We start from the raw sequence: 108,671 nt of genomic DNA, 5'->3' as shown, positions 1-108,671 counted from the left end.
TCTTCAATCTCTAAAAATTTTTAGTCTGCCCATCCACGAAATATTTAACTAAATTTCTATGAATGTTTTTGAACTTTCGAAAATTCTCCCCTGACAACCGATCAGACACTAGTTTTAAGTTGACTTAATGCAGAAAAGTACATTAAATGATGCTCAATAGCTAGAAGATACATTTGTCTTTTAAAATACACAGGGCATATAAAGATCGTAATGGTGCTTTGTGCCGGTATACATTTATCGATTTTCAAGAGCTAAATTTGCAGCGCGTATTCCCTACAATGGCTTCCATTTTTACGATTGTAAAAATTAGCTGGTGTAATGGGGAGAGATAATTTTGACGAAGTAGAATTCTGACTGAGCAACTCCAAATTTTAAGACATGCACGGGCAGTTCATAGATATTAGTATCTGTATTTGTTTGATTTAGGAGTGCAAAACAAAACTAAAAAAATATATATAAAAGGGTAAAGAATGAGAATGATGGATTTTACGGCCACAAACCTAAATATATACATTTGATGAAATGACTAAAATATATTTAATAGTAAAAAAAAAAACCCGTTGGTCTCTCCACAAATCCAGCATACAAAGTTCCGACAACCCTAAATGTTTTAAACGTCTGATGGCATGTTCGACAAATAAACGACACTATAAAATTCTTTTTTTTTTTCATTTTCTTTTTTCCCTTCACGGTTTTTTTTCTCTCATTTGGTATATGGCGTAACAATTTGAGGACTTTATATCTTAATCGCTGAACTTTACATCTCCAGCGCTGGACTTTTAATCTCAAGCGCTGGACTTTACATATCCAGCGCTAGACTTTACATATCCAGCGCTAGACTTTATATCTACAGCACTGCACTTTATATATCCTGCGCTGGACTTTTTATATATCTACAAAATCGGAAAATGTTTTCAAATTATCCTCCTGACTCAAAGATAATAAAATCAACTTCTACTTAAGCTTCACGCCACACTTAACAATATCTCAGTTAAATCGTGGTGTCTTGTCTGTTTACTGGTCGAGGAAGCCATGATACCAAGAAAAGAAATACCGACCCTTCACCGAAACATAAAAAACACTTTGATTGAATAGTGCCCTCTTTAAAACTTAATTTGATAACCTCATCTGTACGAAATACTAACTGACGAAAGTCGATAGAAAAAAATGTGAGGGAAAATGTGAATTAGATTAAATTAACAAACTGACATTTCTAGATAAAATAAAGATAATATAATTAAATAGGACAAAATAACATGTCTCCTCTTGAAGGGGAAAAAATCTAACATTCGGATATTGGAATATTTTTCAAAAATGGTACTTCTATAATTCCGCTTTCAACACGACTCCAACAACAACCCGATTTGACCGATGACGAGGTTTCTTGAATCATAGTATACAAGAAAACATGGTTCAACATTTATATTGAATGAGCAGTTATGATGCATGGAAGTCGTCATCAACACGAGGAGAGAAACTTAAATAAGCATCGCTTAATTAATTTGTTAAACTGCATGAAGTTCGTTTTAAAGGTGTAAACTTTCCGTATTTTACACGATATACAATTTTGAAAATAGTTTATATTTTCGGTATGAAAAATTATATCGGGTTTTATGGGGGAAAATATTGACCAAATAGTCTAGTTTTTTTATTTAGAATGTAAAGCTACACACTTCTTTATTCTAGAAACATGAAGAAGATATGGAGATGTGGTATGATTGCCAAATATCCACCGGAGACCAAATAACGTAAATATTTGCAACTATAGGTTGCCATTCCACCTTCAACAAAGAATAATTACATTAGATGTATGTTTCATTATTATAGTATTACGTTAGTTTGATTGGCTAACAGCAATCTCGCGTCATTCTTCATTTCAAAATGAATTGCATGAATTGAAACATAGATGATGACACACGTTTCCACAATAAAGTGCACAGGTAAATAAAAGAAAAACTTGATAGTAATCGTGTTTTCATGATCATAGCGAAAAAATGTAATAATATTATAAGTATTGAATGCTTCTTTTAGTAATTTCATAGGATTGTAAAAGCGTTGACCGTGCGTACATTTTTAGAATGAAGCGCTTCCGCGCTTCATACAAAATGTACTTCGGTCAACGCTTTTACACCCCAATGAATTTACAAAAAGAAGCATTCAATTCTTAAACAAAACCCGTACCGAATTAAAAAGAAACAATTACAGGCCCGACATGAAAAGCACATCTTAAATAAATTTCAAATAAACGAACATTTGAAAAAAAGATTGATAAAGAGTAAAAAATATGAAAATCGGATTCGGATGTGATTTGACTGCAGTGGTTTTTTTTATTCATTTATTTTGTTTATTTTGCGGATTTTCCTTGTAGTCGTTTAACAAAATAGTAGGAAAAGGGAGAACAGTGATCTTAAACTTAATCGATCACTACTATGAAACAATGCAATTTTTTGGTAAACATATTAATATATATGAACAATACACAATGTTACACTACTGTCTCATGTAAGGGTGAAGGTTGGCGCCTGTTAAAACGTTTAAACCCGCTGCATTTTTATGCACCTGACCTCAGTCAGGAGCCTGTTGTTCAGTGGTTGTATTTTGTTGGTGTGGTTCATAGGTGTTTCTCGTTTTTTTTATATAGATATAGATTAGACCGTTGGTTTTCCCCTGTTTGAATTGTTTTTAAACTATTTTTTGAGATGGTCCCCACTATCAGCGCCATGCAGTGTCGTATTGACTTTTCTTACACGTCAATATTTTACTTTCCTAATCAAACGGCTAATATATGAAGGGATTTAAACGTTTAAACACGGCTTTTGATTGTCATTTTGTTCAGATAAACAACTCGTTGTCAAGCTTATTGACCCGTAAACTTAAGGTTAACTGACGCACAATTAAACTACGCTTGGTACGTAAACACAGGAAGAGAGGCATATATAACCATTTGAAACGTAAGTAATCTTTATTAGATTATATATGCCATTTCTAAGTTAAAATCGAAACCCGACAGCTCTGTTTTTTCCATTGCAAACAAGAAAACCATTTTAGTTTCTTAACTTTATAAAAAAAAAAAACACCACACTATATTGTTTCTGTAAAGAAAGTAGTAAATTTCCGGAAATAGGTCAGGGATTTTTTGAAAATGTTATTCTATTAATAGAATACAATGATTGTATTTATAGTTTATTTCTAAAATATATAAAATCAATCGAATGTATGCGTTTTTCGTAGAACATGGATAGATTAGCTCCTATTTAATTGAATAATAATTATATTCAGTAATATTTCGTTTGTTTATTGCTAAATATTAACGATCATTGTAATTTTCGTAAAATGACCTAGTATAATCAACAAAATCAAGTGATTGTTATCGGGTAGTTTTCCCTTACAGAACTGAAATGTTTGCAGCAGGTCTGCAGCAGACTTGCTGCAGGTTTGCTGCAAACAAAAAGCTTGCAGGAACCCTTTGAACAATGTTTGCAGAAGTTTGCAGCTAGCTGCGAACCTCCTGCAAACATTGCAGCTTTTTGCTGCAAGCTTGCGGTAAGTTTGCAGAAACAATTATGTTTGCAGTAAGATCGCAGGAAAAACTAGAATATAAGGGATGTTCGCAGCTAGATTGCAGAAATCTTTGACAATTCTATATGTTTGCAAGAGCATTGCAAGAATTACATAAAATGACTGAGCATGCCTATTGGTAACTTCCTGGAAGATAACGATTTGAAATTTGAAAATGTTGATAGCGTTTGAATCATGTAATAACTAAGTATTCAGGGAGCATTTTAGGTTGGAAATTAAAAGTTTAGTTCTTAAAGACAATATTTGTAAGTACAAATTCTTTGTAGAAGTGCAAACATACAAAATCGTCTCCTCCACAAATACCTGCATGAAGGTTTGAAAAACATTTTCAAACATGTTACACATATACAGCACTGTCAAGTATGTTTCGAGAGTATAACTTAATAGATATTATGTTTTTATAATTCAAGTTGAATTTTGTGACAATATTAATTAAACAGTTGTCTATATGCACACAATAAATTTAAAATAATTTGTTTTTTATACGACCGCAAAAAAATTTTTGTGGTCGTATATTGGTATGACGTTGGCGTCGTCGTCGTCGTCGTCGTCCGGCGTCGTCCGAAGACACATGCATTGGTTTTCGCACTCTAACTTTAGTTTAAGGGAATGGATCTCTATGAAATTTTACCACAAGGTCCAATACCACAAAAGGAAGGTTGGCATTGATTTTTGGGGGTTATGGTACCAACAGTAAAGGAATTAGGGGCCAAAAAGGGGCCAAAAAATAAGCATTTTTGTAACTTCCAGACATAACTGGTGTGTTAGTGTATGGATCTCTCTGACATTGTACCACAAGGTTCCATATCATAAAAGGAATGCTGGGATTGATTTTGGGGGTAATTGCCTCAAAATTTTAGGAATTAGGGGCCAAAAAAGGGGCAAAAAACAAGCATTTTTCTAGTTTCATGACAATAACTTGTGTGTAAGTGTATGGATCTTTCTGAAATTGTACTACAAGGTTCCATATCATAAAGGGAAAGCTGGAATTGAGTTTGGGGGTAATTGCCGAAACATTTAGGAATTGGGGGCCAAAAAGGGGCCAAAAAAAGCATTTTTCTAGTTTCCAGACAATAACTTGTGTTCAAGTGTATGGATCTCTCTGAAATTGTACTGCAAGGTACCATACCACAAAGGGAAGGCTGGGATTGATGATGGGGGTAATTGCCTCAATATTTTAGGAATTAGGGGCCAAAAAGGGGCAAAAAACAAGCATTTTTCTAGTTTCAGGACAATAACTTGTGTGTAAGTGTACGGATCTCTCTGAAATTGTACTGCAAGGTACCATACCACAAAGGGAAGGCTGGGATTGATGATGGGGGTAACTGCCTCAATATTTTAGGAATTTGGGGCCAAAAAGGGGCCAAAAAACACATTTTTTCTAGTTTCCAGACAATAACTTGTGTTCAAGTGTATGGATCTCTCTGAAATTGTACTGCAAGGTACCATACCACAACGGGAAGGCTGGGATTGAGTTTGGGGGTGATGAATCATAAGGGGGTTCAAAAAATTAGGGGGGGGATTTTTTTTTTTTCCTTTTTTTTTTTTTTTTTAAATTTTCCATTTTAAGTTGGTTATTTCTGATTTATATTTAAAAGCAAATAATAATGATATAGTAGGAGATACACACCAAACAGGATGTGTAAATTATTATATAATAAGTATTGTGCAATAGCAAGAAATTTTCAATTGCACAGTATTGCACAATAGCAAGAAATCTTCAATTGCACAGTATTGCGCAATAGCAAGAAATCTTCAATTGCACAGTATTGCGCAATAGCAAGAAATATCCAATAGCACAATATTGCGCAATAGCAAGAAATTGTCAATTGTACAGTATTGCGCAATAGCAAGAAATATTTAATTGCACAGCATTGTGCAAAAGAAGATACTTCGTATAAATTGCTTATTTCTTGACCAATTTCAATGGGGTTTTATTCTTGAATTCTTGGGGTTCTTTAATATGCTGAATCTAACCGTGTATTTAGTTTTTGGATTTTGAGCCTCGTTTTAAATTGGTCCACATTGAGGTCCAAAGGGTCCAAAATTAAACTTTGTTTGATTTCATCAAAAATTGAATTATTGGGGTTCTTTGATATGCCGAATCTAACCGTGTATTTAGATTCTTAATTTTTGGTTCCGTTTTCAAATTGGTCTACATTAAGGTCCAAAGGGTCCAAAATTAAACTTAGTTTGATTTTAACAAAAATTCAATTCTTAGGGTTCTTTGATATGCTGAATCTAAACATGTATTTAGATTTTTGATTATGGGCCAAGTTTTCAAGTTGGTCCAAATCGGGGTCCAAAATTAAACTTTGTTTGATTTCAACAAAAAATGAATATATGGGGTTCTTTGATATGCTGAATCTAACCATGTATTTAGATTTTTGATTTTTGGGCCCCGTTATCAACTTTGTCCACATTGAGGTCAAAAGGGTCCAAAATTAAACTTTGTTTGATTTCATCAAAAATTGAATTCTTGGGGTTCTTTGATATGCTGAATCTAACCATGTATTTAGATTTTGGATATTGGACCATAATAGGTGAATGTTCAATTTAAAATTTTTAAAATCTTAGACCACATTCATTCTGTGTCAGAAACCTATGCTGTGTCAAATATTTAATCACAATCCAAATGCAAAGCTGTATCAAGCTTGAATGTTGTCTCCATACTTGCCCCAACTGTTCAGGGTTCGACCTCTGCGGTCGTATCAAGCTGCGCCCTGCGGAGCATTTTATTGTATTTTTAAATAGATAGTCATGCATGCAATATCATTTGAGCATGCACGTACTTAAACATGTTAAACAACAAAAAAAACTTTAAATTAATTTAAAAAGGTCTAAACTTTTGCTATGCTAATTTTGAAAATGATAAAGTATTTGAATTATTGTATGAATGTAAGTGACCTAACTTTTTCAGCATTTGCTGTGTAATATATATAATGTGATGTGATGTGTATTATACACAACATGACATTGGTTAATTGTATAATGTATGTAGTTCCTGCAAGTTTGCAGCAAACACGCAGGAGAAAGATTTATTTGAAAATAAATGTTTGCCGCAGGTCTGCAGCAAACACGCAGCAGGTCTGCTGCAAACACGCAGGTGAAATAATAATTTGCATAAAAATGTTTGCTGCAGGTCTGCTGCAAACACTCATTTGCATATACATGTTTGCAGCAGGTCTGCAGCAAACACTCATTTGCATGGTAAATTGTTTGCAGCAGATCTGCAGCGTATTTGCAGCAAACATGCCGCAAATACAGACTCTGTGTTTGCTGCAAGTCTGCAGCAAGTTCGCTGCAGGCCTGAAGCAACTATTTGCAGGAGACCGATTTTTTCAGTAAGGGTTATAATTTCATTCTAAAATTCTTATTTGTCAATCTCGTTAGTGTGTATATAACCCTGTAAATATCGGTACGGGTTACATTAAAGTCTGTTGGTCTATAATCGATACTGTGGCTGCTTTAAACGCAAGACCGTATACAGTATATATATATACAAATTTATTCACAAGTGTACAGTTTGAGAGCTAAGGGAAGACTGCCCAAGCAACAGTTTACAAAAAACATACATTAATTCAAAGTTAAGGGCCTTAAAACATTACAAAAGGTTCTCATAAAATATATCTATTATTGTCCTCCGGCTAAACTTAGTAAAATAGCGATAATTGCTTCTTTTGTAGTTGAGTGTAAGATACATGTATTATCGTTCGGCGTTTTACGTTTCCGCAAATTGGCATTACTTTTCCGGGAAAAAAGGATGACGTTTCCGCAAGAAAAAGTCTACGTTTCCGGAAATAAATACCTCACTTTTCCGAGAAAATAGTAACGATTCCGGAAAAAATAAATTATTACTTTTTCGAGAAAAAATTAAGGAGTACCTTATCTAGACCCCTGCTGTTGTTTCAATCTTATCTACACAAACGAACGAAGTATAAATCAGTGGGTGGCCAGTTAAAGGAGTACCTTGAACTTTGTCCTAAATGAAACCTGCAACAACTGATTGTAGCAGCATGAAATTTTTGATAAAAGTGGAAGTAACGCAAACACAAGAGGAGTGTTGTTACCATTTTACACCCATGCATTGAATAATTAACTGTGCCATCTATGAAAATATTAGTTATTTCATTGCATAGACGATCATAGACATTTCAAGTTGGTGAAACATAAAAATATAACAATTCCAACATCATCATCTTTCACTATATCTAGTATATTGTGGATATAAGATCAGAACCTTTTTGTATAAAAATATGAAACAAATAATTTATCCAACATATATTCAAATATTAATAATTTACTGCCAGGTAAATTTCCGGAAAAGAAATAAATACAATTTCTGGAAACGTATACTTTAAGTTTCCGGAAACGTAGTAATGGAACTTTGAAAAATTAGCGGAAATGCAATACGCCCTTATCTTTCGTACTTTTGACAGTCATCGGATTAAGTTGTAAATTACTGAAATCTATAATCTAGTTGGGTATTTGAAATAAAGAAACATTATATATAAGAATATAGAAACATTTAAAACAAGAAATATTCAATTTAAAACTAAAACGAGAAATATTCAATCTAAAACGAGAGTTCATATATAGCACTTTGCGAATTAAAGTAAAAGTTCCTAACGTCACTTTTCTTCCGGTTATATGTATTTTGAAAAGTACTCACAGTTTTTACACGCATGGAATTCATGCAATTATATTTTGATTTGTTCGTGCCTGCTTACACAAGTATTATGACATACACCGCCTGGTATCGCTAAGGAAGCGATGAGGATCTATAGGCATGCATGCAGTTTTGAGTCATCTTTCGGCGTGATAACTGTCAAGCGAAATATTCGGAAATACGCAAAGATGTTGATAAAACCTTACAGTAAACATATGACTCTAATAATGTGTGTTTTAGTAAAAGATTGAAGGACTTTTGAAAAATACCCCTGGTTTGATATGAATTCATGGAAAATGACCATAACCTCTTTTTTTTTATTGTAAAGGGGAAGTGATAAAATTTTTTTATTTTAAATCGAAATTAAAAAAAATCTTTATCATGTATTGTTAGAGTTAAATAAAATATATTGTTGTCTCTAGAAAATAAGCATATTGCAATTCCATCTAGCATCACCCATGAAAGATGAATGGTCGTTGCCTCAGAGATGGAACAAATCTGTTTGATAAATATGATGACGTGGATTTATTTTTCAATTAAGATTTTGCTAGCATATACCATTATTAGGCTGAATGGTTTGCTACAAGATAATGTTGAGTTTCCATTCAGCGACTCCTCGGATGATTGAAGTTTTGTTTGCTTAAAAGAATAATTTGCAAGGAGATAACTCGAAATCTTTTGATAATTTACATTTATCACGCCATCTATAAGTTGTCCTACTTCTTTTGAATCTCTTAAGCATCTCTCCTGATGGATTTTTTTTCTTCTTATTATATTGTTATATATTTGTTATTTTTTTCGAGACCAGAAGTACGGTAAAAGCAGTAAAAACTCTTGCCAAAACGGGACGTTCGTTTGGCTGTGCGGGATGTACAAGTACGCAACCACGTCCGGTCAGACTAGGGAGTTAAATCCCGGTATGCCTCGTGTAGAGAGAGTGCCACACACGCTGAACGTTATGAACACCTACAGCAACTCTTTGGGGTCCGTAGGTGAGCTGTTTCTTTATACAATTATGTATTGGTCAATCAATGTAAATAATCAAAACAAACTTTTTACACGGATGAGTACATGCGATGAACTAACATATATCATACGGTAATTAGAGAAAGGTTCCGATTTAAGTATTTCTTAGTAAAGCGAAGACTTAAGATTTGTACTTAACTAAGGAAATTATTAGTTAAATCTAAATTTAAGGAACTTTATAAAAAAAAAACACACTACATATATTTAATATGATTGTTTCTGTAAAGAAAGCAGTAAATTTTCGAAACAGGTCAGGGATATTTTGAAAATGTTATTCTATATATTGCATACAATGATTGTATTTATATTTTTAATTTGATAACCGAAAGCCCTAAATAAGAAATTAAGACATCTTTAATTTCTGATGTTTGGTTGATGACAAAACTGGTTTTCTCACTTAGGGAAAAGAGATAAACGTGCCCCAGTAATGTCATCAGTCATTTGAACATATACACTGTTAAACGTCCAGTGGCAAGTTGAATGCTTTAAGCAGTACGAGAACATGTTGGTTTTAGATGAATATGAAACCCTCTTTGAAAAGAACTGAGGAGAAGCAGCAAATTCCAACTTTCTGTACTTTGGTTGGACCCAGATGGGGATCAATTTCTTTTTATTGTTTAAAATTAGACCAGATATCTATACAATCAACATATCTGCACATTATATCGTTTTATGTTCAAGGATTTTCTTATTAATATTTAAAAAAAACTTTCTCCATTTCTGTTCGCTTGAATTGAATGCTTACTTGTGTCAACGTATATTTGTTCCACCTAACAGAAGTTCCCCTGGAAACTTTGTTATAAGCAATGTCATAATATCTGTTCCTGTTTGAACAAATATTCTATACCCTTTATTCCGTACTGTTAATATTTGTTCCAGTGGAAATAATATTACAGAATATTTGTTCCATTTGGAACTTATATTATGAAGGAACTTCTATTTCGTGACACTTGAACAATATTATGATCAGATTTATTATAGAGAATATGTTTTATTTCTTTGTTTTATGAATATATTTAATATCAGCTTAAAACCTGTCAGTTTTAGAACAAATCCCTGAAACTTTGTAACGTATAAAATTATTCGTATCTCTTTGTATTTCTCCTAAACACATCTTTTAATTTAGTTTTATTTTATCCTTGATACTTTCTCAATATTTCAATTTACAATTTATGTTATAAGAGTCTATTCAATATTTTATCAAGTTAAAATATATCTAATTTTTTTTTATATAATTGTTCTTTATTTGGACAGTCAGTAGTTGAACAAAATATCACAGAATAAGATAAAATGTGTAAATACCATCTATTCTACATTTTAAAATTTTATGAGTTACATAATTACCTGTAACTACCTGCAACACTCTTTAAAAAACATTAATCACTATCACTAGTCAATAACTTTTAACTATGTGTTTAAGACTAAGTCAATGTGAACTAACTAACCACAGATATAAGTTGAATTTATTTACGTAATGATTACAATTCATTAAAATTACAGGTAGACAGCGCAAATGTCCGGTCAATTTAATACAGGTGCATCAAAAAAATTTAAAGCGCAAATGTCTATAGTGTTTGGAGCGTAAATGTCCTATCGTGTTACAGGTAAAATAGCGCAAACGTCCTAGCTGTGCCCATCAAAACAATTCCCAATTGTCCCACATTTAAACTTCCCAATTGTCCCACAAACATCTTCCCGATTGTCCCACAACATTTCATTACTTTTTACCTGTAATTTCAAAAAGTGGGACAATCGGGAAGACACCATTTCAACGTGGGTCTACACGAAGGATCTTATTTTGTATTTAATATTTGATAAATTTTCAAATCAAATTGACAATCACCAATGGCGTCGCACTAGTCCAGACAATCATGACTTCTACTGAGGGTATTTGTCGATATTTATCTTTAAAAGAGGGACGAAAGATACCAGAGGGACAGTCAAACTCATAGATCGAAAACAAACTGACAACGCCATGGCAAAAAATAAAAAGACAAACAGACAAATAATAGTACAGATGACACAACATAGAAAATTAAACTAAAGACTAAGCAACACGAACCCCACCAAAAACTGGGGGTGATCTCAGGTGTTTAAAGGTCACTCAGGCCGAGTTCACTTGAAACTCTAGAGTCCACTTAAGAGTTTCAAGAGTATCACATGAACGCGCTCGAGTTGCTATTCGGAACAACTCTAAGTAACACTAGGGTAAGGCCCTGACCAAGCATAAAAAAATGAAAAAATCTGATTGGTTTGACGTAATTCAAGGGTTACTCGAGTTTAACCCTGACTCAGTGAGGGTTGGGACCGGGGTAAGAGGGGTTAACTTGAGAGGTTCAAGTAAACTCGGATTGTTGAAACCCGAGTAGGTAAAGTGAACTCGAGAGGTTCAAGTGAACTCGGCCTCATTGTCGCAGGAAGGCGTGAAAGCAAAATATTAAAATAGCATGCGAAGACATCGTAATTATTTGAACGAGGCGCCGCACATGTTATTGTAAATGTTTTAATTAGTATGACTAGGCTGATATCCAGTTGGAAAAAATGGAACTCTTTATTCATGTTATTAGAGAAGGTGAAAAAGGCCGGCCAAGTTGGTATATTTGAATTGTTTACATCTGTTTCCATGGGCTTTAAGGTTTAATGTAGATGCATAAATTAAGATTTTATTCATCTTAAATACGTGTTTTTACTTTAGTTAAATTTCAGTTTGGAGCTTCGAGATATTTGTAAACTTTTAAATTAAAGACAAATGTTCACAGAACAGTCGATTGTGGTGGGTTAAAATATATGTGGATCTTTTGTGTGCATAAGCATGAATTCCACCGAAAAGAAATCCATAGGAAGATAAAAGATTGATTTTAAAAGTACTAATTTATATCTTTGCCCCCGGCGACAGTTTTTGGGAACAAATCTTAATAATGGGCAATAGTTTCATCGAAAAGAGAAAGTCGAGTATACTTGTTTTCATATTCAGGCGTGTTTGAGTTGACTATTTTGTCTTAAACGTTTAAAGCAAAAATATTTGATACATCATCTCGCTTCAGATTGTATTTATATATATGTATAGGCTACAGGTTGATATGATAACATTAAAAATTCCCCCTGACAACCGATTAGAGAATAGTTGTAAGTTGACTGAAGGCATAAAAGTACATTAAATGATGCTTAATAGCTAGCTATATATATATAGAAGTCTAAATTGAAAACAACGTTCAAACCTATGATTGCGTTGGATAAAAACCGCAATTTTTATACGTGTGCATGCAAAACAAATTTCTTGTTAGAGGGGTCTAAATACAGCACAAACAACATTTTCCAAAAGACCAAAAAAGTGAAAAAGTATATTTTAACAAAACGCATTTGACTAACAGGTCGAACAACAAATGTTCTTAAACCCTGCTGACTGCCATTGGCGATTGCCAAATAAACGGATCACCGATGTAATAAATGGATCTTAATTATAAATTTAATACTAAACAGAAAACAATAAACTTGCGGAAAAGATGGTATACCGCAAACAAAAGGTGCAAAGGTTTTTGTACACCATATCCGGATTTCGACAATTAATGTCTCTTCAGTGATGTTAGGAATCGAAACGGTATTTTGAAAGCCATACAATTTACCTCAATTTAAGATAGACTCTTGAATTTTGAGGAGTCAAAATAGGATGAACGGATCATATAACACCCGAAGGTAAATATAATACAAGCCCAAACGAAAAAATATAAAACAAGTCTAAATTGAAAACAACGTTCAAATCTATGATTGCGTTGGATAAAAACCGCAATTTTTATACGTGTGCATGCAAAACAAATTATATATATATAGTATATACAATTGTCTATTAAATTACAACTGTCATATAAGGATCGTAATAATGCTATATGGATAAATTTATCGGTTTTCAAGAGCTAAATTGACAGCCCGTCTTCACTACAATGGCTTCCATTTTTACGATTGAAAAAATAGGTCGCGTAATCAGAGGTTTCTCAACATCTTGCGAACGGACGAAAATCGCCCTAACTTGACGTAACTTGCCGTAACGAGAAAAGAGGGAGCATTAACTTATTCAATAATTTTGGACTATCGGCTGTGCACTCTTTTACATAAAAATATACATGCAAGTTCTTTTAAACAATTTTGAGTTGTAGACATATTATATTGACTGCGAGTAGTCTCAGATCTGTACTTAGTGTCTTTTTTGTTGGGATGGGAGGGGCAATGAATCTTTTTGAAAACTTATTTAGGCTCCGATCAAAGGTAAAAAGTCCTTTGCGAAAAAAAGAGGTAAATTAAATCTATAGGAGGGAACGCCTCTAGGAAAAAGTCTGTTTTTTAATTTGAAAAAAAACATCCTCGGATCCGAGATAACTTTGTTGCCCCAAACCTCTAAAATCCAAATGGTCACTTCTTCGCCTTAAATGATTTTTACTGATGTATTTTCTAGCTAAATTAGCAAGGAGATAAATAAAGGGAAATATTGAAATAAATATTTGAAAAAAAACCAGTTCACTTGAAAATGATGTTCTGTAATGTTTTGGTTTTATTATCGTACACATATTAGTATTAATATAATTCGTTGGTGCTGTAGCACTCATACTTTCAATTAGAATACACAAAACTCTATTACTTTACGAAATATTGAAAAACAAATAAATATAGCGGTGTTGACGACATATATATCAAAGAAAGCATAAACATGCCGTCTTTTCTTACTGTTAGAAGTGGTTCCTAATATTTCTTTTTGAATACTATCGAATAAATATGGGGGCGAATAAAGAAATTAGAATGTCTTAAACGACATCTTATCTCTTTATCCGTTTTTATTATTAAATATATTGTTTTTTTTATCATAGTTGCTTTACACTTATACATGTATCAACATGAATCAGTATATATGAAAAATGTGTTATCTCTGTGACTTTCAAATGTCTTTTTTTGTTAATTGTCCACAAAATATGATAGGATAAGATTACTCTACTTTGTTTGAACTTCAGAACTAGCTAAGGCCATGTGCACTGCTGATATGTTAGTCTTGTTGGCCTATAAATCCACGCAAAACCTTTGGAGCCATTCCTGCATAAAATGTAATTAACAACTTTAAACGGACCATCCTTAAATTCATAGCTGTGACTTAAGTTTATTCAGATTTTGATCTTAATACCAATATAAAATAACTTTTTTATGATCTTCGTCACTATCAAAGGTGTGTTCACTGACAGTATATTTAGTCTATATCTCTTTAATACAAAGCCCTGTTGGTCTCAGATCTACAGCGCTGGACTTTTAAATTTGACTTTAATTCTGCAGCACTGGACTTTACATATCCAGAGCTTGACTTTAAAAACCACAACTCTATATCTGTATGAGACCAACAGGGCTCCTGTCTTTAACTATATAGTTTGCACATTGATATATCAAAATATCAGCCGCGAGCCATAAAAGCAAGAAACTATGTTAAAATTTCAAGAAACTTGTTTCATGAAATTTCTACATATTTTCTTAAATTTTCAATATAGTTTCTTGGAATGGCAACAGTTTCTTGTCAAACTAAATTTAATTCGGGTCAAACAGAAGTTAATAAGTTCGGGTCAGCTCATACCAATGTCCAATCACACTTTTCGACGTCACAAAGTCGGAAAATGACAATTTCTGAAGAGTTCACAAGAACTGTGTATTGCAATTAAATGATACAATGTAATATATCCTTTGTGTATCATGTACAATCACCCCACATTATCACCTTTTTGTTTTGATTATGGCAAAACCGTTTGTCGACATTAATCTTTAGATCTGATAATCCCATGGCAACATAAAAACATAATTAGTTGTGAACTAAACAATGTTCTTTTTAATGGATAAGGGAGATAAATCGAACGCATTATACGACATGTAAATAAACGGAACTCAACGTAAGATTACGCAACATTCAACAACACAAAATCAATCGGAACACTAATCTTTAACCACAACAATAAAATGCAAGGTTGCTAAAAAAATATGTAATTGTTTACTGGTGACACGTTGGATGCCACATAAGAACAAGTACAGATTCTACAACATTTAAGGTTGACAGATTTCTACTCCAAGCAAATACAAACTTTAGGAACGAGAATTTATAGAAAATCAATGGTTATTTTGTTTTACATGTACTAATTTGCAATAGAAACAAAGTATTGTTCACTTCTCTTATGGTACCAACTATTTTTGTTTCATTTTATTTCAAAGAAGAAACATGACCCCCCACCCCCCAAAAAAGAATACAATAAATAAATAAATGCTCGGTGCCTTTATTCTTTTAGACGTTCATCAGCAGACTAGACTAAAGTATTTCATGATATAATCGCCTTTGCACTTGAAGCAGTTTTAATTCAATTGATTATTTTTTTCCTAACATTTGATTACATGTTGCATATGACAGCGGTAAATATAAAATCATTTGGGAATTAACCATCCTTTCAAATTTTCTACTGATCTTTAAAGACTATTCATTGACAATAACAATTGTTTTGTAAATTTGGAAATAGATAGAAACTCCCATTTATAAAAAAAAAAACCCAACAGAAATGAGCTTCCAAATTGACAGCAAACCCGATTTTCTGAATTTGGTAGGTAACCATTGTTGAACCGAAGAGGACAGTTAGTAAGAACGAAATTGATGTATTCTTATGTATGGTGCTTTCAGGATTGGTTGACGTGCCAGGCTCTATAAACAAATAAGGAAATGTGGTATGATTGCCAATGAGACAACTATCCACTCAAGTTCAAATGGAGTGGATGTAAGCAATTATAGGCAACCGTACGGCCTTCAACAATGAGAAAAACCCGTACCGTATAGTTGGCTATAAGAGTGAAAAATATGAAACAATTCAATTGAAAAAATTAACAGCCTAATTTATAACAAAACAATTAACGAAAAGCAATTATGACAGACATGAACCAACGACAACCACAAGAATGAATTTGATAAAACATTGCCGGAATGGCTTTGAGTGGGATCCCGTCTGTGGGATGGTGTTGAAGCTGGGGAAACTAGCTTTTGTATCTGTTGTCAGATGTTGTTGTTCTACAAGATACGAACGTGTTACATCAGGTTAGATGTTTCGGTACCAATATATGAGATATTGGGATTTGGTTAATGGATTGTAATCTAGATCACAGTTCATTCACATCTTAGTCGGCAGTCCAATTCAATAAACATAAACAAATTGGTAAAGTCCAAATATAAAATATCAGTGTTACAAATTAGTTATTTTAAACCAAAAACAATATATATGATTGCGTTGGAAAATCCGAACGCAGTTCATGTGCTCACGTTGGTATATCCAAACGGAGTCCCTTAATAAAAAAATATCTTTCTTTAAATACCAAATAGCGTTGCTATAACAACATAGTGTGTTGGGGTCATGTTGTAAAAATATTCGTAAATTATTATAGATTGTTCGTTTTAACCAAAATAAAGTAAAATTTATTTCCTCACAATTACCCTCTTCTTAAAACATTGCTTTGTCCTCAAAGCAAACAAACACAATTCTGTAATAAAATGCATGAACACAACAATAAATATATACATGAGTTATTGTTCACATATTTAAAGGTCCGCACTGGTTTGAAGTCACTTCTGAAATTATTATTAAATGTCCGCACATAAGATTATCTGGAATCCGATAATGAAACATCATAAATTGTTATGTAATATCCACTGGGCAGAGATAACGGTATTTAAACACGGGCTATCAATATAAAACTAGTAGATATTAGAAATATATACACAAAGTAATTAAACAAACACAAATATATACATATATATGAATAGATACTGTCTATCTTTAGACGTCATGCCTTGCTTGATTGCCTATAAATAAGGTTCTAAATTTGGGTATAGATTGTTTTTTTGGAATTCATGATAATGCGTGGTTTTGGGAATTAGAGGTTCTTGATTTTCCTGCAAAGATGTAGCTAATCCTTGATGTACAATCAATATATATGCAGTTGTCGTCTGTTTATGTAGTTCATACGTGTTTCTCGTTTCTCGTTTTTATATAGATTAGACCGTTGGTTTTTCCGTTTGAACGGTTTTACACTAGTAATGTTTTGGGGCCCTTTATAGCTTGCTGTTCGGTGTGAGCCAATGCTCCGTGTTGAAGGCTGTACCTTGACCTATAATGGTTTACTTTTAAAAATTGTAACTTGGATGGAGAGTTGTCTCATTGGCACTCATACCACATCTTCCTATATCTATATACAATATGGTTGGTTGATTATTCGTCTTACTTTGAAATAATTAAACAAACCAACTTTGAAACATGTTTTAACTGTTAAGCTTTGTTTTGTCAATTTATTTATAACTTTGAATCCTGGCCACTCAACTGAGAGTTTTCCAAACGGGAAATTATTAATTTGAACGTTCTGAATAATGACCGGGGGTTGAATATCCCAATAAGATAGACACAATGGAAATGATGTAACTGGAATTGCAGCACATGAACCATCTGAAGTTATTTCTAACATTGTGTTATGAGATTTATGTTTGAATAAGCAAACTAAAACAAAAATAAAAAGTATTAAAATCAAAACTCCTACTATTAAAGATCCATGTATCCAAGTAAATTCTTTTAAAATAGCTGAGTCTTAAAATGGTTTTGTAGTAGTTTGTGTGACTGTTTCAAAAAGAAATGATGGTACTGTTGACTTTGAATGTACATTATAAACTTGTTGTAAAATCAAAAGTGAAGTTCTTAAAGATCTGAATTGTAAAAACATTTAAACAAAGCCTAGAAAAGAAATTCCTCCTACATGTATAGTTATTGAAGCTATTCCTAGATAACCGTTAGTGTCTGGCCAATTCGAATCAAGTGTAATTTGACCATCAAGTAGAGGTTCTGCTATATTTTGGAAAATAATCTCATCTTTCTTAGCTGATTTAGCAATCTTCTTTTAATCTAAGTGGTCTTTGATATCTGAAGCTAAAATTGAATTTAATTTATGATTGTAAAATTTAAAATTTGGAATTGATATATTTACTGCAGTTTTGAAATATGTATTGCCAAAATAAGATTTTACCTTGTCAAAACCAAAAAATGCACGTAATAATGCTAAGTTTATTGGATACAATCTTGTACTTTCTTGTAACTTTTCCTGACAATTTACCAAACGAGGATGATATGTTATTGTGGAGGTTTGTAGAGTACAACTACAAGGAATATTTTGAATGCAAAATTAACATCCTGGCACTGTTGGTGTTTTATTAGGGCATTTCAAAGTTACCTCTTTAGCATTTGTCAATAAAATTGATGCTGGTAATAATTCAAAAATAATTGGTTTTGTCAATTCTGGTAACACTCTGAAATTACATTGGTAAAAAATAAGACCTTAAGATTTAGGATGTGCTATTCCTTTAGAAATAAGTTTTCTACAGGTACAGCCAAACTTACCAACCAAATATTTGTATCTATGGAAGAATTTTGTAAAGGTTTTAAGTAATTTGTGGTAACGAAATCCCTGACTGAATAATTTACTAGTAATACACAGATTACGCTCATTGAAATCCAAAACGCCACTACAGACACGGGCATAGCGAACGAGTTGGAATATATAAACACCATAAGACGGTGTCAAAGGACAACACCGTCCAAAAAAGGAAAATTAACAATAAGGACAGAAAAATCATCCCTCTTGTCGTAAATTTTAGTGCAGAGTTTCTGATGTAATACTGAATTTATCTAAATCTAGGAACGGACAGTTATTGCTGTTAATATTAGATTTATTTAAAGTAAGTTCCTTTGGGTAAATTCCAGCAGTTTATTTAGAGAATTCTTGATTATTTAACGAAAAGATATAAACCGTGATTCCTAACAATATAGGAACAAGTCTGCTATTAAAGGGGCACAATTTGTGCCCATAGGAATACATACAAACTGTCGATAAACTTTATTGCCGAAACGTACATAAATATTGTCAAGTTGAAAATTTAGGGCTTGAATAATCTCATCACACCCCCAGTAAGTGTATCTAGCATATATAAGTATATATATGCCTATTTTTCAATCTATCAAGGATCTTGTCCTGAAAGGTAAAATTGAAAACCGTCAAAATCGAAATTTACATCCATTTTGTCATCAGTAACATAAAACTATATAAAAATTTGAAAAACAGAACTGGTTGAATGGTTCATAAGTTATTACACATAAACAACATATACTATACCGTTTCCCACTCTATAAAGGATCATAACTGCTGAACGACAAAATGAAAATCTTAAATACCTCAAACTTGACTTGTTGCTTAGTTTTCTAGGTTGTGTTTTGTAAACATTTTTTTGTCTGTTTATCGTTTTTCGCTTTTGCCACAGTGTTTTCAATTTGTTTTCGATTTTGGAGTTTGAATATACATTGGTTACCAAACGCTTACTTTGTAAAAAATCACTCTGATTAAAAAAAGCCCCTGAAACTGCTCCTCTTCTTGTCGACTTGTTCCTTATTTCATATGATTAATAAAGTTTCCATGCAATAACTTAAAACGCTCAAATATGCTTTAAAATTTAAGAATGTAAAAATTTTAAAAATGTAAAAATATTGTTTGTTTAAAAGAAATTTTACTGCTTCTTATCATGCTTCCTTATATGTTTGTTTTCGATTTGGGAGTTTGATTATTCAAAGGTATCTTCCTCCTCCCTTTTTGAAATTTTAAAGCATTATTTAAGCGTTTAAAGTTATTGCATGGAAACTATATAAATTGTCATTTTCAAATGAATCGAGAACCATATATAACTCCAGACGGTAAAAGTAAAAATCTTCACTATCAATCATGGCCTCTATTTTATCATCAGTAACAACTCATCCAATTTTTTTTAAAGCATTAGTTGAACGGTTCATAAGTTATTACACGGAAACATTTATTTGTTATGTTTTATAGCTTACTATACACGGTTTAAGTTTTGATGGAGACCGCGTGTTGACCAATAGTTGCTGGCATCTGGGTCATTTGGTCTCATTGGCAATCATACCACATCTTCTAAAATGAATGCATACTTTGAGGTTCTAACAACATTATGGCAGATTATTTTAAAACATACATATAACAATATTATAAACACGTAAAGGTAGCCACAAACACTTTGACAGACTTTTGGAATTTCGAGTTTTCATTCAAGAATGTTTAAGAAGGACATTATTGGAAATTAAGCTATTTATTGTTTCACTAATACACATCAATTAATTTTGGTTAGAGACGTCCTTTGATGCAAAATTTTACAAACACATGTTACATTTGTAATTTTGTATCAAAATGCTTTCGACAACAATATGTAGCCCACATTTTGATTTTGAAGGAAATATGTATACTGATGGATTTATTTTTGAAAATCCAAGAGGATTGGAATTATTTATGATTTTAACACTGTGATTAAAAAATATGCAGGGGTGAGTTGGTCCTATCTCTTGTATCATGTAGTAGACCATCAATGGATTCATAATACAATACACCAGTAGTAACCATTTAGGTAAACAAAGGTCTGAAGTCCATAAAACAGCTAGTAAATTCAGAGAACACAAGAAATACAGAGGAATCAAAGATTGTATGTCTACAATTTACTATAAGGAATATATCTTCAGACTCACTTTCATATCTAAGATATATGTAACGTATTCGTTTGAACAGACAACGCAATGATTATTACTTAAATTTCTTTACACATCATTTTATTTCTGATTTAAAAGGATAAACATCAAAATGAGTGTGTCAGGACCTGATATTGGTTTCACAGACTTTACAGATCTCGGTAAGGGTTACAGAGGATATGCCCATCAACTAACGTCATTATTTAACGAATGTGATTTTGGCATAATGGACACACATCGTCATACTATTGGCTTCAAAGAAGCATCTAGAAGACTTAGGAAGCAAATGATGGAGTCTTTTGAATATATAGAAATTCAAACAGGTAGATTGGTAAAAGAATTTAATATTGGTAAAACACATGTTTACTCTCAGTATACAATTGATTTCAATCCAACACAGCCGTCAACTTGGGCCACCTATGGAGGTTTACCTGTTAGTTGGGAAAATTATAAAAAGAAAAGATTTGACGGAATGATTGCGTTAAGTTGTGTAATAAAGGATATTATTCCCCAAGTTATTCGCGACACCAACAAAGCCTTAGAAATGAATCATCATAGCTATGCAGCTGGATTAGCACAGTCCTTGGTACAGTATTACCTTCTACAAAATCCTGATGATAGGTTACGCAGTGTAACTGTTGAGGATCTGGGAAACAAGACTGGGAAAGATGAACTTGGTTCCCCAGCTAGTGTAATATATGTAGCGTATAAACTAGAACCTAAGACGACCAATTCGGTAAGTCAAAATTTGACGTTTTAGCTTTATGCATTTTTTTTCATAGCTGTCATTCAGTTATCAAATTTATCTATGATGAATTTATTATGTAGTTATAATTTTGATAATGTTGGGATTTATTGTATATGGTGGTAGCTTTTTGGCCTAAGGAGAAGCGATTATATTTTCTTAGAATTGAAGTGTCAGTTAAATAGTATTACACAATGCATTATTTCAAAAATGTTACGATAATTAATTTATGCATTCATGCCATATTTAAAATTATATCAGAGAACATTATTTTTCCAAATTAACAATTTACATTTATTACTTAATATATTCACTAGCAACTTTTAGTAGATACTCTTTGACACATTTCCCGTTTCCATTCTCTATACTATCAGAAAAAATAAAGGTTGGCATTGGCTAAAGACATCCTGAGTCACATAGTCCTGACTGGGACAATATTTGAGTATGATTTTAATCTTCCACAGAAGACGAAGGAAATCAGTATAGTTCCATATGCTCAAAACTCTTTGAAAAAATGGAGCTCTAATCGTGCACAAAAGTAAACTAACAGGGAAACAACATAAAACACCACTGTCATGTGACAAATATCTCATAGAATTTTGAAGACATTGGATGACTTGATTATTCATGATAATCAGATGTTCAGGATCTATTATTACAAACCAAAACACGCTGGACCACCAAATGAACACAAACTGAATAGGGACTGGACAAAAACAACAACAATACTTTATTCTCTAATTAACTGTTGACACAGAGATATGTTTCGCCTGTCCGCATAAAATTCAGAAAAAAGACAATCTGGTGGACAGGAACATTGCTCATAAATTCAAAGTCGCTGGACCATGATCTTGTGGGCAGGGCCTAGAAATGGTCGACAAACTGAGATGTACTAATAGTAATGCAACCTCATACAAAATATTATTGATCTGTCATAAGCAGTTCTGATCAAACTGACTTAAGCAGAAAACTTAACATTGAAAATTGCTAATTGATTTTAAGTCACTGGACCATGACCTATGGGGCAAGGCCTCTAAATAGTCATCAGACATATTGTACTGATAGTAATGCAACTTCATACAAAATATCATTGATCTATCACAAGTAGATCATATCAAACTAACTCAATCAGAAAACTTAACATTGAAAATTGCTTATTAATTCAAAGTCACTGGACCATGTCCTAGGGGCCAGGGCCTCAAAATAGTCGTCAAACAAATATGTACTGATAGTTATGCAACTACATACAAAATATAATTGATCTATCACAAGTAGATCCTATCAAACTAACTTAAGCAGAAAACTTAACATTGAAAATTGCTGGTTAATTCAAAGATGCTGGACAATGACCTAGGGGGCATGGCCTCGGAATAGTCGTCAAACTGATATGTACTGATAGTAATGCAACTTTATATTAAATATCAATGATCTATCACAAGTAGCTCTTATCAAACTAACTTAAGCAGAAAACGTAACAATTGTTGATGCCACCGCCGTCGCCGTCGCCGGAAAAGCAATCCATATGTCTCGCTTTCCGCGACTTTCATCGCAGGCGAGACAAAAACCAATACAATCAAAGGTCAGATAATACATAGTATGGTAGAGGTGAGTTAACCTTGGTGTAGTATGAGATACAAAATGAAGAAAAAAAAACAACAAGGTAATGTGGTCTAGCCACAAGAACCATCTAAAGAAGCTGTATACTTGAAAGGCAAACCATATTTGATCATGGTTTTTTTTGCAGAGTTTTTCAAAATGTTTTTCCCTGGTGGTCCTTGAAGAAAATCTGCTGGTCCTCACTATAATTTCTATTACAAAAATGCAAAAATTGTGTTGGTCCTTTGCAAAATGTCGTGGTCAAAACCTTCGGACCACCACTTTTCAAGAACTCTGTTTTGGTCAGCAGTATTATTTATCAAATGACATTATGTGTTCAGACTAGCCAGAAAATTCTTGCTTAAAAGACTTTCTAAAAATTTTTAAACATATGAAATAAAACCTACAGTAGTACTGTAAACGTATAGCATTTGGCTGCGTATAGTATGTAATCCTGCCTGAGATAATAAACTCATGATTATGTACTTGCTCCACGTCAAGAATCTCGGAAGTGGTTGTCTTTATTTTTTTTAAATTGTTGGTATACTAGTGTTGGAAATTTGGTGTTGATCCCGGAACTTTAATAGACTCTGTTAAATTTAACCAGACTCGGGTTGATAATACAAGTCTGGAGCTAGGGAATTTGTATCGCTGGAAATTCATGACACATACTTTTGTCCATTGTTCAATACCGTCTGATAACCTCGAGGTTTCAATCTTATACCACCAAATCCCCTTTTTTTAAACAAATAAACATCCGATAGGATGTAACAAGTGAAGAAAATATATCCATTTATTCTTGTATGTTACTATGATACTTTTTTGCGATTAGATTACTACATAAAATAGCAATTGTAATTATGAAAAATAAACGATAAATTTATGCATAAATTGTATATTTAGTTTCAGGAGTTACAAATTAAAGATGAACCTGATGGTAAGGTTTTTAAAAGTTGCAAACAGTCAATATATATACTTTAAAATTTCAATGTTACGCATATGTTGGCTCTTTTCAGTTTTCCCTCCAATGTACATTAGAATCAATCAAGTTTGCGGTAAACACCTTGAGTATATAAATTCAGTTGCAATAACAAATCAAAATTTCCAAACATGTAAATTAACAATGACATTTTTAAATTTATTCGGTGATTTTGATTTTTTGTACATTTTTCATTTTGGTGTCCTTTTTCATTGAATATTGAATTCCCCATATCTCTTGAAGTTAACAACAAATAATAATTCATTTTTTTTATATACAGATGCAGTTCTCGGTACTATACTACTTATTTTATTGGAGCCAAACCTATAAATTTCATAAAGATTATCGCGATTGCCTCTTGCATGCTCTGACTTTGATCGATTTCAATAAAACCTGTACCCTTTTATATCATCCTATTGGAGGAAAAATATCTTGTATAATCATGCGGTTAGATTGGTTACCTTGATAGGGTATATGAGACTATATTCCTTGTGAAAAAAACGAAAAAAAAAATCATAGTGATATTAGCATGTTAAAATCAGGGTACACTTGTATGATATAATTGTTTTTTGGGCTTTACATGGTATATGAGCTCATATTCCCTGACAATGCCCTATATCATATTCAGTTGACGACTCAGGGGATATGAAAACTGGCAGGGAATATGAGCTCCTATATTACCTCCTATACATTTCTAAGAATATGATTGGTTAAAAGCAACCGCTTTCATATGGGGTTAGTAGGCGTGGTTTATTTCAATACACGGTTAGTAGTGGTGTTACGTCCCTTTGTAAAAACAACACGGTGTTGAGGAAAAAATCTGAAAGGTTTCAACAGACGAAGAAATTGATGATGAACGATTGAAATAAATTCATAAAACACATTAAAAGCTTACAAGTTGTTATTGTTTGCATTTGTTTTTATATAGACCAATGTAAGTAGGTTGTTAATATTAAAGACTTGATCACTTTGCAAGGCCACTAGTCTAAATACCACATGTTAAGATAGTCGGTAAGATAAATTCGTTACACGGTGTTCTAGTGACCTAATACGATATGTATGGGGTCAGTAAATTCCTTATGGGGAGTCGAGCTTCGCTCTCACCCCATATGGAATTTACTGACCCCCAAATATATCGTATAAGGTCACTAGCACACTATGTAACTAATAATATCCCCTGTGAAGATCCCTGACGGTTCAGGGTATATAAAACACTGACCGACAGAGAACATGCACCCATATAATCTGTGAAGATCCCTTATGGTTCAATGGATACCAAATACTGACTGATAGGAAATATGAGCCCATGTCTCCTGTGGAATCCAGAAAAAACAAAAATTATGTTTTTGCACAAGAACCAAAATAATCTGCTGGAATTATGGAACTATTTAACAAGTAAACAAAGTCGGCTTTTAAAATCCTGTTGTTTTGCTCTTCTGGAAATGTTTTTGTAATATATAAGGACCTACAATTTACCTATATTGAGAAATAGTTTTTTGTCTTTGATTTGCTATCTCATTGGCGTATAATCCTTCGTCTCCTTTTTCGTACATCGTGATTAAAGCACTATCAATACGTTAAATACATTTGTATTTGTTAAACTTTGTCATTCACAACCCAAATTAAAGAACATGTAACACACATTGAAGAAATAAAGTAATATTCGATTGTTTGTTGATTGTTGTATTCAAAGATTATATATAAGATAGCATGTATTTGGTATGAAAAATTGTAAATTACTAGCTAGTCCGTAGCGTTATTCAAACACGGTTACAAGTGTTCAGCAATTTTTGAAACGAAGAATTATACTCCGACACGAATTTGAAGATGAAAGTTTTTTGGCTGGAACTCCGAATCATGTTTAAATGTACACACCAACAATCACAACTACAAAACACACTAAGGATAAAAAAAAATAATAATAATAATTAAAAACAAATTGTTCAGAGAACAATTGAAGATCTTTCCACCCGATACGATATATTTTGATATGAAAATGTTAAAATCCGGTTTTAAATGTCATTTCCAGTGTCAGATGATAGCTTACTGTACGCTGATTCGGAAAATATATGGTTTCTATACACTTTTGTTTGTAATAAAGGAATTCATTTGTTACTTCCGGTTTGAAAAATGTCCCTTCCGGTGTTATATAAAAGGTTACTTCAATTCAACACGAGTCCTGTCCTTGGATCTGATGACTGATTCCAAAAAAATATGGTTCTATACACTTTTACGTTAAATAAGTACAAAAAATAGCTACTTCCGGTTGGCTTTTTCAAGGTCATTTGGCTTGCAACCTTATGCCAAAAAAGTCCCATAGCTTTATCATGTATAAATATGAAGTTATTTCTTGTTCAAGCAAAGGTCAAAATTTAGAACGTCAAATGTACCTATGACCTTGACCCCAATTTCAAGGTCATCAAGTAAGGACCTCATATCAAAACACCTTAGGTCTCTACTATATTTTGTTAGTAAGTTACATTACCATACATCTTATTTTTAACATTCCAGAGTAGAAAACTCCTAGTAAATGTTACCGAACCGTTTTGAAGAAAAATTTCCTGTTACGACTGATCACAAATAACGTTTTAGTGAAAATCTTTTGTCGATAAATATTACAGTTTCTTAGGAGTTGCATGCACAAACAAAAGCAAAAACTAAAACATGACCTTGAACTTTGACCTTGACTTTATTTTCTTTTTTATGGACCCAGGACCTAAAATCAAAAGATCATAGGTCTCTATCAATTATGGTTTATGAGTTTCTGTTACATTTCACTTATGTCGAAAACATAAAGGGAAATAACTCTCATTTGGAATCTTCAGATCTCTTCGATCAAAAGTATTCTCAACAACCTGAGGATATAACGAGCAGTTTGGTTAAATAATTTTGTCTTAATCTTTTACAGTTGCGAAGGAGTAGCAAACACAAGAAAAACAGTGTTCGGGGAGATAACTCTTACAAAGAAAAGTGTTGGTTTAAGCGGTGTCAGTTTTAAAAGCGTATAAACTGTTCGATATCATATATCAAATATCTAAGCGACATCTTGCGAAACACCACAACAGTGCAAGAAAAACATTTGGCCGAAGAAAAAGAAATAATCAGAACAAAAGCAAAAGGTCTTTCAACGGAAAAGTGGAAAGACCTAATAATCAGAACAAAACCAATAGGTCTTTCCACGGAAAAGTGGAAGGAACTTTTAATAGTGATAATAATAATAATAATGAATTCTTTATTTAAAGAGGGTTACTCAATTAGAACGAGTCTAATTTCCACTGAGGCCCTCAAACAAAATACATTTATACAGGTAACATTCATACACTATTAATGGCTAATATGTTTTTTTGTGTATGCACTTCCTGTTTTGTATGTAATCGAATAATTGCTAAGTGTTGGAAAACGTCTTTGCAAAAAATAAAAAATGATTTCATGTCTTAATATCCCCTTAGTATCTCCATATATTCGAATCATTTTGACAGTTTTAATGCACAGGTGCTGTGTAAATCTATGTTTTAGACCAAGTTCTTCGTTCAAAGGAGTAGGGTGTGTAATAACATTAACGGCACCAATTTGTATTGCACCAGATGCAGATGCGCATTTCAACAATAAATGTCTCTCCAGAGGTGAAAGAGGCAAAACGCCTGAAAGTCGAAAACCTATTTCAAACAACAAAGAACTGATGAAACTAAAAAAGACCAAAAGTAAATCCAAACCCGGATAAGGAATCAGAGTTATATATGCATGAGAAAGATACATTCCATGATTTATAATTTCGAAATTTTAAAACTGCATATTTCAGTAGAAAAATATCAGTATTTTCACGACAGTGCCGAATTACTGACCACTGGATTCATGGTACACCAACAGTACCAGTTTTATTGCACCATTCATGCACAAAACATGCACAATATTCATTATATTGGAAATCCTTTGCGCAGCTATCATTGGTAACGCTTTTAGATAATACTGTATGTATTGACAAACTATTAAATCACTGCATAGATACACACTTGTGCAACTATTAACACGCTTAGCCACCTTTTCACATGGTGAATGACTTAAAATGATGTTGAATCGTGGTAAATAGTTACTTCATCTTAATATATTTACCATTTTAAAAAGCAGCAGCTATTTACACAACAAATCGTTGAAGTAGAAATCCTATCCTATTAAGTCATGTACATTTAGTATAACTTTCAACTAATCTTAATTTTAAAGTTCTTTGCTGCAAAGTCATTGACCGACTTGTTACAAAATGTACTTCTTCTTTGATTTTGAAGATTTCATAGTTAATCAGTCAGCTATAGATCTATTAGAGACAAAACTGTCAGGTGAAGGATTATACTTCCGTGGTGAGATATCAAATGATGGAAACTCGTTTTTCCGATCATGCAGTGACCAACTTGAAAGATTAGAAATGCCGTCCATGGACCATGCTGAACTAAGACAGAAGATTGCTCAGCAAATGAGAGGAATTCCTACAGTAAGTATTTGTTAAATAATACTGATATGAACCAACAGGTTGTTGAATTAACCAGCTATCTGTATTCCTGTACAGTAATAACGGACTTTATAGAGAAGCAAATTGCTATTTAAGAATTAAAAGCATTCGCAAACATGTTTAGTCTTAGATACATGTTTTTTTGTATTAGTTGTTATTGGCTGTGAACTAGCTGTCAGTAACTGCGAGTACTCTCAGATCTTTACTTTTTTTTGTTGTGGGATGTATAGATACGCTGCCACGTCCATTCTGTGTTTTCGTTAGAAGTTTTCTGCTTTATATCGATCTGATGAGTGAAATTAAGCCCGGTTCAACTGAATTTTATAGTTTGTTCTTATGTTGTACTGTTACACCACTGTCCCAGTTTAGGGGGAGGGTTTGGCACTCCAGCAAACATCTTTAACTCCTCCACATTCTGTATGTGCCTGTCCCAAGTCAGGAGCCTGTAGTTCAATGGTTGTCGTTGGTTCATGTCTAATATTTGTTTTTCGTTAATTAATTTGTTACAAGTTAGGCCGTTAGTTTTCTCAATTGAATTGTTTCATAATTTTCATGTCGGGGTCTTTTATAGCCGACTATACGGTATGGGTTTTTCTCATTGTTGAAGGCCGTTCGTTTGCCTATAATTGCTTTTTTACATCCACTTCATTTGAACTTTGGTGGATAGTTGTCTTATTGTCAATCGTACTACATCTCCTTATTTTTATATTGCCTCCGCCTCTTTCTAAATGTGCCCGTCCCAAGCCAGGAGCCTGAAATTCAGTGGTTGTCGTTTTTTTGCAAAATATTATATTTTGTTTCGTTCATCGTTTCGTACATTAATCAGGCCGTTAGTTTTCTCCTTTGAACCTGATTTGCATTTGTCATTTCGGGGCTTTTTATCGCTTGCTCATTGTTAAAAGTCGTAATGTGACCTTTAAATGCTAACTTCTACGTCATTTCGTCTCCAGTGGAGAGTTGTCTCATTTATAAATTGCGATCATACCACATCTTCTTTTTTATATTTATGAAATAATCGAGCTTTTGTTACTGTGACAATTTCAGTTTTTCCTGCCAACTTTTATATTTTTGAATCTATGTATCCCCAAACGTTGCATTTATCAGGCTCTCCCAAATATACCATATCTTGTGATGGGTAAACCATGCGCTGAAATTGCACTAGGCAAAGATTGACAATTTAATTGGGAAACTTATTATAGTCTTCGAATGAAGATCTTAAAATGGTATACAGACCTAGAATATTTGTATCGCCGCTAATGGCACATACCTAGGATATTTGTATCGCCGCTAACGGTACAGACCTAATATAGTTGTATCGCTGCTAATGATACAGACCTAGGATATTTGTATCGCTGCTAATGGTACAGACCTTGGATATTTGTGTGGCCGCTTATGACATGGCTAACACTTCTTTATGACACTTTCTTGTTTTTTTTTTTATGGAATTGTTATTTATTTTTCGGAAGTGTTTCTGCACTCTTGGAATATGTTTTGTCATCATCACCCCAAATCACTAGTTGAAAATCATTAATATAGATTAAAAGACCGAATATGACCATGAAACATATGATAAATTATCTCTTTGTACAACTACGAATCGCCTGCTTAAAGTTTTTTTTATCGAACTTCATTTTTCGAGATTGCCTTCACACGTAATGCTAACTCTCGAAACCATTGAAACCAGGAGATATATGTTTTGAACCAAAAGATATTATATTCTTTTTATTCTTTTTTTGACTTATGATAAGAAAAAATCATTTTGGCAAAATAAGAAATGTAATTATCCAATTCAATGTAGGTGGCAGCACTCCTTTTAAACAATGTAATCTATTTAAGGCCAAAGTGAGGGATTCCTTGGAATATAATGCAGCTGTGCATTTTTTCAGATACTTATGACTTAAAACTGAAATTCTTATATATATATATATATATATATATATATTGCCAAAACTTAAGCGGTTATTTTCGATATGGAGGACATTCCAATTTAATCCAAAATATTATTTTAAATTTATGTTAAACGTGGTCTTTTATATTCCAATTATCATCTTGGGACGCATTTTAATTAAGTATCTAATAAATAATAAACACAACGAGGCTCCAACAAATACAGGACAATTAGATAAATTAATATAGTAAAATCGTTAAACCGTTAAACCGTCGTTTTTGCAAATTATAATCGCCCATAACTCTGGAATAAAAAAAAAATATGTAAAGAGCTATACAACCCTTATTACATATTTGGTACAACACATTTGGGTTTTGCATATGTAATTATCGCAGATTTACCGTAGTCTTATTTCTGCCCGAGTAAATACACGCCGTAGTATAGTGGCTGAAATGGGCTTTTGATGTAAGTTAAATGGAAGAGCCATTCCAGCTCTCACATGCAAAGTCCATACTGGTCCTCCTCTGTTTTGGAAAGTCATGTAAATTCTAAGACATTAACTATTTCTGAAACCCTGCCGGAAATAAAACTGTTTGAACAGATCAGCGTTTTAGAAAAATTAAGATAAGCCCATCTTTTCTTTTTAAAATGACGTCCTACATTATAAGGTCGTTACAAGAAGCAACACATTTTTGTTGAAAGTCGGAGAGGACCAGATGTTTTTACTGAAATTATGATTGAGGGATAATTGGAGCAAACCAAAATGTAAAAAAAAACAACAAAACAAAAAACAACCAAAAACAACCGGGAACGTCAATTTAAACAAAATGAAAAGCAAAGCAATTCTTTATTGAATTGATTGTTCTATATTTCTCGTTACAAATTCATACGCTAGTACATAGATCATAACATGAAATTTTCAATGTCGGCCATCGTGCCATGTCTCGACCCTTTTTTTGCACAATGGGCTAAAACCGTCGGTCCGATGAGGAAATTTAGCGCTAATCTGAAAAATGTCATGTTATAATCTATAAATATGACTCATGCAACAAACAAATATAGCTCACCGCGTGATATTCAACGACGGCCTTACCGTACACTATTGTGATGTTTTTTTTTCTGATTCTGTATTTAGTATAGAGAGTGTAGTATATTTACAAAATGTATGTGATGAAATATAATCATTTTGTCAAATAGCTCATACTTTGCTTTTGTATATCATTCCAGGATCACATTTATGAAGCACATTTTACAAATGAAGAATGGAAGATATTTCTTAAGAAGATTGCCGAAGACGGAGAACACATTGAAGATATTGTTGTTGAACAAATGGCAATAATATTAAAAAAGAAAATAGTCATATATTCACTTTCATATGCCAATGCAATTAGTAAAAAGTCAATTAATGACGAGGCATCCGGGACTCCTTTATTACTTGGAAAGGAAAAAAGTTATTACACAAGTCTTGAAAGAGGCCAGGGTACTTCGCCTGTCAATCAGGAAAAACAAAATACACCTCAAAGTAAGTTGAATGGTTATCATTATCATTAGTTTGATTTTCTCATTACGATAAAGCTTGCTGTTTTTTTTTTGTCAATTCTTAGCTGGCAACCATAATACAATATATTCTAAGAACTTTTGCGATAAAACATACTTTCATGAAACCTGAAATATCACAGTTTAACAAATAATGAACCTCCATTCAGACTATTGAGCATTCTCAAGAAGAAGAAATGACAATTATTTCATATATTCATATTGAATTTGCTAAAGGCGTTTGGTGTTACATTGGATTATAATATGACGTTCTTCGTTTGGTGTTACATTGGATTATAATATGACGTTCTTCTTTTGCTTTGTAAACAAAGTCATGTTCTTATTCCAATAGAACATGGGTTGCAAGTGATTGACGTCACAATTGAAATTGCAACGTTAGTTGCATTTTAAACAATGCCGGAGATCAAAATATAAATTTATTTTGGTGTATTTTGCTAGGAAATTAAATAAAATCGTTCTTAAAGTAAGAAAATATGTACCTGTTTATTGTTTATCGTCAAACGGTTTATTTTCTATAACATTAATGAATGCTTCGTCAAATCAAAATGGCTGCCTTTTGAACATGTCTTATAGGTCCGCTTTGAAGTACAAATGTTTTAAATATTCATGTAAAAATTGAAATATTTCTATCATGTCATGCTCTATGCTAATTTTAACATGGGTAGGCATTACATTTGTCAACATTTTACTCCTCGCTAACGCTCGGTGTAAAGATATTGACAAATATAATGCCTAACGCTCGGTGTTAAGATATTGACACATATAAAGCCTACCCATATTAAATTGAGCATAGAGCATAGTATGAAAGAATTATTGCATAAATTAATACCTATCCCACTCAACACAACCACAAAAAAGAAACACAAAAATAAAAAACAGCAACGTTTTTTACGTGAAAAAATCCAAACTTTTACAACAGTATGCATGTTATTTCAATATTGCGCACACATCTAAATGATTAAAGTTTACATTGTGTTAAACTAAACAAAAACAAGTGATGAGTATACACATATGAAAGGTCTGTATGGGGTTTACAGAATACAAATATAAAGAATAGAGAAAAAGGGGCACAAAAAAACCTCGGAATAATGGGGTGATAAAATATTAAGAATAGAGAATAATGGGCTAAAATAAAATGATTAGAAAAAAATGGCCTAAAAAATTAAAGTATACAGAAATGAAGGACCCCTTTCCTGACCTTGAATTTGTACGTTTTATTTCATTATGTGGAAATTTGTATGAATTTGAATTCGAGGATGCATTTGTAAATAAAGAAGTCATGATGTACAGTGTGTTATGAGTAAGAATTGTAATAAAATGTTAGATCTATAAGCATTTTGATATACACCTTTTGATCTTGTATAACCCAGAGAGACCAGCGAAAAATGTTTATTTTACTGGCGATGCGCCACCTGAAAAACAACCTAAACAAGAAAAGGCAGCAGACAGGTATGTTTTCATAGAGAGTAAAAAACAGAAAAAACTTTAACTAGGACTTAAGAATTAGTTTATAAACACCCCTAATATCCTTTATATTTATTTTTCTCTGTTTAATTGGACTGAAATTTTAGTGTACATGTTAACGGACACATGGTTAATCATCCAATCACATAGCAAGCCATTTAAAAATAAATAAATGTTAAAAAGTTAAAAATGTTGGTTAACCCCGTTAGTTCTTCTTCCCTTGCACATTTCCCTTTTTTGAAGTTATCGACTTACTAGAGATGAAAACAATATTTCCTGCACCCAAATAATTGTTAATTTTGCAAAACAAAGTCATCTTCTTCAAATATCATATGATTACAAGCCTTGTGTAGCTAGAAATCGTATCAGTTTCAATAGAACAACTAACAAATCATTCAACCACAGATTAATGAAATAGATGGACAAAAAGATACTTAGTGCAGTCAAATACTCTAAAAATGTCGAAGTTCTAGGACATTAAAGTTGTCATGGTCCAATCCTGTTTGCAGGTTTTTTTTGGCATTCATCTTATTCTACACATCTTCCTTATTTTATGCTTTCTCGATTTTATCTTATTTGAAAAATTAGCGACAATAAATCCATTACAAAATTTTCCACTTTACAACTTACAGTATTTGTTTATAAATGGTTTGTTTTAATGAAACAAAACATCTATCACGGAAGCTAGGAAAACAATTGACTTGCTTTCACTATTTTCTAATGTATCTTGTTTTTGTTTTAAACATAGTTGATTATGTAAAAAAGTTGTGGTCACACAATATATCCACAGGAAGCCGAATGTGTCATTTGGTGGAGATGTAAAACCAGACAAGGACTCTGACAAATCTGCCATGTTTTCAGGCAAACCTATTAAAACCTCTACACCAGTGAAGATTCAGCAAGAGGGACCATCAACTGAAGGAATGCCAACTAATACAAACACAAAACAAGTCACTAAACCAATAAAGAAAATAACAAAGGATGAAAAGTTATTGATCCTACGCTGTTACCATGCATTAGAGGTGAAAGACTGGGATAAACTGACTGAAATGGTGTACAGTAAAAGACAAGAAAAACTGTCACGTGAAATAGTTCATCATTATGAACAAAATTTAGATCTGAAAACAACACTGAAGAACAGAATAAAAGACTACATATTGAGAGTAAAAAAAGACAAAGGAGAACACGAGAAGGATCCAGGAGTAAAGGCTCTAATACAGCTGATTTGATTGCTCACTTATAAAATTACTTACACATTAAATATGCATTAAATACGCCATATGTGTGCATATACACGCACAATCTTCCGAAACATTATATCCTGATGAATTTTCCGTACGATGTTTAGTTTCATTATTGTTTTCATTTCATTGATGTGCACTATATTGCATTTTTATAGAACTCCTGATTTCGTCAAGTTTAATAGTTAAGTTCAGTGTATTTTTTAACATTGTTTTGTTTTATTATATGATTCATAGTTTCAATTAGTCATGAAAGTTCATTTAATTGCTCGCATTTTTTGTAATTTTATATGATTCATGTTTGTCAAGTCATCATTCTAGTTTAGTTCATTGTTTCAAATTTTGTAACTTTATATAATTCATGTTTGCCATTTTAGTTTAATTGATTAGTTCCCATTGTTTCATTTTTTGATATCATTCATGTTTGTTAGTTCGTTATTCAAGATCAACCCACTTCTTCACATTGCTGTGTATGGTTATATAATTCTTAATATCGATATGTAACACACAACATATTTAATAAAGACAGTGTTTTTTAGTTTGTTCTTATGTTGTGCTGTTACACCACGTCCCGGGTTAGGGAGAGGGTTCAGAGCTCACAAACATGTTTAGCCCCGTCACATTCTTTATGTGCCTGTCCCAAGTCAGGAACCTGTAGTTCAATGGTTGTCGTTGGTTCATGTCTAATATTTGTTTTTCGATAATTGTTTTGTTATAAATTAGGTTGTTAGTTTTCTCGATTGAATTGTTTCATATTTTTCATGTCGGGGCCTTTTTTAGCCGACTTTACGGTATGGGTTTTTCTCATTGTTGAAGGCCGTACGGTTGCCTATAATTGCTTACATCCACTTTATTTGAACTTTGGTGGATAGTTGTCTCATTGTCAATCAATCAAATATGATCTCTTTATGTTTACAATGATAGTACTAAGTAAATATAGATTTTTGATACATATAAATGATGAAAACATTGGAAGTACACCAAAATACAGTACATGTATAATACACATATAAAAGATATACAAGCCGTAGGGCCCGAAGAGAACCACAGACCTTTGGCAGGATAACTGACAATCCTAGTCATTAAGATTTGAGTCGAAAGCACATGCCACGAAATCACACTTAGACCACTCGGCCACCGATACCGCCATATTAAATTGAAAATTCGATACAAATCAATGTAAAGATTCGGGTACATTATGTTAATCCATTAAAAAAAATCATCGAGAAAACTTACATACTCTTTCTAAATAGATTAAAAAAAAGAGAGCAAATATCAAGAGTCAACGAAAAAGCCCAAAAGGACCATGGCCATAGCGACAACTGCATTAAACAACACGAACCCCACCTAAAAGGTGGGTAGCCATTGAGAACATAACCAAATAAATGACACCTCAAACAAAATATTTGCTCAAAAACCCAGTTGTTCGATGTGAAACAACAGTAGTTTACCGATGTTTAAAAGTTATTAAAAGTAAAATAACAAAAATTCCGAACTCAAAGGAAAATTCCAAATTGAAAGTCCCATATTAAATGGCAAAATCAAAAGCTCAAACACATCAGACGAATGGAAAACAACTGTCATATTCCTGACTTGGTACAGACATTTCCTTATGTAGAAAATGGTGAATTAAACCTGGTTTTATAGCTAGCTAAACCTTTCACTTGTATGACAGTCGCATAAAATTTCACTATATTTATAACAATGTGTGAACAAAACAAACAGACATATAATAGGTAAAAATGTCAAAAATTGGGATACAGAAATTAGCATTGTGTTATAATCTTAATCACTATAAAAACAAACAACTATGTCAACAAGAAAAAAAGAAAATGGCATATAGACACTCTATAGACAAAGCACATAAGCAAAAACGAAAGACAAGAATACAACAAATGACTATAGCAGAATAGCGTGACAATGGCGGGATGTATAAATACCGAGCCACGCCAAAAGGATATTACCAAAAATGGACTAAACAGTAAAGATTAACAATATACAAAGACAAATAAAAAGAACACTATAACACGTAATTAAGATGATAAACAACGTCAGTACCTATACTTCAACACCATCATGTATTTTTGTGAAGCTGATACGGAATATTTATCAACAAGGTCTTTGTATCTTCCAATGAAATCGTTTAGAAAATGGATGAGACGTTCTTTGACATAACCCTGGTTCATCAACTTTCTGCTCAGACACTGCTTTTTGCATATACGGACCTAAATCGAACAAAGTGGTAATTGCATAACCGCCGTGAATATGAGACCTAAACGTCGTTTTTATGTATACACCACGTTTTGAAACTTACTTGACAATAGCAATGAATATTGTGAAAATTGGTTTAAAAACCCAATATATACCACAACGTTATCAATATTAATATTAAGAAAAAGCAAACAATCATATTAATTTTTGTAATGAAAACATATTAAAAAAGTGGAATTAAACCATTTTTGGAGTTTAAAAAATTCTTTGGATGTTTCAGATAAATTACGTGTTTTTGATGGTCCTTTTGATTCGGTTGACAGTTTTGACTTTTTCACTATTTATACTACACTTCTAAACAGTCTTATCAAACAACAGTTATCCTTTTTAATTAATTTGTCGTTTGAAAAATCTGATTGCAAATTTATTTGATGCAATTCATATTAAAGCTTTTTTTCAAATTAGAAGGGTAAATATGCTAGATATATTTACTGGAGGTGTGATGATATGATTAAATCCTTAAATGTTCTCCTTGACAACATTTATGTACGTTTCGGCAATAAAGTTTAGCGACAGGTTGTAGTTATACCTATGGGCAGAATAAGTTCCCCTTTAATAGTAGACTTGTTCCTGTACTGTTATGAATCACAGTTTATGACCAAACTCAGTAAAGACCCGTCTAAATTCCATTTAATTGATATATTCAACAGTTACCGTTATCTTGTGGACATTTTTGCGTTAAAAAATCAAGAATTCCCGAAATACACTGCCGAAATTTACCCAAAGGAACTTACTTTAAATAAATCAAAGATTAACAGCAATAACTGTCATTTCCTAGATTTAGATATTTCAGTTTTACACCAGAAACTCTACACAAAAAATTACGACAAAAGGGATGATTTTGCTTTCTCTCTTGTTAATTTTCCTTTTTTGTACGGTGATGTTCCTCTGGCATCGTCTTACGGTGTTTATATATCTCCTTTCGTTCGATATGCCCGTATATGTATTGGATTTCAATGAAAGTGATCTATATATTACTGTATATTATTAAGTCTGGAATTTCGTTACCCCTAATTACTTAAAACCTTTACTATAGACTATCAGTCCCCGAGGGTTTCACCAGCTCAGTAGTCAGTACTTCGGTACTGACATGATTTATAACAAACCTTTCTAAAATTGTCCGTTTATAAATTTTGAAATTATAAAGAAACTAAGGTGTCAACTTCCTCAGGCAAAGGTGACCTAAGATGAATTTTGCTACTTTTTTATGTACTTTTTGGTCATATAGCTCTTTACCTGTTTCGGTTCTTATACATCCTTGGCTTTCGAATATTTGGTTTTAAGCGTTCCCGATGAAGGTAAATCCAGAAAAGCGCTTCGGGTGCATGACATTAATAAAGTGTTGTTTTCATTTTTTACAGCACTGGGTCGATACCTCTGCTGGTGAACTATCAGTCCCTGAGGGTATTATGAGCTCAGTAGTCAGCACTTCGGTACTGACATGATTTAAAACTAACCTTTCTAAAACTTTCCGTTTATAAATTTTGAAATTATAAAGAAACTAAGGTTTAAACTCCCTCAGGCAAAGTTGACCTTAGACGAGTTTGGCTATTTTTAGGTACTTTTTGGTCATATAGCTCTTTATCTGTTTCGGTTCTTATAATCCTTGGCTTTCGAATATTTGGCTTTAAGCGTTCCCGATGAAGGTAAATCCAGAACAGCGCTTCGGGTGCATGAAAATAATAACGTGTTGTTTTCAATTTTTACTAAATTCTTCCATAGATACAAAGATTTTGTTTGCAAGTTTTGATGTACCTGTAGAAAACTTAATTCAAATGGAATAGCACATCCTAAATTATACGGTGATTTTGTTTACCGAGCCCGGAAACTTATATACGATCCGGGTAAACTTATCAATCCTTTAAAAAAACTTATTCTAAAAGGTTACCAATTCAACACTGTAATTAGATCTTCGGATATTGTTTTTGTTATCAGTAAATTAAAACCACAGTAAATATATTTGTTATACACAATGTATGCACTTTCACGGTACTACAATCTGTCGATACCTAAATGTTGGCATTGCACAAGTCATGTTTTTCTCTGACTGTTAATGACTTCTTTACACTAAATCCATAGGATGTTAAATGTGTACTTATTGATATTTTAGTCTTATGTTATGAGATTGTAACTATTAAAATCATTTACCTTGGCCTGTTTTGTTTTGTGTGGCCTTATAAGATGTTTACATAGTTGTTTACAAAATAATGTTATAATTGTGCAGTTTAGAACAATCGTAGATACTGATTGAATGATTAGAACTTTTCTATTTGACTTGCATAATAATTCCAGAATGATCATCATCTACGATTCGTAATCTAAACTTCTACAATGTTCTAGAAGTTTCCCATCTACATTGTTCTAGAAGTTTCCGTGACAACTATATATACAGACACTGAAATTAGACTGATCAGACATTAATATACTTGTAGTCTAAAAAATTGTCTGGAGTAGTTGGATTGACACTTTTATTTTTATAAATTAACTGTTTGCAAAAGTATGAATTATTCGAAATACTAAGGATTTTCTTATCCCAGGCATAGATTACCTTAGCCGTATTTGGAACAACTTTTTGGAATTTTGGGTCCTCAATGCTCTTCAACTTTATACTTGTTTGGCTTTATTACTATTTTGATCTGAGCGTCACTGATGAGTCTTATTTAGACGAAACGCGCGTCTGGCGTATTAAATTATAAGCCTGGCACCTTTGATAATTATTATTTACGAACGACATCTTACTAGATTTAGAACTTATTGGACATATATATTTCATTGGATTCGATTACAGGTAAGCAAAGAATTCAGGATAAAGAAAAGACTAGGATTGGACATTCAGATATTTTAACAGTTAAGTTGACATTTCAATTTGTATAATATTTCTTGTGAAATTGTATAATAAATCTTGTTAAATTGATCATTGATTTTTCTCTCTTTTTGGCTATAATTTAAAGGTGATTTCTGGCCGTAACACTTAGATACATGACTTTTTTTATTAGTTATTATTGCCTATAACTAGCTGTCAGTATCTGTGAGTACTCTCAGAGCTGTGTCTTTTTTGTTGGAAGGGATGTATAAATACCCTGCCACGCCCGGTCTGTGTTTTTGTAAGATGTGTTTCTGCTTTGTATCGATCTGATGAGTAAAGCCCTTTTCAACTGATTTTTATAGTTTGTACTTATGTTTTGCTGTAACACCACTGTCCCTTGTTATGGGCAGGGTTGAGCGCTCACAAACTTGTTGAGCCCTCCATATTTTTAATATGCCTGTCCCAAGTCAGGAGCCTGTAGCTCAGAGGTTGTCGCAAGTTCGTGTCTGTCATATTTGTTTTTCGTAAACAGTTTGTTATAAAAGAGGGGCGAAAGATACTAGAGGGACAGTCAAACTTATAGATCGAAAATAAACTGACAACGCCATGGCTAAAAAACAAATAGACAAACAGACAAATAATAGTACACAAGACACAACATAGAACATTAAAAACTAAGCAACACGAACCCCACCAAAAACTGGGGGTGATCTCAGGTGCTCCGGAAGGGTAAATTAGGCCGCCGTTAGTTTTCGCAATTGAATTGAATAGATTTCAAATTGGATTCATGACGTCACGTCTATTCTTAATGGTGACTTCATCTATAAATGTTATTGTATTTCATTGTTTATTTTTGTACAAAACTTGGCAGGAAAAGTCCCGTGTGCAATTGATTCGTTATATGGTTCATTACTGATTATGATGAATGACAGAAACTGAGAGGAAAACGGAGATAGATTCAGTTTCAGAATTTATCTAAATTCCGTCAAGGCTTGTAATACTGGACCCGTATGCATCAAGCAACTTAAGTTAAGATTTGTTCCAAACGGACGGATGCATGCATTTATTTTGGCTAGTAGTCCATACATGAAATCGCATTAAACATAAAGGTCTCAAAAAGAAGATTTTTAAATCAAATCTAGTCCTCAATTCATCTTTTCATCCTTTGCAAGTGATTCGGACACTTTAAAACAGCGTAATGGTACAAATGTAACATGTCATCTGACAGATGCTAATTACTTACAAAATACGGCACCTTAGAGAACAGGAATTAACAAATACACTATTTTCAAATTTGCAAATCCAATTCACACGGAAGATCACTGTCACAATCCCTGACCACTGATTCATCACCAGATTTAACACAGATCACATTCATACGATTTTCAAAATAGAAATATATTTCAACAATATCATACAACTTAGGCACGCATATGCTTATGAAGCCTTTTCGTTATTTTAGAAATACGTATACAAAATTGTGTGCAATATTAATATTGTATATTTAATACTACTGTTCTGGCATAGATACATCTCTCACTTATCCGAGACGTTTTTGAATCTCATTTCCAATTTGCAATTTGGATTAACTCTGTATTGATACGGATGACAACACAAGACTAAAGTAAAGACCATAAATTTCGGTGGGAATTTCAAATGGAAGCCCAGTGGTGTTAATAAAAACAGAAAACTTTTCTTTTGTTACAAAACAATCTTGATACATTGGTAAGATAATACTGATTGATTGATTTATGGTGTTTAACGCCACTTTCAGCACTATTGTGCCATATCGTGACGGTAAAAAAAGGGAGTCCCCCCAGCCCCCCTTTATTTGTAACCTTACCTATTTTTTATCATTTGTTTTCGTCCAGAAATGTATGAAATATTTGCTACTGGACATTACGCAAACATCAATCATGAATCACCTTACACATATCTAAGGGAAGCCTTCTATGCATGCATTTACGTGTTTAAAGATTGAATAATCAATCAATTACAAAATATATTGTGTTGCCAAAAAAAATAATAACTTTATAACATTTATACATTTAAACCAATCGTTGATTTATCAAAATGTTTGGAAATATATATAAGTAGCAGCAAACATAAAAGAGGAACTTAAAAGAAAAGAAATATATATATATAAGCGTGCATTGTGGATGCAACATTGCAGATAATACTTTTTAAAAATTCATATTATAAAACTTAGTGCTTTTTTTGTATTTTTGACGGGAAAATGAAGTTTCGAGAACTTCCCGGCCCATAGAAAATACTAAAAGTTAAAAGAAAACCCTCTTAGATAAACAAAACGTCTTAAATGGCCATTTCATTTAATATTATTTCAGAATTTGAACATCTGTGTCCCTGGATCTGAACAAGAATTTGTTCAATCTAAATTGTCATGGCATTGTGATTTATTACTTATTAACTATGATATCATGCTACATAATGTAATTTCCGTACTTGATATAAAAAATCAATAACGAATACGCGTTATCTCTGTGGTCAAGCGTAACCGGGAGTTTAAAACATGCGTTTTTAATTGGAAAGATAAAACCCAACCCGACGGTCCCTAGATAATTGCATATAACTAAATTGGAACTATTTAAAACAATATGACATATTCAATATAAAAAAATCTCTTTGGACGAATTTTCGAGAATCGAAATTTAAAGTGTAAAATAATTAATCGTTTTATTTCTATTACATGGAGTCTTTTTTTAAATAATAAACATTTAAGTGGTTGTCATTCTCAAGAAATCACCGCCGTTTTTTTTATTTTTAAACTACATAAATATACATAAAAAAATGCCGTTTTTTTCTAAAATCAATTTCTTTTCATAAAAATGAATTATTAACAAAGAATTGTTACACAAATGTAGAGGCTTATTTTGTAACGAAGATATTTCAAATCTCTTTACCGAAATCTGCATATGTTTATCTTTTGAAACAAAAAAGTTAACCCGGATGTCTGTTCAAAGGACAGAAATGTCCAAGAAACCGAAATGTTAAGTAAATGTTGAAAATTTCGAACCCATTTATCTTTTAAATCTAGCACACGAAGATATGCTTTTTATTTCATATTCAAATTGATTAGGTAAGAAATAGCTTGAATGCAAACTTTCGTAAAAAAAATTACCGTGGGATCAAAACTGTATCGTATGCCCATAATTGGTGTCTTCCTCGAATGCCAACATTTTATATGTTACATATTCCTTGAACGCCAACAAAAATATTTCAATAGATGTTTATATAATAACAATAGGTGTTTTTATAACTATTTAAATTTTTAATAAGTATTAAACTGTTAAAAATAATTAGTGAACTTGATAAGAAAAAATAGTAGATTTTGGGGTTATTAAAATTATTATGAATTTTAAAGAAATAAAGAAAATTAAAACCTTTTTATTTCTTTATATTAAAAAAAAAGTTTATTTTGGGAATGGAAATGTTTATTAACATAAGACATATTAGAAATATTAAAGAAATTTTAGTTAAATATTTCAAACTAAAAAAGGGATATAAGAGATTTATTTAATTCCATATCATTTTATTTAATTTATTATAAGTTAATATGAACTTACAATAAAAAAGGGTGTAATAGTATAACCAAGAAAAATATCGTGAACAACTGAACAAAATAAAACATAGTAATCTAACATTAGATACAAAGTTTCAAGAAATTCCATCAAGTAATATGGGAGGATATTACAGCACACACAACTATAGAAATATTGAAAAGAAACATCAAAGTCCAAAGAGTCTAATGTAGAATTAGTGCAAAATGGAATTCCTGACAATATGCACATGTTGACTTTGTGATGCAACACAAAGTCAACATGTGCATATTGTCAGGAATTCCATTTTGCACTAATTCTACATTAGACTCTAGCTTTCACGCGTCATATCTGAGACTGCTATATGTGTTATAGTAGTCTCAGGTCATACAGACCATCGCACACCATCGAACGGCCCACTGCACTTCGGCGCAGACCATCTAACTTCAGCGTGACAATCAGACTTCAGGGTCCCCATTGCACCTCCGACTGATACATATATATATATATACACTTCTTTTTACTTGATTTCAATAATTGCAAACACTTTTCATACCGATTTCCTGATAATGGTTTTTATTGTACTAAAGTATTAATTGTTATTACCGCGGATATTGCCCCAGGAAAATATGAGTTTATTTAAGGGTATAAAAATCTTCATAGCTGATATATTTTGATGCTTATGTCACAAACAAAAATATGTAACAAACATTTCGTAAATTGTCAGTATATAAATTTAGAAAAAAATATTAAGAAATGAAGGTTTCAGCTCCCTCAGACTAAGTTGGCCTTTGATGAATTTAGCTCTTATGTAAAAATAAGGAGATGTGGTTTAATTGCCAATGAGACAACTATTCAAGTAAGTTCAATCAAGAGGATGTATAAGCAGTTACATGTATATAAAGGCAACCGTGCTCAAAGTGTTGTTTTGTGAGGGGATCAAGACGTAGGGATGTGAATGAGTGGTTTATGTGTGCAATAATTTCGGCCTCCTAATTATAGTGTAAATCTGCAGTTGTTTCATGTAGTAGATATACAAATTATCACAAACCTAAATGGATAAGATGTCGTGAATGAATTAATAGTTGTTTGTTTAACGTTCATTGGCAACTGTTAGATGAATTATTAAGGGAGAACATTAATCATGATATAATTATGAACATTGGCAATCATACCACATCTTCTTTTTTATAAGAACATACATGCATGTGTAGATTTTCTTCTTAACTGTAAACGACAGTGTCCCCGGGCGTCAAAACCGAATTTAGACTTGTGTAAATTTCTGAAACATACATTTCATTATTTAACCAATGTAAAGTGTTCCGAATTCACTCCAGATTTCTTAATTTGTTCTCATTATGAAATCAAGAAGAAAGAATCATCAAATGCTCAGGCAAAACAAATAATACCGTTTTGAGCTATAAAGACACAGCGATCCTTAGGTTAGGATACACACAATACCGAACGTACTACATTTTATTTTATATGCCACAAAACGTATCTAGCTTAGTTTAAATTAAAATAAAGAACAGAGAATAAAAAAGTTGCTAAAGAGAAAATACATATCCGTGTTAATTTCGCCTCAGTTTGTTTATTCAAGTTTGACATCCAACTTCTTAATCCGCAATCCACATTCATCCGACAACCTTGTATATTGTATATTCTTGACGAAATACCCTCATGTACATGCATGTGACCACCAGGAACTGGGACAAATCTGATATCTTATATGGTATTAATCAAAACCTAAATGATTGAAAATATCTAAGTAGAATATGAATTTGCCAAATAAGCGTTCAGAATTATAATCTAGCATAGTTCAACATTGGAGAAATGACTCAAGTTGAACGTTATTAATAAGATGTCCAAAATATATATATACATGCATATTGCGATTGGTGCTGCAGTGTATCAAAGGTGTGAGTTCAAATCCCGTTGAGAGACAAACATTTGTCAGCTTAAAGATCTAATTCTTACACTAATGGGTTTAATTTTCAGACTCAATTATAGACTTAAGTAAAGTTTTTAACCCAAAATCGAGAACAAGAGATTTGATATTTGCTGTTTCAAATATATTGCAATTGAATAAAGATAAAGTTACATAATAGTAAACCCATTTCTATAACAACATGATATACATGTACAAGTAGATGAAAAAATGAGTATCTCGCAATTAAAAAAAAAGTTTTCCAATCAGTTATGGTTATACAAGACTGTAAAGTCATCTTACAAAATGCACTAAAGACTGAATGAATATCATCCGATTTAGAATTAACACACGTTGAGTGCACATTACACGATTTAGAATGAATGAACGTTGAGCGCACTTTACACGATTAAGAATGAATGAACGTTGAGCGCACTTAACACGATTGAGAATGAATGAACGTTGAACGCAAAACACGATTAAGAATGAATGAACGTTGAGCGCACGTTGAATGGAAAACACACAGAATGATGAACGATGAGTGCACGCACGTTGAATGCACGATGAATGAACGATGCACGCACGCAGAACGGAAGATGCACGATGAATGCACGGAAAATAGGTCAGTTTGAAGTTTAGAAGGTCTGTATATATACATGTTTTATTCCACGAGTTTTTCCGATGGAAGAATATTTTATTAAATTTCATATTTGTTTTTTCTCCGTTTAGCATAAATGGAGAATTTAGAAATAAAATAGGAAAATAGATTAAAGCCTAGCGTGCTGTCGAAATATACCTTGTGCGCTAAATTGTAGAAAAGGGAATTTGGTCCTATAAAAATTACAAATACGAAAATGAAGAATTTTTTATATTGGCGGGAATTTGTGTTCGATCTCTGTAAAAATACAAGGCACTTATTTTTGCTAATATTTCTTTAGTTTACATGTAAAAATCATTGCAATTTATACTAGTAAAAGAATATATTGTTCATACAACCTTGACCATAACAGGTCTCATTAAATCATTCTCGTTGCTGCATAGTAAGCCGATAAAACGTTTTTTTTTGTGTGTTTTTTTTTGTACTGATAAATGAAACAACTCCAAAATTGATAATTTCGTATCAAATAAAATGTTGTCCCGAATAAAAATTGAAACTCAATTTAATGAATAAAAAAAAAACGAGTATTTGATTTATGTACATGTCGTACGAAATAAGTCCACCGGATTTAGCAGTTAAATAACTGGAAAATTTAATTGAACAGTAAAAGCTACAATTTAATCCATCACTTGGTGTCTGTCGTCTGTTTGTATTGTAAACATACTGAATTCGTTTTTTTCCAGAAATATATCTCTTAAATGAGATCAAGTATATATATATATATATATAAATAAATCCATAGGGTATCTTGTGGTAGTTGAAATTATTCAGTGCAATCATTTAGAGTCCGTCGTCGACTGTCATACATTTCAAATTGTTTGCTGTTGGTCGTCTGTTGTTAATGGCAGTCGGCCCTCTGTCTCCAAATTTTAGCCCCCACTTAGGTCAATGACCAATATTTTTTGGAAAGGGGGAGGGTATTTTTTTCGAGACAAACATTTTCTTTACTTAAAAAAAACTAAACAATTTTCTATGTTTTATCATTAAATTAGCAGATGTATACTCAAGTTAGATTGCAACTATAGATGTTGAATTTAAAAAATCATTTAATCTGTATGGTTCGGGTGACCCTACTTCTGTTTTAACACATGACGCCATCAATCTACACGACCGTTTGGAAAATATGCGGACGATATAATCCATGGCTAATTCTCTTTTGGGTTAAAGAAAAGGAAATTTATGCCTTGAAGTAGTAAAATATTGTTACCTTTCAAATTATTATTTTTATTTTTATATTCAGATCTTTAATTGTTTTGGTTTTATGTATTCACAATTTTATAGAAACTCGTGACAATTTAGAACTTGATATATTGTGTAAACACCTGTTTCTTGTTGAAGACTATGCATTGTATGTTGCCCTCTTGATGTTCTTATGTTGTTTTTGTCGTTCGATTGCTGTCATATTGACGTGTAACCCACATCTCAAACAGTTTGAGTTCCGTTTGATTACTTTTTAACTCAACTTTTCAATCAGTTTATGACAAACTGAAAGGGTTATCGAGTTAATTAATTGCTTTCTTTCCCTCAAGCCATGAATATACTCAGTGGAAGATATATATATATATATAGGTATAAGCGTTGTCTATTTTTATATGACAAGACCACAGTAGCAACAATATCCTTTTAATGTAGATTTCTTTATAAAAAAAACTATGCCGACAATGTTCAAGCATCATCGCATACAGGTTTATTCTATAAGACAGCTGATTGGATAAAAGTGATACATTCCCACGCCTACTTTAATCTGATGTCCAATAAAATGCCTCCAGAAACCTGTCAATAAAACAATTACTGCAAAAATTGATAAGTTAGAGATTTGATTCGTTCAACATTAAATTGCGAAGAACGTGTCGTGTAACAACCCTCCCCCTTTCATGTTTACACCTTCTTATTTTAACACTTTCCTTTTCAACGGAGAAAATACAAAATATAACCGTACTGCAAGTTTCTGAATTTTGCAAGAATTCTATGTAGCAACGTGTGATTCACGGAATTGTCATATTTTCAAGGTTAAACAGACCTGTGAAAGAAGTAAGATCATACAATTTTCATCAACCATGTGCAAAAAAAAAAACCCCACCGAATTATATTTGCAAATTGGAAAAGATTAAGAATTGTTTTATATCCGTACTTAAAATCTTCCGTAATTATTTGAAATAAAACAAAAAAAAAAAATATGTTTCTCTCTGCCTGAATGCAATAGAAAACAAATTTATTCTTTATCTATAATTTGCAAAAGAGGAAAAATTATCAAATTATTAAAAGAAAGACTAACGATAATATTACCATTCAGGTAAATGAGTTTTCCATAAAGTAACTAATCCTTAATTCACAACCGTCAATGTACTTGAAAAACTCTGGATTCATTTTTGATATTTACCTGATAGATAGATAAAAAAAAACATATCTATCAGGAAGTTCGATTGCAAAAATGAAATAATAAATGTATTTTTTTTGTAGACGAGTAGCAAATTGAAGAAGGAAATTTTGTTGAAAGAAAAATTAAAATATATTCACATCTTTCTGAGTAAAGTGTAAAAAATGCAACAGTATAATTGTATTAATAGTAACTGTTGACTATTTTATAGATTAAAGGATTATAAGTCGAACACGACACTCGCACAATGTACATAATTTAAAACTGTTTTTTTTTTCTTCTATAGATTGCATTCCGAAGTGCACATGCTTGGCTAAGATAGTTGAATGTTCAGCGAACAATATTACATGATATGCAATTGATATCAATCGAAAGCAACAGAGGAAGATTTAGGTTTTGAAATCAGAGCATTCCTTAAATTAAACATTTGAAACAGATTTTTTAAGCACCAGCATGCATATTTTGATTATATAAATATAAAATTGAGAATGACTGATGTACTTATTATTCTATCTAACAATTAGCATTGGTAGTCTCGGCAGTTTTCTCTCCCTGAGTGCGGGAGGTCCATTTTAACGGACAGCGGAAAGAAAGTCACAGGACAGAAAGTTACAAATTTGATAGGACAAAAAGTCACATATAATTTGTTGACAATTGATTGATTATAAAAGAGACAAATCTTGAAATAATTACTTTTTATTACATATTTTCTTTTTACAGTTTGGGAAATTGTTCATTAGCCTTGATAAATGAAGATTTATTAAATTTTAATCATTAGAAGGATATGTTTTTTGAAGCACCATGAAGCCCTTTAGGCACCAAGCCACTTTGATATTTTGTTTTTGAAATGAGAAGTAACACGGGTGCTATATAAAACAAATCTGCTACGAAACAGAAATATAAACCGTAAACTAGATGTATAATTATGTACATTTTCTTTTTAATAATTGTTTCATAACTTATTCTATGTTATATTTTTCTATAATATAGTTTATTCTTTTTTTTAGTTCTTGTTAAAACAGACTTGATGCTTAAAAAGGTCAGAGAAGTATCAAAATCGGGTTTTATAGGTACCTATACTAAATATAAACTGTTACCTAGATTTTTGAAATATGCTTGCATTCTTGTTGCATTTATTTTGAAATAATGTTGTATAATTTGTAAATGTAATAATTTTATCCGGTGTATCCTTATATATGATAAAACATGGCAACATATTTCACATAACTTCCATGAATAAAACAGTCACAGCGTTGCACGGGTATTTATAATTATTAAGATAGTGTTTGACAGTCCGTTTCGGTTGAATGCTCAGATAATCCGTATATTAAAATGTAAATAACTTTCACCAAACATCTGTCATCTGTCAAAAATTAGAAAAATATAAAGTAAATAAGATACTCAGAATATATTTTCCTTGACTAATTTTATATGGGTAAGAACAATTATTTTAAATCACAGACGAAAATGTGTTTAAGAACATTTTTGATATTTATTACTAATCATTATATCTTTACAGACGGAACGAATAAATACTAAATTACTTAATGCAAGAAAGAACGACTGCAAAGTTTTTATGACTTGCACACTTTTCCGGTTACAACAATTATTCTTTTCTTATATAACCAATTAAATGTGTACGTGAAATATCATCGGAAAAAATGAATTGCAACTTTGCAAACGTTATTTAATTAATAGACATACAACATAACATTAAAAGACCACAAAAGAATACCCTCCATTCTTTTCCGATTTTATTCACGAAAGGGAAACAACCCCTAATAAACACAGAGAAAGTGTCGCCCGTTTTGCATCCGAATATTTAAAATCTTAACACGACTGAACACGATCTTACAAAGTCTAAACAGCATTTTTACCTTTAGTCTGATTTGATCTGAACATGGTCTGATCAAGTCTTAATCGGATGCAAGAACAATCTGTCTTGTTTATCTTGACATGACTGAACGGACTTAACACGGTATATCGTGACAGCGTCTGAAAGTCTGAAAAAGTCTTGACGTTTTTCTCTAGCAGTAAATCCAGTCGATTAAGACTTGATCAGACCAAAATGACCGTTTCAGACTCAAATATTGCTACTAGTGTGATCCACTACGGATGATTCCTATGAATTTAACTAACCCTCTATGGATCATATGTGTTCAGCCGAATCCTCTATGGATTTTACTAACACTCTATGGATCCGTAGCAAACCATATAACTTATATGTGGAGCAGGATCTGCTTACCCTTCCGGAGCACCTGAGATCACCCCCAGTTTTTGGTGTGGTTCGTGTTGCTTAGTTTTTAGTTTTCTATGTTGTGTCATCTGTACTATTATTTGTCTGTTTGTCTTTTTATTTTTGGCCATGGCGTTGTCAGTTTGTTTTCGATCTATGAGTTTGACTGTCCCTCTAGTATCTTTAGTCCCTCTTTTATAATATATGACCGCAATACATTTCTGTTTTTTATCATAATATAATATATATGTAAAACATGACCACTAAAATGTTTCATTTATCTTAGTCTCGATCCCATCATTTCCACGTGTATGACTCATTATCAAAATCGACTTGTCACTGGATTTTGACCTTTTATGAACAACAAGACTGAGGCCACTTTTAGAACAATACCTATAAAACCCTCTACAGGATTTGAGTTCCAACCGGTTTTGGGAGAGTTAGTGATGTTTCTCTCCTGTTTCCCCTTTTAACTATAGCGTTGTTTTCCTTTGACTTAGGTTTGAGATTATGAGTCCACACCCTGCATGTGGCAGGTGTGTTCGACTTTAATCTTGATTGACTAGGATTGCCAGTTTTATGCCAAAAGTCGATGGTTCTCTCCGGGCTCTCCGGATTTCTCCATCAATAAAAACTGGACCTAAAATCAATCAATCCTTTGACTGAATATGCATACCATCTCTTCTTATTTTATATTTATTGCCATACTAGTATTTTTATTTAATCGAAAACGTTAACATACATTTTCTGATAGATTTAAACGTTTTTTAGACATGTAGGGTTGTAACTGTTTCAAGAAAAAAAGAGACGGATGATAACACAGAACACGTACAATTGTTAGTCGAAGAAAAAACATCAAAACCATTACAAAAGTCGTAACACGACGAAAAGACAAACAACAGTTTACACAACACTACATAGAAAAGTAAATACTGAGCGACACGAACCCACAAAAATTCCGGGGTGATCTCATGTAGTACGGAAGATTAAGTTGATCCTGCTCCATATGTTACACCCTTGGTTCTATTAAGATTGATGAGACTATTTTTGTTAATGCCAAATTTTTAAAATAGGCGTAAACCTATTCAAGAACTCATACATAGTTGTTTTTCACATTTTTGGTTTGACCGTTACTGATTTAGGTAAATCAAGAAAACGCTTTGGACGCACCAAATATATGTGTTATTGTCATGTTATAGTTGCCGAGACATTTTATGTCTCCAAAATAAAAACGTGTCACTGACAAAGCTCAACACATTACGTTTATGTTTACGAATTATAGATGACACGCAACAGTAGTAAATAAACTCATCATAGATACCAGGATTACAATTCTGTACGCATGACGCGCGTATTGTCTACAAAACATTCATCAGTGACGCCCGAATAAAATGAAATATGAAGTTGAAGAGCATTGAGGACTCAAAATTCCGAAAGGTTATATACAGCTAAGGTTATCTATTTCTGGCGTAGAAAATTCTTAGGATTTTGAAAAATTCAAATCTTTATTAACAGTTGATTTATAGAGCAAACACTTTGAAAAGTCGAACTCTGAACGGAACTAGACCGGTCTCGTCCATAGAGAAAACATATTTTGATACGCGTGCATCACTTGTATTGTGTTTCTACAAATCTGTCTTGCCTTCTTTTGACAATCATTAACAAAAACGATTATTTACCAATATTTCATTTGATATCAAAATAAGCTATTTACAAATATCTATAAAATATAAAAATGACGGATTATTTGAGTTTCCAAACTTCTGTGACAGCAATGTAAGAATGAAGAGTGATAACATTTACTCAATCAAAAGTTTAATTCTTAAAAAATTCCAAGAAAAAAAAAACATTTATAGAAAGTTCATTATGCTTTAGATAAAAACTCCTTTGTTTCTGCAATGTATCAAAATGTTTTATTTTTACGCTTTACAATTCAATCTCAATATGTAAAATATGGAAGAAGAAAGGTATGCATATTAATAAAAAGATAGATGAGATAGACTTCAATAGAGAAGAAACTGATCAACTAAGAAGAACTGAGGAGGACACAAAACGGCCTTCAACAAACGATAATGGTATTTTATATATGTCAAGCCCGTAATCACTTTGTTCATACAATTTTTGAATAGATTGTTATGTTCCTTGTTCAAATGCAATACATTTTTATTTGTCAGGAGAGAAGATATTGTTTGAAGTAAAATGAACAATTTTGAAATACTTTCTGACAGGCGATTGGGATTTTAATGTACCAATTGTTTACTACTTCTTGTAGACAAATGAATAGTTTTCACGCATCTCAGCTCATTTGACTCTTGCATGTAAAAGGAGGATGACAAATATTGACACATTTATACGTACTCCATCTTTCTGTGCTATCAATTATAAACTGAATATCAGGAACAACACAGATTTAAAATTTCAATTACAAATAAATGAATTAACTTTGTTAGATAGTTTTACTATTCATTTTTTTTACTTGAGTGGAAACCAAGCCTTCACACAAAATACGATGCGGACATGTTTAAAGTTTAAAGATTTTTTTGTGGATTGACTTTCATCTGTTGCTACTCGAGTTAATTTTTTAACCGCGTCGCGCGAAAATTTATTTCATTTTTGTACATTATATATATCCTGCATTTTGTGTTGCAGACAATGCATTTTCAGACTGTCTTATGCTATTCTATTGTTTTCAGTTCCTACTGAGCCAGGATATTCATTTTCAAAATCCTCCTGCCCACCCCTCGCCCGAAAATGAAATGGTTGTCCCCTTATGCGTACGTGTGGAAGGGATGATGTATAATGCACAGGAACATCCGTAGGGAATGGGGACGCTACTAGAACCCATACAACAACTCCATGTGGTCCGTAGGTGGATATTTACTTGGCTAAATTGATGTCACTATCCAGCATACTTTTACCAAGATCGATCTTAATTTCTCATCCTTCTCCCCTTTTGACTTTTCAAAATCTATGTACTAGTAGTGGATTTATTGTTTACTTGCTCCTGTCCTGAACATGCATTAAATGTTTATATAGAAGAAAATGGTAGTCCCCAAAGGGCGGGTGCATAATACGCAAAAACATCCATTGGGAATGGGAACGTTATTAGAACCCAAGCAATAACCCCAAGTGGTCCGTAGGTGGATATTCGATATATGAACATGCATTAAATGTTTATATAGAAGAAGATGAACACCAAACTCAGAAAAAGGTTCGAATAATGAAAGGATAAATAACGATTAATAAAAATCAACGAATCTAATATTGTACATAAAGTTATCACTGTGTAGCCTCACCACCGGATATAGGTACCACCGAAGCAGAGAAACAATGATAGCAAAAAGTACCTATTCTAATCTCCGTACAATAAACAACAATTTGCCGCTATTCGCCGTACAGTTTATCCTCTTTATTTACATAAATTTCTCTGAATAAAAAATAGTTTATTTCGGAAAACAGTGTTGTTCAAGCTTAAATGTGATATGCCTTTACTCTACCAAAACGTCAAATCAATAGTTGAAGAATAAATGTGTTTTTATCAAGTTTGAACTCGTCACATGCTTCGTTGAACAGGTACCACCCTATCCGATTCTGACGATTTGAAGAGAGAGACAGCCAATTAAGGATCAAATAGGTCTTAGATATTAGCTACATTATTAGGAATCACAATCACAAAACTTTACTTGTCAGCAAAACGTAGAATATATTAACAATAAGAAGAATTTGACCTTACCTGACTTCACATTTGTTTTTTCCACCGCTTCTGGGGTACCTATATCCGGTGGTGATGCTACATAGTGGTTATAAACTTTTAACATTAATTGAGCTCGTGTTAATTTTCTATTCAAAATTGCCAAATACAATAAATAATTCAGCTGACTTTTTTTTCTGACAATAGTTCTTTGTCTTATTAACTACTGTTTGATTCTTTGAGAACGTTACGTTTCTTTTGAAATTACCAAAAATCAAACTTCTTTCCAAACATGTCCACTGATATAAGTTTCAACTACCTTTACAAAAAGCAGACACACAAGTTCTGTCAAGATGAAACTATTATCTCATTTTATTTTTAAAATTTGATATTTCGTTTTTTAACCCATTGGAAAATAACGGAAAGCTGCATGAACGATCGAATGTACTAAATATCAGAGAATGTTTATGAAACAATGTTCATGTATATTAGATATTTGTATAAAAATCCTCTACAAATACACCTCATCAGAACAATTGGCAATAGTATTTTGACTTCGTACAGACACTTTAAATTGAAGTGGTGAATAAAACGGTTGTATAATGCGGTAAACCTCCCACCAGTATGACATTTATTTTAGATTAAATTAACCTCTTCGAGTCAATGCACCCACTCGCATGTGAATATTTATGACCTCGAGTCAAACGCAATTAACTATATTTCAATTAAATATCATTTTTTTTCTCAATTAAATCTCAATTATATTTATTTTGAAATGCATTACATGACAATGATATTGGCACTGTTATTATTTACATTTCAGTTACATATGTGCCGAGAACTATATTGACATAGGATTAAAATGTTAACTAGCTAGTATGATGTTTAAGATGAAATGTTATACAAGCATGAATTTAATTTCAAAATTTTATATTCTATTGTCCCATTTGATCAGTTTTTCTTCGATTTATGAGTTTTTAATGTCTCCTTAGTATCTTTCACCTCTTTGATACTGCAAATTTGATTAATAGGTTGATTAAATGCAAATTTTATCAAATGAAAACTTGGAATTAAACAAGCAAATGTACACTGGAACCTAACCTACAATACCTCACAAAGGCGATGAAAAGTAACTTAGTTGAAGAAATTTGTATTTTAGCAATATATTTCATTTCTTATGCCTAAATTAAATTATTTTTCCAACGAATTTGACACGATAATATTGCATTGTTGTACGATGTTTTCTTAGATCTTCAGTCAAATAAGTAGTTGCATTTTTCAGATATATCTACATGTATGTTTATCAGGAATTGTAAAATATACAATTAACCTTGATATAATACTGAAATTAGAATAGCTTTGGATTAAAACATAACTTAAATTAAACAATTTATAGCAATTGCTCACTTATGATAACCCAACTACAAGTATTCAGTAAACAGGAAGTTGAGTGATGAATGTGAAACACAGTATACCAAGTTCAAATGAGCACGATACAAGATTTCACGAAGCTATGAATAGTAGTTCCCGAGTAAAATAGAAACAAAACGGAGGAGATGTGTTAACTGTCATTGTTTGGCTTCATAAATTGCAAAACAGTAATTTTTCAAACCTTTCAATTTCGTGTTGACTGATAAATGAACAAATTATATATAATCTAGATACTTAAGTGTAGAAGGATCACTGTTGACCGATGTAACATCAATGCAATAAACATGTCGAAATTCGGCATATTTAACCTACTTGAAATGTTCAATTACTCATAGTTTTTGTGCAAATGAGATATGAGCCAATATCTTAACCAAAACTATTTAACACACATAAACATCTTTGTTAAATATTCTTTTTGGTTAAGCCAGCACTAAAATCAAAATAGCAATAACAACATTTCAAAATGAGATTATATTTGGTAGTTTTTTTGCAGGTTTGCGTTATTTTTGAAGGACTATGAAGCTCTTATGCAAAAATCTAAGACAAAGTAAACAAATATTGATATTGATACATGGCAGATTAATGACCGTTGAACATCTGAATGGTGTTATTTTGCAGATGTAAAATACTTTTTGCTTTTCAAATTGAAAAGGACCAAAAAGTGGTCTTTTTCACTCCTTCTCCTTTGAAACATATTGTTATGTGTACGAATTTATAAGTATTCAGAAAGAAAGTCGATTAGCGATGAATGTGAAAACGTTTCCCATGGTATAACATAATCAAACGAAGCTTACTTCCAAGGTCCAGGAAGCAATGATTTATAGTTCCAGAACAAATGCAACGATGATGTCATGCATGGTACGTAAGGAAGGATGAACAGTGACAAAGCAGTATATCCTTCGAATTGTCGATATAAGTTTATAACAAAATAGTATAACAATTTGCCATACCAGTGAATTCGATTTGGCATATCAATCAAAAGGTTGAGCTAAAGTAAAAGATAAAAATGTTCATAGCTTCTTTCTACATGATGTCAATTAAAGTGAGCTTATCTTCAATTTTCAGATATAGATCGTAATAAATCACGCAGGTCGCTGCTTCCATTTGGCTCATGAATAACTAACTGTTCAATGTTGACTTTAATAATTTCTTTCATGTTGGATCCTATGGATGCAGTAATCAGGAATTTGTCGTTCATATAGTCAGATGTGCCTTCTGATACCGCGTTAAACGAAAACATGTTTTGAAATGAAAGATGACCATGTGCAACTTTAACTATAACTTTGTTAGGTCTAAGGTGATTATCAAGCATAAATGGTACTGACCACATTATGTTTAAATAGCCATATTCAGCCAAGTTCTGAATTTGCCATGAAACGACGCCACCAGTTCCGTTCGCGGAATATGGAAATTTATGCGTAATCTATATGTAAAAAAAGATATGATAAAAGTAATGTTTTGGATTATAAATTCATTCTTTAATATACATGTTATAATACATTTAAAAGGTTAGCATCACGGTAAACGTAAATATAGAAGTGTATCAATTAACCACGCTTTGGGAAGTTTTGAAATTGCTAAACATTTTCTGTCTCCCGTATTAATGCATGTGCTATTTCATTAACAATAATCAATTATGTTTTAGAAGAGTATAACATGTGTACCTGCTCGTTTTAAAGTTAGTCGTATGACGTACAAAACTAGTGGTGTTCACCCATCAAATTTTTTTTTCTTTGTAAGGTTACAAGTTTCAATGTTTTATTACTAATTATGGATATGAATTAGAGATTTGATAGTGGAAATCATAAATTGTTTAATATATAATATATTTTTCTACCTTAAGTAATTAACATATAATAAAAACAACATTAAAAGTTTACCTACCATAAATCCCGCAGACATAGGTTCTATTTCTTTTGGTGATATCAATGTCATACCCCTTTCAAGTGTAACCTTTGGGGATGTAAATGTGTAGTTTGTCAAATTCATGACTTCAATTCCACAGACTACGACATATTCAATCTGTGCAATCATGTCATGCAAGTTTTTGGAGGCTAGACTCATTTGTTCCCTGTCCCAATAAAAACATGGGGGTGAATTTGACGTTAAAAAACATACAATACTATATAGTAAATAAATAATCCGTAAACTTTGTTTTTGCTCCTTTGTTTAAGTATTGAAGATCGAAAAAAAAAACCAATAATTATGAATCAGTTGACGTTTATATTTCATAAGTTTTAATTTTTAATTCAAATGCGTTCATCCCATAGACCATGTCGAAGTTAATCGCCTCGCTCGTCTCGATTGCTGGAGGTCATGGGTTCTATCCGCGACCGGGTCAAAACCAAGCCTTGAAAATAGACCGCTGCTTCTCTTAAAATTTAGGAGTAAGAGCAAAATTTTTGCGGCCCGTAGTCAGAAGAGTGTGTCGGGGTAATGTATTTCTGTGGACTGCAAACATATGAACTAGAATGTTAAAAATCCGGTTCAGCGGGTTTGTCTAGTACAAAGCAGGGTTCATATTCATAACTCATTTATCTGGTTTCGTTCTAAATATTTATTTTCTACTGGGCTTTCATCCATTCATTCATCCATCCAATGAAAGTTAAAATTGAGACTTCTACACTTATAAACAAACTTGTTTTGAAGAAAGCTTTGAATTGCAAACCTGTACTTGAATAAAGCAATTCTGTCTTTCGACAAACGCTCCCATATCATGCATAAGTGACATTGTTTGATTTTAAAGATCATTATTCAAATCATTTATTAACACAGGGCATAGTCATTAAAAATTCTGCCAAACATGGTTTATTAAAGGGGACATTTGGCGAATCTTCAATTTTTTGAAGTAAAGAGAGAGAGAGAGAGAAAGAGAGGAAATACCACATGGGAAATCGAAATTTGGAAAACTGAAGATTGTACTACACGAACCGCATTAAAAATCAGGAATGACCTCAAGTGCTCCAGAAAAGAATAATTTTATGCGCTTTTCTGAAAATATCTTCATCAGGAGTGGTCAAAGCCGAATATTTGAAAGCCAAAAAAAAAGGTTCAGCAGTCCCTGATCACCATGCGCATATCCACACTACTAATAGGAGCCGTATAGCAGTCGCAATCGAAATGATTCATGTTTTGTTTTGTTGGACCCGACGTAGTCATTGCATAGAAAAAGATCATTTAATGACATACAATTCCTTGATGAAACAATATGAGGAAATGAATGCTGGGTAGGAACATTGGCGGCATACTGCAAAAACAAGTTGAAATGGGGATGAATAAAGTTTATAAATCAAGTATTTCTAATCAATTCTTTCAACAGTAGAATTCACCTCAGTTTGTAAATACGAAAACCAAAATGTAAACATATCTTTGGTTTAACATAAATGCGTCTGCGGCCTTTCAAATTTATTTATTTTCGATATCTAATCGTTTGCATGTGCAGTTATTTTCACATCTTGTTCTCTTCGCGTATTTTCATTGCCATTATCTTTTTTGGTACACATTTGGAGCAGGATATGCTCACCCTACCGGAGCTTCTGAGATTACCCCTAGTTTTTATAGGGTTCGTGTTGCTCGGTTTTTAGTTTCATATGTTGTGTTTTGAATACTGCTGTTTGTCTTTTGGTCGTTTACCGTTTTTTTGTCATGTCGTTGTCAGTTTGTCGTCAAGTTATGAGTCTGGGTATCCCTTTGGTATCTTCCGCCTCATTTTTTTTTTATAGATTACTATTAAATGATTTGATTATTACAATTAACCAAAATTAGTTTGATCCATGAATGTAAGAGATATGTTGAAATATTTACTGAGTAGAACAGAAAAAGTCGCGTTTTTAAAAAGGAATATATCACTATGTTTATAAAATAAAAAAACCTGTTTTTTCCTACTCGCTTCTCAAGCTGTTTTCCGTCTTCATGCCATTGTCTCTTATCTGTGAATACTGCACCTTGGTTAATGCTTTCGCTGTAAAAGTATCAAAAATCTTGCATTGTCATTAGCTCAGTAATCATATTTACTCTGGTAGTTTTCTTTAGTACTATTCATTATAACGTTTTCTTGTGAACTCTTGGTACAAAGAGGAGAATATGCTATACATTCAAAACATTAGTGGTACCAATTTTACTGCACTAGATGGGAATTCCGGCAATTAATGTCTTTTTAGTGTTGCTCGAAGCCAAAGATTTGAAAGTCCAAAATCAAATACAAACATTGAAGTGCTGGTACAATCAATAAAGAGCTGCAACATGAGCTCATGATACGCCCGTCACTTTTTCAAAGAATAAAATTCCATAACTCCTCAATGTCATATTAGAAATTTATATAAAAAACTAAAGGGAGGTTATTTTAATAGATATAAACCAGTCACCAAAGTTTTATGAAAACTGCTCAAAGCACCTATGAGTTATTATCCGAAAACCGGAAAATTCCCCTTTTCTAATGAATAAAACCCCATAAGTCGAAAGGGAGCTCACATTAGTAGATATAAACAATTCACCAAAGTTTCAAGAAAACTGCTCTATGCACTTTTGAGTAATTGTCCGAAAACTGGAAAATTCCCCTTTTTTAATGAAAAAAAACCCATAACTCAGAAAGGAAAAAAACTAAAATTTATAAAAATCGAAAGGGAGCTCACGTCAATAGATATAAACAATTCACCAAAGTTTTTATGAATACTGCTGAAAGCACTTTTGAGTTATTGTCCGAAAACTGGAAAATCCCCCTTTTTTTAATGAAATGAAACACCATAACTCGGAAACGTAAAATTCTAAATTTGTAAAAATCGAAAGGGAGCTCACGTCAATAGATTTAAACAATTCACCAAAGTTTCATGCAAGTTGGTTAAAGCGTTTTTGAGTTAATGACCGACATGTTGACGATGGACGGACGGACGGACGGACAGACGGACAACGGTATACTATAATACGTCCCGTAAACGGGCGTATAAAAATGACAAAAGTTAATCAGTGTATGCAAGGAATGTTATGTTTGCCTTCGATTTTCCAATGAGTATTGTTTTTTGATATGGGATTTTAGAACCGAGTAGACGAAAGGCCGCATTTCTTCCTCATGTTTTATTACAGTATAAATGAATTCTAACTTTTTCTGGTGATTTTAAGATGTTGTTTTATCCTGAAATTCTGTCCACCTGCTTTACATATGTGATTGTTATTCAAATTGTAATTTCTATTTGTATGTTTAAATATAGCGATATTACTTTCGTATTTATACATAAACTGCCGCCTGCGCACAATATAGGAGCTGGTGCAAAGTGCCTTTGCATTTTGACAAGATCAAGATTAAGGTTCATTGTGCAGTTTCATAATTCCCCGTACTATGTAAATTTTAAACCAAATGCAATTAAGAAGTAGATACCAAGGGAAAATCAAACACCAAACTTTGATGTAAGAAAGTCTACATGGTTAAAATAATTTTGAGTCCTCAATAATCATCAACTTCGTACTCTGTTTTTTTTACACTTTGTTGATTTGATCGTCACTGATGAGTCGTTTGAAAACGAAACGCGCGTCTAGTAACAACATTTTAATCCTGGTATCTATGATGAATAAAGGCAACAGTAGTATACCGCTGTTCAATAGTCATCAATCGATTTAACTGAAAAACAATCCGGGTCACAAAACAAAACCGTGCGGAACACATCAACTATAAGAGGAAAACAAAGGAACGACAAAAACACTGAACTGCTACAAAAACAAACGCCAACATACATAGAAACGGACTATTTGATAACAACTGCCATATTCCTGACTTGACACAGGGCATTTTAAGAAAAAATGGTGGGTTTGAACCTGTTTTTATGGCTAGCCAAACCTCCCGCTTATACGGCAATGTTAAAAATACCGCTAAAATGAGAACATTACGTGACAGGAATACATTACAACTAAACGCAAGAACACTCAGGACAGATCCATACATAAATAAATAATATAATAGTACACTACAACATGTAAACCACAGAATAACAATGGACACCTCCTATTTACACAACAATAGAATTATAAACTGTGCGTCGCAAGAATGTATCAACGCCACAAAAAGTGACGTCACAGGTAAATTTCTAAAAAATTGATGAGTTTTTTTAAAAGAGAACAGCTAAACAGGAGTCCATAAAGTACCACACACAGATCTATAGATTTAACAATAGGAAACCCAGCAAAACCGGAAGTTAACTCGGGCAGGGTCACCTGCTTCACCGTAAACCCCTATCGTGTTGGTCATTTTAAAATTAGGAAGATTAAAATCAGTGATAATAATAAATTATATGAAAAAAGAAGATATCTGTTACTCAATTGAACAATATATACTATTCGTCCTTAAAAAATATTAAAACACCTTTCGTTTCTGTCTTTTTCTTTCTGTTTTCTGCGTCTTTTCTCGTCTTCAAGTCGTTGCATTTCTTCTATTCTTCTTTGCCTTTCGTCGTCCATTTTCTGTCTATCCCTTTCTAATCTTTGTCTCTCTTTGAACAATTCAGCTTCTGCATCTAAGTTTGCCTTTTTTTGCATTTCCAATCTTTTTTCTTCTTCAATTACATGCATCTATAAAACATGTATTTATTAAAGTTTATCTTTCTGTTGTTCTCTCTGAATATGTTTAAAATTATGTTTTATGGGAAAATGACGTAGTACTGAATTTTTTAGGATCTCCCTAATGCAAAATAAAGGCAACAGTAGTATACCGCTGTTCAATAGTCATAAATCGATTAAGCGAAAACAAATCCGGGTCACAAACTAAAACCGAGGGAAACACATCAACTATAAGAGGAAAACAACGGAACAACAGAAACACAAAGCTTTTATTCTTTTTACGGATTTGGCTTTACTTTTTGTTCTTAATGCTTGTATCAGCTCTTTAACGTTTGAATTCGGGTTTGGTACCGTAAATAAGACTTGCAACGTAACACTTCAGAGAGTCTGAATTAATCCCCGCGAAGAATATAAAGATTTTCATTTGCTGCAATATTCTTCCGTTTCAAATTATAAATTAAATATCTTCAGTAATTTTCGCAAGTGGACTACTGCATTGGAAAAAAAAAGTAAAATAACAAAAATACCATTCTCCGATGAAAATTCAAAACGGAAAGTCCCTTATCATATGGCGAATCAAAAGCTCAAACACATCAAACGAATGGAAAATAATTGTCAAATTCCTGACTTGGTACAGGAATAATTATACTTCTAATAAAAAGCTTACATCGAAATTAATCTATTTCAGGGTTAAAGGTTTTATTCTAGCATGTGCCATAAAAATAATACATGTATTCGTTAATTCAAAAGTTTTTATATGATATTGTAATATATCTATTTAATTAATTAAACTATATTTACTCTTTTGTTGAATTTACTCTTTTCTCTTTTCTCCTTTTTCTTTGCAGCTTTACGACGGTTTATCCTCTGCTTCCCTTTCTTTTTTCCTCAATTCTGCTTGTTCTCTTGCAAGTCTCTCCTTTTCTTCCCGTTCTTTTCTCTGTCGCTCGTCCTCGATCTCATCTAACCTAGCCTTATACATTTGATTGGTATAACACTGCCCATTGTTTGCTTTTGTAACACGACTGATAACATGCATGAGCTCCTGAACTTGAGAATCTCCCCCATCACCATTGCTGTCATTTTCAAAAGCCACACACCTGTCCCCATATTTTGAAAGAATGGGAAATGACTTAGTAGTAGAAGAAACATATTCACAAAACGTCTTCTCGGTTCTTTTCAAATTTTCACGGTGGGTGAACAGAAATATAATATGATCTTCAATTCCGCTACCAAATTGATCTTTAAATTTCTTCAATGTTGATTTGTCTTCCTGTGATATTCTCCCTACTGCTGTGACAAGTAATATCACATGGGGTCCTGGTAATGTCATTTGTATGAATCTTGCAATTTCTGTCTGTGTGTCTTTTATTTTTGCATTTGGATCAAATAAACCCGGTGTATCCACTACTGTTACTTTTTTACCCGATATTACTGTCGTCTGTGATTGACACAACTGTGTGACTGATTCTGCCATCATATCTGTTTTAAACCTTTTCTCTCTAAATATATTGTTGGCAGTCTCACTTTTCCCAGAACCAGATTTTCCAATTAAAACTATCCTGATATCATCCTTTGAGATCCTCATATGTTTCATGCTTTATTAGAAATAAAAATAAATAAAAGTATACTTATGTTTTGTTTTTGCACGCTTCACTGAGATTGTCGGGCTAAATTATGACAGTACATGCTTGATTTCTTTGCCAGATTTATTTCATCGATGTTGCTCCATGGATTTGTTCTTCAATTCACATGTTTGGCGTGATCGTCAATTTACAAAGAATTCCGCTAAAACCGATGCTAGGGGCCATCTTAAACTTGCAGTGAAGTGAGAGTTTTTGCTCCGTGTTGAAGGTCTAACTTTGACTTTTAGATGAAGAACACCAACAAAAGCACTGTTTCTGTGCTTTTTGTGCTTTTTGTGTTTTTTGTTGTGCATGAATTGTATTTTTGTCATGGGTGGATACCCTATGTCCTTTCTTTTCTATTAGTTTAAGCTATACAATGTCATTTTTTTTTTTTTTATTTTGACAAATATGTAAATGTTGAGATAGAACAACCACTATTGTTATGAAAACCACTGCATTATATTTATTCACAAATGACAAAGTCTGTGTAACCAAAGTATTGCAATTGCTATTTAACATCAGAGATAACTGAATTAGCCTCATTAACTTGTACCATGTATCACTCAAATGTGATTTTTGTGATAAGTTTATTTACATTCCAATGTCTCTTTGTTGCAGGACCAATGAGCAATTTATTTTGTTATTCTTGATAGAGGGTTGCTACTTACAAGGAAGATAGCGAAACAAGGGTTCCGTGTAATAAATTTGAAGTCATCTCTACGAATGTTTTACGGACGCCAAAACGAATTAGTTAAACATGGAACATTTGTTTCGCAGATGACCACAGGTATGTTCCAAATGTCGTAACCACAGTTACAACCTTTTTTCTGTGACATCACCGAAAAGGACTTATCAATGGATGTTTACTTGCATTCGACAGACGTCACGTGAAAACTATATCAGGGTGAGGAAATGAATGCTGGGCATGAACATTAGCGGAATATTTATGTGCATGTGCAGATAATGTTCACATCTTGTTCTCTTCGCGTATTCTCATTGCTGTGTTTTGCACATGGGTGCCACGTGTAGAGCAGGCACTGCTCATCCTCCTACGCCCTTGAATTTACCCCCGGTTTTGGTTTGGGTTCGTGATGATCATTCTTTTCTCTTTGTTGTGTTTTGGGGACTGTTGTTGGTCTTTTTTCATCGTTTTTGTTGTTGTTTTGCCTTGACATTTCCAGTTTGTCCCCTTGGTATCATCTGCCTCTTTTTTAATACAAATATCTGGATAATTTCTTTATTGACCGTTTCATAAGTTGAACCTTTTGCAATTGCGATTCAGCTGAAGCCGCGGTCGAATCAGGTGAAAAATTTTAGAAATGTTCGTACTTACTAGGCCTCCTGAGCACTCCTTATTTCTTTACTTGAAGCCATGATGATATGCTTTTTTTCAAATTTGATTACCTCAAGGAAAATCTGCAAATGTATTATTTGAATAGGGTAAATGTCTAAGCTTTTGATGTATGTACAGCATATAATTAAAAATCAACTAATGATTTGAGGAGTCGAATGAGTATGTAAGACATATGTTACAGATTTAATCATCTTTAGTATGTCAGTAGAAATATACGCATAGGAGACAATACAAAAACACGTTTAGGGAAATAGATGTAAGTTTAGAAAATTTTCAATAAACTCCCTCCCTCAGGCAAAGGTCCTTTTTTGGTCATTTAGCTTTTCATCTAGATCTGTTTCTGGTCTTACACATCATTGGCTTACTAATATTCGGCTTTGACGCATGAAAAATATAAAGTGTTGTTTTCATTTTTTACAGTACTGGGTCGATACTATTAATGGTGGACTCAGTAGTCAGTACCTAGGTACTGACATGATTTATAACAAACCTTTCTAAAATTGTCCGTTTATAAATTTATAAATTATTAAGAAACTAAAGTCTCAATTCCCTCTGACAAAGTTGACGTAAGATGGATTTGGCTATTATTTAAAGCCCTTTCAGGTCATATTGCTCTTCAACTGATTCGGGCATTTTAAAATTTACATCCTTGGTTTTCAAATATTCCACCTTGAGCGTTCCTGATGAAGGTAAATCCAGAAATGAGCTTCGGAAGCATGAAATTTATACATTGTTTTTTTTTTTCCTTTATTAGGTCTTCCCACCTTTCCGTGGAAAGACCTATTGGTTTTCTTCTGATTATTTTTTTTTTCTTCCGCCTTATTTTTTTCTTGCGGTGTATTTTTGTTTCAAAAGATGTCGCTTAGTTTTTTGGTATATGATATCATACAGTCTATACGCTTTTGAAACTGACCCTGTTTAACCGAACACTTTTCTTTGTAAGAGTTATCTCCCCAAACACTGTTTTTCTTGTTATGAGATCTCCTCCGCAACCGTAAAAGAAAGCGACAAATTTATTTTTCCAAATTGCTCGTTATATCCTCAGGATGTTAGGTTTTATTTTGACCGAAGCCGTATAGAGATTCCATATGAGAGTTATTTCCCCTTTTGTATTTGATATAAGTGAAATGTATTTTTAACTGGAAAACCATAAGTGATAGAGGCCTAGGGTCTTTTGATATGAGGTCCTTGGTCCAAAAAAATGAAAATGAGGTCAAGGTCAAAGGTCAAGGTCATGTTCAAAATTTTGATTTTGGCTTGTTATCTCTTATTTTTAGAAATCATATAAGATATCGACAAAATATTTTCACACAATTGTTAGTTGCGACATGTCGTAACACGTAAATTTTAGTTGAAAGGGTACGTAGACATTTGATGCGAGTTTTCCCCCTTTTATATCTAATATTAGTCGTATGGTAATAGAACTCATAAACAATATAAAGTAGAGGCCTAGAGTCTTTTGATTTGTGGTCCTTGGTTTATGACCTTGAAATTGAGCTCAAGGTCATAGGTAAATTTAACGTTCTAGATTTTGACCTTTGCTTTTACCTCATATGTATACATGATAAAGCCAAGGGACTTTTTGCATTAGGTTGCAAGCAATGTGACATTGAAAAAGTCAACCGGAAGTGACCTTTTGTAAACCGGAAGTAGCTATTTTTTGTACTAAGTTAATGTAAAAGTATATAGAACCATATATTTTTGGAATCAGTGTCAAGTAAACTATCAAACAATACCGGAAGTAAAAAATTATCTCCCCTATTTATATCTTTTTGTATAAAAAAACATATATTTTTGGAATCAGCGTACAATAAGCTGTCATTTGATGCGGAAATTGACATTTAAAACAAAATTTTAATATTTTCATATCAAAATAGATCCTTACTGGTGGAAAGACCTTCAATTGTTCTCTGAACAATTGGTTTTTAATTATGTTTAAAATGCAAAAAAATTATAATGAAATACAATTTAATGTAATGTGTAGTGAATATAGGACGAAGAAAAGTACTGCCGATACTAATTTCGAAATTCCTCCATATGATTCCACTGATACATACTAAAAAAGGTATATACAAAGATAAGTTCCTTGCAGTATTATTATTATTATTATTATTATTTTGTTATAATCTTACCTTCAGTTCTATTGTGGGTTGAACTTTACTCCTTGTAAATAAAACGACGAGAAAGATAATTCATAATGTCAATAGGACCTTGTACAATAACTGATATCGAATTCTTTCAGAAAGTATATTTGCTTCGTTAAATGAATTAAGATTTTCTCAAATACCGGTTCGAAAAAAGAATAGCTCTGAATATTGTAACACAATACTTGACATAACTTTCGGAGAACACGGCCTACACTCATAACTTTACTTTTTACTACTTAAGAACAATAAACAATATATCCATCAAATAATCTAGTTTTCAGTTAAGTCAATATCCTAAATATTGTCAAAGTTATATCTGCTATAAATTTTACCTTAGAAAAGTTTTTAAAAATATTTATCGATTTTTCTATAAGAAGAATAACTGAAAATGTATATGTCATATTATATTATTGTTTTTCCTTTTGCAATTGTAATTTGTATTGCATTCTTCGTGTTTTTATTTATTTTATATTTAAAAACTTTGGCTTCTTCAAATTACAGGTGTCAGTTTAATCACGACATGCCTCTTCATCGACATCAATGCCATACATACGTTCATAGGCATTGTTCGCAAGCTAGTTTTCTCTACGATATAAAGGTCCAGTGCCTACTCTGACAGAAGTCGTTCTTTTGTCGAGAAACAAAAAAAACAAAAATTACATGTATGTTTAAAACTAGCTCGGCAGCATGCCAAAAAGACAGTGAATATTTATTACAGCACATTTGTATGAATGATTTTTTAGATAAATCCAATTTAAGATATATGAAGTATATTTAAGGTGTAAACAAAAAGTCTTCTAACTTAGCTGTACTAGGAGAGCTTGGTAGATTCCCTTTATATTTTTCAGTTGTATTATCAATGTTGAAATATTGGTTTAGAATAAAAAATATGAAAGATGGTTTACTGTATGATACCTATATGTGTAACAAAAACATGTTTACTAATAATATTGAATGCTGGTATTCATCCATACATTACATTTTTAAAAATCTGAATGTTCATAATTTGGAGGTAAAGCTTTACTTTTTTATCAAGTCAGTTACACAAAAACTTTGTAAAAGTTTTGTAAAATGTTGGAACACAAAAAGAACAGATACAAAAAGTAGTAAATTAAATACTTATTTCAACCTAAAAACTTGTTTTTCTAAAGAAATGTATCTATCTTTAAACAATTTTCAATTGAGAAGTGCCATATTTAAAATCAGAATCAGTGCCCATGATCTCAAAATAGAAAGAGACAGGTATAAAACTTTATATATAGAAAGAGATCAAAGGCTTTGTAAGAAATGCACCCTTAATTTGGTTGAAGATGAACAACATTTTATTATTAGTTGTCCAACATACAAAGATGATAGGGAGATATTTTTCAAGGAGATAAACAGTATTTGTCCTAATTTTTCATATCTCTCAAATGAGGCAAAATTTGTTTGGTTATTTACTAATGAAAATTTGTCTGTCCTTAAATATTTAGGGAACTATATTATTAAATGTCTAGATGTTAGACGAAATGTAAATTAATATATGTAATAACAATGATAATTGTAATGATTTTATGGTTCTGGTCCTGCCTGGAATTAAATGTACATGACTTATATAAAATGAAGAATGTATGTAGCTCTATCATGATAACATCTATCTGAACTTTTAATATTTCATTTCAATGTAAAAAATGTGTTTATGTTACAAATCACAATGTATTGTTTTGTGTGTATACATGTCATGCTGCCCATCAAGGGCCCTTGATAGGAATAATAAATATTCTTATTCTTATTCTTATATAGACACAACAGGCAACACCATTATGCATTATATAGCATAAATTCAAACACACAACAAGTGTATTTTTTAGATATGTATATAAATTAGAGCAACATTACTTTACCGATGTTGAGATCCCATACATCCACAACTTGAGAAGATACAAATCAAGGAAGGAAAACTAAAACCGAGCCCATCGCAGCCCGACCAGTTATGTCGACAGGATAGTGTGTCCTGGTCTATGCTATAAATTCATGCAATGTGTAAGAGATACATTTCCTGGTAAAATATGTCCGGGTGGACACATATTACTGGTATAAAAAGTCCATGGTTATAGAATTTACTAGTATTTTTAGTCCGATGTTAGTAATTTTTGTCCCCAGACTAATTTTCCTAGGAAATCATGTCCATGTCATTACTATTCCTAGGTAAAAACATCCATGTCCTTATTTTTTTATAGAAAAAATATTAATGAATCAAATTATTTACATTTAAACAATAGAAATTTAAATGTTATGTTTTAATATTGTTTAAGAGTTGTGTATTTATATTTTTAATAAAATGCATGTCCCCAGACTAATTTTCCTAGGAAATCATGTCCATGTCATTAATATTTCTAGGTAAAAACGTCTAAAAGGTAAATATAAATGTAATGTTTTAATATTGTTTAAGAGTTGTGTATCAATTTTTTTGATAAAATTTATATCCCAAGACTAATTTTCCTAGGAAATCATGTCCATGTTATTAATATTCCTAGGTAAAAACGTCCATGTCCTTTATTTTAAAAAGAAAATTTTAATGAAACAAATTATTTACATATAAACAATGGAAATTTAATTTTTATGTTTTAATATTGTTAAAGAGTTGTGCATAAATATTTTGATACAATTCAAATCCCCAGACTAATTTTCCTAGGAAATCATGTCCATGTTATTAATATTTCTAGGTAAAAACGTCCATGTCCTTTATTTTGATAGGGAAAAAAAATGAAACTTTCCATCCTAAACTAAGAAAATATGTGTTTTTTTTTTTATTTTCAATAATTTTTATAATACAATGAAAATTACTAGAAAAACAACTCTTAGGACAATTTTTCCTAGGAAAATAAATGCCAGACATATTTTACTAGCTTTGGACTTATTTTCCTAGGAAAATTTGTCCTAGGACTTACATTCCTAGTAAAATAATGGTCATGGACTTGATTAACTAGGAATAAAAGTCTGGCGGACAAATTTTACTACCGGACCAAATTTACTGTTCGGTGTGAGCCAATGCTCCGTGTTGAAGGCCGTACCTTGACCTATAATGGTTTACTTTTATAAATTGTAACTTGGATGGAGAGTTGTCTCATTGGCACTCATACCACACCTTCCTATATCTTTGTTACAATCACCCGCCGTACGAATCGGCGTTCCTAGTGAAGGTTAATCAAGAAAAGCGCTTCGGGGCACGACGGAACTTACAAAGTGTTTATTTTATTTACTAGCGCTGCTAATGGACTGTTAGTCCAGGAGGGTATCATCAGCTCTGTAGTCAATCTTTTCGGTACTTCGATACTTATTTTAATTTCCCTGTTCATAAATTATGAAGTTATTAAGAAAGTAAGGTTCCAACTGCATCAGGCAAAGTTGACCTTGGATGAATTTAGCTATTCTGTTAAAGTTCATTTTTGGTCGTTCTTTTGTCGAGAAACAAAAAAAACAAAAATTACATGTATGTTTAAAACTAGCTCTGCAGCATGTCAAAAAGACAGTGAATATTTATTACAGCACATTTGTATGAATGATTTTTTAGATAAATCCAATTTAAGATATATGAAGTATATTTAAGGTGTAAACAAAAAGTCTTCTAACTTAGCTGTACTAGGAGAGCTTGGTAGATTCCCTTTATATTTTTCAGTTGTATTATCAATGTTGAAATATTGGTTTAGAATAAAAAATATGAAAGATGGTTTACTGTATGATACCTATATGTGTAACAAAAACATGTTTACTAATAATATTGAATGCTGGTATTCATCCATACATTACATTTTTAAAAATCTGAATGTTCATAATTTGGAGGTAAAGCTTTACTTTTTTATCAAGTCAGTTACACAAAAACTTTGTAAAAGTTTTGTAAAATGTTGGAACACAAAAAGAACAGATACAAAAAGTAGTAAATTAAATACTTATTTCAACCTAAAAACTTGTTTTTCTAAAGAAATGTATCTATCTTTAAACAATTTTCAATTGAGAAGTGCCATATTTAAAATCAGAATCAGTGCCCATGATCTCAAAATAGAAAGAGACAGGTATAAAACTTTATATATAGAAAGAGATCAAAGGCTTTGTAAGAAATGCACCCTTAATTTGGTTGAAGATGAACAACATTTTATTATTAGTTGTCCAACATACAAAGATGATAGGGAGATATTTTTCAAGGAGATAAACAGTATTTGTCCTAATTTTTCATATCTCTCAAATGAGGCAAAATTTGTTTGGTTATTTACTAATGAAAATTTGTCTGTCCTTAAATATTTAGGGAACTATATTATTAAATGTCTAGATGTTAGACGAAATGTAAATTAATATATGTAATAACAATGATAATTGTAATGATTTTATGGTTCTGGTCCTGCCTGGAATTAAATGTACATGACTTATATAAAATGAAGAATGTATGTAGCTCTATCATGATAACATCTATCTGAACTTTTAATATTTCATTTCAATGTAAAAAATGTGTTTATGTTACAAATCACAATGTATTGTTTTGTGTGTATACATGTCATGCTGCCCATCAAGGGCCCTTGATTGGAATAATAAATATTCTTATTCTTATTCTTATATAGACACAACAGGCAACACCATTATGCATTATATAGCATAAATTCAAACACACAACAAGTGTATTTTTTAGATATGTATATAAATTAGAGCAACATTACTTTACCGATGTTGAGATCCCATACATCCACAACTTGAGAAGATACAAATCAAGGAAGGAAAACTAAAACCGAGCCCATCGCAGCCCGACCAGTTATGTCGACAGGATAGTGTGTCCTGGTCTATGCTATAAATTCATGCAATGTGTAAGAGATACATTTCCTGGTAAAATATGTCCGGGTGGACACATATTACTGGTATAAAAAGTCCATGGTTATAGAATTTACTAGTATTTTTAGTCCGATGTTAGTAATTTTTGTCCCCAGACTAATTTTCCTAGGAAATCATGTCCATGTCATTACTATTCCTAGGTAAAAACATCCATGTCCTTATTTTTTTATAGAAAAAATATTAATGAATCAAATTATTTACATTTAAACAATAGAAATTTAAATGTTATGTTTTAATATTGTTTAAGAGTTGTGTATTTATATTTTTAATAAAATGCATGTCCCCAGACTAATTTTCCTAGGAAATCATGTCCATGTCATTAATATTTCTAGGTAAAAACGTCTAAAAGGTAAATATAAATGTAATGTTTTAATATTGTTTAAGAGTTGTGTATCAATTTTTTTGATAAAATTTATATCCCAAGACTAATTTTCCTAGGAAATCATGTCCATGTTATTAATATTCCTAGGTAAAAACGTCCATGTCCTTTATTTTAAAAGGAAAATTTTAATGAAACAAATTATTTACATATAAACAATGGAAATTTAATTTTTATGTTTTAATATTGTTAAAGAGTTGTGCATAAATATTTTGATACAATTCAAATCCCCAGACTAATTTTCCTAGGAAATCATGTCCATGTTATTAATATTTCTAGGTAAAAACGTCCATGTCCTTTATTTTGATAGGGAAAAAAAATGAAACTTTCCATCCTAAACTAAGAAAATATGTGTTTTTTTTTTTATTTTCAATAATTTTTATAATACAATGAAAATTACTAGAAAAACAACTCTTAGGACAATTTTTCCTAGGAAAATAAATGCCAGACATATTTTACTAGCTTTGGACTTATTTTCCTAGGAAAATTTGTCCTAGGACTTACATTCCTAGTAAAATAATGGTCATGGACTTGATTAACTAGGAATAAAAGTCTGGCGGACAAATTTTACTACCGGACCAAATTTACTGTTCGGTGTGAGCCAATGCTCCGTGTTGAAGGCCGTACCTTGACCTATAATGGTTTACTTTTATAAATTGTAACTTGGATGGAGAGTTGTCTCATTGGCACTCATACCACACCTTCCTATATCTTTGTTACAATCACCCGCCGTACGAATCGGCGTTCCTAGTGAAGGTTAATCAAGAAAAGCGCTTCGGGGCACGACGGAACTTACAAAGTGTTTATTTTATTTACTAGCGCTGCTAATGGACTGTTAGTCCAGGAGGGTATCATCAGCTCTGTAGTCAATCTTTTCGGTACTTCGATACTTATTTTAATTTCCCTGTTCATAAATTATGAAGTTATTAAGAAAGTAAGGTTCCAACTGCATCAGGCAAAGTTGACCTTGGATGAATTTAGCTATTCTGTTAAAGTTCATTTTTGGTCATAAAGCTCCTAACGTTGCAGCATATTTACACATCGCTGGCTTTCAAATGTTTAGGTTTTAGCGTTCTTGATGAAGGTAAATCCAGAAAAGCGCTTCGGACGGACGAAGTTTATACAGTGCTTATCTTAATTAGTCCGTCCAACTGTCACAACATTGAAAAGGACGCTATCGGTACAGACCAGACGACACTTCTGGCCTTTCGGTCATAAAACTTTACTCAGTACTTAAGAGTACAATATTTGTACTCGAAACGTAAAATCCGCCAGAATTTTGATTGGTTGATGTCTGAGTACGAAAACTGTACTCGAAAGTACGCCAAATCCGTAGGGAACAATATGCAAATAAATTAACTTTTACAGAGAGCAAATGGAGAATTCTGACTCAGAAAAAAATCATAGATTAATCAGACGGAATATAACTAGGATAAATCGTAATACTCAGGCTTCATATATCTCGTCCAACAATCAAAATGTGTATAAGACTGCATGAAGATCAAACGCGATGCTTTGTGCAGTACTTTGATTGATTGATTAATGTTTAACGCCAATTTCAACACTATTGTGCTATTTCGTGGCGGTCAGTTTTTATTGGTGGAGGAAGCCAGAGTGTCCGGAGAGAACCACCAACCTTCGGTAGGAAAACTAATACTCCTAGTTAATTAAGATTGAAGTCGAGAGCACCTGCCTCGTGCGGGATTCGAACTCACAACCTTAGTGTTAACAGGCTAGTGATACAGTATTTCGACTTCTAAGACCACTCGGTCACCGAGGCCCCCGCAGTACATTGAAGATCTGGTCACGCCTAAGAATAACAATTATGATAATGAGTTTCAAGATCCCTGTAATGTGTGTCATTCTCTTTTTCAACAATTATACGAGGAAGAAACCTACTAGAACCTAGCTGCAATGACATCAAACGAAGTCTCCACAACATAAGAAAGCTCAACTTTAGAAATGCAGCAGATGAACTTAATTCTGAACATTCAAAACATGTTCCTTATTCGGTTACAACTTTTCTTATCAAATCTCTATGCGAAGGCATCATCTTACCAACTCTTGGTACTAACTACATGCAATCTACCCTACAAAGCAAAAGCTGAAACTAAGCATATAACATTAGATCCGCAAAAAGGCTCTTGACGTAGTGGACCATTTAATATAATGCTTTATATAGACACATTTAATGAATGTATCCCAAATAGCTCATTGTGCAGTGGCGGATCCAAAAGGGGGGCCGGGATTTTTTTTTTACGATCAATGCTTTTGAATTGGGACATTTTATCCTGGGTTGGAACCCCCCTTTTGAAATGGCTGGATCCGCCCCTGTTGTGGTCAGTAATAAAATACTTCTATTCTGGATTAACATCAAACCTATAGTCAATATAGAACTTGACTTCATTGAAGTGAAATTTGAAATTTGAAAATGTAATTACAATTTGAATGCTTCTATTTGTAATTGTAAAATACGGTTGTAAAAGCGTTGAACATGTCACATTTCTAGAATGAATCTTCTGCGTTTCATATAAATATGCCAGTTTCGGTCAACGCTTTTACACCTCTGTTAAATTGAAAAAAAAAGAATATAATTCTTAAATAAATTGTAAGGACTTAAACAAGTAAAATGTAGAACTTTTCTTTTTCAATCTTTTCCCTTTTACTTATACCAGAAACATCTTTGACTTATATATGTCTCTGTCTCTGCTTATACCAATTTGTAAATTTTCCAAAACATTATTTTTATAATTAAACTCAGAAATATTCGTTGCTTTCTATGACAATTTTCTTTATAAAAATTAGAAGAAGAACCTTCTTTGTTTACTTTCAAATTTTGGCTTTAAAGAATTCATGTGTTCAACCAGAGACATATTGTAGTATATGTCTCTGGTTCAACATAATGTTATTTTTTTACGTTTTTTTTAACGAGAGTGACAGTATACATGGATTATCCGGAACTTTCGGGAAACGACTTCGATCATTAACGATGTATTTCCGGTTACACTGAGATCAGCCACATTTCGATTCTACTGTAAATCAACTTAAAAATGTGGTTTATGTATCTTTTGAGTTGGATTGCATTGTTAATCCAAATATGTTTGATCACACTAGCTATTGGTAAAGTATTTTAAGTATATTACTTCAATGTTTATATTTAACAACAGAGTCCGGGGACTCTAAACTCAGTTATGTCAGTAGACGTCTGGAAAGGCTATTTTAAATTTTTTCTATGACGCCTTCCTTCTATGTCAGTAGTCCAAATAATTATGACGACAGAAGTAGTCCAAATAATTAAGACGTCTGGAAAGGTCTATGTCAGTAGAAGACAATTGAAATTGGCAAGAACAGTTGGAGTCCATACACGAGGGAATGAATGCCCATTACTGTCAGGCGTCAAACGGCCATTTTCGGCTACTGTTAACGTCAAATTGGTTAAAATTTTATCCTGATTCATCATATTATCCTTATCGTGATACGTCAGATGTCTCAAATAATTGTCGTTAACGTTATTTTTGGAAAAAAATTAGCGTGATTCGTCAAAATCAGTAAATTTTTTTATCCTCTTAACCCTCTTGCTGCCGAGTTTTTTTTCTTGCTTTGTCGCGTCAAAAGCATCTTGACGTTTCATATCTGTGACGTTGCAAATCGTCCTTTTGGCGCTGTCTTTTGACGTTGTCAGTGCCCCTCAGTATTGTGACGTTACCATGGACCTTTGACGTTCTACACAATCAACAAGATTTGTGTGTAGAAGCCATAAATGTCCCTTTGGCAGCAAGAGGGTTAAAGAAAGTGTACATTTTATCGTCATGCACCAAAAATTACCGTTAACGTCATTTCGCAAGAATTTTTACCATTATTTTCATGAAGGTACATGTACACCCATTACGACCCTCATACACAAACGTTACAATATTTATAAATCTGTGAGTCTCCACCTGTCACAGCATACAAATTTTTATTCTGAAAATTTTTCCCTGCATCAGGCCATGAAGGCCTAAAAGGCACTGTCCACACACAGGTTTGAGGTGAGGTAGTTTTTAAAAAAATTAGGGATTTGAGCTACATGTTGTACATCATGATTAGTTAAATAAAGTTCATTAGTACGGTGATTTTCACCCTCACACACATCTCTGGTACCCAGAGTGGAGTTTATACTGAATTGGCTACTTTTGGAGCCTAGGTTGGTCAAAGTGGCCCCTAACTTTTGACCTCTGTCTGATTGTCTGTTTCCTCCAAGAAGCTCTGAGTACATTTTGTACTTCCTGTTTCTCCACCATAATAACAGACTTTCCCGATGTCCTAACACTCCCTCTGTGTTAAGTTGGGTATTGTCCTGGTGGTGCTGGGGCCTAGGCGGCCAAGTTGTCTAAGAAGTCAGAACTACTGTATAACTAGCCTGTCAACACTGAGGTTTTGAGTTTCCAATCCCACATGTCAGGTGCGCTTGACTCTCTTATTAATTGACTGGGATTGTCAGTTTTCCTACCGAAGGTCGTAGTTCTCTCCATCACTCCAGCTTCCTCCTGCAATTAAAACTGACCACCACAAAATAGCATAATAGTTCTGAAAGTGGCATTCAACACCAATGAATGAATTAATCAATCAATCCTGGTGGTGAGTTGTATATAAATTAGTGACGCATCTCCATTAATCCTGATAGGGAGTGTAGACTGATTCCACTGTACCCTCACAGCAATTGCAGGCTGCTCCATTCACACATAGAGGTATCTCTGTACATACAATGTATATACATGTACATACATATATACAGCTTGATAAGCATGATAAGGGATTCTGAGGGCGGCCAAATCAGAAAATTACTCCAGACGCAGAATCCTAAGGGATTATGTAATACAGAAACTTATTTAAAGTTTGCAGTCCTGGGCTCAACATATCAATTATAAGCCTATTATGCAAATTATGGGGTTGAACTACCCGGTAGTTGCTTTTTGATTTTGCGCATATGCCTTACATGCCTTAGACTGCAAGTAAATGTTCAGGGTTGGTTTCATATCTGATAAAAGCAGTGTCCTGACGGTCATTTGTGCTACAGGGGGATAGAACATGAAGGTACATTTGGAGAAAAATGGGTTAGGAATCAAATGTTGTATGATTTGATGCAGAAACTTGCCTCCCAAAGTCTAGATGGGCAATTTCCATGGTTTTTATATGCTACGACCACAGTAAGTCCTAAAAAGGCTTTAGACATCAGAGCAATCTCATGCTAATGGGACAAGTGCAGAAAAAAGTTATTGTAGATAGCCGGATATTATTACAACACTTTTTACATTACACAGTCATGACAGTAAAATGTTTTCTTAGAAAATTCCAAATATTCTTGCCATGCTAAGATGATATAAAGTTCATTATGTATTAAACAATGGGACCATTAAAAAAAAATTACTTATTACACCTAGAAATTGAATTGAGCTATTTCCTATTTTCAAGAATTATCTTGTGTATGTTTTCTGAATATGCAAAAATCATCATTACAATCATGACAATGTCGTGCCATCCTTGTGAAAGTTTTAACCATTATTTCAAGTACAGGTACATATATATATTTTAATGACTATTAAATGTAAAGGGTTAAAAATAGGATGATTATTCTTTCTTCCAGGGTACATAAATATTGCATACAATGCAGTGACTTACAAGGTGATTGAGATAAAATTTCTAGTTTGCATTTAATATGTTTAATGTGTACCCCAGATCTGGAGTCTTAGCACTCATACCATGTCACAAATGGATAAAAATAGAGAAATATTTTAGAGTGAGTCACCCATCGATAAACATCAGCATTTGCTGTATAAAATCACCAAAAGTAACTTTAATTGGAATAACTTGTACATGTACATCATGTATGTTCTATAAAAATAAGAAGATATGGTATGATTGCAAATGAGACAACTCTAGATCTCCACAAGAGACCAAATGACTTAGAAGTTAACAACTATAGGTCACCTTCATTTACATATATAACAAGGTCTAATGGGAAACATGAATTTAACTCTTGTCATGCTTACAAAATGCATAATATATATATATACATGGATGTGCTTCTTTTTTCCAGCTGCAGGTCTATTTTATATTGCTGAATTGGTTGAAGAATACACAGTTCTTACTGGAAAAACTATCAAGTATCTCATTATGGTAAACTCATTTAAACCTCATCTTTTTTTTTCGACTTCTATACTCTGTCTTACATGACATTTTTTATACGACCTCAAAAAAATTTTGTGGTCGTATATTGGTATGACGTTGGCGTCGTCGTCGTCGTCCGAAGACACGTTGGTTTTCGCACTCTAACTTTAGTTTAAGTGAATGGATCTCTATGAAATTTTACCATAAGGTCAATACCACAAAAGGAAGGTGGGGATTGATTTTGGGGGTTATGGTACCAACAGTTAAGGAATTAGGGGCCAAAAATAAGCATTTTTGTAACTTCCAGATATAACTTGTGTGTTAGTGTATGGATCTCTCTGACATTGTACCACAAGGTTCCATATCACAAAGGGAATGCTGGGATTGATTTTGGGGGTAATTGCCTCCAAATTTTAGGAATTAGGGGCCAAAAAAGGGGCAAAAAACAAGCATTTTTCTAGTTTCATGACAATAACTTGTGTGTAAGTGTATGGATCTTTCTGAAATTGTACTACAAGGTTCCATATCACAAAGGGAAAGCTGGGTTTGAGTTTGGGGGTAATTGCTCAAAACGTTTAGGAATTTGGGGCCAAAAAGGGGCCAAAAAACACATTTTTTTCTAGTTTCCAGACAATAACTTGTGTTCAAGTGTATGGATCTCTCTGAAATTGTACTGCAAGGTACCATACCACAAAGGGAAGGCTGGGATTGAGTTTGGGGGTGATGAATCATAATGGGGGTTCAAAAAATTTTGGGGGGGGATTTATTTTTTTTTCCTTTTTTTTCTTTTTTTCCTTTTTTGTTTCTTTTAAAATTTTCCATTTTAAGTTGGTTATTTCTGATTTATATTTAAAATCAAATAATAATGATATGGTAGGAGATACACACCAAACAGGATGTGTAAATTATTATATAATAAGTATTGTGCAATAGCAAGAAATTTTCAATTGCACAGTATTGCACAATAGCAAGAAATCTTCAATTGCACAGTATTGCGCAATAGCAAGAAATCTTCAATTGCACAGTATTGTGCAATAGCAAGAAATATCCAATAGCACAATATTGCGCAATAGCAAGATATGTCAATTGTACAGTATTGCGCAATAGCAAGAAATATTTAATAGCACAGGATTGTGCAAAAGAAGATACTTCCTATAAATTGCTTATTTCTTGACCAATTTCAATGGGGTTTTATTCTTGATTTCATGGGGTTCTTTAATATGCTGAATCTAACCGTGTATTTAGTTTTTGGATTTTGGGCCCCGTTTTTAAATTGGTCCACATTGAGGTCCAAAGGGTCCAAAATTAAACTTTGTTTGATTTCATCAAAAATTGAATTATTGGGGTTCTTTGATATGCCGAATCTAACTGTGTATTTAGATTCTTAAATTTTGGTTCCGTTTTCAAATTGGTCTACATTAAGGTCCAAAGGGTCCAAAATTAAACTTCGTTTGATTTTAACAAAAATTGAATTCCTGGGGTTCTTTGATATGCTGAATCTAAACATGTATTTAGATTTTTGATTATGGGCCCAGTTTTCAAGTTGGTCCAAATCGGGGTCCAAAATTAAACTTTGTTTGATTTCAACAAAAATTGAATATATGGGGTTCTTTGATATGCTGAATCTAACCATGTATTTAGATTTTTGATTTTTGGGCCCCGTTATCAACTTTGTCCACATTGAGGTCAAAAGGGACCAAAATTAAACTTTGTTTGATTTCATCAAAAATTGAATTATTGGGGTTCTTTGATATGCCGAATCTAACCATGTATTTAGATTCTTAATTTTTGGTTCCGTTTTCAAATTGGTCTACATTAAGGTCCAAAGGGTCCAAAATTAAACTTAGTTTGATTTTAACAAAAATTGAATTCTTAGGGTTCTTTGATATGCTGAATCTAAACATGTATTTAGATTTTTGATTATGGGCCCAGTTTTCAAGTTGGTCCAAATCGGGGTCCAAAATTAAACTTTGTTTGATTTCAACAAAAATTGAATATATGGGGTTCTTTGATATGCTGAATCTAACCATGTATTTAGATTTTTGATTTTTGGGCCCCGTTATCAACTTTGTCCACATTGAGGTCAAAAGGGTCCAAAATTAAACTTTGTTTGATTTCATCAAAAATTGAATTCTTGGGGTTCTTTGATATGCTGAATCTAACCATGTATTTAGATTTTGGATATTGGACCATAATAGGTGAATGTCCAATTTAAAATTTTTAAGTTCTTAGACCACATTCAATCTGTGTTAGAAACCTATGCTGTGTCAAATATTTAATCACAATCCAAATCCAAAGCTGTATCAAGCTTGAATGTTGTGTCCATACTTCCCCCAACTGTTCAGGGTTCGACCTCTGCGGTCGTATCAAGCTGCGCCCTGCCGAGCATTTTATTTTCTTTAAAACTTTCCATTTTGAATTGGTTATTTCTGATTTATATATAAAAGCAAATAATAATGATATGGTTTGAATAGGTTAATTAAAAAATTTTAAGTTCTTAGACCACATTCATTCTGTGTCAGAAACCTATGCTGTGTCAATTATTTAATTACAATCCAAATTCAGAGCTGTATCAAGCTTGAATGTTGTGTCCATACTTGCCCCAACTGTTCAGGGTTCGACCTCTGCAGTCGTATCAAGCTGCGCCCCAGCGGAGCATTTTATTTATTCTGAATTCTACATGCCTCCTTGTTTGGCAGTTCAAAGGGCTGTCATTTTAAGATTGGTGTCTGTTATATCAATGTTTCACATTTTCGTTTAAAAATATCAAATTCTCATAAAACAATTGTCCAATTTGTCGTGTATTGGGCATGTATAGTATTAGAAGGCCCTTTATATCAAATATTTACAAATGAATTACATTACATTTGTAGATTAAAGTCAAGAAGATTTCTATGATGTAACAATATTATATATTAACTTGTATAATCAGGCAGGGGAATTACTGAAATAAGTGATTTTTAAATCAGTTATTTAAGTAGCAAATTCGAAGTTTTGTCACAAATTGTGATTTTGTAGTTTTACCAAAATTTTAAACACATAGGTTTGGATAATATCTTTTCATTAGTAAAATTGAAAAAAATGAAACCTTTTGCTTCTTTTAAGTAGCAAGGTTTATGCCTTTGATGCAATCATTTAGCTGCAAATTCTATTTTAGTTGAAAAAATGCTATAATAAAGGCTTAATTTACATAATGAACTGATACTTCTTAACAGATTTTTCCCAGCAGTGGGAGTATTTGTCCTGTAAAATTCAAGGTTTCATCTTACAGATTATGTAATAAAATTCTACTGTTCGCGATCAAAATTTCACTGTTCGGGGGTGTTGAAATTAGTGGGGGTTATCAAAATAATGATACTTAAAGAAGTGATTTTTTGGAAGAAAATAGAGGTATGATAATAAGACAAGTGATTTTTATGTCATTATCTCAAATTTAGTACAAGGTCATCACCTGACATGACCAGTTATCCTTTCAATACAGATGTTTGTTCTGATAATTTTAGCAACATAATTAGACCCTGGATCATTAGTTTCTATATTTAAAGCTACAATAAAATTAAATCACTTAGTCTAGTGATTTATTTGTACTACTTAAATAGGTGATTATTAAAGAAAGACAACTCTTACTTCCAACCTTCGTGGACATAATGTTACTTGAATCAGTGATTTAGAAAATCACTCATTTAAGTAAGTCCCTTGACTGATAATTAGTATATTTTCCTTCTAATATACACTGTACAAAATAGTGCCGATTGCACGAGCTAAGATTGGTGGGAAATGACTTACCTGTAAACACAAGTGATATACTACCAATGCTTATAGCTACACTGTATACTGATAAATATATGTACATGTATATTAATATTATTAGTTTTGACAGTGAGTCAAATAATTTTAGGAACAAAAAATAATTTTCGTCATTTCTCTTGTAATACTACCAGTTTATTTAAGATAATCATATAATGTATCTGCTGAGAACATTCAACTTACTAATGTCCCAGTGTGGGTCAACTAAACTGACACATTTTAAGTAGTGTATACAGTTGAAGGAGGATTGCCTCCCCTGATTCATCTGGACACAAAATGACATATATATATAAATTCTTTTAATATGTAATAAACTATATACTATCCCTATTATACGGGAAAATGATTTAAATGGCTGAACCTTTTCAAATCCCTTTCTTTAAATATACTTGATTTAAACAAAAAAAATTTTGAATTGAGGGCCTTATTAAAAAAGGAATATTCTGTAATAAGATATTTCTCTGCTCTTCACATTTAAGTTTGATATTTGAAGAGCTATGCAGTCCTTGGATTTTTAAAATTGCCAGATTAGAGGAAGAAAATGCAACTCATGAACTGTCTTGAACCTGAATAATAAAGAAGTTTCTAAATTTCTGTGTGCATTTAAACAGATGTTGACAAGTTTGATAACTTTTGATAAACACAAGTTAATTTGTCTTGAGTACTTTGCCGCCCTATCATTCAACCATTGCTCAATTTTACATTTCCCTTTATATAAGAAGTGAATAAGATTCTTACACTTGACTTAGTCTACTACAATATTTATCCACTCTCAATAGTTAAACTTTCAATTTTCAAGATATTCCGCATTTTAAAGTTTAAAAATTTTACTATCATAAGTGGATAGATTTATTAGTCAACAGGCTTGGGGAAAACATCTATATATACATCCCACTCATTGTAGTGATAGGATCTATGTGTATAAAGTATATGAGTATAAAGTAAGTGCAACAAAGCAGTATTTGTAAATACATGATTAAGGTGTACAAAACATGTATTTCTTTTTTCAGTTCACCACAGCAGTGTATATTGGTTTGTTCCTGTTTGAAGATCTGGACACATCATTAATCATAGTAGGATTATCAGGAAATGCAGCATACTTTGCATTGTTACAGAGTTTCCCGTACTTTATATTATCATCCCCATCATTTATAGCATCTGTCAGTAAGTACACTATTCTGTTTTTTTGGGGTTTTTTTTGGAGGGGGCACGGACCAAAGTTATTTTGTCATGTAATATCAACAGAGAAATAGTCTGTCTCTGGTGTGTATTCAACGCTGATAAAATCTTTTAAGTAAATAAACCTGTAACATGTGTAATCTGATTTCAAAATGTATTTTTGTCCCTCACGCAACTCGTTATGGGGACATAGAAAAAACGGACATCCGTCCATCCATCAGTCCATCAAGTTTTGTTAGAGCACTCACATGTACAATTCTTGACAGATTTTTATGATTTTAATACACCCGTCAAAATTTTTGATGGGACGTATTATGGTATACAAATGTTCGGCATCTGTCTGTCCGTCTGTCCGGCGTCTCCATGTCGCACAGTAACTTGAGACAACTTATCCAAATTTCATGAAACTTAACATAGTTGTTTCTTATGATGGTCAAACGATCTGTATACTTTTTGGTGAAAATAAGATTAAAACTTTTTGAGTTACAGGACTTTGTAACTAAAACAGGGGGGTGTTTTTTTCACATGTCACGCCGTATCTCAAAAACAATTTATGATTATTGCTTAAAACTTTACACACTTCTTAGTTATATTTGATTTTTTTGATTTTTGGTGTTTTAACGCCACTTTTAAGCACCGCTTTTGAGCTATTTTGTGGCGGCCAGTTTTTATTGGTGGAGGAAGCCTGAGTGCCCTGAGAAAACCACCGACCTTCAATAGGAAAACTGACAATCCTAGTCAATTAAGATTGGAGTCGAGTGCACCCGCACGAGCGGGGTTCGAACTCACAACCTCAGTGTTGACTGGCTAGTGATTACAGTAGTAACTACTTAGACCACTTGGCCACTGAGGCCCCCCTTCTTAGTTATATTAATCTAAAGATCAGTATACTTTTTGGTGATGATTCAAAATTTTATTTTACAGTTATTGAGTTTTTTGTAAAAAAAAGGGGGGGTTTTACAGGTCACGCCGTATCTCAAAAACGATTTATGATTATTGCTTAAAACTTTACACACTTCTTAATTATATTAATCTTAAGATCTGTATACTTTTTGGTGATGATTCAAAATTTTATTTTAGAGTTATTGATTTTTTTATAAAAAAAACTGGGGGGGTTTTCACATGTCGCGCTGTATCTCAGAAATGATTTATGATTATTGCCTTAAAACTCACACACAAGACTACGGGTGTATCATGCGCTCGTGGCGCAGCTATTTAAAAGAGTTATGCCCTTGGAAATATTGATTACATGGAAAATTGCATTGTAAGTGCTTATGTGTACAATTCTTGCCAGAATGTTATGAAATTTACATCATAGCTATAGGTTTATATCAGCAATGTCTTTGTGGAGAAAGAAATCAATGCCCATCAATTATTTTTAAAAAAGTTATGCCTCTTGGAAATATTGATTATATAGAAAATTTTCATTGTTAATGTTAACGCTCTCATGTGTACAATTCTTGCCAGATTTAAAAAAAATTTATATTATAGGTTTATATCATCAATGTCTCGGACAAATCGAAAATCAGTGTTGATCAATTATTTTTAAAAAGAGTTATATAATTATGCCCCATGGAAATATTGGACTATATGGAAAATCACATTGTTAGTGCTCTCATGTGTACAATTCTTGGAAATATTAATTTTAACGGAAATTGCAAGGCATTTGCTCTGAAGCCTTCATTTCTCAAAGATATTTATAAAAAGTTTCAAAGAACAAAAAAAAAAGTTTTTTTTTAGTTATTGCTCTTGTACCTTGGATAGATAAAATATGTGCAATGCGGGGGATATTGGAACTCTGTTCTTTTATTTTTCATTGGAATAACAAATACATGTAGCACATAGATTATGGTAAATAACAAAGATCAGCAGATGAACAATGGCCCTGTACTACATGAGTTAGTACATCTATTACATTTGACAAAAACTCATATATGAACAACTTAAGATACTTTTTCAACAAAACAGGCAAATGTATATACTGAAAGCAAGCTAAAGGTACTAAGTCTGTTTTGTAGAAACCATGCTGTTTTATGCTGTAATATTCTCAATTTAATTCAGAGAAGGATTATGAAAATTTCCTACATATACATTAGAAAACTGAACAAAATATTTTCTCGAGCCTACATGTACAGCTTGCTAAACTACTAACTTGGATCAAACAGTTAGCTCTTGAAATACTTTAGTTCTGAGATAGACTGTTTTACCATTTGTCCTATATATCATTTTACACAAAAAAATAAACATGCCAAAGTCATGTAAATATGTCGAAAATCTATGATGTTTTAAAATCAATACAACCTTATCTGCATGAAAACATCAACATATGGGCGATGTCGCCTTGCTGTAGGTTTACATCAGGTTGAGGGGGTAAAACATGAAAACATCAACATATGGGGGATGTCGCCTTGTTGTGGGTTTCCATCAGATCGAGGGGGTAAAACATGAAAACATCAACATATGGGTGATGTCGCCTTGTTGTGGGTTTAAAAAATTTACATCAGGTTGAGGGGGTAAAACATGAAAACATCAACATATGGGTGATGTCGCCTTGTTGTGGGTTTACATCAGGTTGAGGGGGTAAAACATGAAAACATCAACATATTGGCGATGTCGCCTTGTTGTGTGTTTCCATCAGGTCGAGGGGGTAAAACATGAAAACATCAACATATGGGGGATGTCGCCTTGTTGTGGGTTTCCATCAGGTTGAGGGGGTAAAACATGAAAACATCAACATATGGGCGATGTCGCCTTGCCATAGGTTTCCATCAGGTTGAGGGGGTTAAACATGAAAACATCATCATATTGGCGAAGTCGCCTTGTTGTGGGTTTCCATCAGGTTAAGGGGGTAAAACATGAAAAGCCTGGTTGACTTTTTAAGTGGAAATCTATTTGAATTATAATATTTGCCTAATTAGCATGTGTAAAAAACTAGGCGGATGCATAGAAAAATATCACATGATGTGACTTTTTCAATCTCCACATTGAAACAACAACTATCCCAGAACTCTACAATTGATAGAGCTGTCTTACTGTCTCAGCTGGAGTATCAGGTTAGTTTATCTACAGTTAACTAAGCTGTAAAGTAGTCATTTTTGGTCGGAAAATCATGCTAGCTTTTCAAAGTATTAATGTATTTTTTTAATTTTAGTTATGGTGATTGTGAACCACTACTTTGCATTTTCTTACTTTGCATCAGTATGGTACCCATTTTCAGATGTAAGTATAAAAGTTTAGTCATTTAAATATGAATCAATCTTGAGTTGGTAATTTTTTATACGACCGCAAAAAAATTTTTGTGGTCGTATATTGGTATGACGTTGGCGTCGTCGTCGTCGTCGTCGTCCTGCGTCGTTGTCCGAAGACGCATTAGTTTTCGCACTCTAACTTTAGTTTAAGTGAATAGATTTCTATGAAATTTTACCATAAGGTTCAATACCACAAAAGGAAGGTGGGGATTGATTTTGGGGGTTATGGTACCAACAGTTAAGGAATTAGGGGCCAAAAAGGGGCCAAAAATAAGCATTTTCTAGATTCCAGACAATAACTGTGGAACGGTGTATGGATCTCTCTGAAATTATACTACAAGTTTCCATACCACAAAGGGATGGTTAGGATTTGCTTTGGGAGGTTATTGCTCAAACCGTTTAAGAATTAGGGGCAAAAAAGGGGGAAAAACAAGGTTGTCCTCATTAATGGACAAATACTTTAGTACAAAACATAATTTAAAGCAGTGTAAGGGAGATAAATCAAATACATCATTGAAATTATCTCCCTTACACTGCTTTTAAATTATGTATAAAGTAATGGTTAATGAACAATTAAGATAATTTAAAACAGTGTAAGGGAGGTAATCCAAATACAACATTTTGGTTACTTCCCTTACACTGCTTTTAAATTATGTTTAAAGAAATGCATATTTATAAAGGAAGACCAGTATGGCGCATTAGATTTGTAAAATCTTTGACCACATTTATTTATTTGTTATGCCGAATCTAACTGTGTATTTAGATTTTTAATTTTGGGTCCAGTTTTCAAATTTGTCTACATTAAGGTCCAAAGGGTCCAAAATTAAACTTTGTTTGATTTTAACAAAAATTGAATATATGGGGTTCTTTGATATGCTGAATCTAAACATGTATTTAGATTTTTGATTTTTGGCCCAGTTTTCAAGTTGGTCCAAATTGGGGTCCAAAATTAAACTTTGTTTGATTTCAACAAAAATTGAATATATGAGGTTCTTTGATATGCTGCATCTAACCATGTATTTAGATTTTTTATTTGTGGACCCGCTATCAAATTGGTTCATATTGAGGTCAAAAGGGTCCAAAATTAAACTTTGTTTGATTTCATCAAAAATTGAATTATTGGGGTTCTTTGATATGCCAAATCTAACCGTGTATTTAGAATTTTAATTTTGGGTCCCGTTTTTTAAATTGGTCTACATTAAGGTCCAAAGGGTCCAAAATTAAACTTAGTTTGATTTTAACAAAAATTGAATTCTTGGGGTTCTTTGATATGCTGAATCTAAACATGTGTTTAGATTTTTGATTATGGGCCCAGTTTTCAAGTTGGTCCAAGTTGGGGTCCAAAATTAAACTTTGTTTGATTTCAACAAAAATTGAATATATGGGGTTCTTTGATATGCTGAATCTAAACATGTATTTAGATTTTAGATTTTTGGCCCAGTTTTCAAGTTGGTCCAAATTGGGGTCCAAAATTAAACTTTGTTTGATTTCAACAAAAATTGAATATATGGGGTTCTTTGATATGCTGAATCTTACCATGTATTTAGATTTTTTATTTGTGGGCCCGCTATCAAATTAGTTCATATTGAGGTCAAAAGGGTCCAAAATTAAACTTTGTTTGATTTCATCAAAAATTGAATTATTGGGGTTCTTTGATATGCCAAATCTAACCGTGTTTTTAGATTTTTAATTTTGGATCCGGTTTTTTTTAATTGGTCTACATTAAGGTCCAAAGGGTCCAAAATTAAACTTAGTTTGATTTTAACAAAAATTGAATTCTTGGGGTACTTTGATATGCTGAATCTAAACATGTGTTTAGATTTTTGATTATGGGACCAGTTTTCAAGTTTGTCCAAGTTGGGGTCCAAGATTAAACTTTGTTTGATTTCAACAAAAATTGAATATATGGGGTTCTTTGATATGCTGAATCTAACCATGTATTTTGATTTTGGACATTGGACCATAATAGGTAAATTAAAAAAATTGAAGTTCGTAGACCACATTCTTTCTGTGTCAGAAACCTATGCTGTGTCAAATATTTAATCACAATCCAAATTCAGAGCTGTATCAAGCTTGAATGTTGTGTCCATACTTGCCCCAACTGTTCAGGGTTCGACCTCTGCGGTCGTATCAAGCTGCGCCCAGCGAAGCATTTTATTTTCATTTGTGATTCCATAATAATAGCAAATTATTGCCAGTTTGTCAACATGGTGAACATTTATTCCTATACATAGCACACAATTTCATTTTTACATAATTATACTCCTGCAATGAGGGAAATGGTATACTCTTTACCTCTGTCACACCCAATCCCCTACTTCATTGTAGCTATATTTGGCAAAATTTTTCAGAATTTTGGGTCCTCAATTAACTTCAACCTCATTCTTTGATTGGCCTTTTAAAACTTTTATGATTCAAGCGTCACTGTTGAGTCTTTTTAGACAAAACATGCGTCTGGCATACAAAATTTTATTCCTAGTACAGTTTCTATAAAGATTTTTTTTATGCAGATGTTTTCAAAGGGAGATAATTGATGTAGAGATGTATCATAGGAAAAAACTCTGATGTAGATGTATGTAATTGGAGATATCTCTCATACAGATAAATAACAAGCCTTATACAATTTTCTTTGAAAATCAAATTTTTTTTTTACAGTATATATGCATATAATATAGCTATTCTGTTCAAATGTTTTGTAGGTGATGGCTTTCTTCACAATTTGTCTCTGGATAGTACCATTTGCTTTTTTTGTGTCTTTATCTGCAAATGAAAATGTTTTACCAACCATGACAGAAAACCGAACAAAATCTGAAGATGCCACCGACGTGGTCAGCAATTATTTCAAAAGGAAAACTAAAGGATTGGGACTTCTGTCATTCTTGAAACATGCACAGGACACTGTATTACCACAGAGAGTTAGAAAACAGTACTAGATACATGTGGGTTGTCATTGTTTTTAATTAGTCAGCTTGATTTGGCAAAGATACATGATGTATGTGTGAAGATGAATTTGCATGTTAACTGTTCAGGTATATTGTGGTATTATTCTCTATGAAGAGGGTAATTACTGGACAAATATAATTGGGGTTTTAAGCTACTCTGGATTCATTTATTATTTTGGGTACCAATTTTCGTGGACGGAGGAAAAATTGTATTTTCGTGGATTTTTGATGTGGTGTTCTAAAGTTTGTTTATTAGCCCATACAGATTTTGTACTTCATTGAACATTTAAATTCGTGGTTCCCTAGCTTATACCCACAAAATTCAAGAAAGTTGGTATCCAACAAATTATAATGAATTCACAGTAAGCAAAATACTAATTGTGTTATGTTGTGTACCAGAATAATTATGTAATGGGACATAGAAAAAATTTCAATTACACGTACACCACAGATAAATTTGTTAAAAGATATTTTATTGTGAAACTGCAAAATATGTGTTGCAAAATCATAAATATGCTCAATCTGTTAAAAAATACAGAACCTGTACCCACACTTTGCTTACAAGTAATCTGAAATTTCTGTTTTCTTAAATTATTATATCAACCAATAAAATTTCAGACTTCAAATTTTTGAAGGCGTTTATTATTACAATGTACAACAAAACCTTAGAATCCAGAAAAGAAAAACAGAAAGTTTAACATGGCAGTGTCAGATCTTTGTAAGCAAAGTGTGGACAGAGGGTCGGTTTTCTTAATCAGATTGATAAATTCAGCACTTATTATTTATGATTTTATTCCACCAGTGTGGAAATTTGCATTTAGTATTATAGCTCTAACATATTTTGCTTACTTCATTCCTGAATGAAGAAAAATGGAGTGCATGTAATCTTTTAATGGAAAGGTAGGGGGATACTTTTAAGCTTTTAGATTTGTTTTTTCATGGAAGCTAAGAGAATTCCTGTTTTTAACATTAAAAAAGCTTGAAAAAACCCCTATAGATCCTAGTATTATTAATTAGAAATAAAAGAAGTCAGCTAGACACTTGTTTGTAAACATACCACCACTCTGAAAATGTTTTAGGAGCCTTAGGCTACCAGTCACCTTTAAGGTTTTATAATTTTTGAAAAATGCTAAAAGGGGACCAAAGCATAGTTTTCCCCTGTTTTGATGTACAGTTGAGGTGTATTTTTCCTGAATATTTGTTATAAAACTGAGTTTTCAAATTAAAGGAAAACAAATATTTGTAGGTCACAACCTGTTCGTCTTTCATTTTTTCAATATTCTGAAAATGCTGTGATTTCTACAATATTTAATGATAGGTTTTATAGATTTTTGCATTGAAGCAGTTGAAATTGAAATTAAAAACATAAGCTAAGGAAATCACCTGTTCCACAAAACTTCTCTTGAAATCTGATATAAATACTCAACAGTATTGGATCGCCGCGATATAGCCTTGTTGTGCTAATGCGGCGTAAAGCAACCAACAATCAATCAATCAATCAACAGTATTGGTACAGTTTTTAACATAGATACCATATGGTTGTTACATATAAATTTCAATTGATAGTGCTGTAAATGAAGCACTCTCTAACTAATTAATTTTCATCTGAAATCTGTTATCATTTATATGTAAGTAATTTATAGGTGTATGTAAAGAAAAGCTATGCAAAATTAATATTGTTTATTAATTATTATAGAAGTGAAACTATATGTTGTTGTTTTTTTCATATTGTAAGTTTGTTTATAGCCAACATGAAATGTTGTCCATTCCCTAAGTCTGTGTTATTAATGTTAACCAAACACAATTACTGGTCTTTACTGTGTATATGCATTCTATTGATATTTAGTACATTACTTAATTGTAGGCCACACCTTAGTAATTTTTGTGTGATCAATTTTAAAAGATGCATGCATTTAAATCTGATGCAGGATTCTAATTGTATTTTTTAATTTAGTAATCGTGGAAAAAAAAATCAAATACGATATTAGAAAAACATCAATTTAGCTGATATTAGAATATCTGAAAATTATAATATAAGATATTATAAGTTTAAAAGGGAACAAAAGAATCAATAGTAATATATGTGTACTTTGTTATATTTCATGATTCATTTGTTTTATACTGTAGATGCATTTATTTTGATGTATAACAATTTTTAGGAACATAGCAAGGTTTTTCATTTATTTTATGAAAGCTATCAACTATTTTTCTGAACATTTTGTAAGCTTTTTAAAACTTTTACATGTGAAGACATAAATTTTGTAATAATTAAATTACAAGCCAAATATACATTTGAAAATATTTACATATTTTTTCTAAAAGTGACCTCTCTATAACACATGAGTTCAAACCTGGTTTTTTGGTGAGCATAAGTTGCTCAATCTTAATTTTCAGTGCAGTTCTATTAGGACTGTAATTTGACTTTCATCATTTTTATTCAAGAAATGTCATGAACAAAAAAACTTGACCTGTTAAATCTCTTTTTTTTTCTACGAAATTTAATTGGAATTTTTAAGTTTAAAAATCTTAATTTTGAATAGGTTATTATCCTTCTTACTGATTTCTGACTGAATGAGGTATTTTAAGCATCAGCCTGATGTTATTTGAAAGGTTTATATTAATTTGTTATGTGTCAATCTTTAGGTTAAAGAAGTAGCCTTATTATACTTGTTTAAATGTTTCTACAATGTGCCTGAGTATTAATTCAGTGGGTGTTATTTTTTTGTCAAATTGTGTATAATAGTTACTGTTGTTATCATGCTACTTGGAGATTGCTTAATGTTTTGGTATTATCCTTAGCTCCAATCAACTTATGGGGATTTTTGTTCATTATTTAATAATGATGAGGGGTTCTCTTTCCAATGAAATCCATTGAAATAGTCCTTCACATATGATATATATAAGAGAGTCATATAAACTATCATGGATTCATTATTATTTGTGGTATACATTGTACCAATTATTATGGCCTAAACGGGGATAGGTTATATCTGAATGTTAATGTCCAATATGTAAGAAACATGTTTTCCAACAGTTCCAGTATTTACAATGGTGTCTTGGTTATTTGTGTCTTTGGGTTGCTGTCTCATTGATGAATACTCAAAGCCCCTTTTATTCAAAATAAATCATTAACAGTTGTGATACTACAGATATGTATTGATCAGATTAATGGGATTGTAGCTTAAAGAGTCTACAGTATACATACAACCCCTTCCACTGGTTATACTATTTTAAATATTGGAATTTAGAGCATTTTGAATAACTTGAAGATTTCAATAGCAAACTTATCTATATTCTATATGGCTTAGGCCAAAAAAAAGCCCAAATAGAGCTGTTGTGTTTAGAGATCATGTATGTCAGTTTTCTCTCTATTATTCCTACTATTTGTGAATTTGTTGGTACATTTCCAATGTCACAATACTTATGTTATTACGTCACAGTAAGAGGCAATTGTTCAATTACGTCATTTATGCCCATTGACATTGGTCAAATAGTGTTCCTCATTCATTAGAAGGACCTTAAAAATGTTCTGATTGCTAATATGTGTCCTGACTATCACTCTTATTATATATTGAGATTTTCATTCAAATGTAGTAAAATGTTCAAATTTCTAATTTGTTTGTTTGTTTTGATAGTAATAGGACAGGTACAAATGTTAACCATTGGAAAAACATTAAAATTCATACGGTTGATTTGAAAAAAAAGTAGAGCAGGATTTTTGTCTCGCCTGCGACAAAAGTCGCGGAAAGCGAGACATAGGGATTGCATTTCTGACTAGGACGGCTCAGGCATCAACAATTGTTAAGTTTTCTGCTTAAGTTAGTTTGATTGGAACTACTTGTGATAGATCATTGATATTTACTATGAAGTTGCATTACTATCAGTACATATCTGTTTGACGTCTATTTCGAGGCCCTGCCCCCTAAGTCATGGTCCAGTGACATTGAATTAATAAGCAATTTTCAATGTTAAGTTTTCTGCTTAAGTTAGTTTGATAGGAACTTCTTGTGATAGATCATTGATATTTAGTATGAAGTTGCATTACCATCGGTACACATCAGTTTGACGGCCCTGTCCCCTAGGTCATGGTCCAGTGACTTTAAAATAATTAGCAATTTTCAATGTTAAGTTGTCTGCTTAAGTTAGTTTGATAGGTTCTACTTGTGATAGATCAATGATATTTTGTATGAAGTTGAATTACTATCCAGTTCATATCAGTTTGATGACTATTTTGAGGCTGTGCCCACTAGATAATGGTCCATGGACTGAATTAATAAACCATGTTGCTCTCCATCAGATTGTCTTTTTCTGAATTTTATGCTGACAGGCAAGACATATATCTGTGTCAACAGTTGATTATTATGTGTTTTACTTTTGCAATGTAGTGTCTGTTTTGATAATGAGGAGTTTTAAGTACCAGGAAACTGGGTTTAACCTCATCAAGTTTTGTGCTTGTTACAAGTCAGACTTTCTTATCCATGTTGTGTTCTTTAATGGCCAGGCATTTCTTCCTTTCCTGGATGAGTGAAGCTTGCTGTTGTGTCCTATTTTTTCTTTAATTCTCTTTACTTTTTGTTGTAATGCCAGAAAAAATGAAAATAAGGATGTCATTTTATTCTATTATGAATTATTTGTAAAAATCATGTTAATTCTAATATATTAAAAGTTCTTGAATTTTACATGTTTGAAGAAATTTATAAATTATTTTATTTTTCATATAATCAATTTGCAGTACGATTTAGTAATTTTCTCGACTAGAAATGAAATTGTTTGTTGTAATTATAGATATCATATACATCAGATAAATATGTAAAATCCGAAGAACAAATACAAGTCATTTTTCAGAAAGGGAATAATCTTTTATCATGTATTCATTATTTTATGTTAGCATGAAGATGTATGAATTATTTATTTAATGTTTATCCCTGACTTGTATGTGCATGTAAATTTGCTATGCATGGTTAAGTCTATATATTTACTTATTAATGTATTATACATTTCACCATTGAGTTATATTTTCACCCTTAAACTTACTTATTTTTGAAGATTTTATGTTTGTTGAGTCTTTAGTGTATATATGGACTGAATAGATAGGTTTTGGTATGACGTAATTTGATTTTGAGTTATTTCCCTTGGCCATTATTTTGAAGGGTGTAAATGGTTGATTTTCTTATTTGACTACTGAATGTGGAACAAACAAGTCTGATCAGAGATCCTTACTTGATTTCTGGTGATGAATTAAGCAAGGCTTGAAGAAATATTTGTTTTTCAGCATTGTTTTGTACATAAATCAGGCTATTAGTTTTCTTGTTTCAATTGTTTAACATTTCTCATTTCTGGGCAATTTATAGCTGACTATGGGGTATGGGTTTTGTTCATTGTTGAAGGCCATACTGTGACCTATAGTTGTAAACTTCTATATCATTTGGTCTCTGGTGGAAAGTTGTCTCATTGGAAATCATACCAAATCTTCTTATTTTTATATTAAAGAAATTTAAATCTTTTGAAAAACAACTTTTTTGTAAGTTTATTCGTCATTATAACAAGCTGAAATTGGCTGATTTATAAAGGAATTTGTGCACATAGACATCCAATATGGCGACAAAAGGGAAATAAATCTTGCTCAATTTGTGTCAACCGAAAACTTTTACCAAATTTGATTCAAAAGAATTAATATGATTAAATATTAAGGTTACGATGATATTGATATTATAAATAAAGAAACATGTAATGGAGAATATAATTGTTGATTTCAAAGTAACAGGCTTCATACCACAATTAATTCCCATCGATTGTGGTCTGCAAAAATAGTTCCCAAGTATTTAATTGGGTATTTCTTTCCTGATTTTTCTTGCTGCTGTATTATTTGAAAATGAAAACTATGCCTGTCAATCACATATATATCGAAATTAGTGTAATATGTGAAAAATCATATTGTTGAAAGTGAAGTACTGATTAAAAAAAAGTTCAAAAAATGTAGAAATAAACCTTCTGTATTTTTTCAAAACTAAAATTCTACCTTTTGGTGTTTACTTGGCTCTCAAGAGAAAAAACAGATGTGGATTTTGCTGTGACATGCATATTTTATTAGAATGCTATTGGTATATAATCAGGAAATTTATTTTACCGTTAAACAGGTGCATTTATCAAAATTCAATTAGATTTGAAAAACTACTGTAAACAATGGAAGAAATTAATGTGGTATGAGGCCAACAAAATGGCCAAGAGGGCACTGTTATAAACTTCAATAATAAGCCAATTAAATCATTAATTACATATCTGGTTTGTATTCTTCTTTCCGTTCCTACTTAACTGTACAGAGATCAACATTACTGAGAACAATAGTTACCTATTGGGATTTTTTTTTCTTTTTCATTTGAATACTTGATGTTATTTGAGGCTTGTATTATTAATTGTCTTTTTGACATTAAATACATTGTGGCAATAAATCTTTTTTTAGGCAGTTAAGCTGCCTTATGCTAGCACCCTAGATTTGTGTTCTTCCTAACGAATGCTGAAAAAAGTGCCATTGTTGTAATCTAGCAGGCTAATATGTTATATATAACTAATTGGACATTTTTTTCATTCTTTTAATTCTGGAATACAAAAAATATGACCAGAATAACCTTAAATGATCGTCGAACGACGCATAATATTTGAAGTTGCACATAGGAAATAGTGCTCAATAGAAATCCGTACGTAGTTTATTATCCCCTGTGCTTTTGGCTAAGATGGCAAAGAACAATTGTATGAAATATTTCATCGCCGAAAATCTGTAATTACAAGTCGTTTATATTTCCCAAATGGCAAATTGCGCAGGAATATTGTTCATGTACACCAAATCTCTATGATAGAGGGAATAAAGTTATATATAGTACACATGTAGTCTAAGTTGGCGGTAATTTTAACTTGCACGAAACGTAAGTTCGTTTGATTCTGATGATATAAAGTCCGATTAAGCGAAAGTACTCTTAATCATGATATTCTTTTAGTTTAAGACGATTGTGATTATTTAATTGATTTCAATTAAATGTATGCACATTTAAATTCCTTTCTTTTAATAAATTATTCCGTTTATCACTGAACTTGTTGTTATTTTATGAATGAAAAACCGGAAATCGACGTAATCAATGTCGACCAATCAGGTCGATGTTTTAAGAAATGCGGAATAACTCGTCCCAGAGACAAGTCGGACCGGGCCACTCGGACCGTCTAAGAAAACAACTCGGACCCCTTGTCAGATTAACTTAGGGTTTCATAAAATGTAAGACTAACATGTCTAGCGGAGCCATCAATCTTTCGTTTGTGCATTGGGAACTATTTAGGGGTATTTTGAGGGGCCTAAAGAAGGGAGGGGTTTACTGTAGAACCCTATGGGATTTTATTTTCAAATGACTATTTATACTCGAAAACAGTAAGTGATAGACACGCGTGGTCTTCAGTAATGAGAACAGGACAATGAAACAAATCAAATAAAATATAGGGTGAGTCATCCCTTCAATTTGAAAATGTTCTTTTATCTTGTAAACGGTCGCGATCCCCACCCCTAAACCATATATATACTTGTATGGGACAATAAAACAAATCAAATGAAAATTTGGGGGAATCCCTGGGGTCACCCCACCCCCTCCTGTTTGAGAACTTGGAAACGGTCGAGATCCCCACCCCTAAACCATATATATTAATATATAGGACAATATAACAAATCAAATGAAATATAGGGGGAGTCCCTGGGGTCACCCCACCCCCTCTTGTTTGAGAACTTGGAAACGGTCGAGATCCCCACCCCTAAACGATATATATTGATGTATGGGACAATATAACAAATCAAATGAAATATAGGGGGAGTCCCTGGGGTCACCCCACCCCCTATTGTTTGAGAACTTGTAAACGGTTGAAATCCCCACTCCTAAACCATATATATTCATGTATGGGACAATATAACAAATCAAATGAAATATAGGGGGAGTCCCTGGGGTCAACCCACCCCCTCCTGTTTGAGAACTTGTAAACGGTCCCCACTCCTAAACCATATTTATTCCTGTTTGTCATTTCAAAATAATTTGAATGATATACAGGGTCAATCTCCTAGGCGTCACATTATGTGACATATGCATATCACTTTACTAGACCAAACCAATGTGTACTGGACTTTGCCCAATGTCAGGCGACCATGGGAATGACAAATTATGGGAGCTTTGTTTAGGAGACTTCGTAACAGCATCCTGTTACAATTATTTCTTGTTTATTATAAAATTGTATTGATGCAAAAAATGAGTCTAGGTAAATTGAATTTACTTTAATTATTTTTTGAATTATTTCTGGGCCTATAAAAATTTGCATTTATGGCTCATTTTAAAGAAACGTATAAATCTTTCAAGCAGTGTAAAGCCCAAGAATGTTTGACCAATTGTTTTATTTGACCGGAGAACCTGAGATCACCCCCAGTTTTTGGTGGGGTTCGTGTTGCTTAGTCTTCAGTTTTCTATGTTGTGTCATCTGTACTATTATTTGTCTGTTTGTCTTTTTATTTTTGGCCATGGCGTTGTCAGTTTGTTTTCAATCTATGAGGTTGACTGTCCCTCTGGTATCTTTCGTCCCTCTTTTATAATCACCTGTCATTTTATTCCAAACTTGGTATGGAGTGATATCACGGACTTGGGGTGAAGGTGGGGGTCATTTACATTTACTATGGTCAGGGCAGTCAGACCTCACCTTTGATCCCTGTAGTAGTAAACATTTGTCTGATTTGTGTCTCATAACTTTTGTACTGTAGAACCCAAACTCAGTGTTCCTTCCAGGGAAGCAAGTCCATTCATACAATTACGTCAACTTGTACCACTAAAAGTCAACTGGTACCAACGTTAACAACCAACTAGAACACCTGCAATCATTGCGAACTTGTACCACTGCAGACTCACCATTAAAAATATACATTGATATATGCGTTGCTTTAGAAAACCTTGATAAAATATTAATTAATTTGCCTTAATAATCAATTCATCAAATAAACATAAATGTAGAATATACGAATGTTTAATGTTTGTTCTTTCAAATCTGAAAAAAAAATTTGAAGCAACACTGCCACAGTTTTCATAATTACGTTTGCCTTGGTTTTTGGTTAACTGCCTGCAGCGCTTACAGTGCTTTGATTGAAATATGTTGTTGTTAATTTTATGAAAAAAAAGGATCCATTTCCAATGATGAATAATCAATAGTGGACTCAAATGGAGAAATAGAAGTGACAATATCGAAATTAGATGAAGTAGATATACAAGTCTTTTGTAGTAGAAGTGTGTGTCTGGCGTAAAAATTTTAATCCTGGTATCTATGATGAGTTTATATATAACTTTGTGTCAGACAAAAAGGATAAGTAAAAAGAAAAAGAAAAGTCTGATTGTAATATGAAGGTATGTATGTTTAATTTTCAGATAGACTAGAAAAGGGGAGTGAGGACTGAGGAAAGATACAAGGCTTATAATTAATGTTGGCTAGACATGAGTTTTGTCTACATTAGACTCATCATGTCTCTTGAATCAAAAAATTGTGAAGAACAAATCAAAGTTGAAGATGAAGAGCATTGCAAACAACAATTCTAAAAAGTTGTGCCGAATTTGGCGAAGGCCATCTATCCCTGGAGGTGAGAAAACTTAAATATTTGAATTATTCAGCATAATTCGACATTTTTTCAAAACAGTAACAGGGACAGAGATCTTGATTCTGTGTAAAGTAGGTAAGTCCGTATACAAGCGAAAACTTACCTGTAACTCATAAATATGCAGCTATGCACTTTTGTTGGTATTTGAGGAATTTAATTATAGCAGATGTGTAATAGTTTCTGGTTAATTCATTCACAACTTATTTTAGAATACATTTATTTAGAGATTGAAATATACCATAAGCACCTATTTTTGAAGACATGAATACAGTATGCTGGCTGATCTCCAATTTTTGTCGAGCCTGCGACTTCTTTCGTAGAAAGCTCGACATAGGGATAGCGATGGGGCGGTGGCGGCGGCGTTAACAAACTTCTTAAAAGCTTAATATTTCAGAAGCTAGAAGACCTGGATCCTTCATACTTTGTATATAGATGCCTTATGTTATGAAGTTTCCGTCTGTCATATGTCCATTGTCCTTGACCTCATTTTCATGGTTCAGTGACTACTTGAAAAAAAACTTTTTGTAATGTTAATTTCTCTCTTATTATAAGTAATAGGATAACTATATTTAGTATGCGCTTTTCTTTCAAGGTCATCGTGTCTGTGAGACAGTTTTCATCTGTCGTCGACCTCATTTCATGGATCAGTGAACAAGGTTAAGTCTTCGTGGTCAGGTCCATATCTCAGATACTATAAGCAATATGTCTACAATATTTGGTGTATGGAATGATTGTAAGGTGTACATGTCCAACTGGCAGGTGTCATTTGTACATGACCTCATTTTCATGGTTCAGTGGATAAAGTTAAGTTTTTTGTGTTTTGGTCTGTTTTTCTAATACTGTATGCAATAGGTCAACTATATTTGGTGTATGAAAATATTTTACGATGTACATGTCAGTCTGGAATGTTTTATTTGACCTTGACCTCATTTTTACGGTTCATTGCTCAATGAAAGTTTTTGTTTTTTGGTGTGTTTTTCTAATACTATAAGCAATTGGTCAACTGTATTTGGTGTATGGAATGATTGTAAGGTGTATATGTCTGTCTGGAAATTATCATCTGACCATGACCTCATGTTTAGGGTTCGTTGGTCAATCTTAAGTTTTCCTGGTAAGTTTGTTTCTTAGATACTATATGCAATATGTCAACTATATTTAAAGCATGTAATGATTGTAAGGTGTACATGTCTGTCTGGCAGGGTACATCTGACCTTGACCTCATTTTCATGGTTCATTGATCAATGTTAAGTTTTTCTTAGATACTATGTGTATAGGTCAACTACATTTAAAGCATATTTGGTGTATGGAATGATTGATATATACATATATTTCCAGTTTGGTTTACCTGACCTTGACCTCATTTTCTTGGATCATGTTAAGTTTATGTGATAGTTGTAGTAAAGCTTTATATTTAGGACTATCAATATAAAATCAATGGTTAGTAAAGAAGGCTAGACATTTCAACGTGTGCACTCTTGTCCTTTCTTATATATTTATTTCGTCGTTTAGCTGCTGCATTATTGTTTACCCCACATCCCCTTTTGAATCATACTGAATATTCATGACAATTTTGCCAATGGATGTTGCAAACAACAATCAAACCATCACCTGGCTTCCATTGTCGTCTCTCATTATAAGTTTAAAGAAACCGTTTCTGAGACCACAGGACCAATCTCAAGTAAACTTGAAATTATCATTAGGGTGACAAATATAAAATTAGTTTTATTTGTCCTTCCATTTAAACAACATAGTCATCATATCTAAAAAAAAAAAAAACATACTGGTAAAATGCAATATTTGCCTTTTTTCTTGAAAACCATAATAATTAAGAGAAAATCTTACATAGGCAAGTATGCTTAGAATGTTAAGTAAAATCTACCTACTGTCCATTTCCACCAAGTCAAATGAGAAAAAGGCAGTTAATGTTATTACCCTTAAGTGATGATTTTATTTACTATTTTTATACGTTTTATGGTATACAAATGTCCGGTGTCCGTCCGTCTGTCCGTCTGTCTGTCCAGCGTAAATATGTCGCACCGTAACTTGAGAATGACTTATCCAAATTTCATGAAACTTAAAATAGTTGTTTCTTATGATGGTCAAACGATCTGTATACTTTTTGGTGAAAATAAGATTAAAACTTTTTGAGTTACGGGACTTAGTAACTAAAACAGGTGTGTGTTTTTTTCACATGTCGCGCCGTATCTCAAAAACAATTTATGATTATTGCTTAAAACTTTACACACTTCTTAGTTATATTAATCTTAAGATCTGTATACTTTTTGGTGATGATTCAAAATTTTATTTTTTGAGTTATTGAGTATTTTGTAAAAAAAGGGGGAGGGTTTTTTTCACATGTCGCGCCGTATCTCAAAAACGATTTATGATTATTGCTTAAAATTTTACACACTTCTTAGTTATATTAATCTAAAGATCTGTATACTTTTTGGTTTTGATTCAAAATTTTATTTTTGAGATATTGATTTTTTTTTTAAAGGGGGGTTTTCACATGTCGCACCGTATCTCAAAAACGATTTATGGTTATTGCTTAAAATTTTACACACTTCTTAGTTATATTAATCTAAAGATCTGTATATTTTTTGGTTTTGATTCAAAATTTATTTAAGAGATATTGAGTTTTTTGTAAAAAAAAAAGGGGTTTTCGCATGTCACACCGTATGTCAGAAACTATTTATGCTTATTGCATAAAAATTCACACAGAAGACGACGGGCGTATCATGCGCTCATGGCACAGCTGTTTATTTGTGCCTTTTATCATGTTCATCTTTTAAACTACAATAGATTGTAGAAACTGTAGACAGCAAAAAATACCCAGCAGTACAAGATCCATATAATTGTTATTATGACCTTAATCATTGTATGATTCCATATAGTAGTTATTGCCCTTAGATGATGATTTTTATACGACCGTAAACAAATTTTTGAGATCTTATAATGGTATGATGTCGTCGTCGTCGTCGTCTGCGTCGTCGTCCGAAGACACATTGGTTTCCGGACAATAACTTTAGTTTAAGTGAATGGATCTCTATGAAATTTTTTAGGAAGGTTCAATACCACAAAAGGAAGGTTGGGATTGATTTTGGGGATGATGGTCCCAACCGTTTAGGAATTAGGGGCCCAAAAGGGGCCCAAAACAAGCATTTTTCTAGTTTCAAGATAAAAACTTGTGTACAAGTATTTTGATTGCTCTGAAATTGTACCACAATGTTTAATACCACAAGTAGAAGGTTGGGATTCATTTTAGGGGTTATGGGGCCAACAGTTTAGGAATTAAAGGCCAAAAAGGGACCAAAAACAAGCATTTTTCTAGTTTCCAGACAATAACTTGTGTGTAAGTGTATGGATCTCTCTGACATTCTACCACAAGGTTTCATATAACAAAGGGAAGGCTGTGATTGAGTTTGGGGTTAATTGCCACAAACATGTAGAAATTAGGGGCAAAAAAAGGGCCAAAACAAGCATTTTTCTAGTTTCCAGACAATAACTTTTGTTTAAGTGTATGGATCTCTCTGAAATTGTACTACAATGTTCCGTACTACAAAGGAAAGGCTGGGATTGAGTTTTGGGGTTATTGCTCCAAGGGGGGTTTCAAAAAGTTGGGGGGGGGGATTTTTATTCCCAAATTTTTTAAGGGATTCATATTTTTTTTTCAAAATTTTTCAAATTTCGAATTTTTGAAAAGTTTCAAGAAGAAATCTTTAATTGCACATTATTGCGCAATAGATTTGTAAGATCTTTGACCACTTTTTTTTGTGTCAGAAACCTATATTATGTAAAAAATTTGATCACAATCCAAATTCAGACAGTATCAAGCTTGAATATTGTGTCCAAATTTGCCCAAACTGTTCAGGGTTCGACCTCTGCGGTCGTATCAGGCTGCGCTCAGCGAAGCATTTTATTTTTTATGTTTTTGTTTTTTTTTGCCTTTTATCTCGAAAACTATAATGGATAGGAAAACTGTAAGCAACAAAAATGATCATCAAATCAAGATCTTTTAACAAAATTGATAATATGACCGAAAAGTTTGGATGACTATACGATTTAGACGATTTTGACTAACTTTCATAGTGTTTGCCTTATATCTCGAAAACTATAATAGAAACTGTAAAAATGAAAAATGACAAGAAATACAAGATTTCCAAAAATGGTAATATGATTGATAGACTCTTTAAAAGAGTTATTGCCTGAATTGCGTTTTTTGACTAATTTGCGAGTTTCTGAATATTATCTCGAAAAAACTATAATAGAAACTGTAAACATGAAAAATGACAAGAATTACAGGATCTACAAAAATGGTAATATGATTGAGAAACTCTTTAAAGGAGTAATTACCTCATTTATGTTTTTTGACTAACTTGCAATTTTTTTATTATTATCTCGAAAAACTATAATAGATAGGTACAATGGAGAAATTGTAAACAGTAAAAATTTATCAGCATACCAAGATATATTTTTGAAAGTGAGCGATTCAGGCCCATACAAGACTCTTTTTATACTACAACCGTAACAATATGTACAGGCAGGACAAAATATTGGGATAAGAAGAAGTATAAGAAGTCCAACGTTTTTTTTCAACCGAAAGGAAATGAACCAATATGTTCAGACAGACCAAAGCGCTACAAGCAAAATCACAGTCTCAGTGCTTACCCCCCCCCCCTTTTCCCCCCAAAAAAAAGTAGATACGCTTTATATTCACTACAAAATATTAACAAACATTTTCATAATCGGTGGTAATTAATTGCCTTTCCCTTTGCATAAGACAATTGTAGATGTTTAAGTTTAAAAATTGCCGCTGAGAATCGTTCATGATCTCGACAAAGGCTACATATAGAATTAAATGCATATATTGTATGTTGACAATTGAACACTAAGATATATAACTATTTACATTACTGTCGTATATATTGGATGATTGATTGTTGGTTGCTTAACGTCCAGTGGCATACGTGTTTTGCGAAAAAAAACATTTTAATATTACAGTAATTCAAGCGCAGCACAAACCAAGTAGAGATAATATAAACGTATGATAACGATTTCAGAGCGCACGATGCGTTTTCCGGTATAAACCAAACTAATTCCAGAAATACAGGTCAGAAAGAGTCATAGATAGTTCTGCTCAACAGTATTGAATACTGCCCTGCAAAATGTCTCTATATCATGGTTACTGAAGCTTGAAGTAAACTATGATTTGATCTTCACTGACTTGTCCAGACACTACTCATTACATGGGAAACCAAAGTTGAACTGTTCTTCAACACATCTTATTACGATACTATAAAGTTTATTTCATATTTGATCAAACTTGATCAAGTACAGTTCGAACTTATTTAGATTACAAAAAATTGACTTTTCCTTTGATTGAAAGGTTATGCCATATCTAGTAAAGCATACTCTCCCAAAATTGTAGCCTAAAAGAATTGTACAAATATGTACACAAGTACTACATTCTATATTCATGGTTCGTACTGTTTGCCCAATTGAATATTGAAGTCGTGTTTATTCGAAGATCTTTTAAAGTGTACACATTTATTTCTCAAAAGTACATATACGAATTATACAAGTATGTCTGAGAATAAAAAAAATTATAACCGGCAATACTTCTCAAACATAGATTTGATTGACAGAATTCAAAAACTTCAAAGCCGTATACATACCGAAAAAATTATTTTCATGTTCACATAATGAAATATGGCATTATTAACAGAAAATTCCCTCAATTTACATGGATTTTACTCTAATGTTCCTTTCTTGTTTGAATTGACTGGTTCTAATATCTAGTAATATTACTAAATCATGTCATGTAAAATAGAAAAAAAAGATCGACATGTTATGTAGCTCATCTGGTGCAGATAAGTTGGTGCCGTTAATGATCTATCTACCACTGGGTCGATACCTCTGCTGATGAATTGTTAGTCCCCGAGGATATCCCCTGCCCAGAAGGCAGTACTTCGTTCTGGCATACAAATACGGATAGTGGTTGATTGAAATATAAAAATTATATAGTGTTTGATATAAATATGCTGTTATACAATTTTGGTTCTTCAACATTAATATTAGGTTCAAATATTTTGGCCTCGAGCATCATTGAAGATATATTCATTGTGGAAAAGCGCATCTGATGCAATGCAATTGGTACCGTTAATATTATTACTAGTCCCATAGGGTATCTATCACCAGACAAGTAGCCATTTCCTTATAGATCTGGTCTGAAAATACGGACGTTGTTAAACATGTGAAATGAGCTGTTATTAAGTTATGGAAATCATTTGAAATTAAGGAATATATCTCCCTCATGCAAAGTTATGGTTCCTTGTCATGATTTGACTATATTTAAGGTTATTTTAGCTTGGATCAGCGCTTCAAAGTTAGTATTATGTTTTGGGTTTTCAAATATTTCGACCTCGAGCATCACTGAAGGGACATCATATATATATTGTAGACTGGTTCTCTGTCCTTTATCTGTTTGGCTCTGACAGACAAAGGTATATGTTGCAAGGGAGAGGACCAGCCTAATATATATTGTTGGTATCTGGTGCAGTACCATTGGTACCGTTAATGTTATTACTATCACTTGGTCAATACTTCTGCTGATGGACTGTTAGGTCCTGCGGGAATCACCAGCCCATTATCCAACCCTTCGGCTTTTGCATGAAAATATGGATATTGTTTGATTGAAAATTGTGTTATTAAACTTTGTAAATCATTCAAGATTAATGAATACATGTCCCTCATGCAAAGCTTTGATTCTTTGTCTAGATCGGGCTATATGTTAGGCCCTCTTGCTTTGGCCAGACCAACGTTATATTATCACATAATGAAAAATTCCGACCTAATATTCTAAAAACAACGACCCTCGATCTTTATCTTGTTTTGTTTTTTTAAAACAAGACTAAATATTATAAAATGTTTATTGACAATGTTTGCTCAGTATTTGAATCCTTAGTTTTCATACAATCTAATGCAAGTTTAATCCTCAAGCTTAGTACGTCTCCTTCGGAAATTCAGAAAACTTTGATATATCTTTTTTTTAGTGTTATCAAATAAAAAATCGATCGATATATGTCATTGAATCAATATGTACATTTACACATGTAGTTCATGTAAATAATGATTAAAACACCCTTTCAAATACTATATTCTTGGTAAAATAAAAAGGAAGAAGAAGTTACCAAGAACCATAAGTTGGTGAAAAACAGGCAATACCGAGGCCAAAATGAAACACGAAGAAAAGACAAACACAAGTTCACAAAACACAACACAGAAAACTAAAGACTGAGCAACTTTTTGAAACCGTTTTGTACACTGATATATATTTATTTGGTCAGCAGATTTCAATTTTGACCCTATCGACAAAAAATTAATAGTTATCTAAGCAAAGGCTCTTTGGGAGCTACCATTTGATTTTTATGGGGGGGGGGGGGGGGGCTAGGATGAAATTTGAAAAAAGGCAGGACAGGAGTTTTGAGTAAAAAAAAAGGCAGGATGAAAATTTATGTAAAAAAAGTCAGGATAAACTAATAAAAAAATAGGACCGAATAGAGTGAAAAATAAAAAGGCAGGAGAGAGATTACAACTAAAAAAAAATGCAGGACAAAATTGTTCATCCTAGCCCCACATAAAAATCAAATGGTAGCTCCCTTAGTGTAATAATTATTCACAAATAATTCTATCAGTGAGAATTGCTGGAATTGTTTTTGTAAAACATATTTTTGGTTTAGTTTTGGTTACACAAAACTGTCTTGTCATTGATGGGAAAGAAATATCAGCATCAACCCTAGTACAATCTTTAAATACTGTATTTATCGGTACAGACGTTGGTGTTGTTTTTGAAAAATTAAAATAGAACTAAATATATATTGCTCTATATGTACAGGTATGAGTGCTAAATATTCTACATCCTCTCAATACTGTTTATTTACCTTTAGGCATTTCACAATGTCGTGCATTTCTCAGACTGTTCATGACGTTCTTGCACTTACAAGGTGTATAATGATTGGTACTTTGATCTGTGAGAACATGACTTATTTATTAGTTGTAATTGTATAAAAAGGTTGAGCACTTACAAACATGTTTAACCCCCCAACATTCTTTATGTGCCTGTCCCAAGTCAGGAGCCTGTAATGCAGTGGTTGTCGTTGGTTCATGTCTGTTTTATTTGTTTATCGTAAATTGTATTATTATAAATAAGGCCGTAAGTTTTCTCGTTTGATTGTTTCACATTTATCATATCGATGCCTTTTTAAAGCTGACTATACGATGTGTGTTTTTTTTTATGGCTGAAGGCCTTACGGTGACCTATGACGGCTTACATCCACGTCATTTTAATTTCGGTGAATAGTTGTCTCAATAAAAATCATACCAAAACTTCGTATCTTTATATTGCCCAATTACTTCATTATCTATTAGGGATTTTCGAATATATCTTTTAAAGCATGTTGCCGCAGAAACAAAATACTTCGCACCTGGTTGAATTTTTTTCACTCAGCAGAATATATATGGCATCCCCGTCGCGAAAAAAAAGACGAATGTCTCCCGATAAGGAATTTGTTGAAGAACGATAACAAACGTTTTAATGGAATTATGATATTTGAACATCGGCTTACTACTGTTGCCTCTAATTTGAACCCGGGAGAACACAAAGAATGTCTCATTTTAAGAATTATTTACATTTAGTATCGCCTGATATAGCTTCATACCCAATCAAAATTATTCACCTTTTTTGTCAGTTCTTGTTTTCGTTTCCTTCACCTTTAAATTTTTCAATTAGAGTTGTTCATTAATATCAAAGTAACTCGGGTGCTCCGAGGCCGGAAGGGAAGGTTGTTCTTGCTCCAATGTGGTATCAGTGGTGTGTTACATTCATTGATTAAAATTGGTGATGTGACGAATACGGTGATGTCTTAAATGAGGACGTTTGATGGAGTTTATATTTGAATGAATATTT

General features: G+C 32.5%; 3 protein-coding genes across 9 annotated transcripts; 2 read left to right on the top strand and 1 right to left on the bottom strand.

The window, feature by feature from the left end:
• The first annotated feature begins 2,712 nt into the window (after window positions 1-2,712).
• On the top strand, window positions 2,713-35,401 carry LOC127710482 (uncharacterized). The gene is made up of 7 exons (XM_052216359.1): window positions 2,713-2,951; window positions 20,992-21,628; window positions 24,137-24,170; window positions 28,493-28,695; window positions 31,829-32,123; window positions 33,529-33,607; window positions 34,413-35,401. Exons 2-7 carry the CDS (start codon window positions 21,005-21,007, stop codon window positions 34,849-34,851), a joined length of 1,674 nt encoding a protein of 557 aa, XP_052072319.1. The 5' UTR covers window positions 2,713-2,951; window positions 20,992-21,004; the 3' UTR covers window positions 34,852-35,401.
• A 19,126-nt stretch (window positions 35,402-54,527) lies between these two features.
• On the bottom strand, window positions 54,528-72,263 carry LOC127710487 (GTPase IMAP family member 4-like). Of its 7 annotated transcripts, none has more exons than XM_052216370.1 (7): window positions 72,178-72,263; window positions 65,322-65,404; window positions 63,162-63,958; window positions 62,167-62,372; window positions 59,689-59,778; window positions 57,702-57,888; window positions 54,528-57,240 (listed from the first exon to the last, which is right to left on the bottom strand). In XM_052216370.1, the coding sequence occupies exons 4-7, from the start codon at window positions 62,370-62,372 to the stop codon at window positions 56,872-56,874; spliced, it is 852 nt and encodes a 283-aa protein (XP_052072330.1). In that variant the 5' UTR covers window positions 63,162-63,958; window positions 65,322-65,404; window positions 72,178-72,263; the 3' UTR covers window positions 54,528-56,871. The 7 variants fall into 7 exon arrangements, with proteins under 7 accessions (XP_052072330.1, XP_052072329.1, XP_052072331.1 ...); XM_052216369.1 differs by having other exon boundaries at window positions 72,183-72,263; XM_052216371.1 differs by lacking the exon at window positions 72,178-72,263 and adding an exon at window positions 69,368-69,453.
• A 3,458-nt stretch (window positions 72,264-75,721) lies between these two features.
• On the top strand, window positions 75,722-91,485 carry LOC127710491 (protein TEX261-like). The gene is made up of 5 exons (XM_052216379.1): window positions 75,722-75,845; window positions 78,802-78,881; window positions 83,690-83,843; window positions 87,010-87,077; window positions 89,806-91,485. Exons 1-5 carry the CDS (start codon window positions 75,776-75,778, stop codon window positions 90,037-90,039), a joined length of 606 nt encoding a protein of 201 aa, XP_052072339.1. The 5' UTR covers window positions 75,722-75,775; the 3' UTR covers window positions 90,040-91,485.
• The last annotated feature ends 17,186 nt before the right edge of the window (window positions 91,486-108,671 follow it).

This window comes from Mytilus californianus, unplaced genomic scaffold, assembly GCF_021869535.1.
Source record: "Mytilus californianus isolate M0D057914Y unplaced genomic scaffold, xbMytCali1.0.p SCAF_8, whole genome shotgun sequence".
NCBI lineage: Eukaryota > Metazoa > Mollusca > Bivalvia > Mytilida > Mytilidae > Mytilus > Mytilus californianus.
The sequence above is the reverse complement of the archived record's forward strand: the minus strand, read 5'-3'. Positions and strand labels throughout refer to the sequence as shown.

Excerpts from the sequence above, each read along its gene's own strand:
- LOC127710482 (XM_052216359.1), top strand. The coding sequence starts at position 21,005 with ATGAGTGTGTCAGGACCTGATATTGGTTTCACAGACTTTACAGATCTC. Across the intron at positions 28,696-31,828 it reads AAATGAGAGGAATTCCTACA|GATCACATTTATGAAGCACA; the intron begins GTAAGTATTTGT and ends ATATCATTCCAG. Across the intron at positions 33,608-34,412 it reads CAAGAAAAGGCAGCAGACAG|GAAGCCGAATGTGTCATTTG; the intron begins GTATGTTTTCAT and ends ATATATCCACAG.
- LOC127710487 (XM_052216370.1), bottom strand. The coding sequence starts at position 62,372 with ATGCATGTAATTGAAGAAGAAAAAAGATTGGAAATGCAAAAAAAGGCA. Across the intron at positions 57,889-59,688 it reads AAGCGAGTAGGAAAAAACAG|GGAACAAATGAGTCTAGCCT; the intron begins GTTTTTTTATTT and ends TTATTGGGACAG. Across the intron at positions 57,241-57,701 it reads CTATGTCTGCGGGATTTATG|ATTACGCATAAATTTCCATA; the intron begins GTAGGTAAACTT and ends TTTTACATATAG.
- LOC127710491 (XM_052216379.1), top strand. The coding sequence starts at position 75,776 with ATGTGGTTTATGTATCTTTTGAGTTGGATTGCATTGTTAATCCAAATA. Across the intron at positions 78,882-83,689 it reads CTATCAAGTATCTCATTATG|TTCACCACAGCAGTGTATAT; the intron begins GTAAACTCATTT and ends TTCTTTTTTCAG. Across the intron at positions 83,844-87,009 it reads ATCATTTATAGCATCTGTCA|TTATGGTGATTGTGAACCAC; the intron begins GTAAGTACACTA and ends TTTTAATTTTAG.